The following is a 144179-nucleotide window of genomic DNA, read 5'->3' as shown; positions in this document are numbered from 1 at the left end:
GGTGGAGGTTCAGAGCTGATAACACGGGATTTGTTGGTTTTCACCAGGAGATGTTTTTTCATTATGCTTTTAAGAACAAGTTGACGGTATCAGAAAGTATGAGAAACTCTGACCATGAGCTTAACCTAACCATAAGATGGCACTGATTATCTTATATCACCCAATGGTGTCCCAGCGACCTGTGAGGAAACCTTTGCTCATGGATAACTGCACATGATCCACACTGATATATTTTATTTTTAGAATCCATCACATCTTTTGCTATGTCTTCTTCTGGTGTCCACACCACTCCGCTGCTTTTGGGCCCCTAAAATATAGACTTGAAACGGTGTGGGCCCTGTTTCAGTTTGAAAACTCCAGGATTGTCTAGTCTGAGTGGACAGAAATTGAGACATTGCGAAACTATGGGCCTGACACCCACTTTGCTTCCTGATTGGGTCTTATCTTCAGCTACCAGGCTCCTCTCCTGTGGAACCAGCTCCCACTCTGGGTTCCGGGAGGCAGACACCATCTCTACATTTAAGGTTCAACTTAAAACGATCCTTTTTGATAAAGCCTATAGTTAGAGCTGGATCAGGTGAGTCCTGAACCATTACTTAGTTATACTGCTATAGGTCTACACTCCTGGGGGGACTCCCATCATGCACCGAGCACTTCTCCCCCTCTCTCTCTCTCTCTCTCTCTCTCTCTCTCTCTCTCTCTCTCTCTCTCTCTCTCTCTCTCTCTCTCTCTCTCTCTCTCTCTCTCTCTCTCTCTCTCTCTCTCTCTCTCTCTCTCTCTCTCTCTCTCTCTCTCTCCCTCAGGTATGTCTGACTCCAGAGCTGCAGGATTCAGACAACAATTATTATTATTAAAATGATTATTAGCTGTTGTTGCTATCATTTATTAATATACATCTTTATATCTAAAAATATCACTTTTATTGTGTAAATTGTAACAGCTAGTCTGTCAGATCTGAAACATGAAGGTACACAACTGTTCCTGATCTCTCTCCCCCTAACCTTTTTCTCTTTCTCTTCTCCCCCCTCTTTCCCATTTGTCTCTGCCCACCCCAACCGGTCGAGGCAGATGGCCGCCCACACTGAGTCTTGTTCTGGAGGCTTCTTCCAGTTAATGAGGGAGTCATTTCTCTCCACAGTCGCTAAAGTGCTTTGTCATTGTGGAAACTGTTTGGTTTCTCTATAATTTTGAAGATCTTATATGCAAAGGGATTTGAGATAAGTGGTTTGGCTTTATATACATACAATTAAATTGAATCGAAATGATCTGTCATGATGTTGCTTCCCTGTTTTGTCCCATTCCCATCATGTCATGAACACCATTTTCCGTAACCACCAGTAGTGAAAGTAACATAGATAATGGATTTAAAGCATTGCTCAACCTGTCTTTGTTGTCCTATAGCAGCGGGTGAGTCTTGTGTTTTTTTTGTGATACTGAACTCAAATGTCTGGTTGGAGAACTAATGGAAATGTCTTAGTGTGGATGTAGCAATTATCTCAAAATGTGTTTGTTAAAATGACATGTTGATGTCAAACAAGAAGAAAATTGTATTTTACCCCCCTGATCATTTGACAGTGATTCCTGAATATGACCTTGGGCTGATAATATATTTATCAATCATCACTGACATATTGTGTCAACATGCAAATGCACATGTGAAATATCTTACTATGCATCGTTCGCTGGATCTTGCACATGACGCTATGATCACAATAACTACTAGTACCAGCAGGCAGAGATGATAAACTCAAACAAAAACAATAAAAGGTGAGTTGGTGATGGTCAAGCAGAGATCACACAGCTCATTGCAGTGATATGGTATGATGTATCACCATGGACACTTCTAACTTAATTTTATAATCTACATTTACTTACATTTAACACATAGCCTACATGTACATAAATACCAGAACATATATTGAATATCTTGAGATAATTTTCACTCTAAATGTTAGTGACGGTGGAATATTTGAGTACATTTTTTTAACATTTGTTAAGGCTATATTGAGCAGGATTAAGGCACCTCAATCTCCATTGCTGTCAGTGCCTGAATTCTCAGCTCTGGAATGATGATGAACTAAGAGGTGGAAGTTTGTGTCGCAGGCATTCAGAATACAAATATCATGGTGGCTAATTAAGGTGGTAAACAAATCATGCAGATTTCTTTTCATTTCTGTTTCATTCATTACCATGTGTATTTGACTTTCGCCCATACCCGTACCAATGAATTGATATAAACAGTAGAATATTTACATTACACAAAACTTTTCTGGGTTTACCTGTATGGGTGCAGTACTCATGGTACATTTACATTTACATTCGTGTTAAAGCTGATGAGCATAAAATTAGTCAATTTACTCTGTATTAACATAGAAGGATTGCTTATTATTCTTTATGTATGAAAATGCATAATGTTGGCTTCAGGCCGGATAAACAGTGTGCACGCTGTCTGTGTGACAATATTTTATTAAAAATTGCAAATAGCAGTATTATTCATAGTGAAAGAATACACTTTGTCCTCGTCTGTACTTTTTTGTAACACACAGAATTTATAGCTTATTTCCCCGCATCGCATGCAACAGCCATGATGAATATTAGTTGGAGGATTTGGTTTAGTTCCAGGGAAATATATTGTCGACTTGTAAATGGCTCTGACATTGTTCCAATGTATAGCCTTGGGCACGAGCCGCTGTAAATGTTTCAGTGGTGCTGGACTTAAGCAATGTCCTCTCCCTGTTCTCACCACGTATTGTACACAGTCCTTTGAAATACATGATGTGTGATCACACCGAAAACAATACCCCAAAATGTGACTTTGAATTATATCTAATATGAAATAATTTGGATATTAGATAACAAAGAAATTAAATAATAAATAAGTTTTGTAAAATAAAATTGTCAGTGAACTATTTTCAAAAATGTTGAACCATTTTAAAAATGGGACTAGAAAAATGTTGGGTTTTAGATGACCATGAATGTAGTGCTGTTGGTTTTTTAGAAGCTGCTAAAAAGCCTTGACTTGCACAGTGGATGTTTTTTTGGGTTAACTTGAACTGGTAAAATGTCCCTTCAGTCAGCATGTCCTCCTCTGCTCCTTCTTTACAAAGAAAAATTAACCAATCTGTTAATCTTGGACACATTAAGCTATAAAAACGTAACTAAGCTGCCTTCATGTTGTTCTCAGATTGGAAGTTTCTTCTTGCTTTCTGAACAACACAGTTGTGAAGAGATTCAGCCAGGTACCATAATTGGACTTGATGGCCTCAGGTGCACTCCAATTGAATTATGGGTCAGAGACATTCCAAAGCCCCACAAGATGAATTTGAGAGATCATGAAATTATTACTATGAGAGCAAAGGAAAAAAAGTGAATCTTTGCTTTTCTGTGAAATGTAGGAGAAACTTACCATTTTGGGTCTCAAAGGGTTGTGTCATGACAAGGGTCCCAAAGTCCTGCTTTACTGTGGGAGGGTCTTCAGACGAAAGGTTTGGAACCACTTGTTTTTTTTTATAAAGATCCCATATTTTACAATTATCCTTTATTTTATTCAACATTTTGTCAACCATCAGAAGATACAGTGCATTTATCATTTTAGGTACTAAACATCTCAATATAGTTTTCATGTCTTGTGCTTCATGTCTCCTTTCATGTCTTCAGAACACTGTGTCAGTTCTGTATAATGAGTCTCTTTTCTGATTTACTCATTGTTTTAGGACACATGGTCAGACCAGCCACAAATTGGCCAGCTATTAAAGTCTGTTTAAAACTCACTGTTAAATGATTCAGCAATTTTGGACGAACAACTGTTCCCTAAGAAGCCACTGAGGTTTAATATTACCATCCTTTGGAAGGCTGTGAAGTGATTCATTGACTTTCTGACATCCAATGATGCCACATAGCTTTTAAGAAAAGAATAATGAAAATCTCACTTTCTACAACGGTACTAAAGTTGTCAAGGAAATGTGTTGATGTGTTGAATTTTCTCAACAATATCTTAAATGCAGTGGAGTAGAATTATAGTATAGTAAGTAAAATGTTTAAATGGAATTACTCCTGTAAAGTGATTCACTGACTATCTTTTTTGTTCTTGACAGCAAGGGACTGAATAATATTTGAATGTTACCTATGCTGAAAAAAAAAAAATGATGCACTTTTCTGTTTTTATTTTTATTTTACAGCTGACCAGGCATGCAGTGTTAGATGATGTAGTGTTTTGAGCAACAAAATATGATATCAGCTCGCTTTCCAGAAGGATTGTTAATCTGTGTTGACGTTGTACACGTGTTGAGTCCGTCTGCTGTGTGAAAAAGACAAAGACCGATGCAGCACAGATAAACTCCACAAATAACCTATAAAGTAACATACATAATTTCCAGCTTCATTGCTACATTGGTTAACAGCCAGAAGCCAAAGCTTTTGCAGGGAGGAATAAGATGCAGTATTTCAGGCTCTGGAAATACACATAATATTTCGTAATAGAATGAGTTTCTTGTTGCTTTTGTCCTTTGGGATTTGATGAAAGAAGCAATATCTTGAATAGCACCAAATCTCTTCTTTTTAAAAACAGCGACAGTGCAACATTACCCATTTGTCGTTCATTCAGTTTCCACAGCATGGCTGTGATTTATATTCAGTTTGAAGGAACCAGAAATGCTTTAAAGAGACTTTTTTTTATAGACACGAGGCCCACTGTTAGCTTTGACCCCACATTTGTCATCCCCTATCTCCCCCTCTTCACCCCATCCCGATCCCGGGGACAGATTAATGAGGGTAGAATTTGGACGATCTCACCAAAGGGACAACTGTCATCTATTCTGCTGTTAGTTATTCTGCCACAGGAGGAGATATACAGCAGGAGGTGTTTGTGCTCTCCTGCTTCCTTCCTTCGCACACACACACACACACACACACACACACACTCCTGTCTCACATTGGTTGTGAGGACGATCATTGAAGTAATATATTCCCTAGACCCTTACTCTACACTCAACCTCCTTCCCCCGACCTTTATCCTCACCCCTACCTAAACCTCATCCTAACCTTAACCTTAAAACCAAGACTTGACCATCAAAGGGCCCTTTGAAGTTGTAAGAACTGGCTGAAATGTCCTCACAACGATAGTTTCACACTAAAATCTGTCGACATAAGGATAGAAAGACATGAACAAATACTTCACACACACACACACACACACACACGCCGCTCTCTTTCCTCCTATTTTATATTTAACTTCAACCTGTCAATTAAAGAGTGAGAGGGCAACTAAGAAAAAAGAGATGGAAGGGAGACAGCAAGAAGCACAGAACTAATTAGGCAACTGTGTAATTTTAATTAGCTGTTTTGATAATTAAACTAATTAGCTCCCTTGTGTTTCCACAACATGCAGCCGACTGGAGTTTTTTTTAAATCAAGGCTTCAGAGCTCCACTCTGTTGGTTAATTAGTCACTTTTGCATCAGAAAGCTTTATTGATAGCCTTAATTTGCAGTTGAAATGAGAAATCTGCTGTCAATAATTCGGATAATTGCCCGCTGTTTGATTGCAGAGAACAAAAGTAAGCGGCCCTGGCTCAACACATCTGCAAATCCCTGGGGTCGTTTCCTGAATGCTTAGGCTCTGTGATCTACATATCAGCAAATAAGCTCCCCCCTGCCTGCTTCTCCTTCTTGACCTCACTAACTAGATGAGAATCCTGCTAAATAAGGTAAAGATTGACCCACCACACCCCTCTCCCATCCCCGTTCCCAAAACGCCTCCTTAAAACACCACCCACAGCCCGGGCCTGTGATTCTTCCTCCCCTGCTCGCTAACTTTAAGTGTCCTGCATGCGCGGTAATTGGAAAAGAAGGCAGGGGGCGGAAAAAAACAGAAGGATAGTCACTGCTTGCTTTGTAGCTAATTAGTGTCCTTGGAATTAAATGAGCTGCTCGTTGTGCACCTCCAGCTCCTGCGGCCCATGTTTGTGAATTGAATAATTGATTCTCCTCCACTAATCAGAGAGCGACATAATGAGCCAGTTTAATTAAATGGGGATCTAACCTGGCGAACACTGGGAAAATATTTGCTCGTTTACGGTTAATCAGGAATAACACAGCCGGTGGGGGAGGGGTGTGCAGGATGGGGAGAAATATTGGTTTGTGTGTATGTAGGGTGCTTTGTAAACTTAGAGGCAGCTAAACAAGGAAAACAATCGTGCTGTCGGGGGGGTTATTCAGTGCCAGCAGTAACCCTGCTCACAGACCGTGACTGTGTTTTCACGGACTCAAACATTCTGACGTTTGAACTGATTATAAATCAGACGGTTGTCACAAGAGTGTTTGATTGGATTGTTAATAAAAATGCTGTATTTTGCACATATTATTTTTTCCAAACCGTACAGCAGAGTCTCTAATAATGGCATAGTATGTTTTGGACCTTTTGGATAAAACATCAGAGCTTGACATTGAAGGAATAAACCAGACTTAGATTTTAAAGTATCATATAACTGTAATATAAGAGGTAAATGTATTTTACACCACCCCAATCCAAAGGAGGAGCACCAAAAGTGGTGTGGGAGGATCTGGTAGCGTGGCACTCATAGAGGTATCTGTGCTAGTCCAAAGTATGCTGAACCCAATAAGACTCACCAATCGTTTCTAAAGGCTAAAGGATGCTCACGAAAGCAGTAGCTGGACTTTATAGAACTCCAAGCATGAAATTAAAACGGATGCATTCTGGCCTTCAGTGAAGCAGGGCTACACCACCTCTCTCTGTGCATGACCACCATACTCGACAGGCTACCTTGATACTATCCTGAAAGGGAATATATCAACATCATCAATTCTCTAGTTCAGTCCTAGCATTTCTCACAGCTGGTGGGTTCCATGCTATCTGCCAGTTCACCTCTGTTGGTTTTGTAGTATTCCATCTGCCTCAGAGCACTGACGTGACAAACACATTGTGAGAGCTGAAATAATACATCCAGAATATTAAAAAAACTCTCCCACCTTGGTCATTCAGACGCAATCGTCTTGATAATTTCAGCATACAGACCACTCCCCAAACTTTCCAGACTGCTCCCGAAATAGATTAAAGTCTGGCCAGAGGGGGCTTACTCAATCCTGTAGGACTGCTTCAAAAGCATTAATTGGAGCATGTTCAAAGAGGCAGCTTCTTATTGATCCAAAGTGATATGCAGAAACTGTGACAGCCTCTATCAGTAAGTGTGTTGATGATGTCGCAGTGCCCAAAACAAATCACGTTCGGAGCAAACCACGAGCCAGGGTACTTGATTATGTTTAGGGTCCAAAATGCTGCATTCAGATTTGGGCAGGAGGCAGCTTTCAAATTGACAAGAACCTGTCCTGGGCATCAGAAAGGCAACTTTGGGTACAGGTTGAACAATGTAAGGTCTATTGATACATTGACTCACTATACAGTCTTCAGGGTCAACCTTCACAAAGGACTAGGACCAGACAGAATCTAGGGTTGTGATCAATCAGTGCTTGTTCTGGATAGTTAGCAAACACAGGCAGTCATGTGCCACATTTCATTGGCAATCACTCATCCTGCATTTTTAATGGGTCGACAGTCCCCAATTCATGGGATTGCTCCACGTCTCCTGGGCCTCATACATGACAGCATTCTCCAAGATATGAGGTGAGCCTCTGTCCACCCATGGAAACATGTTCTAGAGAGGTATCATCATCATCACCAGTGCTTGTCTTCACCCTACAACACACCTTTGAAGGATGGTGCATCTGGAAAGTTGCCAGTATAGAGCAGAACTCCACCCACCCAAGCCATTGGGATTGGGTGGCTACTGGTACTGGAGCATCTGGGCTTACTCTACTAGGCTGTGCAGCCATTTCTTTCCTCAACCTACGAGGATCCTCAACAGTTTGCACACCCAAGTCAATACTCTCCCATTAAGTACAACACCCAGTGGACTGCAGTGTGGTCCATGAGTCATGAATGTTAAAATACTGTACCTATATGCAAAAATGAAATTTGTTACTTAAAGCTGAACTTCATGAATCTGGTTGCAGCCATTTTATCTAGCACTTATCCAAACCCCTTCTACCTACACCACTATATTTTGGGAGCAAGTTCCTGAACCTAAATTTAGGCACAGTTCAGTTGATGATGTTAAATCAGGAATGTAACTGCTGGTTTCAACATGTCACACATGGCTAGGCACTGCAAGGAAATATGTTTGACTTTATGACTTGTTATTTAGTGACATAGTGGAAAGTTAACTCGCATTTCCTAATAATGTTTGTGGCATGTATTCAAAACCACAGAACATGTTCAGTAGTGAGTCATAAGCATTTCACAGTGACGTCTCACTTAAACAAAATCACACTCACATAAAAAATGCACAGATTGACGACATGACACCCCCCTTATAGTCAAGTCAAAGAATCTGGATCACTCCCTGGTGGCTGGCTGCAGTATAGGTCATCAACCATGCCTCCTTCATGTTAGTTGATAGGACATGGACCAAACCAAAAGTCAAAGTATACAAATTTACAGGATTTGCAGCAACAGTTAATGTCCACGCATCTATACAAGTATTAGTGAGATAATAATACTAATATCATTTCATCTTATGTTGAATCACACTGACCATGTGACATTAGTCAGCCAACTATATCATTGCATCTGCCTGAAAAGAGAGGCCACATTTCTTCAAGTTCTAACCTAAAGCTCCAACTGTTAGTGCTAATCTACCGTGCCAACCCTAACTCTACCCTATCCTATGTTAATAAAATTGTTAAAGGGACCATATAGAAAATTAGACATATATCTACTAAAGAAAGTTTTAATTAATTGTTCCTCTCTGACTAAAGGATTTAATGAACTTTATTATGTTCACGTCATGCAAATTAAACAACCTGTGTGTATGTACATTTGAGTGGATTCCGAGATGTTTCAAGGGTTCACGAATGGAAAAGAACATTGCATGTGCAATTAGTAGATGAGGTCAAATCAATGTCACTTTTGGAGCATTGTTATCACCGAAGCACTTAACAAGTGTATTTCTGATATTATGACAAGCTTTCAGAGCTGTAAAAGAATGAACTTTCTCATCCCAAACTACACAGTCTACATGTCAAGGTCATATGAACTGATGCTGAATTGAACCACACCACAGTCAGATCCTTGCTGCAGCAGCAGCATCTTAAAATGGAGGAGGATCACTGCCTCCTCCTGCTTGTCAGATATGTTCGGCAGCCTCTGGCAGCAAGATGACTTGAGCACACTGACCTTTCCTTATCACTGCGGTGGTGAGCTGAGGACCTTTAGCCAGGGTCCCCATCAGTGCAGCCACAGGGTGGTCGGGGCCTGATAACAAAGCTGGCCCACAGCTTTGAACCCAGAGTCCATCATAGCTTTGGGTGGACTGAACAGAGGTGATGAGGAGGTCAGACGCCCTCTACTGCATGAAGTTTGGATATAGGTGTATTAGTGATGAAGTGATCAGGTCTGGTTACTGATCCCAAGATGCACTGAGGATGGATTGTGTTCAAACCATCTCCAGAGGTGATCAGGGACACATTGTGACCACATTGAACGCAAGTGTAAATGTAATTGCCTTGTAAATCCACATGCAACAACTATGTGGGTGGAAATAACAATCACACAACTGTTCTAAACAGCAAGATTGAAGCAGCTAGGTAGCTAGCAGCCATTAGCCAGTAAACACAGGATGATCAAGGATGGAGTAAGGAAGAGAGCAATCAAAAGGCTATAATTCATCTCAAGGATGGCTACCATATTCCTCTATTCGTCTTCTGCTGTTTTTTTCTAACTTAATTTTTTAAGGATGTGACCTGACAACCAGATCTCAATTTTACTGGCAGGTGTAAATGGAGTCTGAAAATGTAATGTGGTAGAATGATTTAGAAGCATAGAATAATAATGTAATAGAAACCACAGAATTGCACACAATCAGTGATGAGTGGGCATCAAAATTCCAGTCCTCTGTGTGAGCCATATGTGTCAGATATATGGATATATACAGATATATAATGTGTCAAGATCAAATGTTGACTTACTAGCTTTTCAACAGCATCTCATAGTTTTATATATGATTATGATTAATCATATATAATGATACAATATTGTATCACATAACCTGAGTCTACAAATCAGGTCCTAATCATTCATGTGGGAAACAACCTGTCACACATCAGTGAGGGTCTATTCCAGGCTCACTCACTCTCAGTTTGACCTCTGAATATGCTAATGTCAAATCATCTGACGGTTGGTTGGTTGGTCGGTCGGTTGCTGGCTTACTTGCTCGATAGCCTGTTGTGCTTCCTGTCTTGAAAGCAAGATTGAAATTGAATTAACTAGAATGTCCTGTAATTATGTTGCAGTGGACAGATAATCACACCTGATCATTTTATCCAACAGCAAACCATAAACAGTAAAGACAGTATATGAACCACCTGAAGGTTGCTAGTTTAATCATGCAAGCTTTATTGCTGTATTCACTGGGGAGTTATTTATAATGTCTAAGGATCGCATGTATTTCCATTTTAATGCACAACCTGCACGTACTTCTATGCAGAGCTAAGCCAGTGTAACAAATGCACTGGTGTTGTGTTGTATTTTTGATTTTGGGCTTGGTATATCCTTTGTTTGGCAAAGAGCATGTAATTCCCTTGTGTGCTGCAAATGTATATTTTGCATGTTTACTAAACAAAGAATAAAGAGAGTGAGTTTGGTATTGGCAATGCAATTCTGAGAGCACGGCGTTGCCACGGTTTTGATGTTTATCTTAATTCATCAATGAGCAGGGGGGAGCTTTGAGGGGCTGACAGAGAATCATTGAGAAACAGTCTTTGTGGGGGGAAACAAAAATGGAGCATTGAAATTCTGCACCAGAGGAGAGGGGAAGAGGAGAGCTTTGAACCAGTTGCCTGTCAGTCTTTTCCTGTGTTTTCTGTGTGAGGAGATGACTGAGAGTTACCTGTTCCTCCTCCATGCTACCGCTCTCCAGAGTCTAGGAAACCTGCTGCACAGGTTGGAGAAAAAGTTGAGTTTGTGGACTTTAAAAGGGGAAAGAGGAGGGGGAAAAAAAAATCTGCCGCTCTTTTGAACTTTCACAACAGCAACACACACACACAACAGCCTGTACCTCAGCAGAGTGTGCATGGGACTAAAAATATAAAGTCAAATAACCTGGGAGTGTAGCACACAGTCAGGGAGGACAGCTGTACTCTTCCTCACATCATTTGAAATTTGCAGCTGGGTTTATTTCCTGCACTTAGTCTTGTAAACTTTGCTTGGTTGTGTTTGCCACTGGGTCCCTGACTACATGATGGCCTCTCTGATCTTGAGGGGATAGTTCACCCAAAAATATAAATTCACTCATTACCCACTCACCACTATGCCTGATGGAGAGGTGGGTGAAGTTTTTGAGTCCACAAAACACTCTCGGAGTTTCAGGGGTAAACAGCGTTGAGGCCAAATCCAATACAATTGAAGTAAATGACGACCACTTCTTCAATTCGAAAGAAACAACAGGAAATAAACAAAAATCCTTCCATACTGCTCCTTTCTCGCTGATCTCTTCTCGTGCCCCTTGGGCAAGAGAATGGAGGCGAGAGCTTGGGCATTGTGTGCACGAATGTGAACGTGGCTCCAGAGGAGGCTATTAAAGGACATTTAGACTAAAAATATTCAGTAAAAAATGCTGTTTTGACTCGAATTTTCACAGGAGCAGTAAGTATATGTTTAGTATATTTTCCTGTTATTCTTTTACGTTTGAAGAAGTGGTCGCCAGTTACTTCAATTGTATTGGATTTGAGTGCAATGATGTTTACCCTTGAAACCCCCAAAAGTGTTTTGTGGACTCAAACACTTCATTCACCCCTCCTTCAGCATAGTTAGATAATTAGTAAATATTCATTTTGGGGTTAACCACACACAGATCTTCAGAGTTCATCTCTGCTAAAGTCTGTGTATGTTTTTCCCATGTGCTGCTAATTCTCCAGGGCCTTCCATTTCCCTGGGAGGACTTTGGAGTGTTTCTTTCACTTTCACATTAACCATGCGTCTTTCCAGTGATGTGTCCCAGTCTGCTAGCCTCTGGCCTGCTGGCCTCTGACCTGCACATCAAGGCTACTTCCAGGCTACTAGAAGTAGCCTTGAGCCTGATCCTGCCCCTGAAGACCTTCAGCATATACCAGGAGTTTTTTCCTTCCTGGGTACATCCCTTGATATTTCTAGATGTATCTGATCCTGAGTTGTGGTTCTAGCAGTTGCAATTCCTGAATCGGGGATTGCAATGGACCTTTTGTTTTTTCCTCGGTCAGGGTCCCAGCCAACATTGAAGCCTGTTCCCAAGTCCTCCAAAGGAGCTCCACCCTGTGGGCTGTCAACCAGGAGTCAACCCGTCTTTGCATAACTCCAGGTCCATCCATCCATCTGTAAGCCTCTACTAGTGAAGTAACTTCCCCACACCAGTCTGCCTGTGTCTGTGCTTGGGACCTCCAGGCCAATGCTCCTATCATCAGTCCACACATCCAGCATTATAGGTGTTCAAAAAATCTAAGGTCAGACTGGAACAACAGTCCTAAAACATGGCACCAGTGTGGGAACGTGTGATTTGTCCAGTTTGAACTTTTAAGAAAACAGGTAGTATTCTATGTTTCCTCTTGGGCTGTGTAATTCAATTAATAGCTGAGACAATCGGAAAAATAATAACTATTGATTTTTGAACAACCATGATACACATATTTTATATTGCGTATAGAAATAGTTGTAAACCCACATGATTTGATACATTTATAGATTGTTTTGGCTCAACAGAAACTAAATAAACCATAAAACCACCACAGTTAGCATAAGTGTGCAATATTTAATCTGTTGTGCTTGACCCAACATTAAAATGCAACCTGATGTAGCTTGGATAACTGTTCCCTCAACACCTCAAACGTACCAGGAAGTTTAAAATGAAAGATGGCTGAATACCATTTAGCTGTTCGGTTTCAGGGTCCTGGTTCTGAACAGAGCCATTTTTTAATGCTATCAGTAACACCAGTGTTTTTCCTGCTATGACATGTCAACATGTCTGCTGTGAACAAGGCCTGTTATTTTTCTCCTCCTTAGGTGCTGCTCTGGTTGTTTTTAATGACCTGATCACAAGCTCCCTAGTATAGAAGTCATTATTTTTATTAATATGAATATTCAGCTTTCCATTCTGGATTAATTTGTCGTATACTGATACCGAGTGAGCTCAGCTGAGGGTGGCTGATATAATGTCATGATGAGCACTGATAATTCTGCTTTGAGCTCAAGAGCAAGATATTCAAATGGTGTAAAGTCGCTCGGGTCAATGTCATTACACACAAGCTGTGTGGGGAGAATGGCTGCACTTCCCTCCTCCTCTCCTTCTATGGTGGGTAAAAAGGACAAGCCTCTGTCAGTAGTGCTGTTCAGCCAGTTCTCTACTTAACCAAACTAAATACACACAGTGCAATTTATTTTCACATATGAGATCATTTGCCAAATTATTTTCCGGTGATTTCAGAGTAAAAATAAAAAGTTCCAGCTGCACGCATTCTCTGACAGGAAAGGAGACATTTATTCCTGCTTGGAATTTTAAATTTTGTAAAAATGCCTTAACCCGCAAACTGCAGCTTCCAGTTACATTTCAATAATGAGTCACTAAATTAAAAAAATGCTTATTTAGTATTTATCAAAAGTTGCACAGTCCTACAAAACAAAAACTTGAAATCATTAGATTTTGATTAAGAAATTGTAAAAATCCTGATTGATGCTCAGAGGTGTGTGACATCACCGTTTTCCAATTGAGACACACCCACATCCAACCCCTGAGAGAGACCCATTAAAAAAATGACATATGAGTGCATGTAGGACCTTGTTTGTTGATCATATTAAGAAGCTCAGGCAGAAATATACTTTCAGATATTCTACAGTATGTTATATATTCATTATAAAACATAAATAAGGTTGGTTAATTGAAATCATGAACACCATCTCTTCAGAGTAAAGTACATTCTTTATAGCAATGGTTAAAAATATCTCACATGAACAATGTGCATGAATAAAAAATCCCTATACTTACATATATATATGGACTTAAAAACACAGCAGTCTGTTGTGTTACCATGTTTGTGTTCCAGTGCTGCCAAGAATCCTCCAAGTCTGAGGCCTGTGTGTGAGTGATTGTCACTGTTAGAGCTCTAATGACCCACTAGACTAGTATTATTGTTATCGTCACCATCTAAGCACTAGAGCTGTCCAGTGAGTGGATGCTCACCAGCAACCCTGACTGCCTCCATTTGTCTCAACCTGTGCAGGGCCACATCTTCTCTAAATCACCCCCCTCACAAACATCTATAATGCCGGGGCAGTTTAAAATGAAAAAAAAAAAACACAAAAAGAGAAGACCCAAAACGGTTTGCCTGATTGGCTTCGCGCTGCAGTCACCGCACTCCAGCCAGTGGAGAAGAAAAACGAAGGCGATAGTGAGAAAGTCCCGGCCTGGAGAATAACAGGCGGCAGCACATAACGAGCCTCATCCTCCAGCTTCATTAGAAAGGAGGAGTCCCTAACCCCGAGGGGAGAGGGGCTATTCCCACAGCGCCCATTGCACTTTTTAACAAGCCAGTGTTCCAGACACAGCCCACCAGAGATTTGTCCAGTCCACCTGATTTGTCGAGTCCGGCCCACTTGCACGTTATAGTTTAAGCAGGAATCCGCCCCAGATTATGGCGGCCCTGTGGGAGCCGGCGGCGCCTCCTCTGACACCGCCTGCTTGTGTTTGCAAACAAGCAGAGTCTGCAGTAAACAAGGTATTAGGAGCTAAAGAGCCCCTGCCTCGTACGGCGCACACACATATTACCTTCGCCACAAGTCAGCAAAAGCTTGCTCAAGGTGCCACTGCTGCGCCTCCACAACACAGAGACAACAGCATCTGTTTGAACTTGAAGTTGAACTAAATTGTTAGGTCGTTATCGCAGGAGAACGCCACCTCTTAATGACTGATAGCAGAAATTACAAATCACCCTTTTCCCTCTAATAAACACACATCCAGCAGCGAATCTCCTCATCATTTCATTAAGATGTTTACAGATACCAGTTAACGTGGCCTCCCTTACTTCCGCCTGATCTTCCTGGAGGCCACGGGCTGCGTAGCTGTAACAACATTATCATAATGACAGCGTGCCACGATCCACTTATTGGAGGGGGTCTCCGTAATAGCTCTCCAGGTATGTTTAGCTCCTATTCACAACTGCTCCTCCGAACAGAAGGAGGAGACGCACACAGTAATCACTAGGTTTTCCCAGAGAAAATGCTGTTATTATTCAAACTTCACTGTGAATAATTGAGCTTTTGAATGTGCTGGGATGGGCCCAAATTGAGACAGTAAGTGTGTGTGTGTGTGTGTGTGTGTGTGTGTGTGTGTGTGTTTGTGTGTGTATGTGTGTGTGTGTGTGTGTGTGCCTTCTTAGCATTCGCCTGCTGCCTTCCCTTTGAGGAGCAGCCATTACTAATTGCAAAGAAATTTCCTCCTTTTCCTACCTGCGGGCCTGTCAGGTCGTAAATGAAAACGAATTAAGTAGAAATCCATACGTTTCCATGCCTCCTTCCATCCCCGCCCGCCTGCCCCACCACGCCGTATATCATTAGAGGAGCAAATTAAACATTAGCGCTTCGGCTGCCGCTAGTTTGGGCTAATTGCTAATCAGCAGTAAAAGTTGCCTGGCACGGAATATTGCTTACCATAAGCTAAAGGTAATTTGCTTCTCAAGACGAGCTAGGCCGGCTCGTCTGTTGTTGTCCAGAGTCCATGCCTAATTACTGCCGGAGGGTGATGACAGTCGCTCAATGGAGATTAAGACCGAGGCGAAAAATGGAAATGTGCCATAATGCTGGAATGAGCTTGAAGTGCTTCTGTCTGCTTTTTCTTTAATTCCCCGTCTTTCTCCGTGCATGGCCTGCTGCTGAAAGAGATGAATTCTGGAAGGGGAAGCCAGAGACAGTGCTGTTGCTCTCTCGCTCTCTCTTTCTCTCTCTCTCTCGCCAGATGACGCTGCATTACAAATCCCAAAAAGTTGAACAAGGTTTAATTTCTTTCTCTAATTTTCTAATTACTGTTTACCCGCTGCTAAAATTTGGCCTGAAAATGGGCCGATGGGTTCCTCCTACAAAACTCATTCTGCTTTTCTCATCATCATGTGAGCACACTGTCATACATCCTGAACACCTTCCCTCAGCGGCGTCCTGGCTGATCATCGTCTCACCTGCCGTACCTGCATTAGATGTCATGCCACGGACACCCTTTGCTACACAACATCCCTGTGTTGCTAAGTTTCTGTTTGGTTGAGCGGATCCTATCTCTCTTTGTCAGCCGTCCTTCATGTTTCACTGCTCTGGGCTGTAGAGCAGGTGATAGAGATTAGAGAGCGTGGCTATTACAGCCCAGTCCACACTTATCATAATTAACTATCTCCCATTGCTTCTCTACTGCCAAGGTTTCAGTTCCCAGTGAAGGATCGCGCTGACATACTGCAGACACGAGTTGATGATAATACAATAATCCGTGCCAATATCTCAGTTTGAAAATAAACTAAACTAAAATAGTGACAGTTTTATTATTGCATATCAGGCATAATTTTGAATTTTGTTAATGTAAAGCCGGGGTGGGGAATCTTTTTCTTATTAAGGGCCAATTCAATTTTTATAACAAGGGCCATACAACATGTCTGAGGTGATTGCTGGAACTGCTCGTCTTCGTTGAGGTGTCTGACTTGCAGACAGTTGCTCCCTTGTATCAAACTCAGCAGCAATCACCTGCACAAAAATGTGTAGTTAGTCAGAGTTCATATTCATCTTCAGACATGACCTCCGTATAAAATCTGAAAAATTGGGTCCTGACGTATCCGTAGTTCTCCTTTCACACATGCTCAACGAAGCGGGAGCTTCTCTGCACAGACGTGTTCACAACAGCAACATGTCATCCACATTATTCAGGCGATGGGTGGTGGAGCCGGGCAGGAAGTAACATATTAATTCCGCTGCAGAGATCACTTGATTTTATTAACGGCAAATCAATAACTGTGACGGCCCATAACACCACAAACTCTCTTGACATCTTCGTTTGTGTCTCCTTCGTGTGTGTCACCGCCTATTCTCACCCAGAGATATTTGTTTTCTTTTTGTTTTTGTGTCTGTCTCGTGTTACAAGCAGCATCAACCCAGCTGGGGAATCCCCTGCTGTGCCCTGACATCAGTTTCTGTGTGACTTGCTGACCTTACTGGGGGCCAGGTGAAGAAAGCCTTATGCAGATAATCCTGAGGCTGTCACTCTGCAGAAGATGTGTGGAAGATCTCTGGAGTTCAGCGCAGGTCTGAAAGCAGCTTATGTCTGTTGACAGTGTTGACGGACTCTTTGTCTGGTTCTAGCAGCCCCACAGCAGCAGCAGGGCTCTTTCTCCTTCTGAATGAGGTTTCAGCTTCCTATCTATCATGGATACCAAACTCCACTGAAGAGCTTAAACCTGATCCAAGAGTATTTTCCTTATAACTCATCCTATTAAGCTCCATGATTCCAGATATAACAATGCTGACTTGGCCCTCTTCCTTGTCTCAAACCTCAACAAAAAATGTTTGTTTTTCCATTTTTCCGGGAAAGATTTCTCATCCACTCGTGTCAGCGATGACAAAAAACATCTACTTGTTTCCTTCCCCCTGACCGCGGTCTGACAGCAGCCAAGGCACCACCTTGAAGGGCTTCTTAGATATTTTCTTTTGGTGGAGAAAATAATTGCTGTCATTTTACTCAATTACGTCTTAATATACAGTTTGTTTTATATATAAGTAGGGCTGGGCAAGTTAACTCGTTTCAATGGAGTTAACTCGAGTTAACTCGAGTTAACTCCATTTAACTCGAGTTAACTCAAGTGATGAGTTAACTCGATTAATTATTTTATCTCGCATTCACTCAGGTTTGATTATTTATTGTTTTATTGTGAAAGTCAGGCTTTTATTTTGTGAAAGTCTGTTGCTGACTGCTGCAGAACAGGAAAAAAGAAAATAATGCTGCAGAACAGGAAAAAGGAAATAACTGGCGGATAAACAATCGAGTTAACTCATCACTTGAGTTAACTCGATTAAAACGAGTTAACTTGCCCAGCCCTATATATAAGATGTATTGACACATTGTTGAAAAGTCAATCGTTTTCTGGTCTCTGAATTGCTGTTCTTGCAGGGGCTGTATATGGCTCTGAGGCAGACACGGCCCCCAGCCCTGATGAGAATTATATGGCTGCTGAACAAATCATTATTGTATGGTCACAATGTTGGAGATGATAAAAACTCTTCTTCTAATCCTCACTTCGATATAGTCTCATCTTTCCAGACACATCTTTACCCTTCTGCTGAGCGTCAGACCATTAAACCTCCATTCAGTCCTCTGCTGCTCCCTATCATCAATGGTTTTACTCAGTATAATACATAAAGAAGATAGAGCTGGTTTCACAACTTAATTTAATCTCATTTGTACTTTTTTCTGTTTGTGTTGTCAGACATGTGAATGAGTATAAAACACACATAAAATCACAACTCGTAAACACTTCACACTAACCTGGGATCATTCCCGAGCTGCTGCTCTGCGACGATAAACTTCTCATTTTATAAACACGACATCGCCTGACAAAACCAGACAGAAAGTGTGTCTTTACTTCACTGCCACACAGCTTCTTGCTGAGCAGCTTATGAAATCATTATGAAATCAAGCTCGGTTTTTTTCCTCGGAAACTGAAATACAAAGTGTTCAAATTCATCCGTTTTGAAAAAGCTCTATTTTATTTATGAGAAAATTGCCTCTTTAGTCTGAATGGAGGGATACAGTAGTTTGTGATTTAAACCATGATCAAGATACAGTCAAAATTAAATGGTTTCATAAAAAGAATATTATAATTTGTAATACATTTTTGTGTCAATTTTTTGTTGGAACCAGACAGATTTTCGAGATTATATTCTTGTACCTTTTTCCTTTCTTTAGGCGGACAATGTTAAAATATATATAACCTCGATGTCTTTAAACAGCACATTTTACTTTTATTCAAATCATGTCTGCTCTTAGCATAGAAGTATTAATGTCCTCTCACCTACAAATCAGCAGAACAGTTCTCATTGTGAAATGTCATGTCTGCTTCCCCAGACTGTTTCAGGAAGGAACCTCCATCATTATCAGAGCTGGAAGATACTGACCCACCCAAATACCCTGGAGAATAAAAGGCCAATATCAGCCTCATATAATGTTCTAAAATAAATTATTGTCGGTGTGTGCTTCCGTGTGTGTGTGTATTATATTTCACACCGAGTATCAGCGCCTGTCTTCCTTATTTCAAAGTCCAAAATAGCTCCAAACCAAAATGTACAGCAGCCAAATACTGGACGATGGAGAGGAGGTGTAGGTGTCTCTGCTGTGAAAAACAACCCGGTTGGATCCCAGTACAGTCCAATCAATACATCGTTATAGATCATAATCACGTGAAGCGTATAATCGCCTAAAACCTATCAATTATAGAGAGAGAGATAGCTGGGGCCTCCAAATCCTGGCCTGCAGCCCTCTTCCTCCTTGGATTAGGATCTGAGATTGGGTCAGGATCATAGGGGCTGTGCCCAGGCCGGCCAGATATCAGATTAATGACCACTCGAGGGGCACACATCTCAGCCAGCAGTTAGAGGGAGGGGGAGCAGCGAGTTACTGCAAAATAAATAATACATCATTTGGTCTGGGAGCTGATATAATTATCACCTAAGACAGACTCTCTGGCCGGCGCATGAAATATCTCAAAGACGGAGTGATTTCAGTGTGCACGGACCAGCACAGCCCAGATGCATGTTACGTAGAGAAGGGAGACTTCATTAGTGAGGCTTGTAGTCAAATATGTTGGATACAATATTTTTCCATCGACTGGATTTTTGAGATTTACTCAGATTAATTAAAATACAAATAAGAAAATGATTTAGGTCATATGAGCTTTCAGAATGTCTTCAGTCATATCAGGAAAACAATGAATGAAACAACACAAGGTATATAAAGAGACATTTGACTTGTTGGACCCCATGCAAAACATCTCAAATGTCTAATACTGAAAGATCCACTGACGCCTGAAAGGATTTATGGACTGACTAACTGACGACAAATTGTGCAGGGAACTGTATAAATTATAAACATTTTATAACATTGTGTGGTTTCATCCATAAGGTTAGTAAATGTATTTTTCATGTATTTTGATTAAATGGTAACATTGCTTCTAAAATTCACCTTTATATTTTCCCACTGATTCCAGCACTGACCAACTAATGCTCCTTAATAAAATATACTTTTTGTTTCATTGTCTTCAAATAAAAGTCACTGGCTGGACACAATATTTGTTTAGGTCCTTCAAATATTGTTGAACCGTTACAAATAGAGATGATCTTAAGGGTTTGGTTGGAGTAAAGGAACAATTATGGTTTAGCTACTTAATTAAACCTTCAAAAATCTGAAACGAACATCAACAATATAGGGCAAGAACACATCGCTAGCTAGCTAACAAGAGTTGCTTGGGCTGTAGAAAGACAGGTCCCTATTTCTCCATCCAGAAAGCACAAAGCAACCTGACATAAGCTATTCCAATGGGCCTATGAATTTTTTTTTGCTTTTGTTGCAAATTAATACTTGTTAAAATCTTATTGTTTTTACATAAAAGACTTAAATATTCTGCTAGAACTGATGTTGATGAGACCAGTGACAAAGAACCAAGATTACTAACATCTTGTCTGCTGCAAAACCAAAACAATGAGCTGAAAAAAACACTAAAATGCTCCATAGAACCAAGGAGAACCCCAGAATTGTTTGGCAATTTTTAATGTTGTTTGTATAAAAATACTGATTTGTGCAGCTTAAATGTTAGCAAGTCTTTGTCACCATGGCTGAAAGAACTACTTTTGCACAAGGTTAGGGGAAAGGAGGGGACACCGATGCTGACTCAAACCTGATAAACAAACTGCGGCCTCCTGTGTGAAGGTCCATTGCCCGTTTAACCATCCAACCATGAAGACCTCCTCCTGTGAGGTGATGTGGCTCTAAAACAATGTCACACTACGTCTCCCTTGACAGATAAGAGCCGCAGCTCCCGAAGCCACAAGAGGATAATGTTAGAGACCTAAAAACATAGGCTGTGTTGTAGGCATTTGAACAATCCCACTGATGCTGTCGTTTTTCTTGTGGAGACAGTCTTGGATTGATATAGATTCCTCTGCTGTGCATTGGTGCCTTACTGTTTTGACCCCCAGTAAACACAGTGGAACCAGGACGTGCTGCAGATCACTGGGATGTGTATTGACCCAACCTCCGTGGCCAAACAGTTGGCATCACCCTGTTGAAACACCTTGTTGCCAACAGCAAGGCAATTAAAGTCACGGGAAGTCATTTCGCATGCGTGTCTCTGCAGCTGAAATCTGCAATCAGGAGACTGCTTGTGAGCTGAGGCTCTCATTTCCTACAACTGTCAAGTGTGGATGGGGAGGCCTCCTGCTTCCAGCTCCCCTCCACCCCCTGCTTTCATAAAAAAAAATGAAAAAACAGCCTGATGGTTATGGGAAATCCAACTACAAAAACAAATATGTATATTTTCAATTTATCTCACCTCCCATACCTGTCTGTGCTCCCCACAAGCCTTGGCAACTCTCCCAGCTGCCCCTCCAACTCACTATTTAAATTCAGAATTCCTAAGCGGATTTTCTCAATTTAGCCATACTTTTAATCTTTGGCGAAATGAGTGATGACTTCTTTAAATAAAAAAAATAAAAAAACGACAGGCTTACAGCGCACACCGGCGGATTAGTTTCCCGTGGAGATGAGGTTTTCCTTTGTGCCGCCATGTGTCTGTTTGATGGGGTTTAACAGGAGGCGTCGGTGCTGAAATTGGATGCAGCAGGGATCGTGGGTAGATGGCCCGAGTTCGATACAGACCCCCATGCTGCAACTTTGCCCTGTGCTTTTCCCTTCATTTTCCTTTCCCTCGGGTCCAATGACTGAGCCTTTAAACACTCATTGACTGACTGACACACAGATACACACACCACACAAATACAAACAGAAATTCTGCCTCCAAACACACATACACAAACCGTAAAGCAGCCCACACACACACACACACACACTGGCACATATGCTTTAAGAAATATGCACACCCCACCAAAGCACCTGCTTTGAAAAGTCCAGACAAGCATTAAATCCCACCTGCTCCATAATCTATCAGATAGTCCACATTTTGTTATGTCTGCTGCTCACTAACTTTCATTACACAACAGTGGAGCACCGGTCTGTTCATCATCCATCCTGCTGTCACCGCCATCCTTTTGTCAGTGTATTTAACATCACGTGCATGTTGAATAGCAACGGTGACAGCGTACTAGAAGCAGCAGCATTTCTTTCTTCAAATCAAGGCCGATGTCACAATCTGACTTGATCGAAAAGAGTTAGATGAGTTGGATAAGCGTACCTAATTTCCTCTCATCGAGAAAACATGTTCTGATGGTTGACGGAGGCTGGTGGCTGGTAGGTGGTCAGACCTTGGTGTTGTGGAATGGGAGGAGCAGCTGGTTCCTGGAGGATTTTCCACTGTTGAAAATTTCCATTTACGCATTTGATAGGAAGGAATAGTTTGGGGTGTCCTGACAGTCCTATACACGTGAGGGGCATGTGACGACTTAACAACTTGAAAATGCGAAATTGTTGCCCGCAAAGATATTGGTTTAAAACTCCAATGAGAGGCAGGAATGCAAATTTGCAACAGGCTTTCAGCATTGTTGAAATGTTCAAATTGATTTTCACCAGGTCATTCTTCAGAAAGAAAATGAATTCAGTTGCATCCATTGATGAGGATTTCGTCGTCCTCCTCTCTCGTTTCCCATTTTAAAAGGCAGAGAAAGAGAAGCAGGGTTGCATTGCCCCACACAGGAGCTGAATCTCTTACACCGCCCTGGGTCTGGACATACTTGAGGCTGTTGGTGGGGCAGTTTGAAGTCGTGCTGGGGGATCCTGCCACATATGAAGAAACAATAGCATGCCTATTGAGCAGTGTCTGTCTGAGGTAAGATGGTGTGTGGACTGCTACTGTGGAGTGTTTGGGTTGATGTCTTTATTTACAGTGCAAAAGCTCAGAAAAAGCAACCTCCTTCCAGAAAAAATGTGTTTCTCTTTGACCGCTTAAAGGTTTCAGTGTGTAGAATTTAGTGACATCTAGTGGTGAAGTTGCATATTGCAGCTGCAGTGGCGATTTTAGCCTGAAATTTCTGGTGGGGCAATTTTGTATGACGTCATGTCACCGTCACAAAAATAGAGGTAGCTGATTATTATAAGCAGTAGGCCTATATAGACCACCAGTAAGATATATTATGGGCTGCATTTTGAGTGCCAGCAGGCAGCAGAAATCCTATTTCAAATACATTTCACATGCTTTAGCGCTCAGCCCGACACAAAGATGTTGCCTATAATACAGCATTAAAGTAAAATGATTGCAACAAAGTAAAAACACTTTAAATAAGAACCCAGTGTTTTATTTGTCTTCTTTGCCATAAGAGGCAGAACACGTTCAGCACAGCTGTGTCCTTCAGGCTCGTCCGTCCCTAATAAAATGATAGGAAACATAAAATATGGCATTATTGTAGAGGAAGTGTTACACAAAGTTTGTATCTTTATTTTCTGTGGATATTCAACTACTGATTTTGAATATGGTTTTGGATTTAACTGTGCACTACCAAGACAATGCATTTACTGTATGCAGTTCTTCCACATTATTAGTATTGCAAAACTTATTCTCCAACGACTCATCCTCATAAACTAAAGGCTCTTATATACTTCTACGTATCCGTTTCTCGGAGAGGGCTCAGCGGGAGACGAAGAGTCTTTTTGATTTTTACTTCTCCGAGACCACTGTACGTCGAATAAAATTCACCGCCCAACCCATAGGTGGCGCAACGGAAGACGAGCTCAGAGAAGCCTACCCCAATTATCGGAAGAAGAAGTCCACTTGTGTTTATATTTCTCTGTCAGCCTGCCTCCCACACACTGAACCATGGCAACTAACAGAACTAAATAAAGTGACACCCAGCGGGTCAAGATGCTGATGTTATCGTTTCTTAGCGCAGCGGTTCCCCGGTCTTGTTTCCGAACTGTGTTGCTGATTCCACAGCTTGAATCTGCTTGAGGCTACACAGAGCTAGCTAGCTCCCCTCCCAGCTAGCTTCAACCTCAGCTTCCACACACAGTCAGCAGGGACTCCCGACACTAACTACTACCCAGTGTTTGCTTCTAACCTGGCGGTATTATAGAAACAGTGTCATGATAGAAGTGGCATTAAAGTCGTGACGGCGGGGTTATGCACTGTTACCACCGCAGTTAGCATGGTTGCTAGCCCGCTAGCCTAACCTGCTAGCGCCGTTTTGAAAGCTCGTTCTAACCGTCTGTGACCGTGCACACATGTCGTCAGTGCTCGAACGAGCCACCGTCAGCCGGACAACTCCCCTGGCTTAACACACACGTCACATTAATCGTAGAATCGTAGTTCTGTATGTGTTTATTGTGAATCAGGAAGTTACAGGTCCGGAAATGACGTCGAACAGAAATGACGTCGTACGGAAATGACGACATACGGAAATGATGTCGTTCGCGGACCAATCACAGCCAAGAGCTGTCCGCGGGCTCTCCGACACAACACGGAGAAGTTAGAAAAATCAGACGTGTAAGAAAAGCTGTCCGAAGCACTCGGAGAGGGCGTTTCACGACGGATAGGGCGGTCTTATCTATCCGTTTTACAAAATACGCTCAAGCATAAATTGGCCTTAACGCTTCTCTCTGCTGGGTGGACCAGATCATGTAGCCTGACTGCGGGCTAGCCGCCGAGCTAAGCTAACCACCAGGTACACGTCCCTTTGAATCACTAATTACAGATTAATACAATACTAAACTTGACTAACCTCAGAAACGGGAGCTCACACGTCTTCAGCCTCTCTGCCAGGAGAACAAGCAGGACTTCAAAACGTATTATTCATCCGATGTGAGTGAACCTGTCCACAGACCCGGTTGGTGTTCACTGCCGAGGTAGCCTGTTAGCCTGTTAGCTCAGGTGACGTCGAACCGGAGCGTCAGCCTGTTTCCGGGTGACGCTGACGCTGGAGCGAGTAGCTCTCTGGGAACGTCGTGGGGCTCATCTGCATAATCACAACCTTGCAATGTTAACAGTGGCCTGTGTGCTTCACGCTGATTGGTGCTCCCATGGCACTGGTCTGCAAGCTTCACGCTGATTGGTGCTCCCATAGCACTGGTCTGCAGCTTCCCCTGTGTGCCCACACCAGAGACGTACGGCAAGAGGGAAGCGTTTCACAAATCAAACTCACAGACAGAAACACACACGAATCAAATGACACCAAAACAAGACTATAATGCTTGTGGGTCTCGTTTATTCACATACACATTCACTCTTTTTGCATATAAAATAAAATAAAATATATTTTTGCCACAAAGTTCAGATATGCAGTATTTAGCTTTGTGCACACCAGCGCCACCAGGGGGGGCACTGCACCACCTGCCCCTTAGGTAGAAACGCCACTGTGCAGCTGAATACCCCTCACCTCAACCTCCATTTCCAAACAAGAAAGAGAACCTGTGGTTGCCTTCAGGTGTCATAAAAACTCAAAAGGTGTTTACTGTGTCCGTCAGTTTGGGCTACTGTAAAAATCATTTTGGCCTCCTTAGAGAGGACCTGCTCCCAATGTAGATATAAAGTATTTAAATGCTGTATAAAGTATTTAGCAGTATATTCTGTGGTAAAGAAAACAACCATTTTGTATAATTTAGATGAAACACTAGTGAAACTATCACAAGGATTTTTTAGATAAAATCTCTGCTAATAGATCCCTTTCACCTAAATGTTACACAATGAACCTTTAAGACTGCCTTAAGTAAGTTATGAATAGATGAACAGCTAGATTTGTATCTAAATTGAAATTAAACTGGCAAAGATATTAATGGCGGCTCATGAACTCTACTTTTTTAATGGTTGGGACAGGCAATATTTTTGTGTCCAGGTGTCTTGGCTATATATTCCCCCTCCCTCAACTGCATGCAGGGTTCCTGGTCCCACTAGCAAACAGGAAGTGGGAGATTCCAACTCCATGTGTAGAGGAGGGAATCTAGAGTGTGCCACACAAAGCCCAGTCCAGGGATGTTTTGGGCTACTATCACAGAAATGCTCCTTTAAGTGCCCATATGATATAGCATGGTGGTGTTTCCGTGACAGACTAGGTCAGGTGAAGGGCTGATGGGTATTTATATATTTTCAGGTTCATATCTTGTAGAGATTTGTTGATTGATATTCGTCTTTATGGTTTGACTTGTGGGAGTGGCCTCTGGTATAAAGCCAGGGGGGAGATGCTCCTCAGGGACAGTTAAGCTTGGGCCTGGAGGCTGCATGTGCTATAGGCCAAAAGTCAGGGGCCTAGTAGGGGAGTTTAAAGAGTTTTGTTTTATTTAATATTTTTTTCATTTTTCCCCGTAGCTGCACGCTTGCACATAACAATAAAATGTAATCACCAGGTGAAGATTTCAACTCATGTCTCCTTCTTCCAACATTAGGCTCAACATAACATTAATCACAGATAGGACCTGCCCTAATTGGCTTATTCTGATATTCTTATCCTAACTAACCAATCAGAGGCAGTTTAAGGTGGGTGATGGTTGCCCTGTCCTATGTAAAAAAAATTGGCTTACAGGACATGAATTAATTATGCACACAACAGGCGATTTAGAAGTTATGCAGATTATTATTTTTTTTTTAGATATATGCCGTATAGTTCTTGCCTATACTCTGCACTACACTTTTGTTGTATGAGAAAAAATCTGATTTTTGTATTCTGTACCTGAGAGTCACCAATATGTGGTTTTAGGGGGTCCGGTGTCAGCCCCTTTGTGCAGCAAGTCAGTTTGCCTAAAGCACAGGTTGCCAGATACAACTGGAATTCCCGGGTTTTGGCTTTGGTCTTTAACAAACAGTCAACATATAGTTATCTGATTGACAACCCAGTGATTGGTGAGCTCATCCAGTCTGGCCTAAGGCCAGTTCCTTTTGATATCACAGTCTTTTAGGCATCTATTGAGTGGACTTCTTAAAGCCATGCCTCTCAGCTGGTGCTCACTGTACAGACTGATGATGGTCAATGTAAGCGCTTCGTTTTCCTAAAGGTCATGACAGATGGGCTCAGATTGGCTGGGCTCAGACAGTCTGAGACACTTGGCTTGGTGTGACTGTGTGCATGGGGTTAGCCAACAGCAGCCATACTTACTGACTGGGTATTTTTGGCCCACCATTATTCCTATACCTCCTTAATCCAGTATAGAGGATTTAGGCTTCTTTGTTTGCTCATTTGACTGTGTGGGTGCCATATCCCAAAGCTGGGCGCAGGATTAGTCAGGCATTGTGTCAGTAGCTTGTGAAGATGCTGCGGAGGGGGGAGGGGGCTGCTTGATTAAACAGAGGCAGTAGAAACAACAACGTGAGCTTTTCTTTGAGGAAGGACTGGACTGAGGTAGGAGGGACCCCACAAACCGTACCAAGTCCAATTCTATGCAATCCATGGGATAGTTTGGCATTTCTATACGTTCTGTTGACTCATTTTCCTTTGACGCAGCCTCGCTCACCAGCAGGAGAGGCTTTTAAGTAACCTAGCAAAGCAGAGAGTACTCACGAAATAGCCATTCTCATCGTTTCCTTTGATGTGTACATACATTTAACGCGAGCCAGAGCTTCCTGAGAAGCATGACAAATCGCTGGAGAGAGTTTCTCCTCCGCACGTTTTTTCCATGGGGTCAGGCTTGCGGTTGGGGTAGTGCTGGGGTGGGAGATTTTGGCATTCCTCTTGGAGCTCTGCACTTGACCTACTTTTCATTAATGGGGATTCAGAGTGAAAAAGAGAGCTGTTTATCCTGTGATGAAAAGCATAATGACATTTGGTTTAAGGCAGCGGACAGTCCCATCCACTGACCCCCTCCCTCCCCCCCCCGGGCGTCTTTGCCTATTGTGACTGGGTGAGGGCGCTGGTTGGAGGGACCGGCCGAGAGGAGAGCTAGATGAGCTTAGTGACACAAACACCTTTTGAAAAATGTTTGGTGAAAGCACTGCTGCGAGGTTTTCAATGCCCTCGCTCATGAATCCACAAAAAGGCAATTTCTGAGACGCTCTGAACTTACAGTCTAAAGGGGATATATTGTATGAAGAGCATTCACATCCATCATACTGAGTGGAAATGAGCGGGCCTAAGGTGGAGATATCTCCAAAGTTTGGCTCCTGCTCACTGCAGTGACAGCAGGTGAAAGAGAGACATGTGAACACTGTCCAGGAAATGCAGAGAGTGGGTGAGAAGCGGTACGGAGCCATGGCAATTAGAGAGGGTCCCTTCCGAGGGTCACCTGACATCAAAGAGAATTATTCAGTACCCGCTCTTATTTCTTTATTTGATTATGGTCATTTTGACCGCTCATTACTCCAGCCGCAATGTGCTCGCCTCGCTCTGTGGAAGTAGCTCACATGCTGTCAAAGGTGGCACAGCAAAGCTAATGCTGTAACAATATGATCACATGCCTCACAAAGATAGGTTGGATTTCTCATTTCCCTCCACGTGTGTGTGTGTGTGAGATGTTCAAATTGAAAATATGGATGTTTCATAATATTTTTGACTGCTTTAACTATCTCCTCCTCTCTCCGTCTCCCTTTTCCTTCCTCTCGTATTCTCTCTCATGCTCATATTCCCTCTCTCTCATTTGCTATTTGAAGCATCTATTAGTGTTTTAACACCACAGGAAAGCGGCTTCATTGAAATGCAATGAAAACTGCACTGAGAAGGCAAAGTTAACTAATGGGCTCAAATTTTCAAACGAATGCAAGATTAAAGTCAATTGAATCTCCCATTGGGTCTTGACTGAAACCCTTTGAAAAGAAGCCCCACAGTGGGTTTCAGAAATGAAAAATAGGACTTATTCTAAAATATTAATTACATTTTATACCCTCATTAGAGCAAGCAATAACATTTGTTCAGAAACTTTACCTTAAGGTGGTTCATGTGCTACGGGAAGGTGGTGTGTCTGGTCACCCCAGCCTCTTCCCACACGGCGATGCAGATGTTACCCAGTGACACATCACGGGGACACCGCTGCAAATGGGCTGTATTCATATTTGATCCGCAGCTCTAAAATGAGCCGCCTCTTCTGATGTTATTACATTGTGAGCACTTTTGAGCCATGATCCAGTTAAAATGAATGAGAAGAGACATAAGACAATATTATGGTGTCTTGACTGCCTGGAAAAAAAGAAGACGACGAGCTGTGTGTGTGTGTGGGGGGGGGGGGGGGGGTTGGGAAGCAGATCTACAGAATAACCAAACAGAATAAAGAAAGCTGGAGCAAAAGGGAAGGGAAGAAAGGGAAAAGAAGGTGTTGTCTGACTCAAAACCTTAGAGAGAGAACTACACAGAGTCCTTGGAGGGTGGATTTTTTTTTTTCTCCTTCCTTTGCACTATTATTTAAGGAGCACACACAGCAGATCCTGCATCAACTACGATGGCCTACTTTTCCGGCTTTATATACCATGAATTAAATATATTTTATAAAACATGCCCACATTCCCTTAAATGAAGTGTGCACGATGAAGGAACATAGAACACATTAGGGAAAGTTGCTCTCATTTTTTTCGACAACTCTTTGTCTTTGGCTCTCAGTTGTGTGTTCATCGCGGTACACACACACACACACACACACACACACACAGAGAAGTGCATGTTGCCTCTCCTCCTGACTGCCTTTGGAGGATTTATATGTGTCAAAACTCACATTCCAGCCTGAGACAAAGAGCAGCGGGCCCACAGGAGTGACAGGAGGAAGATCTGAAAACTCTTCTGTCGCCTGTAATGGGCTAGAAGTCATTAAAAACATCACTGCTGGCCTAATTAAGATGGGACATCTGGTCTTTCCTCACAGAATGGATCGCAGCAGAGTACAAATAACTCCTCTATGACAAGTTGAGAGGTGTCATACATCTCAGTGATCGTCAATCAACATGGGAGTTATGGAGCTCTTTCATCATTAACGAGCAAATGCTTTGTTTTTGCCGTATGAAAGCAAACAGACAAATTTAAGAAAAGAAAAAGGAAGATATTTGGAGTTTTTTTGTGTCTTCCAATGCTGCTCAATCTCCCTTTTATGTTGCTGCCAATTATTTGGAATAAACTTTACTCTGTCTTTGATGATACTCGTCTTTGCATGGAGCAAGAGTTGGCTTGAGTCGTCTGCGCTGTGTTCGGTCATTTTACATTAAATGGGTCAATGACCGATTTAGCTGTTGCAGCACAAATAATGGGTAATGTGGACATTTAAAACAACAAAAAGTGCAGTTCTATAATGTATAGTACTAAAGTGAATTTAATGAATTTTTAATACACATCACATTACATATTAATTAAACTGAGCTCTTAAATTCTGCTAGACCCACCATTAATTAAGCCATATATAGTTTAAGTCATACTTGTTGCATGTTGTGCAACCGAACACAGGTTTTGGAGATATGACTTTAAATTATGCTCAAAACATCTTGAATATTTCCATTTGATTAAAAATAATATTTAGATTTACTTTTGAGTGTATTGAAGAATATTTTAATATTTCACAGCAGTGAAGTGCTGCAACATGTATGTTAAAGGGATTCAGTGCAAATGTGATGTGTTATACAAAGCTGGACTGTTAACTCCCCCATCTCCAAATCATTCATTGACAGTGTTTATAATCACTACATTTTATCACTATGTATAATATGAAAGCTGTCACTAGCATCAGTGGAGATGAACTAAATAGAGAATATGATCAAGTCTATGGGGCTTCCAGCTCAGTTCTGTTTTTCGATGAAAAGCGCATCTCTAAACACGTAGCGTTTTTTCTCTGGAGTTTTGGGGGAGACCAAAACAGAGCTAAAACCATTCACGGAGTGAATGTTGGGCTTCCATTTATCAGGTTGTCATAACACAACAACTTCATGCGGTGATGACAAGTCAGTGTTGTTTTTCAAACTTGCTCCAGTGCACCCAAGTAAATAAATCTATCAATTTTTAATAGCCTAAATGTGAATTTTACAGATGTTGTGTTACTTGCTGCAGCCCCTGAAGGGAAACACACATTTTTCTTGCACTACTGACACCAGGGGTGTACTAGAAGATTTAGTGGTCAAAACAGTGGGGCCCTCCTCCAACACATATTTTGTCTGCTCAATATTTCTCTCTGTTTTTGTGAATTTTTAATTTTGTTGGAAATGTTGGTCACAGACTGGCCCCTGCATCATCAATCCAGAGTCCAGAGCAGTCAGAGTCCTTCACATCACTTCCTGTCTTGCCTCGTGTGTTTGGTTGTGTAGAAGTGACATACAGTGAATACATCATGTCCATATCTCCATGACCCAGCCTCATTATGCATCACATAGCAGCTCGTTTTTTTTACGCACAGGGTGGAAGCACAACACTTTTTTTTTTTTTTTTTTACCATTAAAAAGAATCTAGTCAGACACTGAAGGAGCCAATGCATGAAAATAATTGGAGCCCAAGGGGTAATATTTGTTCTGTTGAAATAATAATTATTCTTATGGTCTTTGTGTGGTGATGCTGAGCCACAGAGGGAGAGCACAATCCACCATTATGTTTTCATCAATAATCATTTGTGGGGGTCTGTGGAGGCAGCTGTATTTCATGCATGTCGCCAGGATCACTGTTTACACGGATAACATATCTCCTGCCACAGAGTATTCTACTCATTTACCATATGGGCTTATGATGGACCACATTACAATACTGGCTTATTTTATTGTGTAGTAGTACCGTGGCACCAAGAGGGGCTGTTCTCATATTGAGCAGACACACAATATGTGTGGAGTGTTTCACAAATTGCTTCAAACTATAATTACCAAATGGCAAGAGAGAAGAGTTGATGAATGGCTGCAAAGCAGTGAAATGTTGCTCCTCATTGTTATTGACTGAGGAAACATAAAACCCCCTGCGTCTTACTTTTAGTCAGTCAACCACCTGAACTGACTCATTGGATGAAGAGCGTTGGTATAAGCCTGCCATTAGGCCATGTGCCTCATATGGCATCCTCCTCCTATTCCATTTCCTGCCTGTTCACCACTGGAAACAACAACCTGCAACCTATGATACGTTTTGAAGAAGATTTGGATCATGCAATAACACAGACGACAATTATCTTACACTGTTTTTTTTGTGGTATCTTCTTTTCAATGTATTTTTGAATTTAATGACTGAATGTGAAATTTCCACCATAAGTTCCAATTTTTGCAACATTGTTACATCTTGGGCTTAGCACCACCCAGCATGAGTTTGACTGGTTTGAATAATTACAACTAACCACGGTGTGTATTTTTCCATTATAGCAGAATGATGCAGCCAAACCAGTGTTGAACCAGTGCTGTGAATATACAAATACATATTCAAAACGAAATGATTGTTGAATGTACGTGGCTGGAGGATAAGTCAAGCTGTGTGTTTGTTACTGATGCTGATGAGTGCTCATGCTGTTTGTCTTTACTTTTAAAAGTTTAGTGTATGACACTTCAATGGAGGATCCTTTGTCGCGTTGGCATCGGATGATGAGGGACCACGACCGAGGCGGCAGCTGATAATGGATTCTAACTGGCGGCGGTGGACAATGACTGTGGATTATAGTGGATCCCATCCTGATGCTGGATCGTGGTCTTGCTGGCTGCAGGCCAGAGACTGTGATTGCAGCGGGACTGCCTGACACATAGTATTGAAAAATGTTTACCCTCATCGATGCTGCTAAAAATCCTGATGATGTTTTCTTACACCTGACATCTATTGCACTTCTGTCCGTCCTGAGAGAGGGATCCCTCACCTGTGGCTCTCTCTGAGGTTTCTACATATTTTTACCTGTGAAAAGGGTTTTTAGTAGATTTTCCTTACTCTTGCTGAGGGTTAAGGACAGAGGATGTCACACAATGTTAAAGCCCTATGAGACGAATTGTTATTTGTGAATGTGGGCTATACAAATAAACTTGAAACTTGAAACTTCACATAAAGTAAGCGGAAGAAGTACAGTAATTGTAATAATGTGTAACAACCGACTCCTATTCTAAGCCTTTACAAGACAAAAACTAGCGTGTGAGGAATCACGCATGCAGCATGTTTTTATTCACAGTAACAATAAAAAAGAAATTTAAATTCACATCTCAAGATTTCCCGATGCTTTCACTCTTGCGGGGCTCAGATATACAATTCATTGAGTATAAGCGAGGAGTGTGCACTTCTCTTTGGCAGCAGGCTTACCCAGGCTTTCTTAAGAAGATCATCCATAATTCTGTGTAGTATAGTATCAGTAATGTGAATGTGACAATGTATTCATTACCATATAAATCAACCACCATAACCATCATCACAACCAAATCACCACTAAGTCAGAAATACTCTTTTTTTTAATTAGACTTTTTTAATGCATAGTTTTCTGGTAATTTCATTGTAATTTCCTGTTCAATTGTGAATTTACAGACTAAAACTAAAGCAAAGTTAATCATTGTAGTGAGGCCTTCCTATGTGAATTGCACTTAGAGCTGCTCAGAAAACCACTGATTACAGGGTCAAAATCTTGTAATTGGCCGTAACCATGGCAACTAGTGGGATTCTAAACCCCGTCTGAGTGCTCTTCATCTCTTCGCAGACTTGATGGTGAGCACCTCAGATACCTCACAGCGCACGGACATCTGTAGGTGCTCAGTCCACACTGATCAAACCAACCAGAAGAGTACATAGAATATTTGAAATAGAATAACTGAGCACAAATAAAGATGATTATGGTGATTTCTGCATGTAAAAGATCTGCTTCTGGAATGTATAGAGAGAGGTGGTATAGTTTCACAAAGCTGATCAAATCAAGTACAAATACTTCAGAAAGTGAGCTTGGGTCTAGTATTCAAGTAAATGTACTTGTGTTGCTTACCCCCTCTCGTGAGTAACAATAGAACGGCAAGGCCATTCTTAACTGCTGAAAATTGCTCCATCAGTGCAGAGCGGCAGCATAGAAATGCTCTCAATCAATACCACATCCCATCCCACACCTTGGATAAAAAGCTATAATAAGTGAATGAAAGAAGTCTCTACTTAGTCTAAAATAAGGCAATTTCTATGTAAATCGGCAATAAAGCAGAACTTTTACAAATGCATAAGCTTTCCTATTATTGACATGTGGTAGTCGAAAAATCGTTTAGCTGCTTGATAGCAGTCATCTTATCTCCACAAGTATTTGCTTGTCCTCCTCTTATATTAATATTTCCTGCGATATTAAGCCGTTCTCCCAAGAGATAAATATCTGCTGTGTAGCAGCCACTCACACTATAGCATTTGATTATTTAGCCGGGTAATTTCTTCATAGACACAGAGCTGCAGCTGAGTGGCCACACCATATTAACTGCAAGCAGAATATCAATTTCAAATTGAACCCTGGATGCATTATTGATTAACCACTGATATTGTTCTCTGAAAATAAGTGCCATCGGGTTATTGTTTAATATGAATGATAATGCCAGGCCTCTATCTGGAAATAAGGTCCCGGTGTCCAACCCCAGCTTTTGGAATAAGCTCTGATTGACTCAATTGATACTGTCGGACTGTGAGGGTGGTGATACCGGTGGAGTCTAAGGTTCCTTCATTATTAGATCCACATAGGCAGCACAGATAGAGTCACATATATGTTCGGAAATTTCCGGCAACTCGTTTACGGGACCCAGATTACATTTATTTGTTTGTGTGCAACTTTTCTGCTCGTTTTGCTGAGAAAAGTCTAGATTAAAGATACAGCGTGTGATAGGTTCTACCATGAATAGATAAATATAATTATTAACAAACAGACTGTCACATTATGAACTGCTGGGAATGGATTTTCAGAATCAGGATCTGGGTTTTATTGCCAAGGAAGTTTACAAATACAGGGAATTTGCTGTGGTTTGTTTGTGCAAATATAAATATAGAAAATATAAATATGAAACACATATTAAATATCAAAATTAAAAAAATACTACAAGCAAAATAAAAACGGTATATTTGTAAAGTGTCTGAAGCAAACCCTCACTGCCAGGACTAGAATTTAAATATGTCACTTTCAGGTTGGATCTATTCTCGGAGTGAAATCCAGTTATGTTATGGTGGAACCAACAGAACAGTTAAACTCTTGGCCCTTATTTTCATGTTCTTGTAAAACCCTATCACTTCTTAGCACTGCTACCAGAATAGCACTGGTGTGTTTTCTCAGGGGGCGGGCGGGAGGACAATCAGTGTAAATCACTGTATTACGTCCTTCTAAGAGCGCCTGTGATCAGTCGATGTATAGATTAGCCGACCCCCAAGAAAAATGACAACCTTTCACCGGTTCGAGCTTCTCAAATGTCAGGATTCGATGTTGTTCCTTGTCTCACACAACAGAAAACTGATTGGACTGAGATGTGGACTGCTGGTCAGTCAAGAGTCAAACTAGTCTGAGAGAAATTGTTACTTATCAAGAAACTAATTGTTTGATTAATCAATGAGTCTTAGTCCTACTTATGCTTAAACACATGATCGGTCAAAACACATAGAGTCTCTATCTGGAGTTTTCTTCCAGCTAATGAGGGAGTTTTTTCTCTCCACAGTCGCCAAAGTGCTGCTGTTGTGTTGCTCTATAATTTCTCAGGACTCGACCTTCTATGTAAAGTGCCTCGAGATAATGTATATTACGATTTGGCGCTATACAGATACAATCTAATTGAATTGAATGAAATGACTTAAAGCATTACATAATTACATACATAATTACGTATTCACGGCTGAGGGTGCAAAATTCAAAGACTTTGAAGTATTTATTTTATTCATAATTTACTATCATTATTTTACTTCAGGACTGTGCCCATTTGGGGAAATCCCAAGGGTCACAGAGTGCTTAATGCACGTCCCCTCAAAGCTGTCAAAGCTGTAAATTATAATAAAACTGATATGGTTTATTGGCGGGACTGAGAAACATCAGATATGAGATTGAGAGCTGCTTGCTGTCAGTTTGCTCTAAAGTATGCCGACAATATCTAACCATGTTCAGACGAGTTCATCCATTTGACGAGATAATGACATTTGGAAGTAAGGAGGCTCCGTGATCCAAGACTATTTCAAATTTGCCGTCTGTAGCATTTTTGTTCTCAATGACTTGATCCTATAGGAGCCAGTGAAAGGAGGTACACTAGTTGATCTCGGGGGTTTCTGGCATTTTAACTTTGAGCGAAAGGGGGAGAGTCTTCCAATGCTTAACATTATCTTCTATAGTTTGTATACTGTCGCTACATCCACACTACTACATTTTAGCAGCAGTTTTAACACATGGTTACGCCTGCTGTCAACACTATACTCTGGAGTTGTCAAGTGCCTACAACAGATAACTTTGAAAAATGTTTGAAATCTCTGGGGCTGTGTTTTAGAATGAACCATATGTAAAGATAAAGTTGGAAGACATGTCTTTTATGTCACAACAAATACAACTATTCAGTCGTATTGGTGTAAAATCCGACAAGAAATTACTCTTTCTTGTCAGTTGACGTGATTCTTTGCTTTCTGTGGTTGCCGGTTCCTCTTCCGTCTCCTTGTTAACAAATACACAAGTGTACTGTCCATGGAGAGGCTCAAACCACAATTTGTATTTAAGACAGTGAGTTATGTCTGCACGTCTTCTATTGTGTTGCTTTAACCAAGCGTTAACCACACACGTGTCAGATCAGGAGACTCACATGAATCATGTATGAAACTGTAACAGTCCTCTCACATGGTGAAATGTGTCGACAGAAATAGAATGTAGTCAGCGTCATAATGTTTAGTTGTTTTTAAGCTTTCACCAGAGAACATCCATGGGATATTCCTTGCCAGGCAGATGAAGGGATTTGGCAGATTGTTGCTGATTGTGAGAGTGGATATCTTCCCACTTGGTGAATCTGTGGCAAATTTGAGCTGTGCCGGCACACATGTCATTGCACATGACTTGTTCATTAGCACTTAATTCTGCTTCCTGTACTCTGTGTCCCCAATGCTGATTGGCTGATAGCTCTTGCTTAACATGGGTTGGTGCGTGTGTGTTTAAGGCTAGATTGTCAGTGACTTAGAATAATTGAAAATATTTCTTTAATCAATTTCTGGCCCTGGTGATGTGAACTCTAATTCGGTTTTATTGTAACAGTTCAACAACATGGCAATTTGAAACATATTTGTGATGCTTCCACAGTCTAAACTCAGCATATTCTGAGAGGAAATTATTAGATTGGCCAGGTTTCTGGTTTGACTACTGTATTTCTCTCGAAATTAAAGTAGGACAAGTTCTGTATGTTCCGGTCCTCCAATAACAATACAAATCTTTTTCAAACAAAGAAATTGATTCAGTCAGCGTGAGTGTTTTTACCTTGAAATAGGTTCAGGAAGTGTTGCAAATATTAATTTGTGACATATTTGACAGATATTGAAAATCCACCTTTAAAAGAGCGGCTCAAACAGGTGTGGCGCACCAATCTGATATTACATTACATTATATTTAGCTGATGCTTTTATCCAAAGTGACTTACACTAAGTGTATGCAATATCTATGAGATAGCATGGGCGCCCAAATGAAAAGCAATACGCCCAGAAGACGTTTGAGGTTTGATCTAGTTGTCTGTCACATGCTCTGTCTGAGCACCCAGCTGTACAGCATTCATTTATTCAGCTGTTTCCTTTAAATATTCACACTGTGGCAAAATCCATGGAGACGTGCATTCTGTCTCCAAAGCAGTAAATTAGGTTACGGACAACCAATGAAAAGTTAATTATTTAAGAAGCCAAAAATGAATTACCACCGCTGCTCAGCCCTCTCAGGGAACATCAACTCTTTATATCAGGTCACTGATGTGTGTGTGTGTGTCTGTGTAACTAACACCAATCTTAACCATGTGTGACATTGATAAGATTGAAGGTGTGATCATTAACAATGTAGGTTGTCTCTTAAACTGGAGGATGAGTTTCACCTTTAACTAAAAGGCACAGGGAACTTATATTTCTATCTCAGTAGATAGGAGCTGGTTACAAATGTTTTCTTACCTTGTGTTCTGACTTTTTGTCACAGCAAGTGGCGCCCAGTTAAAGACAAACAATTGTGTGCCATGGTTCTGTTCCAGAGAAAAAAGAGACTCTTTCACTTTCTGTGAACTTGTGGTTCTTCGATTGGAATCGTGTTTCTGTTGTGGACCTTTGAGAAAGACTCTGTTGTATGAACGTTTTGAACCTAATTGCCTTGTTTTTGAACTTTTGAGTTCTTTTATTTCCAGTTTTACTTTGAAGCTTTTTTTTATTGTGTGTCTTTTTCACCTCACACCCTGTTTTTGTAGGGTTTCCCTCCCTTGTTGATGCCTGTCCCGCCCTTATGGTTAGCTTGTGTATTTAATCCCTGTGTTTCCCCGACCTCAGTGCCAGTTTGTCTTGTGAGGTTCTGGTCAGTTTGTGTCTTTGTGCCAGCAGTTCTCAAATCTTTATTTTACCCATGAGATTCTGACCTTGCATTTTTACCTTTTTTTGGGATACTACCTAACTTCTGACCTGTGTATCCTTTCCCTAAGTCAATTTTAAGGCTTTGTTTGATCTGTCCTCCTGTGTCATCTGATTTTGCGTCCTCATCCATTCCTGGATGTGACACATATCGTGCGACCTGCACACCATACTACACCTCAGGTCATTTTGTGTAAATAGTTTGAATTTATCTTAATCTCTCCACAGCCCAGCATGTTCTGTTCTCACTGAGCGTTAGACTTACATACAGCGGAATGTTTAGAAATATATAAATGAATGCTTTCATTTGCTATGAATATATTTCTGGGATATAAGAGAACATATAAGAATTTACATTTTCTACTACAAACTAGGATTTTACCTGATACGTGCCAAACGTGTATAACCTTGGATTGAGGTGGTGTTTTTATTCAAGATGATAATATCATATTATACATGAAGTAAATCTAATATTTTCTCTGAATTTTTTAACACTGTTTACTTTGAGAGTCTAGATGTATGTTTGGATTGAATTATTACTGATTTACATTACAGTCAAAAGAATAAGTAATTGAACCCTTTAGAGTTACCTGCAATGATGTATTTACTGTATTTATCTAAAATATAGTTTGAGCTTCATATAAGTTGCAATTGTAAACAAGCACAATCTACTTTGGGTAATAAAACACACATTATTGTATTGTTCTTGTCTGTATTAAATGCATGACACACAGTGTGGAACGAAAACCATAATTGAGCCCCTCAGTTAATGACATCTACAAAAGCAAACCTTAGGCCTGCAGCATAAGTACGAAGCGAGGTCAACATACCCAGAATATCTTTTCATTATCCAGCTTCAATGAACCTCAACCGTCCTGATAACCTGCACTACATCGCTGGTTATCAACTGTTTCAGTTAACGCTGATTTTTTTCTCCTCCATCTATGAGCACATTCTTGATAAGATATTTGATAATAGAAAAGCAACATCCAATGAATGTCATCCAAAGTGATATTCAATAGAGAGAAATGTAAATTATCACTTTAAACTTGAACTACACAAATGAACCGTGTAATCTTTAAAGTATAAGACTAAAGATAAGCAGAGGAATTTATTAAGATTAGTTTGATTGTTTTTGTTTTTTGTCTAAGAAAACTATTGAGCATGTGGTGCAGATAAAGTGTTTAGTGGTCAATGTGTTATGAGCTCATCTGACTGAAATGTTCATAATCATGGAAATATTGAGAACTGCTTGGATCATTTTTTTAATTAAACACATCAGAGGATTTGCCTTTTATTTCTTATGTTCTGATCTGCAGTGATATATTAAAGAATTAACATTGTCAGGAATATGTCACAACTAATCTTTGTTGAATTAAAAGAAAGCCATAATCATATATTCATATATTGTGAGAATAGCTTATGATATCTGTGATGTATTCATAATAATAAGCTATGATAGTTGTGATGTGTTTATATATTGTGATTAACTGTCTCTCTGTTTTGTTAGAAGCTCTGTTTTAAAACCAATGAAGTTTCCAGTGGAGAATGATTCATGCAGAAATCTGCTGACATTTATTAGTTCTCGAAATTAACCTGCCCTGGCACAGTGGTTCAGCACACATTACCTGATGTATTCTGGTAACAAGTGAAGTAGCTTTTTAGGACAAAAAATTCAGGGTTTAATCTGAATTTAACCACAAATAACCACAAATCGTGCTTCACATGCGCCTTGAGTCCAGTCAATGACATAAAATGGACGTGTGGTGGCTAGACATTTTGAGTCTGTTCCAAAATAATCTGCCGGATATAAAACATGCATCACAAAATAATTGCTCACCGGCATAGAGCTGGAAGGGGCTTACAAAGTAGTTTTAGAGTTGAATCCATGATCAGTCCAGTTAGACAGACTGTCTAAAATTCAGTTAGGATAGATACAAATTAAGATGAACACAGAGTTATGATTTGATACAGACTTTAGCCTTGACCATGTTGAATTAAGAGATAAAGCTCTGTGAATAGCTGCTTATCTGAGATCCCCTGAGGCAGCCGCAGACAGGTCCTTAACACCAGTGGACGCAGGCGGTGGTGGAGGGGCGAGGTTGTGACTGGCAATGACACCAGAGCGAGACAATATATACGGTAGGTAATGGTGGTTTAAATGTTCTGCAGCGAGGAGGATAATTGGATGATAAGAAAGTCTGCTCACAGAACCCGTGGAAATGGTTGGATAACAGTGGAGAGGTGGGGCCTCAAGTGTTATGATGAGAAAAGGCGGATAGTTTTTGAAGTTGGGCTAAAAACGTTATATGGAGATTGATTACCGTGGCTACTCTCCCACAAACAGGATGCCTGAAGTTAGCCAAAATGTTCCTGGGCCCTCAACAGTACTAATATTGAATTTTTGGGGAAGGAGAAGATGTAAAACAGAAGTATGGCGTTAAGGGATGGTGGTGGAACATTGCTGACCCCAGGCCTGCGCAGTTCGTCATCACCAAGGGTCAACGAGTTCCTAAGTTTATCAAAGAGTATAAAAGGATAATTTCAGGTTGGATGGAGCTCAGGAGAGTTTAGGTAATGCAGGAGCAGAATGACCCCGAACCTCAAAGTAAATCTACCAAAAAACGATTTGTCTGAGGTTATTGCTGCCAAAGGCCATTCGATCCGTTATTAAATCCATAAGTTCGCTATTACCTTTTCCACCAGAACTGTGACTGTGTAATGGGTCTGTTCAATAAGGACACCAAAGATTATAATTGTGTGTTATCAGCTTGAGCACATTGCGGTTGCCTGTGCTTGTGACTTTGATAAAGATCAGATCCCATTTTATGAGCAATTAATGGAGAAAACCAGGTCATTCCAAAGGTTTCACATATAATCCTGCCACTTTAGTATTTATTTATGTGAATGTTGTACCTCGACATGCATCTGTCATTTTTTGTCCATATTATTGAGTCATTTGAGCAGGACTTGTGTATAAATCTTATTTGCACTGCATGCACAACAGTCTATGTCATAAAGGAAGTAATGTACAAACTGTTTACAAACTGACTTTTGAGAAATTTCCTTCAGGTGCAAGAATAAAACTGGGAGACAGATGTCAAATTGTTGTTTCTCACTCAATATCTTGTTTTAGTGCATCAATCTGAAGGCAAAACTAATGGAATTCTGTGGAGCGGATGGTCTGGCATATTCTGATCACTGGAAGATTGCAGTATTGACCAAATGTCAGCGATAGAGCAATGTGGTGATTGAAAAAACGAGGATACATAATCGAAGCTGAGGAGTCTGCCAGAGCTACCTGCTGCCGCCCTCCTCTCTGGGAAATGCTGAAAATCATTGGTTCACATGGATCCTGTGAACACGCACTTGCACATTGTTTACCATTTTGGAGGTTATTTTTATTTTTGAGAACTATATATTCAATACAAATAAGTACATTCAGACAAAGTGATCATATATTTTCTGTAATAGTAACATTTCTAAGCCTACCGACAGGAATTGAACTCTTATGGGAAGGGTGCAATAATTTCTTGAATGTATTGTTGGTGTGAAGATCGATAATGAATTAGATAAAAGATATGCAATAGCCAATGAATTCTTACCATGTGCCCACCAAGTTTTTGTTGTTCAATGTAACCCTTAAAAAAAGGATATGACCTGTTTGCTCCTCTTAAAGGATAGATTATCGAAAAATAAGAAAAATAAATTAATTTAGGTAAAACAAATTACAAATATGCAACCACCTTCCAGGGTAAGGCCATAATTAAATCAAAAATGACCATTATCTAGTTACAACAGGAGTGTCACAGGGATCTATTCTGGGTTCTGTCCTTTTCACCATTTGTATTAATGAAATTGTCTCATCTTTAGTTTGTTTTTATGTTAATTATACTCTTTTTTTCTGTTTTACTGACTCTTCAATCAGCTATTAAGAAACTACAACTCTCCTTTCATGTAATGCAAAATTCTCTTGTTTATACTAAGCAGGTGTGTGAAGCAAATAAAAAGAAGTTCATGATTTTTCCCACAATCCAAAAACACGAGTATACTGTTATCAATAGATCAAATGTTGAAAAGGTAACCGAATAGAAGTATCCGGTTTGAATACAAATGTATATTTGAATACCACATCAGGGACCTTGTTGACAGACTTTCACAAAAGATTAGCTTTTTATTGTGAAAAACCAGCTCCCCTTGATGTTTGGGAGGAGGAATGTTGAATCAATTTTGCTTCCTTTTTCTGGACAGTGAGGATGTAATTTACAGACAGGCTGCTCCCTCCACACTTAGGCCCTTAGATTCTGATTAAGACTCAGCCCTGAGGTTTTTATTACTGGTGATGGCAACAGGACTCACCGGTGTATTGTCTATTATAAGATGAGTTGGTCCTCTCTGAGTTAAAAACACAATAAGCAACAGTGCCTAATAATCGACAATGCATTGTGCAGCCAAAGTGGACTCACAAGAAGGGATACACAAGTTTGGGAAATGTAAAGCCAAAGGAAAAGGTAAGATAACAGCTGGATAAAGCACTGACAATATTCAAATATGGTGCACAGATAACCTGATTTTGTTTTTTAAAGGCTAAATTGCATATTTGCTCCTAACTCAGTCCACAGCAGCACATCAGACAGCTTGTGTGCCTTCTTCTCCAAACTTGCAGCACATCTCACCTAAATCTAATACGGGTAATAAACTGTCTCTGGTATAAGTACGTCATACAATCCCATTCCAAATAATCCAAACCATCCATTACACCTTCCGGTTACACTATTATGGAGTGAGTTTTTTTCTTTTTTCTTTTGACAACCCAGCACATCTGTACATTTTACGAATAGTGTTTCTTGCTTTAAGTTTAGTTGTAAGAATACAGGCCTCGGGTAGTGTTTGATTTCTGATTTGAAATGTGAACAGTGTGGCCCCATCTGTTTCACACAGGCCCTGTGAGCAACCCTCAGTATCACACACACTGTTTGATGGGAACAATACTTGCCTAATGGACCTTCAAGCCCTCATTTGTTTGAAGCAATTATTCCAAGTCGACTGTTTCTGTGAAGTTTCCCCTTGGCACAGATTATTTGCTTTAAAGAGAATGACTGAAGGGCATCTGAAGACATCCCATTTCTTTGCAGTTGTGCTGCTACCAATAAAGGAAGAAAGGGTAAGACTCTGGGGAAAAGCCATCTGCCCATACTCTGTATACATAGGTGGAGGGGAGGGGGGGGGGGGATCAACCAATCAGCTCTCAATGTGGGGAAAACAATCTCAGAAATGAAAGAGAAGCACGCCTGAGTCAGCAGCAGGCTTCCTTTTGGTGGCCCAAGCTTTCACATCAAAATGGAGATTGAAAAGCTCCCAAAACTGCGACACAATGATCATATGTCTTCCTCCTTGCAACAGGGGCATAATTACAGATGACCTAGCTCTATTTAATACATCCTGACACGGGGCTTGTCGCTCAGATTTGCCACATCTTGCAGTTTTCTCTGTCTATAGGAGTCCAATTATCTTGCTCTCTCTCTCTCTCAGCCGGTTTCAGAAACACTATCATCCAGTTTGGAGAATTTCCGACATATACTTAGGAGCAGCAGTACGAGCAACAATGAGAGCTAAATGCCTATTAGTTGTGTCACCCACAGTATTGCTAGAATGAATTCTCAGTCAAAGATAGACAGCTACAGTGTGCCGACAACTGACACCTGACATGTAAGGATATTAAATATCAAATTCTCCATTTTATCAGTCGACTTTTTCGGTTTTCCAACCCTGCCACATTCCCTGGCTCATCCTTCCCCAGACTGATAAGTGGAGTGCGTTTGGAAACAGCCCTTAGCCAAGCTGAAGGGAGCTCAAGACGACGGAGAATGACAAAATGGTTCCAGAAGATGACAGGCCCAATGTGTAGCAAAGCCTGGATCTCTCAGCCTTATCCTTTGTGATTCCCTCCTTCTTCTTCTGCTTCTTCTTCTTCTTCTTCTTTTTTCCAGCATATCACTCGCCCGATGGATAAGAGTGAGAGGAGACAGCGCTTACTGTTTCTCTATTAGCTCCCAGGTGGATCTGCCTGTTGTGAAGTGAAGCCGGCTGTAATCTCTCGCTAAGTTTGTATGTTGTACAACTTGGCACCATTCAACTCAACTTCTCAAACTCCTGTCTTAGAATTTCGTTATCCCCTCAATCAAGTCCTGGTGCACTTCAGCATCATCAGACAATGAGGGAGAGATGTTATGCTGTGACCTCACACACACACACACACACACACACACACGCACACACACACACACACACACACTCCCACACACACCCAGACACTGTAATGCAGTCAACAGTATACGAGCAGCTGCAGTTCCAAACTGCTTATCTAGGCTGAATCCAGATGGGAAATCATTCCCTAAGAGTTTACTTTCATAAGCGCTGACTGAGGCTTAGCTCCTCTGTGTTCATCCGAACACACAAATCACTTCTCAGATTGGTCAAAAGAGCAAAATAAATGATGGGTGTAACACTGAGGCGGAGGTCGGCTTTTCAGATGTAGATCCCTGTCATTGATATTGCTTTGGTGTAAAAAGGGCCATCGGTGATCTTGTGCCTGCTGAGCATAAATACACTCCACCACTAGTTGAGTTCATGTTGAACAGTCTGTAAGAAACAGTAAAAGTCAATTTGACCTAAAAAGCAGAATCCAATACTTCAGAGAGAGTGATTCTGAAAGGGGCTGAGGTGACTGCTTCCTCCCATTCTCTCTCTCTCTCTCTCTGTCTCTCTCTCTTTCTCTCTCTCTCTCGCTCTCACTCATCTCGCAGCGTATATGACGAGGTAGTTGCTGCCACGGGAGACGGCGTCACAACTGACACGCAGATGTAATGGAACACGATCCAAGTTTTGCTGGTCCCTCTGAGGCTGGGCTGGGGTGTGATGATCACAGGGGGATTAGCAGACTTTTGTGCGGGGTCCCCTAGCGCGCCGAGAGAGCAGTCAATTAAAACATGAAGGAAGAGAGCGGGTGCTCTCTGAGAAAAATAAAATAAAAAAATTTATAAAATGTCAACGACAAAGGGAGATGTAAAGACTTTGAGTTTTCTTGTACATCAACCATGTCATCCTCTGCTGTGTTTGAGTTAAAGCCCTCTTTATCCTGAGGGGCTTTCAACCCCAAAGAAGCATGAACTACATGCCTAATTTGCAGTTTGATGAAGCTATGGATTCCCATCAAACCCTCACAGGTCCCTGTGCATTAAAGGCCAACAGAATGACAAGACCTCGCATTGTGCGTAGCCAATTTGTCTGCATGTCCCTCTGCCTGTATAAATGTCTATTATATTTATGTATATGTCTTCTAAGAAGAAAAAGACAAAACAGTTTTAGGCCTTTGACGGTTATTATACAACATAACTGTTGGAACTGTTACAATTCCTGGTCAACAGCAAATCGTCAATCGTGGAGTGGAGACACGTGTTGGGGAAGGCCGAGTGATCTGACTTAGAACAATGGGTTATAAATACTTGAGGCCTACAAGGCCCAGCTGAAACCAGTTCAACCAGTTTCACTCTTAATTCACACCTTCTCTAGACACCCTGGAGCCTCGCCTTGGTGGGGGAAGCATCTCCTGAACCCCCACTGTGCCCCCCTCAGCAGGCCCTGGTGGGGAGATGTTGCAGGCCGCTTTGCAAAAACCCAAATGAGACTCTGAAACGCCCACTGAGGTCGAATCCCCGCCCGCTAAGGTACATTCTCATTGGCTGAGAGCCAACTGAGGCTCATGACCACTTCCTGAGGAGGCTGGTACCTCCCAGGTACAACAAAACCGTTGTGCTCCCAGAAACCTTTCTCTTTTTACTCAGATGCCCAAGCTACAACAAGACCCCTAGGGGTCTTACTAGTTAACTCGGTATTTTTAAGAGACTCTCTTTGTCCTCTTTTCCACGCTGCTCAAGTTGTATTCTGACCTCAAGAGGTCTAACCACACGACTCAGTAACTAAGGAGGCGATTAGACGTTTGTTTAATATCATTTTATTTTAAGTCGTTTCATTTTCTTCTTTTATCTCAGTCGAAGTTTTATTTTGATAGGACTCTTTGCTGTTTTAACTTGAAAGACCGAAACAGGAAGCACCCGCTGGACGGACACTTCCACAGACTTTTTCTTTTTCAACGATCCACAAACGGCTTCCACAAAGCCGTTCCCTGCAGAAGCGCGACGTTCATCCCGCTGAGGAGTAAGAGGCAATCCACTCCGTTCCTGTAAAGCAGCACGATCTCCGCTGTTACAGAAGAAGACGAAGTTTCATTCCGTCAAGGCAGCACGAGGAATACGCTCCCTTTTCCGGTCCAGCGGCCGAGCTCCAGAGCTCCGCTCGAGTGACCACGTGATTTCACTGGCCCCCCGGGACATTCGCGCCGACGCGCACGCACACCGCGAGGGTGGTACAGTAAGAGACTTGATTATCTGGGCAGATACGTAGCGTATTGTTTAATATTTGAGTGTATTTGTTTGTGGGACCTCCGTGTCTCATTGTTTAGCCACGACGATTTGGCTACTTCCGGTTCATTTCCGGTTACGGCCTTGTGCCACAGTTTTTAAGCGCCGTGACTAAACGTCTCCGGCTGCACTCGTTCCCGTCTGAACAACCTTACAGAGATTTTACTGTCAGACTTCAGCACACAACGCCGTTTGGGTGCTGAGCGGTAAAGTAAATGTAACTTGTTTCTGACGGTGTTTTTAAGAGCTTCTTTGAACTCTCCTTGCATGCCTTCTCTCTCTCTCTCTCTCCTTCTAAACCGACCTATACACCCGTTCCGATCTGTATTTAGAATACAGTTCATGTAACATAGTTAAATCTATATTTAAAGGGCCTGAACGCATCTGGCCGCCATTTTGAAGCCGAAACTAAACTAGAACAAAGAACCCTTTGTTCTGCCTCCTCCTTGTGTCTCACACGTGGTGCGGCGGCCATTGGAGATTATGCATCTCTAGACCCGCCCTCAATTCTGGCTCTAAATTCATAACGAACCCGCCATTTTGTTTTGTAGTTTTAAGCCTAACATTGTCGGCCTCCATCTTAGATGTGACGTCACTACGTGACTGCGTCATCGCCACGCCCCCTTCTTTTTCTCTCTCTCTCACACACACACACACACACTTTGATAGACACAGACAGATGCACACACACACAGATACACATAGGTGAATACATGTGTTTTCTAAATTGTGATAAATGCTGCTGCTGTTGTGATCTTTGAAATATGGGAGTTTGTTAAGATGATGAATCATTAAATAACACTAACTTTATTTCACACACACACACACATAGACACATACACACAGAGAGACACTTTGACACAGACACACACACACACAGACATACATAGGTAGACCGCAGGTTTACATGTATTTTCTGAATTGTGATAAGTGCTACTGCTGTGTTTATCTTTGAAATATTGGATCTTGTTAAAATGATGAATCATTGAATAACATTATAACTTTATTTCCCCTTTTTAATAAATTCTTTTGTAATTAAAGTATCTGTAGTCTGTGATTATTTGTGCATAAGTGTGTGAATACAGCTGGATTATGATTGCCTGTGCTCGAACTTAGAAGCCTTCACTGTTTATTAAGTAATCGTTAATATTAAAATATTGACATTATTAATTTGACATTTATCATTATGAGACTGATATTTATAGCTTGATATCGTTGGTCCCTGTTACCAGGGTGGTGCCCCTCTACGATAAGTTATGGCCTTATCATTTTTTAAATTATTTTTAATAAATAATCTTTTTATTTTTATAATCATATTTCATGATTATTAATAATTAGCCAACGTCAAGTCTACTCCTATTGCACAACACACGTTATCCAGGTCCTGCCGAAACACAAGCTTGACTAATCCCGAGTCAGTCTCAGCTGTCAATAATTTCACCCTGTTCATAGCGTCAAATAACTAATGTGATAAAAACGACCTAAAATGACAGAAAACCCTTTGGAATGGTCCACATCCTGTCTGCTAACATTGAACTTTTGGGGAGCTGTCATGTCAACCATCTATATATATAATCTATGGTGTGTACTAATATCAGCCATGTTACTATGTCTGAAAGTCAGTCTGATAGTCAGATTTTATTTACATCTCTAGAAATCAGGAGATTTCTATAGATGTAAGGCTACATTGTCTGGTTGCTGATTGGAGGTGTTCCATGGGCCAACAACTGATGCAGTGATGACCTTAGAGTGATCTTTAATGATGAATGATTGTACATTTTCCAAATAACAAACATAATTTTTATGCTACATAATGCAAATGTCTATATACAGAACACGCTTATTGCTACAACATGAAAACATGCATCCATTCATTATGGCTTATGATTAAATCACTAGGGTCTACCTGTAGGTGTCAAATCAAACAAGAGCCATTAGCGACTGGCCACTGTGCCCCACAGCATCATAATTCAAACACCACCATTACTGTAGATCAGTAATGTTAGAAATCCCCAGCTTGTTGTTTAGCATGTCACTGATACCGAACAACAGATGCAGAGAAGAAGAGTGACAGAGCCCGCAGCCGTTGTGAAATGAAGTGATTAGCCATCTTAATTAGCTGTCGTCTTTGGCCCTGGCCTTCTCTGCATGATGGAAAGTTGTGCTCTGGGGATCAATAGGGAGTAAAACAACAGCCACCCACCAGCCTCCTCTTAATCAACCATTCCTCTGCTTGGAAGCAGAAAAACAGACAGAAAGCCAAGGTGGGTAGGCTGTTTAGGATAGAGGACACTGTGTGCCCTCTCTATTGGCAACTGCTCACCTCATAAGTCATCCAGGCAATGTGGGTTATATTTCTAGCTTCTTACGTCCACTGTGGGTGAACTCAACACCTTTGACCTCCTCTATCAGTCAATATAAAACAATGATATCCTGTAACATTAATTGGATAATAGAGAAACGTTGGCGTTCACGTCCTGTCCAGATCCCAGACCACTTGATACACTACAAAATATATATCAATGAAGGTTGGATTTCCATTAAATGTATACTGGGTCATCTCACACACTAATGGGCATAGTTTACATTTATGCAACTTGGATGAAACAATGAATTTGGATCTTATAGTAATACCCTGAGGGTATCAGTATTCAAATTGGCAGATTCCATGGAAGTTGCTCTCTTCATTCATTCCTTTATTCGTCCCATTGAGGGACTCTTTTAATTTTTTGACGGCAAAGTCATGCAGTAAAACTTCAGTAAAAAACTTAGGTAAGTGAGAGGGAGTCAGTTTTACAAAGAAATAAAGTTACGGTATATGAAATTTGCCACGGTACTGCTAAGATTTCCAATGTGTGCCACAGGCTGTTAAAGTAAAAGCAGGTAACACAGATAAGTTTTGTTATAAAGAAAGAATTGTAATATGGTATTAGTCTCCAGACACACTAATTAAAAGCACCAATTACTGACTGATGCCAGAAAAATAATTAATACACTTCGGTATGTGTGAAATGTATTCTTAAAGATTAGCTTGAAGACCTAACTCATTTGATAATACTCACTTACCTAACACCCCCCACCTCCTCTCTCTCTCGATTTCTTAAACCTTTAAACAAATGAATTTTCCAGTTATTTCATTGCTTATGGCACTTTGTGTCAGGAAGTGAAACTGAATGTTGAGACACTTTCTCATAAAGACTTCTCTGTGAATCTCCAATTTAACATGGTGGATATGATTATGTCCCAGTGATCATAGGAGCTGGTTGTTGGTGGAAACAGTCCCTGGTAGTTTCCCAAAGGATTTTTGTCTCAGGGGAGGGACCAGAATAAGGTTGATTTATAAAACCTTGATGATTGGTTCTTTCTGGAACGTGTCACCCTTCCCAAACCAGCTAAATCAGATGCACATCCTAGAGCTAGACCTGGGAGGGTTGTTTGACCTGTGTTGACTGGGGAATGGCGGTATCAAATATCATGTTGTAGAGTCTTTCATCCATAGTACCAGACAACCTGCCTAAGCCTAACAAGCCTCAGATCAATCACTGACTTTGTGGTTGTTTCATTGTGGAGGCAGGTGAGTAGTGGTCAGAAAGTTGTCGGTGTCTATCATGGCAGAAAACTGAGAACCTGGTTGTGGACACCAGTGGTGAGAGAGGATGTCAAGCTGAAGAAGGCACAGTTGGCCCAGAAGAAGAAAGTAAATTTAGCTGGCCAATTAGTTTCCTCTTTAGGGTGGCCGGACTCACCCTTATAGATAGGGTTAGGGGCTTGGCCATCCGCTTGGAGTAAAGCTGCTGCTTCTCCACTTAAACTTTTAATCAAAAAAATAACGATGAATAACAGCCGACAACTTCCTTTTCAACTTGTTTTACAAGCAGTACAGCTTTTATAATTGAGCTCATTTGTCTTTTGGTAATTATTCGTAATTAATGTAGGCGTACTATTCGATTTTTGTGGTCATCTCAAGGTCATTATACCTGCACAAACAAGGTTTCTGGGCAAAAATCTAAATATTACACACAAATTATGAAAGAAATGAACACAAACTGATAATTGTGTTGTATATCAAGAAGGTCACAAGTCAATTTAACTGTCATCATAATGTTCTACAAAAACCCTACTCTGGCCTTGACCCAGGAATGAACTGTATCTCCCCCAACTTGACTGGGTGGTGGAGACAAACAACTGCAAGGAGGCAATTATACTTTAAAGGACCCATCGTATGCCCATTTTACCACAGTTGATATGGTTCCTTGGGGTCTTAAAGAAATGTCTGTAACATATTTTGGTCAAAATACCACAAGGATCATTTAAAACAGCACCCTTTTTACCCTGTCTAAAACAGCCCTCCTCAGATTGACCTGTTTGACCTCACCCCGGAGCCCGCCATCATCACCATCATCATCTCACCGGCTCCGGGGAGTCCCCCGAGCTAGCGTAAGCTCGCGAGCTAACGCTAGCGCCGGTGGTGATGATGGCGATGGTGGTCCAAGGCCATGTAGCGAGACTCCCTATATGGGCATGGTTGGAAAATGACGTACACAACGGTCGTAATCCCATTCTGACATATAGGAACTACAACAAATCGCGGGAGTTGTTTTTACCTTGATAATCACCTTGTGTTCCAGTATGTGGGCTTTAGTGTGGACCCTCAATATATATTTTTTATTTTTCTTTTAACTGTGCAACACTTATTGCTTGTACATTGCTTTCTTTACTGCTTGATGCATCCAGCTCTTGCATTCCTAACCCTAACTTGAGTGTTCGTCCTGATGCCAAAGACACAGCTCAGTGTTGGCTGCTGCGGACCACTGGGCGAAGTGTCCCTGACTTGCTCTCCACGCACTGATGTTCTGCTTGACCGTGGCTCTGCTGTGCCTCCCTCCGGGGGGGCTCATTTGTAAGACTCCCTCCCTGCGCTACTCTAAAGCAAGAACTACTTGCTTACATATGGCCCTCAATTAGTTTGGTTTGGTTAGTGGGGCTCGCGGAGGCTGCACCAGAAAATGTACTACAGCAAATGACTGACACATTATTCTTCATAGCCAGAGGAGACTGTGACTGTTGTTATTGTCCTCTCATTAGTGCTGTGAATACAGAGAAAATCACTGCATGATGATAATCTAGCGTGCTGCTGAGCTCACACTGCTGGAACTAATACTGAAGTCAGGGTTGTAAAACAACTGCAGTTGGTTAAAAACACAAAGTACAATGGGTACTCCACATCTCTTAACATGGAGTTCACGTTCTCGAAACTCTCCCCGCAGACGGCACGGCAGACCGTCGGTGTGGACTAAACTGTGGATCGGCTTTCATTGCTTTGACACAAAATTCCCTCAGTGACCACATCTTTAAATATTCATGAACTGTTTTCTCACTCAAACTCAATCACCACCATAGTTAGCGTCCACTTCCGCTGTACACACTATCTTTGTGAAAACTGTTCAAGAAATAACTTTAGATGTTTGACTGTTTTTAGTGTGACTTCCTCTATGAGACCGTCCAACATGGTCGGTGTAATGGTCCTCTGTGGCTACCAAGGAAGATGCTAGGCTCTCTGTGGAAATTCTATTAAATATTAAAGTAATCTATAGCGAGAGTAAATCAAGTATCAATAAGATGTTAATTTAACACCAAACTAACACATTGTCAAAAACAATGATGTATCCCAAAACTTTTGCGTTTTACTGGTGAGAAAAGGTAACGAACATTAAAAATGAGAAAATAATATGTGAATGAATTTATTCTCACATTGAGAGTGTGTTCTAAAATGCATCGGCACTGTGTCTGTTCAGGCAGCTGGTCAGTAAGATGTTCCCAACCCCGGGCCGTGGCCTGGTACCGGGCCGTGGGTCATTTGGTACCGGGCCGCACAGAAAGAATAAACAACTTACTTATTATCTGATGACCGGATCCTCTCCGTTATGACTCATGCTTTACGCATGTCAAGACGCTTGTCTCGGTCACGTCACTTTTTCGCACACAAACCCACACAGTATTTGTCGGACCCACTTGTCAACAAACCAGGTGAATCCAGCATGTCTGTGCAAGAAGAAGATCAGCTGCTGGAGATCGCAAATGACGGCGACCTTAAAAGTATGTTCGAGAAAACAACTCTGCTTGTGTTCTGGATTTAAGTCACGGCAGAATACCCTGAGATCGCCACAAGAGCACTAACAACTCTGTTGCCATTTCGGACATCATATCTGTAGTGACATCAGTGGAATTTTTTTTAATTAACAAATTATTTTTTTATTTTAAATAACAAAAATACCTCTCCAAAGTGCACAGAAGCGCAGCGTGTGTGTAATGGAGCTTTGGTATCCGTCTGTCTCCGTCTTGCTGGTAATTTACCACGCAATAATTCATTTGAGGCCGCGTATTAACAATTCGTTAATTTCGTTAAATAAAAAAATAAATCTGCGATGTCACCAGCGGGCCTCCGTAGTGAGGCGCCCTAGCCACACCTTAACGGCCAGTCTGTGAAAATATTGTCTGACATCCAACTGGTCCGTAGCGCAAAAAAGGTTGGGGACCACTGGTCTAAACTATGCCTGGGCTTTATAAAATAGGTGCTAAATATAGGAGCATTGTAATGAATTTGAATGGCACCAGGTCTTATCCGAGCAAATTCATGTAATTTAATCAATTAATCTGTCTCAGATTATTTAATCATGGATTACTGATTTAATGGATCTCGATTATCTACTATAAAAAACCAACTGGCACCAACCAGACACAAACACGTGAGATGTATTAACATATATCTACCAGGAATGGAATCTTACTAGGATAATGACACAGGAAATACACAAATTGAATAAATGAACCATTTGGTTTTATAGCAATGGAATGGAGAGGTGGGTAATTTGAGTGATGGTGGCAGATGATGTGTTAAAGTGAATGAGTGTCTGCTACACGATGCACTTAAAAAGACAAAAAATACAAAATAAAACAGTATTTTATTTTCGCTGACTCACATTTCTTTATCTTATGAGTTCACTATTTCAGATCTCCCACACAGTCATCACAAAAGAAGACGACACTGTTGATCACTTTGATTTGCATCAGTCCAATAACTTTTTCCCAAACTCAATCAACACCAAATCTCTGTTGAAAACAATTACATTTCTATTTAAAGCCTAAAACACAACACAAAATCACTGTGTAGATATTATAAAGTTATACAGTTATATAGTGCATCTGTCTGTCAAAGGGAATGATAAAATAAAATATCATAAATTCCTGATTGCAACATACAACACTGAGAAGTTATTTTAATGATCTGTATGAAAAACTGTTGCCAGCTGGTTGCACGGGCAAGGTGCGAAAGGTCGTGTCAGAAACAAACGCACGGCCGCTGCAGGTGGAGTCTTGCCTGTGCTACCAGGGATCCAGAAATGTTTCTAATTTAATGGGAAGATGTGACTTTTACAAACATTTTCACATCTGAAATCTAAATATGGTCAATCTCCTTCTGTTTCACCACACCTGACATATAAAGACGGGTCTATGGTTTCACATACTCGCATCATTATCCCAGTTCTTGATGCTTTTCTCGACAGTCACTTAAGTTACATAAAACATTGCCACAGTTTAACCCTGCTCATTGTCAGCTGCATCAAGTTGTTGGGTCCTGTTTACTTATGGTTTGTCCAAAAGAGGTAAATAATGCAGAAGCCTCATTCTTTATTTTTTTAGTTAAAAGCTTGAAACTTTTTATTTTTTATAAAGCTCATAGTTAGAGCTCATTCAGCTTTGTCTTGGACCAGCTCTCATAGGTGCTATGGGCCTGCAGCGTCGGGGGACGCATGACACAAGGAGCTTCTCTTCCCTCCTCTTCCTCTTCATCACATTAATGTCTCATCAGTACATTTTTCTGACTGGACTTCCCTGGAGTCCTTCTGCTTTATCATTGCAGATCCAGGATTGCTTCTGCGGCCATCTCTTGGATTGTAGATCGAGGTGGCACCTGATTATGAAAGCAGCTAGATTGCTTTGATATTCCTACCCACATATACTATTGGAAATATCATGACAACCCAATATGGGTAGTATATTTGGATCGGAATATCAAAGCAATCTACTACCCATATTGAAAATATCATTACAGTTGTCATGCCCCCTTCATCTCTCTTTCATTTTCTTTCATATAAATACTTTAAACTTTAAATGTTGTAAATATTATGATTAGCAGCATCTATTGCACTTGTATCCGTCCTGGGAGAGGGATCCCTCACACGTGACTCTTTCAATTTTATATTTTCTGAGACAAAACACATGGACAGAATGATCAAACATCTCTCCAACTCCACTGGCAGAGGTTAGAAGTTGTAATGGATTCAGTATAACTATCTGCTTTGAAGGATAGAGGACAATATAAACAGGGCCAATCCACAACAGATGGCCGCATGTCACTGAATATTTTAAAGTGTTCTCTTCATATTTAAATCTTTAATCCAGACATGTTCAAATGTGAAAATGTGGCGTCTTGGAACACTTTGACTTCTTCCTCTCTAATTTGTACACAGATTATTCAGCTCTGTGTGTCCAGGTTGGTGCCGCTGCCGATGACACGGTTCTTGGGTAGACCGCTCAGCTTCCAGGTGACATATGTGAGCACATCAACTGTGGGGAACATGTTACACCCAGGGGTCATATTTATTTATTGGATACACACAGAAAGACAACTGTGTGTGTGTGTGTGTGTGTGTGTGTGTGTGTGTGTGTGTGTGTGTGTTTGTGTGTGTGTGCGTCTTAAAACAAAACTATGAAAATAAAAGATATGTTTGTCCCCATGTGACCCCTGAGGTTATGACAGGTTAGCGATAGTATCAGATGCAGCAGCTCAATTTACAGCACCACAGGAAATACTGCCATGCTTCTTTTTTTTTGCAAACTAGCTTAAATCAATATTTCGTATTACTTTGTATGGAGGCATAAAAACTACCGTGATAAGCCAGCCACTGTCTCCACCCGCTCAGGCTCCAGTCACCTCTTCACTGGAGAACACACTGGTCAGAATATCCCGTCTGTTGAAGCTCTTTGCACATTCTCAGTATCTGATTCATTCATTCTGTTGAGAAATCAAACTCTCTCCTGACTCCTGTTTCTGCAGCTAGGGTGTAAACCTTTTCCTCAAATCCTAACAATAATACTGTTCATCCTCAGACCAAAAATCTAAAACACCAACTCGGTTAGAAACTTTATAAAATTCCTGAGGTTATTTACAGTGTGGCTCTACCTTGAAAAAAAAAGTTTTTTAGAATGTATTTACTCTATTGACGCTAAAGCTAATGGAATCTAATAGGCTGCAATACCCCTGCAATTATGAAGTCTATCCTGTTTACTTTTTGACAATTGCATTGATTTAACTTTATGGTTATGTTTGAAGCTGCAGCACTGCAATTATATTGTACGAGGCATATGTCCACCTTGTTACATAATAATAATAATAATAATAATAATAATAATAATAATAATAATAATAATAATAATAATAATAATAATAATAACAATAATAATGTGGAAGAGAGGAGGGGTAGGGAGAAAAGAGTGATATAGATATAATGAGTACATTAATGATAGCCGCATCAGTTAAGAAATACTAAAATACAACTACTACTTCTACTAATAATAATAAACTTTTCTCAGTAAAACAGATAAAACATGGAAATTAAATGAACTGCATCACAACAATCCAGAGACAGACGATCAGTTCATAAAACTTAGGGGAATAAAATGAAGTTACAGACAAAATAAAACACAGGATACGTCAAACAATCGTAAAAGCTCTGTGATAAAAAAAAAAAAAACGTGTTTGAGAAGAGATTTAAAAGATACTAAAGGATGTTGCCTGTCTGATGTTCCACAGATTCAAGCCTCTATCAGCAAAGGTCCGGTCACACTTACTCACCAACTGTGATGTGGGCACCAGCATCTATTCACAGATCTAAGTGAACACCACGGCACATAGGGGGTTAATATATAAGTCCTTGATGTGGTGAGCAGTGAGGCCATTTAATGCTTTAAAAGTGAATTTTGAAATCAATGCAGAAGATAACACACAACCGGTGCAAGTTGACGAGGTTAGGAATAAAGTGTCCATAACACTTCAGTATTTGTAGGCTAAATATTAGAAACACCTTTCTGTATAGTGCAAGACATTTGGATATTCAAGCAACAACTAGTAAAAGTATAAGAACATAAGAACCTTCATTTAATACACGGCTGTTAAATTAGACTAAGTGTATATGAGTGAAATGTACACGTTTCAAATTATTATAGTTCAGCTCCAACAAGGATTTGAACTCAAACCACCTGGTTGCTGATAACAAGACCAGTGCGACCATGTGAGTGTTGGGCTCTTTCAGGGGCTGTGGTTTTGCTGAAAAAACTGAAATGCAACCATGGACCGGCCACGGTTTGTGTGTGTGCATGTCTTTTTTTCCCCCTTAGGCCTTAAGTGATGACCTTGACCGCATGATTGTGTAAAAAGATGTTGGGTAAAGTAATATCCCATCATCATTGAGGGGAAAAGACTGATCTACTATTGCACTCGTTATTCATTCATGTGTGTGTAAGGATGGCAACTGCAAATCCAATATAAACGTCCCATACTAAGCGGCACAGTTTGACTGTCAACTGAAGCTCGGCACTGCAATCAGGGATTCTCGGCAAGAGATTAAAAGATATTTTCCTCTTCAGGCGGAGTAAATTGGTTTTGGATTAAGGATGATTGATTGCTGCTGAGGCATACAGCAGTCTGTTTGAAATGCTCAGTTCTGAACACATAAGTAATTTCAGCCCAAGCTACTCAAGGAAATCACACCGGATGGAACTGATTGATATAATGTAGCAATTACCAGCATTGCATTGTTCAAGGTTATCATTAAAGGCCTGAAAAAATGCTATTCAAAAGGTGCATCTTATGCTACTATGTATGTTATGCAATACAGATGGTGTTTAGATGTTGTCGATGTGTGTGTTTGTCTGTATAATGGCATCGAACATGTATATTATTTACATATAACAACAATAGAAAGGGAGCAATATCGTTCAGCTCAATCAAATGCCTCCGCTCCTATGTTACTATTCAATTTATCACTCATTCCCTTCTCTCTCTGTCTCTCTCTGTCAATGCTGAAGATAAAATTGACTGAAATCATTATTTTTATGATTTTTATAACTTAATATTATCCTAATTGTTTTGGCCACAATAATCAATTAAGTGAAACTCTGATGTTGTGACAGCCCTTGTTCCCTGATCTGGAGACTGGATTTCTTCACTCCCTTGAAATGAATAAGTTGTTTTCAGATATGATCTTGGAAGAATGTCTTCAGAATTTGTACCGGACATTCTCCGGAGGTTGACTTTCACAAGCGAACAACACGGCGGGAGATTCTCTGCTCACACTCTTTCTCAACAACGAAGAAATCTCCTGATCAGCACGTCAACAGGATGAAAGCGTCGCTCCACTTTTTACCAAAGGGAAGAAGTCCGGAGGCTCTCACTGCGTTCTCACATACAGCCCCTCCGGACAATGTCTGGAGATAATCCGGAGTTCAGTGCATGTCTGAAAGCAGCTATACTAAAAACAGGCAAGACAAATCAGCCAAATCATACCAAAAATCGATATTGTCACTAGAACAATATCCAGCCCAGTAGAGAATATTAACTGCAGGTGAACTGTCTCTCAGTCCTCAGGTCGTAGTCGTTCCAATTATCATGCTCAGAACTCCCCTGATTTGTAGACATTTATTCACATCAAAGTAATTAAGTTAAATAGTAATCAGTCTACAGGTTGCTGTAAATTCTATCAGCTAGTTTAGATTCAGTCTCAGATTAGTCATGACAAAACCATAAAAAGCATCCGAAACACTGATGAAAAATGTTTTTTCAGTTTTAAAGCCTCCCTGCTCATATATCGATGGAATCACACAAGCGTAAAAAACCTTTCCAAGTTTTAACTGTTAAATTAACATCTTATTGAAAAATATATGCATGCAGCAACTGATTCATACGTAGAAGACATGTGTTCTGAGCCCGCTAGGACGGTTTGATGTTTGAAGCTTCGAGGAAGAACTGTGGAGAGGGTTCTCTTTTGTTCCCTGTCGTCTTAGCTCCCACATTTTGTCTGTCACATGTCATCTCAGAAGAGCAAGCTCTGGATTTGACCCAAAAGCAAAGAGTCACTCTGTTAGATCCTGTAGCGTGAAGCTACTTCCCAGCATGCACCACCAGTGTCTTCATTTGTCTGACAGGCAACTTTAACAGCCACAGACGAGAATGAAGCTTGTTGCAGATCTATTGGTGTCATCCGACTGATTTTTTTAGAACATCTACAGTCACTGCAGTGTTTGGGTGATGAAAACTGGCACATTTACAAATGCTGATTAATGTGTGTTAGAAATAAATGAATGAATAAAAAAAAATGAAATGCAATTACAGCTGCATAAAAGTGCCTTGGCTGAGAGTGCAAAACGAATCTATCTCTGCATCTCAAACTGCTGTCTGCTGATCATCCTTCAAAGTATTTGATGTGCTCCCAAAAGTTTTATCATTGATGAAATATCATTCACTCAAAAACTATGCATAATACATTAACTTTATGTATTTCAATTACAAAGTTAAGTTCCATGTAACTTTATTGCATTCATTTTAAATAAAGGGTCAGGGTTAGCCACACACCAACAATAACAAATAAACAGCAGTTTCACTTTTACAAAAAACATTGACTATAATCTTCATTGCAGATAAACCAGGAAGGATGAACACAAAGATTTCTAACTTCACTCTGCACCATACACTGTTTATAAAAAGCTCTGCACACATCGTCCAGCGCACAAACACTTAAAAGTGACAATATACTGTAGAATTGTTTGTGGAGGACTCACTAATGATAAGGAATAATGCGTCGGCAGCTCTGGAGCATTAACACGGGTCAAACCAACAGTCCACTTCAAAGAAGCAGGTGTGGAACAGGCACTGCACTAGCAGTATTAAACATGCTTCTGTCAGACTGACGCATAGAGCCGGGCCAGACGGCTTCTATGCTAGGAGAGTGTTGGCACATATTAACCACATCAGGCTAACTAGTCGTTTTGTTTATGTGAAGCTAACCGAAGGCAGTCACAGCTGAGCACTATGGCTGAAACCTGCAACCAGGGCTGCATCACAGAATAAAACGCCAGAAGCGATATTTCGTAAATGACACCGATACTTGAAAACATGTTGGATGTTGTCTCTGTTATTATTATAAACTGTTCAGTTAAGCACAGGAATTTGTAATTTGTTTACATAGTGTATTCATTTTAAGAGCAAATTTTTTTAAATTTGTGTGCACCTGGTGGGCTTTGTAGACATATGTCTTGTTTTGAGATACTAACGGAATGCAGCAGCTTCAAAAGGTTTTCAGGCCACAGTGGCATCAAATGGAAGAAGTTTGAAGGACTCTTCTTAAGGACAAGTCATAGACGTGACCAAGAACCCAATGGTCACTGTAACAGAGTTTCAGAAGTTTTCTGTGGAGATGGGAGAACCTACTAGTGGTAAATACTTTATGTGTTGTGGTTAGACAAAGGCCATTCTGGTGTGAAAGGCACATGGCAGCCCACTTGGAGTGTGCCATGTTCAAAGGACTCTGAGAGCATGCGGTAAATGAGGAAAAAAAGCCTCTTGAACTCAAAGCACTACAGTGTGTCTGTTAAAAACAAGTCAGTGCTCAGAAGCTGGCTGCTACCATTCATATGATGAAGCATGGTGGTGTCAGCGTCATGCTTTGGGTGTGATCCTCAGCAGAAGGGATATGGAGATTGATCAGAATTTAGGGAAAGATGAATTAAGCCAAATACAGAGAGGTTTTAGAAGAAAACATGCAGCAGAGAACACTTCAGTGACCTGAAGAAGTCAGCCAAGACAACACAGGAGTGGCAGAAGTACCCGAGTGCCTCAGCCAAGGCCCAGACTTAAACCCTATAAGACAGAAAGGCCTGAAAACACATCTAATCCTGTCAGATTGAGATTTACAGTTGAATTTAGGGTCTGAATTCTAATGTTAATGAAAGATTTCTGGATTTTGTCAAAAAGCATGTTTTCACTGAGTCATTCATACTGAGTGTATACTAATAAACTGTAATGACCAGCTGGTTGTAGGCCACAACAATTACTAGAGGTCGACTTAGAAAGCTTTAATCAAATCAAATAGATGATGGATTCCAAAGAATTACTAAATTAATGAAATGTCAAGCTAGTTGTCAGTGTGTGGCGGAGGTGTGGGATGCAGTGAAAGCCATGTGTGTGTAGCTTGTGTTGTGTGGTGGAAAGCAAAAGTACAAACAAGCCCTAATGAAACCGGGCTTTTATACTGCAGCAATTCAGCAATCAAGAGTAGGCGGAGTCCCCAGTAACCAGGAAGTCAGGCAAAACAAGGCAGGAGACCAGGGCATAGCAGACTAAGTAACAGAGGCGGGCAAACCACCTGGAACAGAGGCAACAGCCAGGGAAACACATAAGACCAGGGCTGTCACAATACATTTGGAATAAAATGATTTTAAAATCACATGTACGTACCTTTAATTTGCATTTATTAGACCAATAAGTCTCTGCATTATACATTTGAAACGAAAAAAATACATATTTTCTATTTGACATTGTGTTGCAATTTTAAAATATAGCTTTTTTTGTGAGGAGAATGTTCCGTTGACATTTACTGTGTATAATCTGACCCCAATCTTTTTTTCAGAAGTATCATTCTTGCCCACATGACATCAAACTGATTCATTTCCTTTTAACGTGTTCCCTCGTCTATGACATTATTCATTTACAACGGTGAGCAGGTGGATTATGAATCATTGCATGATCACTGCACGATTCCTCCAGAGGAAAGGCAGTGTTGATAAGGAGAGAGAGCTGGTCCTATCAAATCAAACAAAGTTAATAGGATGGGCAAAAGGTAGCTGAAAAAATCCTTGAGCCACAGATGTGACTGAGACAATTTTCCAATGGAACTGGTTTATCCTGATGAAATAGTCCCCCTGGACACTATTAATATATTAATATTAATAATTATTATGTGTATTAGGCAGCCTGTTCCCACTGCTCCCTTCCAAAGTATCGAGTCATATACAATATCCATAAACTTGGACAAATTTATGTAGTAACTAAGTGGAATATATTTCAAGTGATAAATGTCCGGTTTGAACATATACAGAACCTTGATTGTTTTATCCATTCATTGTTCAATAAACCTTGCACGCTCTCATTTCGTGTGTTATGTTGAGGCTTTGGAATTGTACAGTATAATTATACTAAATACTTTTCATTTATGCTTCTGATTTGGTATTAAATACAGGTGATTATGTATCACTGCAATGACGAATACAAATCTGAAACATAGTGAAGGGTCCCAGTCTGTAAGTGCATCATGACCTGAGTGGCCACCAGTGAACATCAGGTCTGAAGTGACATATATAGACAATCAGTGATATAATGACCTATCATTATATCAGTTTGGAGATGGCTCCAGATTACATGAGTCAGCCTCTTCACTTGTACACACAACATTTATATGTGTTTAATCGTTGACCTGGTGGTGGACATAACCAATACAGTGTATATCAGTTGGTTTCAGTTTGGTTAGATGTGACGAATTGTATATTGTGCGAATTTTTTGTCCTTGTTAAAGGTTTTTTGTTAAGTCCTATGAGGCAAATTGGTGCAGAAGGGCCCTCTATATCAACTCAGTTTTAAAATCTTTAGTATCATACCTACATTTACATGGTGTTCATATTGTACAGTTTTCTTTTTCAAATTTTTTTTGGTTTTCATGCCTTGTTAAAAGCCAAATATAATAAAGATATGACAGGGAGACATGGAAAGCATCTGACAACATCATTTGAACAAGGACAGTATGGATTGTGGTGGTTGGCATCTTTAACCTTCCGCTTCAGGAGAGTCCTGGAGCTGTGTTTTTCTAAATTGGTGTTAAATCTAAATGTTGTTGTGTGCACTATACTTGATACAAAACTTTGACCTGAGTATTTATACACAAGCAGAAAGGGTGAAGGGCAGCAGTTTTTTAGGATTTTTTAGTAAAAACAAATCCACATGGATAGTTAATACATACATGCTTTTAACGATCATTAATAAAGAAATCCTTGTAATAATGATAATAATGCCACTGATAACGAATTGAGTTCACATAAAAATTTGATTAAGCCTAATTTCTACATGGGAGAAAAGTTGATACAAATAAGGTCTGAATGTGTAAGTAACTATTCACGATAAAGTAACTCACTTTTTTTAAATCAATGCACATAGTCTACACACAACATTGACCTTATCAAGTGTTCGACCGAAGTCTTTAATCTTTACAGAGACAACGGTCCAGTGAGTGGAGTTTTATAACATGCAGTCTTTGATTCTTAATGTGGCATGACATTTTTATAGATGTTTCGTTGAGATCATACTGTAAAAATCATGTATGAATGTTCAGCGTTTTTCAGAAGATGAAGCTATGGTTTCTCTTTGAAGGATGTTTTCATCTTCCACTTGTCGCCGGCCACTGTCTATTATTTCCCGTTCAGAGTCCCAGAGAACAAGACAGCCTCTTTACCATCCTCCCAGCTCTTTGACTGCTGCTGTTCTCATTTTATATTCCAGCTAAATGAATAGACGCTTGAATTAAGTAATCTCCATTAACTCTCAGTGGAGTCATAAGAAGGGTCAATACTCTCTGGCCCAGCTATTCTTGAGATTTCAAAGGCTCCCTTCTGACATATTACCAAAGGTGATTCCCAAGACTTTTGTGGAGAGATGGAGCTGGAACTTAGTTCTGACACTTCTCCTTCGCCAAAAGAAAAAAATGGGTCTGTTACGGAAAAGTTGTTCTTAAAATTCTATATCCCTTGACCCCACTTGAGGGTTATCTACTGGTAGCCGTTACTGAGAGTGTCTTTAAGGAGAGGCTCTGTTGGTTGTGAGTGCAGTGGGTTTCTCCTCCTGACATCCTCATGGGCTGGACAAGGGTGTGTGTGTGTGTGTGTGTTTGAGTGTGTGTGTGTGTGTGTGTGTGTGTGTGTGTATGTGTGTGTGTGAGTGTGTGTGTGGGGCTGGAGGACCACGGTGAGGTATTCACTCCTTAAGCTCCTGGATTGCCTGAGATGACTCCACAATGGAAGGACAATGATAGCGGCGGGAGTCTAGAGTGTCCTCTAGGAAATGTCAAAGTGTTCAGTGAAGTGATTCACTCAGAGTTACAGAGATTTGTTATGATTGCAACAAACCCCTCACTTCAGTTTCCGTGATAGCAGTGGACTGTTCTCTGTCGCTGTTAAATCTGAAAACCTTTAGTTTATGGCTGTGAGGTATTTCTTAATAAATCTGATGCTATACATTGATTTTACATACAAAGTAGATGGATGGAGCCATGCACATACAGTGTGTTTGGATCCATCCATTATTTATAATTATCCTTGGTTGCAAGGGGGTGGAGCCAATCCCAGCTGACATTTGGCAGGAGGCAATGGTAAATGCTAAATGGATTAGCATCTTTTGGCAGCACTTTTCTGCCAATCAGGGGCTTTCGTCACCCAGTTGCAAAACTCATTGGTGACCCGCAAATTAGGCTGAAAATCACGTATTGTGAAGAGGACCACTCTCTCCGCCTCTTGAGCCACAGTCCCCAGGTTACCAGTCTATCAAAGGCTGACATGTAGAGAGAAACAGCCATTAACATTCACACCTACGGGCTATTTAGAGTCTAAAATTAACCTAACCCTGGGCGGAAAGTGTGGGAGGAAGGTAGAGTTCACAGCTGCACACAAGGGGGAGTTTAGCGCTAACCACTGGACCAATGTGATTGGGATCCATTGAACAAATGTCCGAAATTCATCATCGGAAATCGTCCAACTGAAATATACAAAACATTAATGCTCAGTGTCCAATAATGCAGTATGTGGGCTGTGTATTTACTTTTTCATCCCACCTTTGTCATGTGAAAACCAGTGTACATCAGCTCTGCTATCATTCCTGACTGAGAACTGTTGGGCTGTTCTGCTGCAAGAGAAATATCGCCGCTCAGATTGGCCTCCACTGATCCTCTAACTAACACAGATACAGAAATGCATAATCACCAGCACAAACAACACAGCAATGCTATAAATTATCTATAAACTGCAATGTCCACCGTAAACACACTTTAAATTTGAGTCCTCCAACCCCTTGCAGAAGGTGGTAGGATGTTGTGTGGGAGCTCTGGAAGCCTGACAGTTCCTTCAGCCCAGTCGTCAGTCTGCGCTGCAACTCTGTGCCCATCTGATGATGCAACTTATTGAGGACTAAGGCCAATAGGACTTCTCCCAAATGCGGTCAAATGTTCTCTGCACCATCAAATGACCCAAGTGCTGATGTAATATGATGAAGAGCAGCAAATGGTGCAGGCCTTGGTAAGCACCAGCTGTTCTTGTCAGGAGGAAGTCTTGTGCTTCACCATCCTCCTCCACAGGAATCTTTATTTTATATAGCTCTTTTAATTCCTTGATTAAAGTCCTTTGTGTTTTGCACTTATCCTAGTTTCCTATGTTTCCATCATGCCCTTGTATGGAGAAATGATCAGGAACTGACTGGCCAGGTTCTTTGTAATCTCAACAGAGGCAGTGGCTGACACCCTTGCGGACAATGGGGATGATAATGGCCACCACAATGGTGTTACCCCTTTATTTTTCTATGAACCTTGCATGTACTCTCTCATTTCCATGCTTGAGTCTTTGGAACAGAAGTATACTGTGTGTATACTGAACTGGTTTTGGAGAGGGGGATGTCTTGAGAGATAAGACGCAACTGACGTCATTATCGTCAAATGCACAGAAACCAGATTCACCAACTGCCTCCTCTCTTCATATTCATTTTGACATTTGTTGCCGTTTGAGCATTTGTTTCAACACAATTTGATTGGGAGTTGCCTGTGATGCCGCACAAGTGAATCTACGGAACCAGAATACATCAAAATCAGAGAGAATAGGCAGCTCTCCTGTTAAAGCTTCCAATGTCTGTGACCGTTTTGAGAAGTATGCGATCCACCAGCACTTCATTCAAGACCATTTCTTGTGCCGGTATGTTGAGCATGCCATACAACATGTCTTGTCCCCTTTTTCTCCACATGTGAGGACACATGTGCTTAGACATAGCTAGGGGAGACTTGAATAGTTGACAGGAGCACTGTGCTCAACACACCAACCCCTGCACCAGACTAGTGTCTGCTTGCTTCTACCGTTTTTGCTCTTATTTCTGTTGATGACAGCCTCAACGACATTGGCAGCCAATGTCAGTGGTGCTGAAAGCTAAATGCTATCATGTCTTTATTCCCATCTTTTTTATCTCTGTCCAAACAATCACTTTGTCTGGCAGTGGAACTCTCATTCTACATTCAAGGAGAGGGTGCCAGCTGGCTACTTCGTCTTAGCATCAAATATACTCCTGTCTGGAAATAACTGCACCAAAGTTGCACTGCTTTTTAAGTTCATGAACATTGGGACAATGGAGCAACCTTCTTAAAATGACAGGACCCGTCTTGTGTGGATACATCAACAAACGGCTTTTGGCATGAGAAAAGAAAGTAACAATTGGGGGACAACGTTGCTGTAATTTGTAATTATGTCAGCCAGTTATAGCAACTGTCTCAGAAATCAGTGGGAGAAATACTTTTGACAGCATGACTTTGTTTCTTGTGTAGATCTTTTCCTGACAGTTTTATGTTCTCTGGTCAGTTTAGCCTCTACACCCCCATTACAAAACACAGAAAAGAGATTGTATCAATATGGGTTGGACTGACAAGCGACCGACGCAGAGAAGCTCTGTGGTCCTGGAGAGGAAATGGCTTCATTAGAAGTTTCAACATGCCCCAATAGGAGGTGAAGCTTGCTGAACGGTTCACAAAGGCCCATTCAAACATATCTGCTGTCTTCAGTAAGTCAGTATGATTGGGCCTTCACTCTGTGGCTGCACTCTTCAACCTTATGATCATATATTATACAGCAATGACACAAGAACGCTTTCAATAATTACCATTCAAATCCCCTCCTGGGGGCAACACACATAATTAATACTTACATTATTAAATGTTAGCTTGACCCCAATTTGCATAACATTTGACTTTTAAACAGTCTGCTCTGATTATACAGATCCAAGAAGAAGAACATAGTGCTCCAAACCATTTTGGCATGGTTAAAAAAACTGAGCTAGAGAATACAAGCGTTAAGTGTGTTTATAAAAAGTTATTTTTGAAAATCAGGGGTTGACAGCACCTCTACTTACCGCCTACTATATTCTGTATTTATATTAAGTAGTTATTTTTTTCTCATAAAGACGGTCAGCAAAGGGTTGTCCCCCATCCTTCTGCAGTGGAACAAGGATATTTGGAGTTATGTTAGTGATGGAAGAGGGCAAAACACTATGATGACTTTATTTACTGAGTAATGTAATCCTGCACATACTGGGTCAGCTTAGCAGTGTCCACTCCTGCAAGTAAATGGTAAATGGATTTGTATAGCGCTTTTCTAGTCTGATGAAGACCACTCAAAGCGCTTTACAGTACAGTTTCACATTCACCCATTCACACACACATTCATACAGTGCATCTACTTGCAGCACTTTGTTATTCTATGGGGGGCTATTGAGGTTTCAGCATCTTGCCCAAGGACACTTCGGCATGCAGATGGTTCAGACTGGGGATCGAACCGCCGACCTTCAGGTTGAAGGACGACCACTCTACCCCTCAGCCACAGCCGCCCGTGTGAATTGTGAATTGTATAACAATTTGCGTACATTTAATATGCTTTGCCCTAGAGGGGAAATCTGTGGTTTAAACGTATACATATTAGGTCGATTTTCGAGTTAATTATAATAAACTCGGATAGAAAGATCGTACTTGTTTATTTTTTCTTAGTTCTATGTTCAACGTTCCTGCTCTGCTTTGGGACATGTGCTCTGGCTTCCTGCACTATGTCACAGTAGAACATGAGTCATCCCTAGAAGCCTTTCAACATGGAGAAGAACAGAGAAAAGCGACGGATAGAGAAATGGATCCGTGACCGAAGAGGTTTTATCTGAAATCATTCTCGCTGAACATTGGTTGGTCCACCTGCCCCTCAGGTATAATAACGATGTTCCATTTGTTGTAGTGTCACTTTTTAAAGGTTCAGTGGATAAGATTTAGATGAAAGAGATCTATTGGAACACATTTTATATAAAATAATCATAGTGATGTTTTAACTGGGTGTTTCATCTAAATTGTACAAATTGTTGTTTTATTTACCCTATAATGGACCCTTTGTATTAAAATACTTACTATCAACATCAGGAGTGGGTCCTCTCTATGGAGGTCGCCATGTCTGTTAGCCCAGACTGGACAAACTAACAGCTTTTTAGTTTTTATGACACATGAAGTCTACCACAGATTCTCCTTCATATCTGGAAGGGGAGGGTGAGGTGAGTGGTACTCAGCTGCAACATGCAAATTCACCACCAGAGGTCACTAAATTCTACACACTGAACCTTTAAGTGATTGTTTTTAGAATACTGTTTGGAAATGAATAATATCATCTGAGAGTTCTCTCTGTGCTTGTTCATCAACTGCAGAGCTGGGGCCCATCCATAACATTCTGATGTTTGCCAGCACGCCCTTTGGCCCTCCAGATAATGAAACCCAAATCTTACCAGCTCGCGTAGAATATAACCTGCATACAGTCCAATCCCCAATCTCAGATACTTTAAACTCAAATGTTGGAAGGGCAATAGTGAGGAAACGGGTGATGTACGACCAGGTCAGATGATCCATGTCAAAAGGCACAATGATGTATCTGAAAAAAAAGATAGACCCCATCTGGCAAGGCCAGCTGCAAATTTTGATGAGGAATATTTCAAAGTTACGATCGTCTGTTATTCCTCAAGATGTAAACATCCATAAAGCAAAGTCTCTGATCACAGATGTAATTCTTTCTTCTCTTTTCACAGGCCAGACACTGCCCCAGAAATAAATGATCAGGGATCAAATCCTCCATATCAATTTAAACATTACATTTTACATATATGATGTACAAGATGTAATGAATTTGCAGCAAATGGCAGCAAGGTCACAGACCTGAACCCAGAGTTCCACACTGCAATGCAACAAAGTGTCTGCATGCTGCCAGGTACAAGACTCACTCCTGCTAAATGTCTGCCAACAGATGTGTGGCAGGGTGGAAATGCAAATCAGCGACTTTTGGTTGCATAATTTATTCGGTTTTTATATCATTAGTTCTTAGCTCATGTGATTACCCCAATGAAAACAACACTATGAGTATTATATTCAATGTCTCCTTTAAAACCCCACACAGTGGTCCTTAAAGGGCAGCTGTCAATGGCTTTTATGTGACACCAACTATTGTATTTCCTTCTTATTCTTTATCTCGTCTTCTTGTTATTAGGTTACCTGAAGGCCACCCTGGGGTTGGTGGGGGGGTATTCAGTTGATTGCAATCTGCAACTTCACCACACGATGCCACTAAATCCTAAACACTGCTTCTTTAATTATGATACTCTGCTTCCCAACTCTAGGAATTGTTATAACTCTGATACCCTTCAAGTTTTTCACCTTCCTCTTATTTTCAATGTTTTTCCCTTTCTTTTGAAAGCTCTGTAATTACAGGGCCACTGCAGTTTTTGATAATAGTTCCTCAAACCGGAGGATCCAGTACGTTTGTTAGGGGCTATTTTAAGTGGTGGCTTAATCTACATTCAGTGCTTTAGTAATTATTCAAGGATGGTGTGAGTCGTAAAAAAAAACAATATGTGTGTGTTGTACTTGTCAACAATATATGAGGGAGAGAGAGAGGTGATTTTAGGCCTATTACTCAAATTATATGGGCCTATAACTTAAACAGTTTTCAAATAGACATCAGTGACAGGACAAAACACCTTGAGACAAGCTGATATATTAGCTATGTGACAGAACATACAGCATATGTGTAATTTCTATAGAATGTACATGAAGCGTACTTATGTTCTGTCACCGTCAAATTTTGAAGATATTCGTCCTTTGGTCAGGGAGATAATGCTGATGGGTACTACTGCAGAAACACACATCCACAGAAAGACACGTTTTAATCTGGGTCATGCATCCAGACGTGCAGAAAAAAATGTGTGTGCAGTACAACTGTGACAACATATGTAGTAAATATGTGTGAACGTTTCATCCACCGGCGCCTGTTCGGAAAATACTTGATGGCACCTCGTCACAAACAGCTTTTTTTTTTCAAATACGTGTCAAGTGCTCTGTTTTAGCAGTCTGGCTAATTGGATGGGTGATAGGAGTGGCACTGATTGGCATTATAAAAGCTGCACTATCACTCTTCACCGGTTTCCCAGCAGCCCCCACCCCCACCCGTGCAAAGTTGGCATCACAGGAATTATTTAAGATAAAAGACACGACGGGAAAAAAAGGATTTCCCCTGACAGATATTATCATTACAACCGTTATGGAAAGTGCTAACTTGTTTTTTTTCTTCCTTCCCCTCCTTTTCTCTCTCTCTCTCTCCCTCTCTTTCTTTCTTTCCCCATCTGTGCCACTCACTCTTGTCTCCCAACGGGAAGAGATAGAGAGAAGAGTGGAGGAGAGAGGAAGAGAGAGAGAGAGAGAGAGAGAGAGAGAGAGAGAGAGGGAGAGAGAGGAGTGAGTGAGCTCTGTCAGTTGGAGTCAGTGCACTGCTAAGTCTGGCTACACTACAAAGGTTAGCAGATCTGACTGTCAATAGTGTCTTATGGGTGGGAGGCAGGGAGGGGAGGGAGGGAGGGAGGGAGGGGAGGGAGGAGACATGGAGGTGAGGTGGTAGAGGGGGAGGGATGGGGGGGCGGTCGCTTTGAGAGAAAGATACTTTGATATTTCGGAATGTTAGAAGGGTGAGTGTGGAGAGCTGGAGGTTGGGGATCTAATTACCGGGCCATAATTGGGGGCTGGGGAATAGGTTGCCGTCCTCTCAACTCGCTGCAGATCAATTATGTTAAGAGAACATCTGTAAGTAGAGCTTAATGAGGTCCATTAGAGCAACATGCGCTGCCTTCCCTAACGGTGCTTGTCAGCTTCTTGGATGAGCTGGAGTGTGCTGCTGACTGGGGACCTGGCGGAGGGGCTTAAATAGGAGAGGAGGCTCGACTCTCCGCCGCTTTTCCTCTGCCAGAGAACCAGAGAGAGGCACGCAACGCACACGCACACCCGGGCGCGCACACAGCTCAGCAGACGAAGGTGAGGAAGACGCGAGAGGGTGGTGAGAGCAAGAGACGAGAGAGGGAGAGATAGACTGAGAGACGGGACGCAGCGCGGAGGGGGATCCGACATCCCAACAACTTGCGCAACTTTTTTTTTTTTTCTTTCCAGAACTCCTTGTCGCCAAGTTTTTTTTTTTCTGCAGACAACCTGGAGTTTGGCGAGCGCTGAGAGAAAGTTGCCCCCGTGGACACTTTTGGTTCAAAGTCGAGAGAAGTCGAGACGACCGCCTCACAAACCTCCGCAGCATTTGTTCCGGGCATCCCTGGCTCTACTTCAAGGTACGTGCGGTCCTCTGTGTGTTTGGGGTTGTGACTTCAACGCGTTAAGGCTGCGCGTAAAGCTCCGCGTTTGGCTTCTCCTCCATCCAGCATCCCGACACTCCGGCGGGTCCGCGCTGTCATTATATCACCTTATTATATACACAGACCCAGAGGGGGTTGGGGGGGTCAGGTGCAAACATAACAAGCTTCTCCTCGTTCGCGCACATCTGAGGGCTTATGCGGAGGTGCGTGCTCCCGCTGGGCGAGGAGACTTGATCCGCGCATCCTCCACTTTCCACCGCTGCCTCCTGTCAGCATCCCCCCCCCCCCATTCGCACCGAGGATGTATAATACGCGGAACGCAGTGAGTGAAAGGAGAGTGGAAGGGCACCGGGAGAGACGTGGCAGGCTCACGCACACACACACACACACACACACACTCCCCCCTCTCTCTCTCCCTCTCTCACACACACCGCAGCAAATTGCATGATTACCAAGATAGGCCGCCTTGAAATAATTCAATCCATGACAAAACCTAATTACTGGCAGGTAATACCCTGTCAACTTTAATGCATCTCATCACTCATAATGGCGCGCAGAGCATTTTATGACCCATCTCATTATCGCTGCATTTTAGGCTGGAGCCGCATGCCAACTATTAACTTGTCAGACTGTGGACTGGAGCACTGTGAGGTGTGTATGTGTGTGTGTGTGTGTGTGTCTGTGTGTGTGTGTGCGTGTGTGTAAGCTATAGAGCGAGCCGCGAGGTGAGGCGGTGAGGGGGTCGAAGGTGTGTGACTAGATGTGATGGGGGGGTCCCCGCGCACTTTATAGGGTCGTGCGCGGGGACCTCATCCAGTCACAACCGGGCGCACTGGCGCAATAACTGGGCGAAGTATAATTCTGTCCTTTAATTACAGGGATGATTTAAATAAAGAGTGTGCAGAGGAGATAATCAGGCCGGGCAGCCATGGAGAAAGAATCCCATAGGTACAGGAAACATTTTCCTCAGAAACACAAACAAACACATAGTTGTTTCCATTGGATCAAGTTCTTGTTTGCATTTTTTTTATTTCCCCCAAATAGTTAATGAGCCAACGTTTGACTGACACAGACAAGTGGCTTAAATGTGCATTAAGAAGTGAATTGATAGGTGTGTGTGTGTGTGTGTGTGTGTGTGTGTGTGTGTGTGTGTGTGTGTGTGTGTGTGTGTGTGTGTGTGTGTGCGTCGCTTATAAATCTGAGCCATTAGAGCGTCCGTCTGGCTGCAGTTTAAACCCACGTCATGATGTGGATCATCGGTCCTCGGGAGGTGTTTTGTCGTTACACTCCGCCGTCCTGTGTGGATGTCCGTCGGGTGTGATGACCGGAGAACATCCGGTCCTCCATCCTCCACCTGTCTCTGTCTCCGTACCGTGCTAACGAGCGTCGTGCCCCCGCGCGGCCCCGCAGATTGAAGGACGTTCGTTTGGGCAGAAAAAAATAAAAAGGGGGCGTTCCGGGGGCGCGCACGCGATCCATGCTCTCCATCCTCGCATCAAGTGAATGACCTTATCGTGGGGGTGCGATGTCTCACCGGTGAAGGACTGGATTTTGTCTTTCTCTTCTGGACGTAATAAAGCTCGACTCACTCCCCCCCTCTCCCCCCTTGCACGCTCCCCGGGCGGACGCGCACCTGTAGCCGGGCAGCATCCGGCCCAGTGGTCGCTCTGATCCATGCGGACCCCCTCGCTGATCCAGCCTGACCGAGCGGTGCTGCGCGACGCGCCGCGCCAGGTGGGTAAAGTTTCCCGGGAGGAACCCGGAGCTGGAGATGAGGTTTCTGCGTAAACTTGCTGAGAAAGGTGAGCGAGACATGTGGCACGCATGCGTCTTGAGACCACCACCCGTAGACAAGTGGGCTAAACACGGTTAGAGATGTGAGTAACGCGAGGCTATGGGAGGTGTGAACGCGTGCGGGTGAGCACTGGGAGAGCTGGGGGAGCGGGTCCCTCCTGTGGCGGTGCGGTGCGCGGTGCCCGGTGGCGCTAATGAGAGAAGCGGCGCAGCGGGGGGGGGGGGGGGGGACTCAGTGATGAATGCTGTGGTCGTGCGGCGGGATTAGTGGAGGTGGTCGTGCGCGCGGAGGGTTATCATCTCCTTTGTCGTCCTGTCACCGCGGAGCTCCGGCCGGTGAGGGACGTTCCCTCAGACGCCGTGTGACGCCCGACGGCGACGATCAGCTCTGTAGCTCCCCCCCCCTCCTCTCTCTCTCCCTCACACACACACACACACACACACACACACACACACACACCGCCTTGCGTTTTGTTGGCCGGTGCTTCTCCCCCCCACCCCAACCCCCCCTCACCACTACCACCACCCACCTCCTCCCCGACTTCTTTTCATTCGCCTCTGGTCGCCGAGCTGGATTGTGTTCCCCCTCCGCTCCGAACAAAAGCCCGCCCGGCCCCGCGTCCCCCCCTCTGCCCGGCGGACTGAGCTGCTCTCCGGACCCGGCGGCGTCGGGTTGCATGGTGGGTGCTTCGGCTGCTTCCGCGGCTCAACAAATGCAGAAAAGGGAGAAAAGTTTCGGTAAGACGCCTTTTTAGCGCTTCGTTCCGTGTGTGTGTGTGTGTGTGTGTGTGTGTGTGTGTGTGTGTGTGTGTGTGTGTGTGTGTGTGTGTGTGTGTGTGTGTGTGTGTGTGCGTGTGCGTGTGTGCGTGTGTGTGTCTCTGCGACGACCCGAGTCACAGCATCACCGTCCCGACGCGTCCGGATGTGACCCGCCGCCGGATCCATTATCTGTGCCCCCCCCTCTGATAACCTTTCATCGGAGCCGTGAGGAGACGAGCTCTGGTGCTGTGTGATCGTGCAGCAGCAGCTGATGATCATGTTCCGGTTTCTCTCTCTCTCTCTCTCTCTCTCTCTCTCTCTCTCTCTCTCTCTCTCTCTCTCTCTCTCTCTCTCTCTCTCTCTCTCTCTCTTCCCCCCTCTCTCTCTCTCTCTCTCTCTCTCCCTCTCTCTCTCTGCACGAGCAAATTGAGTCTCCGTGTTAAAAATCCGTTACTGGCCTTTCCCCGGCGCCGCGCTGCCATGGCAACAGTAATTAAACTGATAGGGTGAAATGTCAGCATCTCGCTGCACGCAGAACACGGCGACTAAAATAGCAGGCTCTCCTCTCCATCACCATCATCATCATCACCATCATCATCATCACCATCATCATCATCACCATCCTCCTCTTCATCCATCCGCTCCGGATGATACATGTGGCCGAGGACGCGCTCGGCGGCAGCCTCGGTGAGAGCGTGGAGAGGAGGGAAGGGAGAACAGAAAGCACCGGGGCTCCGAGCAGCTGTGGTTCCCCTTCCTTTATGGGGAAAGGAAGCTTTTGTTCGGGACCCTCCTCCTCCTCCTTCTTGGCAATCGGAAGAGAGAAGCGGACGAATTCCTGCCATGCTTGTCTCCTTCTCCCCCCGAGTTGATTGCACTGTAAAAAAGAAAAAAAAAGAAAAGTGGGATGAGAGGAGAGGGGTGAGAGGGGGTGCTCGAAACTCTTCCTCCCTTTTGGTTTGGTAACAAGTAGCAGGGACTTTGTGCTGGTAGCGAGGCTGCTGGACGGATCAGCGCTCCAGATCCAGCCAATTAACAGATCAGCAGCCAGGACGCAGAGGAACAGATGAGCTGCTCGCTGCTCTGCAACCTGTTTGATACCGTCTCACACAACCTCCTCCCACCAGGATCAATACAAGATATCAGCCTTAAAATAATGTGCAGCAGGTGGAAAAATTATCTATTTTGATTGTGTGGTGGTTTCTTCGAAGCACAACAACCCCCAGTGGAATACATGTGGTGTAGTTTGTCCTTACTGGGTTAAAAAAAAGAAGTTTGTCCTCAACCATTAATGTCCTGTGGTCAGACTGTGCAGGTCAGCCTGCTCTTACAACTGTGCAGGTCAGCCTGCTCTTACAACATGCACACACTGAATCACTAAAACAACAATATATAACCTGATGGTAGAAGACAGCACATGTTTCACATGAGGCCGTGCGGCTTTCAAGTTCCTCTCAGTTCTCAGTGTTGAAATCATTTAGAGACTGAATTCAAGGAAGACAGAGTGAACGTCCAAAACAGTGAAGCACCTTTACACAAATGCTGCAGCAGCAGTGATCTGATAAGTGGTTCGAACTGTGGTGTTTAAATTCACACTGACAACTATCGCTGAAGGAGTTTTGCCAACATGTCTCAAACTAAAATAAGGTTAAAGGAAAGTTTCAGTGTTTCAAAAAGTAGCTAAAGATAAAACTACAACTTCAGACATAGTGTGTGTGTGTCTGTGTGCTTGTGTGTGTGTGTGTGGTGAAAGGAGGACAAAGGGGAGTGGGGGGTGTGCCTGTCCTCAGGGAATAGTAGGAGAATACTAATTCCAGCCCGGTGTGAAGCCACATTGGGCCACATTGCCCTCCCTCTCCTCCCACCCCCCCGGCCTACAAAGGCTCTCCCCAGTCAGCTCAGGCCGAACAATGCAGGCCGCCGCAAAGCTCCTGGCCTGTAGCCACGCCTCCCCCAAACACAGGGAGGGTCAACATATATCTAAAAAAGAAGAGTGTCCAGGAAAAAGGAGTGAAACTGTGGCTTTGTGTCTGTGTGTGTGTGTGTTGTCCCGTAAACAGTGCTGCTGTTAGTGTAGCGACCAACAGCCTGCACGCGCTTCTTCTCCTTCTTTGTCACAACCAGTGACTAGTTCCACTCATTTACTCGCAGCTCTGGAAACAGACTTTGGTTCAGTTCGGTGTTGTTTAAATGATACTTCAAAGCACAGGAACTATTGGTGAGTGTTTTCTTCAGGTTACAAATTAAGCAGCGTCCACACTTGCAACTCTTTTATAAAATCAGTACAATAATACATTAAAAATAATTGAGTTAGATGTTTTATTTAGCCTCCCTTCAAACTCTGTTCTTCTAAATGTGTCTCTTTCCCTTCACGTCCTCTCTTCTGACCAACCTGCTCATTCCACCTGCTTCAATACCACAGCACTTTATCAGAGGAGACATTTCCAAATGTTGGCAGACTCAAATCGAGGCTCACGCTGTCATGGGTTCTCAAACGTAGAAACAATTTCTTGTGTTTTTTTTCCAGACCTTGCTAAATGTGTACGGTAAAAACAGGAACTGTAACACACATGTCACACGACATACTCTGCACGCCTTTTTGGAGCTGTCTCTTCACCATGTGTAATCTTGTTTTGATTACATTGTGTGAAAATATGTTTGCTTTAGAAGTGAATACGAGAAGCCTACGCATGATGATCTCTTTTCTCAATGTACTTAATTTTGCTGTGTATCAAAAAATAGTGTTTATCTTTTTCAGTGCACTTTACAACTTTTTTTAAACAAAAAGCTAATTATGCTTTGAAGGAAAGTTTTTAATCAGTTTATTGGTTTGATATATTTTGTCCAGTGCACAAAGGACTTTTTGATTTTTAACACGATGTTTTTATGTGTGAACGAGCTCCACGTGTAATAATCTTCTGAAGATCGTATCCTGTGGGAACAGACTCCACAAACTCTTGGCTCCATTGAGAGCTGCAGTTTACGATTCAATTCTGTGTTTTGTGTTTGATTACATTTAGCTTCACTCTTCACAGTTGTCTTTTATCTTATTTAATTTTGTTATTTAAAATTCTAAATGAAGACGCACGTAGAAAACCTGTATTTTACTCTTTGTGACAAACCGGGGAGTATCTGCTGTCATTTTATGCTAAATGTTAGAAATTAAATGTGTCTTCATTCATTAAGAAACTCTGTCTGAATCCTCTCTCTTGTCTCCCGGCTTCTCCCAGGTATACAAATGCTCTCCGTCCAGCCGGACACCAAGCCAAAAGGCTGTGCCGGCTGCAACCGGAAGATCAAGGACCGCTACCTGCTGAAGGCCCTCGATAAGTACTGGCACGAGGACTGCCTGAAGTGTGCCTGCTGCGACTGCAGGCTGGGCGAGGTGGGCTCCACGCTCTACACCAAAGCCAACCTCATCCTGTGCCGGAGAGACTACCTACGGTAAGAGAGGACGCTGACATTTCCAGCGTGTCCGTGTGACGGTCAACGAGAACACGCACAGTCTCAGCGTGTGTGTGTGTGTGTGTGTGTGTGAGGAGTTAGAGTCACTGAAATCTACTCTGCACACATTTGGAGTTCCAGTCGTGCTCCTCCTTTATTTTGTGGGAAGCGGAACAGACAGATTTTTATTCCCCTCTCCGGTTTCTATCCTGTGACCTTGTTTTAAGGCCTCGGAATTTGCCGTAATCCAGCAATTAGACAGCGGCAAATTTGACATCTTTAATTATCAGATAGAGTTTATTCACTCCACAATTTTAATTAGCTTCATTTGTGTATATTTTGTTGTTATTTCTTGTATTATTTGCACATATCTGCGCAAAGTCTCATGTGACCTCATTTCCATAAATAGCATTTGTGAACTCTCTCTATTTACGTTCCTCACAAAGTCTCTAATTAGCCTCAGACGTGGCTGCTGTGGCACCTTGTGTTCCAGGATAAACAGTTATTTGAAAATACAGACACATTTGGATTGAGTCGTTGCAATCAATATTTTAATGGTTTATTTACTTGTAGAAAGTATATTTTAAAAATACAAGTTTAAAACATGATAGTTGGTAACATAGAAGTAATCGAGCTGATCAGTGAAATGTTGTTGCTGACATCTTAATTGTGGAACACCAGCGTTTCACTGTGACTCATTCATTTGTTATCTTTTTATTTTCCTTTTTTTTCATTTGTTATTTGACTATTCAGTAATGGTGAATACACCATCAGCCTCAGACTTCTCAGAGATTGTTTTACAGAACAGAGTGAAGGAACTCGGTTCTTTTTGTTCAGGGGAGTAAAGTTGAAACATTTATTTGCATCTTAGCTTTTGCTTTTACAATTTCTCATTGTCATTATCCGTTATCAGATGTTCATCGTTTATTAAGTACATCAACACCTACAACTTCTTAAATTATCATTGTTAAACAAACTCTGATTTAGTTCTGAACTCTACATTACAGATATTAATACTTATATGGTCAACACAGAATCATCAACCCTTTAGAAAACAGCCAATCTTTGTGTTTTATCAGTTTCTACTGAGACTTGTTTCTAAGACCTTATCGGGGGAATCATCTCTTCCTGTTGAGAAATGATGTGACCACATTTTTTTTTAAACATGACGGGTAAAAATGTAGATCCGATTCTGAGAACATGATGGCCCTTGTCCGCAGAGCCTCTGCTGTTGTGGTGGTTGCGTGAGGCCTGCTCAGGGTTGTTGAATGTGGCACATTAAGGCTCTATCGATTTATGAAAGGGAAGATAGTGCAAGATAAAGGTTGTCTTGCTCATTGGATTTCACCGTAGTGTGTAAACTGTTTATTGTAGGTATTAATTTTAGATTTATAAATAAACGTATATTGGAGGACATTCACTCCCTGGGAATAGATCTGATCAGAATTATAAATCTATATAGGCTTGTTGGAGTTTTTCTCTAAGGTGACAGGGGGATCTGTGTAAAGATATTGTTAGACATGTTTCCCTTGAGTGAATTTCCTTCCTTCCCTCTCACTCTGTTTGTGGCTCGCTGCAGCACAGCAGCCCGGGAGCATGTACAGTAGCAGCTAACATGTTCCAGCCTGTGTGTGTGTGTGTGTGTATGTGTGTGTGTGTGTGTGTGTTTGTGTGTGTCCTGTGCACCTGACGTAGGCCCCGGCACACCTCAGCCTTGTGCTGAGAGAAGTCGCTGTTAGATGCTGTCGACTACCAGGCTTTGAGGAGAAGCTGCTGTGGCAGGGAGTAACCGAAACGTTACGAGCCCGACCGCGGGGCAATCATCCCGCACAGCTCCCAGACTCAGTCAGCTGTTTGGTGGAGAGAGAAAACCGTCAGAGAAAACTGCAACCGAAAGACGTGTCTTTATCTCATCGCCTAACCTGAAGGTTGATGGTTTGGTACCCGACTCCCTCTGTCCACATGCTGATGGGTCCTTGAGCAAAACACGGAACCCTGACATTGCTCCCAGTGTGTGTGTGTGTGTGAGGGCTACGTCTAAGTGTTTCACAGGTGTTTCCTAAAAAGCCTCCTTCTGCACGTTCAGTGTGTTATCTTTATTTTTTTTCTCAGTGCCGCATGCTGCAGACTTTACAGTTAGCCTACAGTAAAGTTAGCAAAGCACTTAAAATGTTTGACTGCGGAGTAATGGTTCACTTTGCTTCCTGTGTGGCTTGAATAATGTCCTGTGATATTTTGTAATGCTAACTGTGAAGAAGAGTGTGAATGAGCTGTCAGACACCTGCTCCCTTCTGAAATCTTTCCTGACATGACGAATCAGAGAATGTGGTAAACGGAGGGAAATACAGTGCTGCATGTTATTTGGCCAAAACTCAGTTACCGGGGTTTTAATTTGGAAAAGTCCCCAAACTCTCTATGTCTTTAATTTTCCTCTATTCTCCCTCCCAGAGATAGAGTCCACCTGGAAAGGCACATTGCAACATGTGACCTGTTCCTTAATTTTCACCACCAAACCCCAATTACACAGTAAATCACAAAATGTATATTCATCCACCACTGAAAATAGTCCCAAACAAATATCCTCTTTCCTTTTGTTTTACTCATTTCTGAGACTCGCAGACATGTGAGACTTTTTAAAGATGATTATAGAAACCAGTGGCACCAGACTTATATTTTATCCGTATGTTTTTTTTCGTACATCCACTGCCCTGGTTACGATCGTGCTTCAGCGTGTCGGTGTGATGTAAATATACCAGCCCCCTCTGAGCGTCTGTCCATCCACAGTCCAACACGTCTCAGAGCAGAGCTTCAGAAATGTTAATCCTTTCATGGACAAAGTTCAAGGTGATTGAATTGACTTGACGCTCGCTATCGCGCGTGTGTGGCTCTGCTAGCGAACGCACCCTGACATCTCCTCACTGCTGGCTAATGAATGGCAAGTGTGGAGCAAACGGCGGCGATCCACATCTGGTCTGTGGAGCAACAAAGAAAGCCGGGCTCCATCACTCAGCCAGTCAATTGCTGCAACATCACAATGTGGTTTTATACACACACACATACACACACACACACACACACACACACACACACACACACACACACACACACACACACACACACTGACTAAAAAGGCGACCTGGAACATATCATTTCTACTTATGTTTATCTCCGTCTGTCAGCCCAGGTTAGTGACAGGAGCAGGAAAAGAAATGATGACTTCACATTTACTTCTTACATTCCATTGGCTTAAAAAGGAAATTATTTGGACCTTCATTATCCGTCCCCCACCCTCTCCTCCGAGTCAATCCCACTCTGCTTAGCGGGGTGGCATGTTATTAGACCTGGCATAATCAGGGGTAACAGAATTCTTCAGGGGTCTACAACCATGAGCGACGTGATCTGCCAGCAGGGAAATGATAATCCTCGCAAAACGCGGGACAAAAAGGTGAAGCAAATACAGGGAGAGGAGACTTAAAGCTTCAGGTGCCACTGTGTGATCAAACACCATGCACAGTGAGTGTGTGTGTTTGTGTGTGTGTGCCTGTGTGTATTTTAAAAAAACAAACAAGCTGTCCCCTCATAAACGTGCTCCCACAAACATAATTACAGGTATAATCTACGAGAGCGTGATTTGTGCTCCACTCCCTTCCGAATATGGGGAAATTCAGCGAGAACATTTAATCAACAAATGATCCCCTTGAAACCAAAAGCTTCCATTGACGAGGGCGGTAATGGCCGCGACGCCGCTGCTTATGCTGATGTGCGATTTCCACAGCGCACGGTGATAATGTTTGAAAAAGCCCAGAGGAGGGCGGGGGGGAGGGAGGGAGGGAGGGGAGCAGACAGACACATTTAGGTAAAAAAGAAAAAGGCAGAGGAAATGAGGACTGCGGTATACAGCGGCCTGCTTGAGTGCCACACACACACACACACACACACACGTGCACACACAAGCGCTGGCTCCAAGGCCACGGTTTAAAAAAAAAAAGCTGTTGGGCATCAGTTAATGAAAAACTGTAAATTCCAGACATCCATTTTAAAGACAGCACTAGGAGAACACTTATTTATTTATCTATCTATTCATTCATTTTTTTTTTTTTAATCCAACTTCAATTTTCCTCTACAGTGGTTTTAGTAAGATTGTAAATGCAAGCAAACTGGCGGAGCTGTCAACACGGCTGGATTTATTAACGGAAAGCTGGCTATCAGCGAGAGATAACCAACATGTAGAGCACGGTTCAGTGTAATAACTTACAGGTCCCTCCTCCTCCAAGGATCAACTTTGTAGTCCACAGCCACCTTGTGTAACCATATGTGTAAATGTAAATGTAAAAATGTATCTTTTTTCCCCCATCGCACATCAGGCTCCTGAAGCATTGTCAGTTTGTGTGTCGGCGCCGGACGCGAGTGTGACATCAAGTCAAAGCTTTATCTCCGCCGAGCGGCAGGGAGTGAGGAGAACGGGCTTGGGCCGTCTGAGGCTCATCTGTTCTCCCTCTGAAATCTCATTTAGATATATTCTCTCTCGCGAACATGTGTCACACCGTTTTAATAGAAACGACTGTTCAGAATGTGATTACTCTCAAAGGTCTTACAAATATAGTTTTTTGAGCTCAGACGCGTTCGTATGAAGCGCTGACGGCCTTGATCCAGATTCAGAGGTGTTCGCCGCAATTACTGATTCATAGATCAGACCACAGCTTGTTTCCTTTTCCTTCTAGTCTGCCGCAGCTTTTAATTTCCTCAATCAATCGGTTTATTGATTATTTTAAATTTTTTCGCTATGTTGGCCCACACAGCTACACTGTGAGCTGAATGAGCACATTTTCCTTTTACAACACGGCTAAATGTGCATTCAGGTTGAAGGTGAGGTTCTTATGCAAGAAGAGTCTATAGCTGCTTTCAAACATGCGCTGAACTCCGGCTAATCTCCTGAAATTATCCAAAAGCATGCAAATTTCTGAATAGGTTGCTGCTGCCGTTCTCCCGCCGACTCCCCAGTAAAAACCCTGGATGTCCTAATAAACCTATGTTTAAGTACAGCAGGAGATCCTTTAGAGAATTGGTGACATTTTTAACAAGCAATCGAAGCAAAACTGAAAAAACTAAGATGATACAAATATCTCGAGATGAAAAAGAGGCCCCATAAAGCTAAGCAGTTGAAATACTTTCACTGCGTGTGGATGCATATTTGCCTCAGTCTTGCATCCTTTGTGCATTGGCCTAACTGTCCATGCACAATGTAAAAAGTTTGTCTCCCTCTCAGTCTGAACACTCCTTCAAAGTGACGCAGCCAAAACCAGATATTCCTCTTTTTTTTTCAGTATCAGTCAACTTTGAATGTGGATGTTAGTTTCCACAGCAGAATAACTAAGTGTGTAACTATCCACAGAAACCTCTCAAACCACTCCTGCAGCAAAACTCCCCACTCTGTCTGTCAGTGTTCTCATTATGCTCCACAACATGGTGAAATACAACCAGCCGTGGGAGCTCCGAGGAGAGGGAGATCGTAGCAGCGTTGTGTTTAACGGTGGTTTGAAACAACAACTGTTTGTTACAACAAGGGAGGCCAGTGTGAATGGGTCCTTATTAGAGCCAGTTGGGAATGACATGGATTCAAACTGATCACCGCCACTAAGTGCGACCTTGCACAGCCTCCTTTTAAGCCGAAATAAATGAGGGTTAGATATTTTTCGCTAAATCAACACTGACTCCTTCAGCTTCATGATAATAGGGCCGGGCATTATGGCCTATAAACAATATTGCGCTATTTGTTTAGGCTCTATCTTGTTACATGATATTTATTTCGATACTTTGAAAATGTCCTCTAAAGCTTTTTATAAATGTTTGATTTAACTCTAATGGATACGATCACCATTATGATGATTCTATTAGTCACCTTTAAAACATTCGTGTTTTTAATCTTCACTGATTTCTGTTTGAACGTTTTAAATTGCAACCAAATAAAATTTTACAAAACACTATTTATTCAAACTTGAGTCTAACTGGGGTATGAGTTGGCAAATTGTATTGCTTGACTAGCATATTGATGATGGCGTACTTTGTGTCCCATATGTACTGATATGGAAACTTCTGTTTTTGAGAAAAATAGAAGCAGACAAAGATCCTCAGGACGATTCAAAAATTATGAAAATGCACAAATAGATTAATCTCAAACAAAGAGAAAACATTTACATTCTAACTTATTTCCATTTGTTGTCTCCTTAAACATCTCCTCTACAAATGGAGCAAACAAACTACCACTTCCTCACATAGGCTTTTAATAAATTAAAATGCATAATGGAAAGAAACAGGCCAACGTACTGCGGCCTAGTTCTGTAGAGGTCAAGCTCAACAAAGACCCTTGACAAAGACAACAAGCTCAAAGCAACTAAAAGGCTAATTCGCAAAAAACCCTGAGGAACACCAGTCAAAACAACACAAATTAAAGTGCAGTTGTTGTACATGATGTTTGGGACACCAGGTGATTACTCAAACCCCTCAGTAAAAATAGCTTGAACCACAGAGGCGAAGGTCCAGGCCGTCACTGTGACAAACTGTTGTCCCCGAAAAACAGAACTGTAGGTCTTTGTTTGTGTTGTGGCATCAGACGTGAAACAAAGTTGTTGTCGTGATACCTTCTGGTTTTGTTTGTTTGCTATGTTCTTTGCGATACACAGTCCATTGGGCTCCATCTTCTTTGACCATTTTCTGCACTTTGTGTGTGCGTCAATAAGAAACAGAACCAGTCTTGTGCTAGCAGCTTAACAAATTGTGCGACAATGTTAACTCAATGTTCCGATAGTGATTTTCTTCATCCCAATACATCGGGTATGTACGAGATATCACACATCCTTTATAAAAAGTACAGTCTCACCTCACAGTAGTGACAGAAAAAGTCACAAAAGAGTCGGACTGATTAATGAAGCGCTAATTCAATGGCCATTCAGAGTGAATGTGAGGCTAAAGATACAGCTTCTCACGCTAATTCCACAGAGCTGCCCGATCTCCCAGTTAGAGCGGTCATGACTCGGGCAGTGATGGATGGCAAACAACGCCACGAGAAGCTGAACACCAGTGAGTTCCACTGCAAAAAAATCCCGCTCACATGACGATAGCCGTGCTCCTGGGAGACTCGCGGGAAGCTTGGTGTAGTTTGTCATAGTTCTCTCCTCCCTGGTTCTCTGCAGGCTGAAAGATTCAGGGCAGCTTCTCTCCCTCTAATGACTACAGATGTTCAGCTGTTCTCCCGACTAGGGGTGAAGGGCACGAGGACGTCGTCAGCCCGGCCTCTGGTCAGTGACACCGGGGCTCACTTCTCTCCAGCTTCTCTACTCCATAGCTGCGGCGAAGGAACTGCTCATAGAGTAAAACTAGAGTTGTGTTTTTACTTTCCTTTTATCTTCATATTATTGTTGACCTAAACCATGTAGTTGGGCTAATGTTTTTTTTAATTCCCCTTTACTTAGAGCTTGTCTGCTCTCCCGATGATTAATGTTAATGTTAGACTGTTAGCGACAGAGCTAGATGGGAAGTTTATCCCACTTGTATGCAGGAGAACGGAATTCACATCCTGTAATCTCTAACCAAGTGTTTTATTGCCTTAAGTTAACCAAAACTAAAACTATATTGTATTGGACATGACCAGCATCTTTTACTGCCCATTACCACACACTATTTACTGGTTTCTCTTAAAGATGTTGTTGGAAAAACCCAGAAGGTCATATAAAACACAACAAACACAATAGTATTTTGAAAGAAACAGGAAGGCATTATCCAACGACCATCACCAGTTAATTATCTTCAAGAAACCAGTTCAGTTCAGTTCCGTCCGTAGAGCAAAGTCCAAAGTGCCACTTTCATACTGTTGTCTACGATATAACATGTGTGTGGGTAAACATGCTAAACAAGATGACATCCTTTCCCCTGGATCGTAGAAGAGGTTGCCTTTCAGTTCCCCCTGGTGAGTCATGTTCGACGTCACAAACTGAGAAGCTCTCTCACCTCTCTGTCTTGTCCTTGTTGCATTTCACAATGCACAATAATAGGTGAAGTAGTTTCCATTATGTGCAAGTACAAAAACGCGTGGGAGTTCACTGCGCGTCATAACGTTGTGCAGAAAAGATGCAGTGTAGAAACTGCTAAAATAAAGAAGATATAAGTTTGTTCATTCGTGTATCATGTTTCCATCCTCGCAGATCGGAGCCGTAGTGGATAAAAACACGTGTCTACTGCAGAGTCATTTCACCTGGGAGTGGATGACGATTTTAACCATTCACATTGCAGACCAAAGCGAGATGTTAGTGGGTGTTAATGGGGTTTTTTGACCAGTGGAAAAAGGGCACAAGAGTCAACTTCAATTAATCAGTTTAACAAATCCTCTGCCCTTTAATACCTCATATGTTGTTTGTGTAGCATCTGCAGACACCATTGTCATGTCAACAAATATTATGAATGTATAATATAACCCTAACCTGAAGGAGCAATTCAGCGGCAGGCATCAAAGGTAACAACAAGGAATGCAGTGAGGGTTGTGGAACAGCTCGATTTGGTGAAGGCACAAACTCTATTTGTTTATCAGGTTTAGGGAAAGGTCTTGGTTTGGGTTGAATGAAGTAGATATTATTGTTGTTGTCATGGTTACAATAATTCACATGGCTAAGGTTGTCAAATGGTCATGTAACAAACAGTGTGGTTAATGCCTCAAGCATTAACCACCTCATCTTCTCCAAACTAAAGATGTTTGGTCTAAACCTGGAAAAAAAAAACACCATGGAAAATAAGCATCACCCGATAAACCGAGAATGGAACAGCAGCAGCAGAGGTGTCATGAAAGCTGCTCTCAAAATCAAGGACAACTTTAATTCAGTTGGCTGAGGGACCTGTTTAGCTCCACGTGTTCTCTTCACCTCCCTGTTTAACGGATGCGAGGTCGACTGCAGCGAGGCGACGAAATGTTTCTTTCTCTCTCTGCACTGACTGCACCTGGCTCTAATTGAGTCTCTTCTTTCCTGGAGAGGAGGAGGAGGAGGATTTTGTGTTTTTGAAAGATGCGGCTCTCTAAAAAGTTACAGTGCCAACTGTGCCAGTGAATGCCACCGTCATTACTTACTTTGTCCTTGTGCCGTGCCACATTTGTGTTCATCCTTTGGCGCGGCCGCAACACAACCGCGCTCCGCTAATGGCTGCAGCTTTACATCTATAAGTCAAGCCGGTCCCACGCTGACAGAAAAACAGGCTTCGACTCGTCCACTTAGGTGATTCCTCATGAACGCTTTATTAGCATCAGCATCATTAATTATGCTACATGGCACATGTGTACCCGAAGGTTAAGTTGTGCGATGTTGAGATGCTACTGTGTCGAGATCGTCCTCTTCAGCTCCAAAGATCCCTCGGAGGACAAAATGTTTTTACAGAGGCCTCGACAAGAAGCGGCCTTTAATTTATTTGAATCCCTTGAGCGCTCGAGGAGGAGGAGAGAGTTGCGGACAAGGGGTGGGGTGGGGGGGTGTAGAATTTGCCTGGATTGCGTTAGTTCATTCAGGCGCCAGATTGAATCCTGTCTCCACTGCTTGTTATTACAATGGAGCACTCAGCATGCACAAAGGGCCTCTCCTGCTCCCGCTTCTAATGGGACCTCTAGGTGGAGAGTGCAGCACTCAGTTTGTCAGCCATGCCACTTTACCTTCTTATTCCTTCATCTTTTCCAGACGCACACACACACACACACACACACACACACACACACACACACACACACACACACACACACACACACACACACACACACACACACACACACACACACACTCACACACACACACTCACACCATACCTCTCCATCTCCCTCTTAAGTCTCAGCCCTATTGGCCTTCTTTGATGCCGCTAATCAGACTCTCCATCACTTTAGAGGAGATAGATGATTACCTGATTCTAATTACATGCGGTACATGAGGGGGGGGGGCACTTTGTTTGATGTCTTTTGTGTTTTCAAGCTCTTGCCTTCCTATAGCTTTCCCAGTGCCACACACACACAGACACAGACATCCTTCTACTCTACCCACCTCAGCCCTCTTCCCTACCCCCCCCCCCCCCCCCCGGAGACTCCCCTGCAGAGGCTGGATGTACAGGTGCACAGAGTGGCGAGGCGGCCTCAGCGCTACAAGGTGAACTATTCCCCGGCACATGTTATTATTAATAACTGCCAGAGAGAGGGGTCACCTAAAGACTACTCCTTGAAAAGAACCCCGGGCGAGGCAAGTAGGCCGCGACAGGGCTGGGTTGTAAAACAATACCCAGACATGCTGCTTAAAGCAAGAATAATGCATGTAGAAGAGAGGGGAGAGCGGCACCGCGACATTTTGTAGACGTGAAAAATTAAGATGTCACCACCCGGTGCTTTTGAGCGGTACCTTTTAACCACCGATCTGACGGTGTTAGAATATGAGCAGGTTGGGGCTATCATTTTCAACACTCTCTCTCTCTCTCTCTCTCTCTCTCTCTCTCTCTCTCTCTCTCTCTCTCTCTCTCTCTCTCTCTCTCTCTCTCTCTCTCTCTCTCTCTCTCTCTCTCTCTCTCTCTCTCTCTCTCTCTCTCTCTCTCTCTCTCTCTCTCTCTCTCTCTCTCTCTCTCTCTCTCTCTCTCTCTCTCTGCACCCCTGCATTGTCGTTAAAATCCTGATGGCGGCATTAAATTCAAATGGCTGGTGAGTCCAGAGCCAGTGGGGGTGGCTGAGATGGGGAGCGGGCGAAATGCTAATCACAAGTCGAATTATGGGACATCTCTATAGTTGGTGGAATTCACAGGGGTTTTATAGTCATTTTAGCAGTGCAGCGGGACAGTGTAGATAAATGTATTCGGTGGCAAACCTGGCAACCTTCAAAGTGGGACAGCGCCGGAATACAGTATATCTGAATCCCACATGCTCCTGATAGATATTTCCTTTGACAGAAGGATATTCAGTCCAGGCTGAAGCGCGTGGACAATTGGACATTTCCCCCTTTGAACATTCCCCCCCCTTCTACTACATTTAAATTGAAATAACATAATGGATTCTGCATTAAAGTGCCAGGTCTTGTTTTTTATTTCATTTGAGTTTATTTACATCAATATGAAACTGTGTGCCAGATGTAATCCTTTTGACACATGATAATTAATTTATACATTACGTTATCCTTCCTGGACATTTTTATGTCGTTGTAAATGGGTTTGAATGAAGAATCTCCTGCTGCATTGTTCATGTGTAAAAAGCAAACTCGGGAGAAAGTCCTGACCCCATTGTGCACAGTTCTTGTCTGAAAATGGCTTGAGTGTTGACAGCTTCTAGGCCTGCATGGGTCAGGTTATAACAAGCTACACAACAAATTCAAAATTAGATTCTCTCTTGCAATTTGGTAGTTAAAATTTGCTAATTTAGCTCGGCCAGATTCAGTTATTGTTCAGACTTTGAGAAGTCTTGGACCCACGTCTTCCCCGGTGATTCTCCTCCCAGCAGCCTCCTCCCAGCAGCCTCCTCCAGCTCCTCCTCTCGCTGTGGGGTCTTCTCTGCCTTTAGTCCAGTCCCCACCAAGTGGAACGCTGCTCAGTCGGACTGAGATCATGTGACCGACTCGGACGCTCCCTCCTCGCGCTGAAAGGCTCTTTGGTCGCTTCGGCCGAATGTTTGGGCTCATTGTCCCGCTGAATGATGAGATGTGGTCCAACGAGTTTTGATGCATTTGGCTGAACCTGAGCACAGAATGCTCTTGTAAAGACGAGGTGCTGGCTTTAGGTCACAAGGTATTCCTGTTTTTTCTCTCCTCACTTCTTTGCTTTTTCCCTTCTTTATAGAGGTTTGATTTTTGTTTCGTTGAACCATACACATACTGGTTTCTTTTTGTGCGTGTGTTTTTGTGAACTGCACCCTGACCTTGCTGAGTCTGCATCTTCATCAATCCCCCGAGTTTCTGGAAGTCTTCTCTCTGTCATTGACAAGGCTGTACAGTCAAAAAGGTGTTTTCTTATATTCTCCAGTCGACCTTAAGACTTGTGCTCCTCTGTCTACAAGGTTGTTTGCTATTTTCTACTTTTTTCTCTCTGTACCTTCTTATATAGACGTTTCGATGTTGGCAGACCAACCTCTGACATCTCTCTGATAGATTTTTGCTTGTTTTCTTCACTCCTCTTATTGACAGACAACTCCACCCCAATCTGAATGTTAACTCTCAATTACCTCCGTGCCACACATCAGCTCTTTTTAGTGCATGCACTTATGTCGAAATGATACTCAGCTGCCCAAAAAACATCTAGTGCTCAAATGTTCTTTTACTACTTTGCGATTTGGGAGCTGAGTTAAAAGCTGTGTCTCACACAGTTCTTTCAACGAACATAAAACTATTGATGTTAAAGCTGAGAACTGTGGTCTTCATTATTTGAATTTCAAAATAAATGTGCTGCTCAGAGACTGAGGAGATAAACCCAGGTGGAAATTGTCCAACTATAAATAGTTACAGTTTTGCATTCATTGCGTTTTTTGAAACCTCATTGCTTCCACTGAATCCTCTGGATAATGTTGTATTCTGAACATGGGCTCACTCGAACATTATCCAGAGTTTTTACCAAAACTCCAGAAGCTCACTCGTACATATGCGTTCTCACCTCCAGCCCCATCCACCAGATGATTTCAGGAGATAAACAAGTAATGAAGACAGATTTTTCCCTTCAGCCTTTTTGTGAAGTATCTTCTTTAGTTTGTATGCATCACAGGTCCAGGCTTTAACCTCCTCAACACTACAATGGTTAACTCCGTGGTGTGTTAATACACCTATAGTTTTGTTGTTTTCATGCCTCGATTCAAAGGCCTAAAAATGACTGCAATACTTTAGGCTGTTTGTTTTTCGGGATTTGATGTTGTGCTACATTGATTCCTCCCACACGGTCAGCGAGGAGGGAGAGCGGTGCTCCAGGTTCTTACGTGAGAGGACGATCAGAAAGATTGTCTGAGGTGGAAACCACTTTTTGTTTTGTTACTTCCAAGATCCCAGCGAAAGGTTTAGTTGATCCACTGTAAGACGTGTATTTGGGCCTGATAAAACATCTTGGCATGTACCCAGAGTGGTGCTGTCACCACAGACTGCAGGTGATGAATGAACAGGCCTGTGTACAATAGATCCTTTCTTTTTTTTTATCCTGCATATGATTTGACTTGAATAAAAAGGTTTTTTTTAAGATTAGAAAACTGAAAGTTGAACAACTACAAACGGATTTACAGCGAAAATGTCAGAAGACACTAAAACGTAGTGTTTATATATTGTTGTTTTTAATTATCTTCCCATTTTATGTATTCAGTTGCCTCCAAGTCATAGATATTGACAGGCAGCTTTGAGACAACCCCATGTGCAGCGTGTGTGAGGGCAGCTGTAAGCTCTTACAGTTCTCACAGAGAGCAGATTGGAGCGATTAAATCCTGACTCCAGATCACAGGAGGCCAACTGTGACCCAGGGAAAGAAGATGAATTTACACAACGATCAATGCACATTTATTGTAATCCATACACGCCATGCCAGTGGAATGCATACATGCAGACAAGCAGTCGGCTATGGGCGAATACCCTGGGAGAAAGGAAGGAGATATTTGCCTTCATATCTGCGCAGAGCAGTTTTAAAGCTGCTGAATATCGACTCAGAAGCACATGTGAGATCATTTTGTGTGACTCACTCACTCACAAATGAAAAACATGTTGGAGCACTGTCAGTGTTTGAGGATTTGTGATCATTTTCATTTGAACAGTTCACATGTTTAGAAAAGTTAAAGGACCACACGTGTCCACTTACTCCCACTATCCAGAAATGAAGCCAAATATCGGGCTCCTCCTGAGATTTGCGTTGCTAAATATTAATATAAATATAAAATTGGCGATGATTAAAACAATTTTTGGGGGGTTTTCTTGATGGTGTAAGAAAGGCAGAGTGATGGTGGTCAGCTGTGTGGTGAAGGTCTATGCACCTGCAGCCTTCATTTTGTAGCTGTTGCTGTTGTTGTATTAATTTCTCGCATGCCGCACATTTTCCAGTGGACTTATTTATGTTTCCAAGGGCTGAGAACCCAATGCTTCACCAGAGGTTTCACAAGGTTCACATCTTGTCTTTCTAACAAGGCACAGGTAAACCTCAGGGGCCAAAATCTTCCTTTAAGATGTTCTTCTTCTTATCACTGTGATGCTGCAATGTGGAAATTAAAAAAGGGTTCAGGTCGAGGGGAAAGATGAGTCACTTGTTTTTCAGTGGAAGTTTGAAAGTCAACACGAATAAGCGAGCGAACGCGTAAAAGATCAAAGTTACCCCCCATGCGCATGAGGTGAAAAGAAAAGCTTATTCCGAGAGTTTTAACACTGAAATAAACTTGACGCTTGTTGTGCAGATGAAGGTGGGCTCACTTCCAGCTTGACCTCCAGTGAAGTGGTTTTATAAACTGTTGGTTTGTTTCCAACCTGCCTGATCACCGGGAGGCAGCCGTGGCTGAGGTGGTAGAGCGGGTCGTCCTCCTCCAGTACCCGGGCAAGATACTGAACCCTGATGTGCCAACGGTGCATGAGTGTGTGTGTGTGATACATGTGTATTTACAAATTGCTATACAAATGGGTGAGTGTGATACACATGTACTTTGCTATGGGTGATAAATTAAATTAGTTTTGATTTTAAATATTTATAATAATCGCAGTTTTGTATAAATTACTATTTGTGAATAAGAGCTAAAAGAAAAAGAGGTTATTATTTAGTTTGAATACAGCCATGCACATAGACATCCATGGAAACTCATGTTCATAAAGCTTCTGTACATGTCTCATCATTTCTTCCTATAAGTGCACATTTGAAAACCTTTTTTAATAATTAAAGCTGGGGTTGGTAATCCTGGAAAAGACACAAGATATGTGACCATGTGATCCTCAGAAGCTGCAATAATGTTTTTTTTAAATTTGATTAAAAAAAAAGAGTAACTGCAACTGCTTTTCACCAACGACAAAGAGAAGGTTGTTGTAACCTCAGTCTTTGACGGATTGAAAGAACAAATTAAACACATCTGTTCATAGCTCTGCAGGCATTTAAAGACCTGTGAAAGGCAATCATAAAATTCCTCTCTCGACGGTCATGGGTTAATGTTTACAACAGGGTAATTAGCCAGCGGTTCTCCAAACATTCTCTCCTTCTGTGTAACCATGGAGCCACATGCTTGTATATTATGGTCTAGGTCATGTTTGCCTGTACATCTGAAGAGCACAGTGTTGGACTGACCTGAACCTGACCATATTTCCGTATCCTGGGAGATGCTCTGAGTGCGCTGCCTGGTGTATGCCCCTGAGGGCCGGCTGATATACATCCCCAGCTCTGTGTTTCATCAGCGGGCTTATCTAACGCCGTGTCCCAAACATATCCACTGGGGTAATGAAAAATTCATTGTGTCAGTTACTTTGTACAATTGAACACATCCATCATCCCCTGATACTTTGTAATATTGTAAATCATGCGGCCCGTCCCAGGCGCGAACCCCCCTCTGACCAGCAGACCTCTTTGTAATGAATATTGACTCGGCTTGCGTTAAATTCATTCGAGCAAATCAAGCCTTTTAAATGGGTGAAGCCCGCCGCACCCCCGCTCTGGTCACGGGCACCCGAGTGTCAGCATTAAATTTAGTTCAAGGTTTTCTTCTAATTTTCAAAAAAAAAAAAAAAAAAGTGTAGAACCTGATGTTGGGAAGTGCGTTACCTGCTGACTGGACTCGGGCTAAATTGAACTCCCCTTCACAGTGATAGCCCATGTGGGTTTCTTTCCTCATCCCAACTATTTGATATCCTTTCTCCTTCCAGATTAACCTTTATGGCCCTAATAAATGGTCTCTATTGACATCAAAGGGATGGTAAGATGGCGCCGTGCCTTATGGGAAAGGGAACACGGGCCCTCCGGAAGAGCCCCAGCTCAGCTCCCCTTCTCACCTAACAGTAATCATGGCTGTCCACTTCGAAATTATGCTCTTCTTTGTCTTTTTAATTAAACTCCAGTGCAGTTTGGAGGCTATTTGACCTCTGCTGACCCCTCTTCACGGGGAGTGCTGCAGGTCATTTCCATGCATATATTAATGGCCCTTTCCCTCTCAGGCAATGATCCTTAAGGCTTTGCAGATTAAGGAGAGGGTTTGGTCTCGAGTATTACCCGTTTTTTAATCTGTTACGCGGGAAGTTCTTTGATAGAGAAAAGGCAAAAATGTTTCTGGCTTTAGTGAAAATGATTGAGGGGAGGTGGAGTTTAAGTGCTTGTGTTTTGTCTGTAGATGTGGCGAAGAAGCTCAACCCAGATTTTCTTCCCTTTTTTATATCTGTGCTCTGCATCTGCTTGTTCCAGTGTCAATCAAAGTGCAGTGTGTGATGCTTCTCTATGAGATAATACATTTAAATTCAAATGGCGGTTTCAGTATTCCATCAAAAGGACGCATTATGCATCATATATACGTATACGCACAACCATCCACCCATCTCTTCCATAATTGGTGTTATGGCACAGGAACAGCACCGTTCAACATTCGCCGCTCCTTTTGAGAGACTCCAGGAGATCCTTGTGAGTAAGACAGAGACATTTTTTAGATTTGGAATTTCCGTGATTGATCTGCGTCCCCCAGCGCCCTGTGATCTGTTTTTAATAGCCACCTAAAAAAAAGTATTTTCTGAGAAGAACGCATGTGTGGGTAGAAAAGAAACATGTACACAAAATATGTGTAATAGAAATAGAAATATGTTAGAGCATTACATGTGATTACGAAAATCCTCCAAACAATGCATACAGGTAAGTTTAGAGATGGAGTAAATGATTTTCATGTGTACACAGTGTATACAAATACTGGGGATGTCAAAATTAGTGCAGTGTAGTCAGTGCTTTCGTTGAAAGGGGGGTAAATTAATTTAACTGTGCAGTTATATTAACCTAAATGCTAATAGGCATTTTTCTGGGTGAAAAAAAACCATCATTCTTTATTCCATTTATTATCTTTAAAACATATGTCTTTATTCTGAGAGAGTTAAAGCAAAACACTGATGCATATTTATTTATATTTTTTTAATTGAAAATTTCCAGACACAAATCGGTGGACGTCAGTGCTGCAGCACAGATCCACACCGGCACATGGTTTTTCAATGATTATTTTGACAAAATGTGACACATGTGCCGTTAGATGTCAATGGCTTGTATGTATTTAATTTAGTAGTGTCACTGCTGAACTCTGACCTCAGCAGCAGTCCCTGGGTGCTGTGATTTATTGTCATGATGTGATGTTGTGTGTGGGTAAGGGGGTGCGGTGCCTTCACAGCCGGGCCCCGTGCCTCGCCTCCAACAAACCACTGGCTGCAGCGCCGCCACATATTTGGCCGCCCCCCCTCCTCTGCAGGCATGTGAGCGTGCGATAACGGCCCTGTTGTTTGACACACAGAAATATGCAGCGACTCCCCCCCCCCTCCCTCCTGCTCAGCACCCACAGGCTCTCGCACACGTTGGTTTTGTTTTCGGAGGGCTATGTGTTTGGGAGTCATCCACAGTTTTCAGCCTGTGTGAATAATCACACAAGCTCATAGTCAGCCCAAAATAAAAAATAAAAGTCTTCACACTGCTGGAAAGTTGAGTGTGGCGGAGGGCAAGGTGAAACCTGTCTGATGCCCGAGAGGGAAGTCGCCACCCCTCTTCCTCCGCCCGCCCCCTCCACCCCTCCACCCCTATACTCTGAACCTGCGCCACTTCTCTCCCTCCCTCTCTCTCTCTTCTTTCGCTAAAGAGCTCCAAGTGACAAAAGCAGGTGTGTTCGGGCAGGCGTGATGCATGTATGATTAATGTGCCCTGCCAGGGCAGATGAAGACAGACGAGGGTCCGGCTCCGTGCCCGCCAGTGAGAGGATAGGGAGAGATAGAAGATGAGGAAGATGAGAAAAGAAAGAGCACCTGTTATTTAAAACACTCCCCTTCTCTAGTATGACCTTTAACTTCTGCGTCTGTGTGTGTGTGTGTGTGTGTTTGACGTTTCTGTGCAAACCAGCCCAGTGAAGATCCAGCCAGCGGCAGCTTGAAGTGTCTCTGGTCTGGGATCAGCCGAGGCCACAGCAAGGCTCAGGGCCACGAGTGCTGCTGCTGTTGTAGACTCAGTCAAGCAGTCGACTGTGACCTGAGAACTCCGTCTCTCTCTCTCTCTCTCCCTCTGTGTCCAGGGCTCAACCTCCACAAACTCACTCCCAGTGTTTCCAGTCATCGCTGTGGTTTGAGGCCTCAGCACAACCTGGATTAGTTTGAACTCTGAAAAGAAAACACATGTCAATTTAGATGATATTTAAAAAATATGATATAATATAGTATAGTATAATTGCCTTCTCAAGAACATGTGACAAACAAGTTCAAATAAAAATGACAGCTGTTGGATCTATTTAAGGGAGAAGAAAACACAGAGACCTGTTTGATCCTGTTATATCTACCTCATCTTTTACATACATCTTTTCCACCTGCACATCATAGTTTGTGAGAATCCCAGCAGTTGCTTTGGCCCTCGGAGTCAGAGGGGGAGTTTCACTTTTAACTTAGAAGGTCACCTCGTCTCGTGAGTGTGGGAGATGGAGTCGAGCCCTATTATGGGAGCGTGAACGCAGCACGTCTGCATGTGCTGCACTGAATCTGAGCTGCAGTCAGTCAGCTCAGCTGACAGGTGGTGGTGGTGGTGGTGTGTGTGTGTGTGTGTGTGTGTGTGTGTGTGTGTGTGTGTGTGTGTGTGTGTGTGTGTGTGTGTGTGTGTGTGTGTGTGTGTGTGTGTGTGTGTGTGTGTGTGTGTGTGTGTGTGTGTGTGTGTGTGTGTGTGTGTGTGTGTGGTGGGCTTCAGCCAGGCCTTCTGTGCCACCCCTGGTTAATGAGGCCTTTATGGAGATGAAGTGGGGGGTGTGCAGGAGCAGGATGTGGAGACGAGTGTTAGCGGGGGAGACTGGAGCTGGCTGCAGCTGTTAGAACAGTGAGGGGTGGAGCGGGGTAGGGGCAGCGCGGTGGAAAACGGGATTTCAAAATGCTGATTGGTCGGTGTCAGCCCCACTTACAGGCGTTATTTGGATGGTATAGGCAGAGCTGTGAGGCCTGCGCTGAACCCCTGAGCGACTTCTCAATTAGTGGGCGGCCTAGCGGAACTGCCAGACACTATTGTGGGCCCCAACACCCCCCCCATCCAGTCCTGATCCGGCCGCTGCCTCCATGGCAGCCAGATCTCTCCGGTGATGTAGCATTGGTTAAGTTATTCAAGTCACCAAAAGGCACTTTTCAGACTCTTGTTGTTTTTTTTTACAGCGCCAAAGCTTTGCCAACATAATGTGATGGTTTTGATGTTGTTCTCTCTGTGGTGATAAGCCCGGTGCTCAGAATGGAGCTTTGTGTTTGATGCTTTGTGACGGGTCAAACCTGAATCTCTGTGATAAGACGCGGCGCAGCGAGGAAGGGAAGAGCCCGGCTCGTGTAACCGAGCCGAGCGACTCGTAGCTGCTTGTGTAAAATGAGATGTAAATGCGGCAATTTTAACAGCCTGATTTATTCATGGAGGAGGCAAAAAGAAAGAGAAGAATGCTAATTCTCCACAACACTTTGCCCTTGGCCGGGGCACATCGACAAACAAGTCACTCAGGAAAGGAATTAACAACTTCATTAAGTTACCTGACAGCATCCAGGCCTGCATCGCCTGGTCTGGGCCGGCTGATGCAAGAGCAGCGTACTGCTCCCGAGGGAGCCGGAAATATATTTTCTAAATCTCAATATAACAGTGTTAGTTGAAGGTGTTTTTAAAGCATCATCTTAGGATGTTTGTCCAAGAGGCTGCAAGAAATCAGTCTGGGTAAATCCATACAAAGACTCATTATTGAGAAGACATCCAATCTATAATTGGTTTTGGGGGGGGCGGGGGGGTATAAAAGAATCAATGTGTTGCCGAGGTCACGTCTGTCTCTGGTATATCTGATGTGTATCTGAGCACATGGCTGTGAGAGACTGGAGCAGTGACTGCAGAGGGGCTGCCGCTGCCTCTGCTGCCGCTGCCGCTGCATTGATTGCTCCTTCCACCACTTTCCCATACGCTTTTAATCTGTGAAATGCTAAAGAGGCAATCAAAGCCGCGCTGTCAAAGCAGTGTCCAGGTGATTTCTCAGCCACCTGCACCGCATTTAGAAAGCCTGATCAGCGGGCGAGGGGGGGGCGAGGGTGGGGCCCCTCCAGTTTACCGCGCACGGACAGAGGTGGTGGGCCGCGGAAATCCTTCCCGCCAGCGGGCATTGCGACACGCGACGGCCAAAATAAAAACTCTGCTTCACGCTACCCGTGGTGTTACGAGCTTGGTTCGCTATGATCGGATGCAGGAGATTTTAGGAGCTATTTAGAAGATCAATAATAACACTTAACATTAGAGTGTGGGCCAATGAAGACAGAGTAAAAACAGCATTAATCAGTAAGTGTAAAAAAAATGGAAGATCATTTCTAAAATGAGCATGAATGAGCCCATTTAAAAACACTCACCACAGAATGTAAAAAAAAAATGACACCAGAGAAAGTAATACAAAATAACAACATTGTAAACACATAATTAAATCAATAATAATACATTGTAAATGACGGTACTGAAATCACATCAGAATAAAAGTCTTTCCTCAGAATCGATTAGAGTCGTCACGTTTCCCTGAGGAACCGGTATATTGACGCTGGTTGTTAGCGGTTTGAAACCACACCACTTGTTTCAGCTTCCTCCTCATGCACATGTTGTCCTCGTGCTCTGACAGGACGAGTGCTTTCACCGAGGGTTTAGTCACGCCGTCCTGCTCCTGATGTAGCAGCTCTTCCCCGGCCGCTGCAAACACACACAGTCGAGCGTCGCTCCGCAGCAGCTGCTAGAGAGAGCTCCTCGGACTTTAATGGTTTTCCATTTTTGGGTTCGGCCAGACCTTTGTAGGCTCTCATTAATTTAATTGGCTGTGCTCGGTCCCTTCATTATCGAGATCGCCCTGCCTGGCTTCACTTTCACACCGTTTTGCCTCATCGCCACATTTTTCAGACGATTAAGAGCCATGATGTCACAGGGTCTGTAGGTGTTTCTGACCGCGAGAGTTAATATTTAGATTTTCTTTTCCATGCACTTCCTGATTTACCCCTAAAATTTCTCTGTGGCCATACATGTACATCGCAATTAACATAAGCACGTTCTGGATCACCTGACTGGTGGAGGCTTTTGTGACAGTTACAGTCTAAAAGGAAAATCTACCTCCACACTTATACATTTTCTTTTTAAAATGAAGCCTATGTTCGTCCATATCTTCACATCAAAAGTAATTTCCGTCCATGCTGACATACTTGAAAACCCAAGTCCCATTCACATGTACACATGTGGTGTAAACAGGAAGCAGATTCTCTACTCTGCAGTTGGTTGTGTGTTACAGAAAATACTAGAAAGAAAGTAATGGCCTGTATTCATGTGGAGCTTTTCTAGTCTTGACTCGACACTCAAAGCGCTTTAAAGAACCGTTTTGCCATCCACCCACTCACATTCATACACTGCATTTATGTGGAGCTCTTTCTCTATCATACGCCTATCGATCGAACCACCGACCCCCTGGTTGGTGTACGATCCGCTCGACCACCCTAGCCACCCTGTGAAGGAACAACAATGGTGATGACTAAGAGCGATGTTTACTTTTCATGGATCGACGATGAGGTGGAACTCGCATCAATGGTTTGCTGGTCGCCGAGTCGTGACTGATTAGAACCAATGAGGAAGCAGACATGGGTTTCTGCCTAGTGTGGATGTAGCCTCAGTGGACCTGTACCAGGAAATCAAAGGTTTAACCCAATAATGTTCACAGTATATATATATGTATATCACAGTTTAGCAGGAGCCCATGAGAATGAGGTTCCTACATTCGGACTCAGAAGTTACCTAGAAACTGAATGAAAATACACAGAAAATGTTGTCAGATACTTTCACACATTTTACGTAGAGAATTAAGAAACACCCACATGATAGCGCCCCGTGGTTTAAAAAATATATGATGGACCCAATATGGTGGCGTCGCAATCTGGGTCCAAAAACTTTCAGTGAAAAAAATGACCTGATCTTCATTTTTATGTTTTCTTTGTTTTCTTAACTTTAACCATTAGCTTAGGTTATGAAAAATTAATGTTGTCAGTTACAGGTCTACTGCAGTGAAAAGCATCATAACCAATTTCATCATGTCAAGTCTGATTCAGTTATTTATAAATGTAGGAAATATCTGTAATTAAAAAAACTCAGTTATTGTGTTAAAACAGAGCAAATTAAAGTGTTTGTAAAATAGTTTCTCTTGGATGACAGAAACAACCGCAGTGTTTATCAAAGAGTTACTGTCTGGAGGGGTAAATTGTTGACCTTCTTCTGATGGCGAGACGGTTCAGGTATTTCCCTCTGATATGTAGCAGATAGCGTAATAAGAGAACGGGATGAATATGAAAAGATGCTGCTGCTGACAGATTGTGACAGTCGGCGCGGAGGCTGCGCTGGGAATATTTATAATATTCTCATCCTTGTCAGTGTTTCAACAACGTGTCAATCAAGCGTATTTCACCTGATGGGCCATGTGTCATGTCGGCGCCTTCCGGAGGCTGATTTGGAGGTGTAATAACAAGGTTCCGCCTTGGGTGTTTAGGAGTGATTGTCAGGTGCGTTGCATTCATTTTCGGTTCTAAAATAGTTTTTTATTAGAATGAAAATAACCAATTTAATGGGATTTGACCATCGCAAGCTACAAACATGAACAGGAAGTTCTCGCACAGGATTTTTTTAATACATGTTCATCACCCCCTTTCTAAATTATCAGTCATTTGTCATATTTTTTTGTCCCCTCTTAAAGGTTTAAATGGCAGAAAATATAATACAAAGCAGTTATTTGTGTGGGTGTGTTTGTGTGTGTTTGTGTGTGCGCGCCTCTGCAGCTTCCATCTCAGTTTGCAGTTTAATGAGATGGCACATAGATGTTAAAAGCTCTGAAAGCACACTATAATTGTTATGTTGTGCTTGGGAAAGCTTGGCTGCCATTAACCTCCCAACACCACAATTCTCTTCACACATCCAGCAATTACCGCACCAATAATGCCCGGCCTCGCAAATGCGTGTGTTCTGAAGTTCTGTAATTAAATAGGGCTTTTCACATGTAATCTGAAAATGCTAAGGGGTCAAACTGGGTGCCGGTAATCACGAGTGATTGAGTCTGAAGGAGGGTCACACGTACTGGAGGGTCTGTTTTCAGCCAGCACTTAATTGTCCCCGATGAGGGGGGGGGGGGGGGTCGCGTTTCCTTAAGGAGAGGTTAAGAGTGGGGTGCCTTTGTTTTGTTTCTCAAAAGCACAGGAGGAATGTGATGTGATGGAAGGAAATGATAGGCCTTCAGTAAAAATATCATTTAGCCTGCATTTGAAGTACAACCTTTATGATTTGGGGAGAAAGCTCTTAACAAAAGCTCTGCAGCCTTTTGTCATTTCCAATATCCAAGTGAAGCAGCTTCTCCATTAATGGATTACTAAAACCCCTCTGGAGGTGATGCACAAGGCCAACCAATCCCAAAACACTGCACATTTATGTGTGATGGGATAACAAAAAAAATTCAATTAGGAGTTTTTATTTAACTATCACAGAAATTTCACAATGTAAAAATCTGATTGAGATTGAGTCCTTAAAAGGGGAAGAGTGGTTGTCCTCTAAGCAGAAGGTCGGCGGTTTGATCCCAGTCTTCCTCATTCTGCATGCCACAGTGTCCTTGGGCAAGATACTGAATCCCAAATTGCCCGTTGTCATAGAGAAAGTGCTGCACATAGATGCACTGGATGGACGTCTGTGAACAGGTGGATGTCAAAGCTGAACTGTAAAGCGCTTCAAGACCATTTACCAAGTATTTTCTACCATTTAAATGTTCACACTTATTCAAAATTAAATAAACAGATTTTGTTCGATTGGATAATAAATGCAATTATTTAAATTCTCAATCTTCTCAAAATGCTTAACAGTACAAGTCCCATTCACCCATTCTATTATGCAGCATTTATCATCAGGGGCAGTTTGGGGATCGAACCACCAGCCTTCTGGTTATTGGACGACTTACATACCGAATAGATCATTTTAAAATGAAATCCCCTGAGAAGTGTGATTTACTTGATAGTAAAACTGTTTGCTGCTTTTTAAAATGCAACTGCCTTTGACAGACACTAACTTATAACGTCGCTCAAATGAGGGAGATGTCGATGACAATTTTTGCAACAGGTTTAGAAAGAAGTTAGACTGGTTGCATGCAGATTAATTTAACCTCAACATTTCCTGCTGTGGGAAATGCTCACTGATTCACCACTGAAAATAAACCTCAACAAATGTTCTGTTCTCAGTTTTACTGAGCATCAAAAAAGAAACTATCCTGTGTATGTGTGGGCTGTTACATTTAAGCCTGGAAGCTGATGGCACAGACAGTCAGGAGGGTTTAGAGATGAACTCATGTGTTGTTGGATTGGTTGGATTTTTCTCTGATTTGTTTTCTCCGGTAAATCACTGAGAATATAGGAGGAGATGTTGAATATGTCTCCTATAAAGTCTCATGTTCTTAATCCTGCCGTATTTTCCAAAAGCCATACATCAGTCTTTCTTAATTCTGTGGCATGAACCTACACAATGTTTTTACTGTTTTAAAAATACATGCACTTTTCAGTTTTAAAAAGGAAGCACCAGAATTTCCTCTCCACCATTTTGTCTCCACACGGGACACAACAGTTTAATTTTAACTGAAATGCTTCAGCTCAGTCGGCTGGACACATTATTTTTTGGACCTTCCCCTCCAGTTGAGATTAGCTAAATTGGCTGTGAAGAGCAATGACTCGTGGGAGCGCGTGTGTTTGGTGCAGATAATTGCAGGGCGAGTGTGTGACACCCTGGCACCCAGCTACGGGACTGCAGGTGGGTTGGCGTCGGGAAGTGCCTATCCAACTGCACATCTGGCTCCTGCGGGGGTCAAAATCTTTCATTACACCCTTTTCCAAAATGGACCCAAACACATGCACTGCCAAAATCTCATCGTGCTGAAAGCCTTTTGCTGGTCACTTTGTTTGGAGTCACATTTCTCATTTAAGGACAGCAGAACAGGGGAACATTTTGAATTATGTGATGCTTGGAAGAGGAGGTTTTAGGGATAATCTCTTAAATATCTCTTGAATCTCTTACATTTGTCGATGCTTCACCTCACTTTAGATACTATTTGATCACAGCAGCACAGGACACGGCTGCCGTCGGTAGTTTCAGCTGTGTAATGTGTTTGGAGGAGTTTCTGGAGGAGCTAATTAGGTGGCTCTCTGCGGCTGCTCCGCGGGGCTGACAGTGGAGAGGAATGTTCCTCTGTATGGTCGGCACTCTCTCAAAAAGCAGGCCATAATTCATCATTAGGATATCAGAGTCCAGGTGCAGATGAGAACTGATAGAGCCGGCAACCAGGCAAGTCGGGGCACTCAAGGAGGAAAATCTTATCCCAGAGACAATTCCCAGGTCATGCCCGCGGTAATTGAAATAATTTTGCCCCCAGAGTTGTTTAATCACTGACAATCACACATGCAGGGAGGACTAAATTGAGCAACGCATGAGTCTGATTACATCTGCCACCCTTAACTGTCCCCCCCCCCCCCCCCCCCGACTGGCGCACTTCGCATCAGCACCTCGGATTTCTGCAGCCCCACCTTTCAGTTTGTGTTCCCCCGCGTGCGTCCTCCTGTTTCCCTGTAATGAAGCATCGACGGCCAAATCAAATCAATTATTTCTCGCCTCTCTCGTCCCGTTTTATGGGTCAGACTTTTTGAAACTTTAGCTTCTCGTCGCCGTGATTGAATTCCCGAGCGAGCTGGGGTGGATCTTTAAATGGGTTCCATTAAAAAAAAAAGATTAAAAAAAAGAAAAGGAGAGACACACACAAAAAAAAAGCCAACGTTGAGATGCAGCAAATCATTTGTCCGTTATTAACCCTGAGCCTGTAATTATGCAGATTGCCATAGATTTTCCCTGGGTGCCTGGAAGTGAGATTCAGGTGTTGTTCTCAGCGTGGCAGGCAGACGAGGGAACGGCCGTGCATTACTGAACTTGCCACATTCATCATGTTGACTGATGGCACAGGGAGTCGGTCCCCAGGTCCCTGTGGTTAATGTAGTGGGTAATTAACTGTCATTTGCCTAGTAATAGGCCGATGATCAATGGTTTATGAGGAAACAAATTCTAATCCAGCGGCTGATAAATGCACGCCGGGGTTGGAGCAATTCAAGTGGTGGGAGAGATGGAAGAGATGGGGGCTGGGGCCGGGGACAGGAGGGTAAATTGGTTCACAGTGGTTTCAAAGTTTGTTCAATAGACAGCGTTCTACAGTTAGTTTTAAAGGGTCAGTTCATATATATATATATGTATTTCTCTATTTTGCAGTAGTGCTTGTATAGCCGGTTGTCATAGCCGATCATAAACCTTTTGAGAAACATATAAATTTGCAGTTTACTATTTAATTCCTGTGTTTCAGATTTTCCAAAATAATTCTATCATGATCGTCTACACATTTTAGTTAAGACTTTATTGTTATTCTCAAGGTATTTCTGTTTGTCTCATTAATTATCTTCTACTTTTGATGCATTCAACGGCAACATCTCTTTCCAGAAGCAGTATACCCGCCACACCGAATAACCCACGAGACACAGTGAGGAGTTTTCACCGGGACCATTTGTTTGCAACTGAGCTCCGTTTGAAAACATGCCACCAGTATTTGTGTCTTTAGAGCTGGGAATGTGTCTGTTCCATAAACGTCCATATAAAAGTCTTACTGTAGCCACAGTGAAATCATGGCTGCACATGTCTTTCATGTTCTTTACATTTTCTTTGCAGTTGACAGAGTCAGTGTAGATTTGTAAAACTTGACATTCGTAGTATCCAAATTTTAAGTTGGGTGTATCAGTCATTCTTGAATAATTCACTTATATACCGCAGCTACTACATCCAAAGCTTTACCACAGGACCTTAAATGCACCAGTTCTTCTGTTTGAATAATGAAAAAATAATAAAATCATCTATAAACAATTTGTCGTCCTGGATAAGAGGCAGTTTATGGTCTCTCACAGTTAGTTTTGGCCTACGACGTTGGACACATGAAAAGCCAATGTGTTGTGTGTGTGTGTGTGTGTGTGTGTGTGTGTGTGTGTGTGTGTGTGTGTGTGTGTGTGTGTGTGTGTGTGTGTGTGTGTGTGTGTGTGTGTGTGTGTGTGTGTGTGTGTGGAGGGGGGGTATAACAGCCACAAATAGCTCACCCCCACACAACTGGATAATAATGGCATGAAGTGGGTTATGGAACATGCTCGACACAGGTACCCCTTGTCCGATGTCAGAAAGGTGTGTGTGTATTTGTGTGTTTGTTTGTTAGGGGGTCTCTAACATGATCCCACTACACGACATGCAGTCTGCGTTATAAATCCCAGTTTACCGTAGCTTAAGTGTTTTCTATCGGGTGTGAAGGGCCACATATTTGTTTTCCCTTTGTCGGCTGAGCTGTGGTGTGTGATCCGTGATTCACTGCTGAGTAACATTTTAAAGCTGCTGCAGCAGTTTGAGGTTTCACGAGCAGTGTTTTATCATCATGTGAAATAATAATCATAGCACAGATATAACTGTGTGTATATATATATATATATATATAATATCTGTATTCTAAGAGGAGGCTTTGGGAAAATTCCCTCCACCCACAGACATGTTTGTGTTGTACAGTATCCGCGGCTCCGTGTACAAAGTCAAGGGTAATTCATTTTATTTCCTACACCCCACTTATCACCAACGGGGGGGAGGGGGCGGCATTGTGTTTTTTGAATTAGTTTGACAAAGATGAGAAAAAGCTTTGGCACGACACCACTGCATTCTCCCAAGGCGGGCTGGGGGGGGGGGGGGGGGGGCTGAGTGGATTGGCGGCTGGGTTTTGGGGTCCACTGGGCTAAAGCCTTGTGGAATAATTTAATTGGTGTCTGTTTTCCCCCTCATCAAATAGGTAGCACTGAGCTGTCCCAGGCACAGTGAACGCCTCCTGCCTGAAACAAGGTGCTGGGCACTGACGGCCCCATTCTCTTTCAAATTCAGATTCGAGCAAGGCATGAATTTTAATTCCATGTTGTATCTTGAGCCTCTTTAAATATACATGCTGTCTTGTCAGCAATGGATATGAAGTGTATGTCAAGCCCGCTATTCTACATATGTTATTCTGTTTTCTTTCTTTCTTTTTTTTTCCTTCAGCAGACCCACAGTTAGCTGCCTCCTTCTAGATATGGCAGACAGCTGCAGCAGTGTCAGCCGGAGACAGATGCATTTGACATTTATACATTTACTGCAAATTATAATCCCGAGCTAAAAGCCGCCGGCTCAACCACACAAGGCCTCCAAAACCATCATGCTCATATTGGGTTTTAGCCTGTGCCTTTGAATTCATTATAACCAAACCATGCTTAATTTCCCTCCTCCCTTGAGAGCCATTAGCGTCTGTGGCATCAAACTGGCGGAACGATGAAAGACGAGTGGCAGGTACGCTCCATCTATCTTCCCCTCCCCACAGGGGGAGTCAGGGCTTCCTGTGTGCGGCGGTTTGAAGAGTGTTTGCCACACAAGAGCCCGGCAAAGCCAGGCCTGCTGGATGCTTTGGCTGCCGCAGATTGTAGTTCTGAAGACCGTTATCAGCACTTCTACTTTTTTAGCTCAGCTTGTCAGAGAAGCTAGAGAAAATGTTTGATTTGAGGTAGCGATATATGTATTCCCATAAGTCAGCACAGGTTGGGACGCTTAATCATTTAGAGCAGTGGTTAAACTTGCACGGGAAAGTAGGGGATGAATTATGCAGAAAACAAGTGGATGAGAAACGGAAAGAAGTTTGGAAGCTCTGTTGAGGCTCTTTGAGAGTTTGTTTTTATTCAGTTTCATCTCACTGAGTGAGACTTTCACACGGATTCCACTGCCTTACATCTCCTCATCATACTCTTCAACTGCCTGATGATCGTGGAGGATGTAGTTTGTGGTGCCGTTGTTATTTAGCCTTCTCTCGTTAATATAAATGGGTAAATATGGATCAACTTTTTAAACAATTACTATCTTAAACCTTAACACACAATAAAACAACTATCTATTACAACTATCTATTACAACTATCAACTATTGTGTGTTAAGGTTTACTATCTTAAACCTTAACACACAATAAAACAACCTTGTTCATTTTAATTTGTTTCTTATTTGTTTTTGGACTTACACTGATCAGCAGTTCCACCAGCCCAGCACAACCGAACATATGTATAGTGAAAAACAAATAAATAAAGATTTAAAGAGATTTGGAGAATAACATCTCAATAATATGAGAATAAAGTTGTTACATTACAAGAGTAAGGTTGTTATTTAATGAAAATAAAGACATTATTACAAGAATAAGGTTATAAAGTTATAATTAATTCGGCAAAAAGTAATAATTTAACCCAGGCAACAGGCCGATATTCTGATTTCCCCCTAAAATTTCCCTCGGGATCAATACAGAATCCATCTATCTTCTAGAGTGACACATAGCCTTAAATAATGACTTTATTTGCATGAGATTATACTACACGTGATATTATGACTTTATTCTCATAAAAGTACAACGTTATTTTTGTAAAATTACAACTTTTACCTCATGGTGGAAACACACCATATTTGAGATTTTTTTATTTATTTATTTGAACTGGTTCGAGCGCTCACTGGATGGGAGACGCACACAAACGCGGGATGTTAACAGATGCGACGACTCTCACCCAGGATTTCTCCGACCCAAGTAGTGTGACAGTCCTTTTCAGCAGCACAGGCCAGCTTAAATTTGCAAGAGATGAGAGAGGAGCGTGGACAGACACGGCGAACAGTGAAACAGAACACCCTTTTGATTCGAGCTGACAGGCAGAGAGCTTAAAACGTTGCTTTTTTACACAAATGCCCTCCATCATTTATAATCCAGGGCCTTGAGTGTATGCTATCTGAGAATGATTCAGGTTACTGGAAGACAAGGACACTCGGCCCTGCGCGGCGAGAGGTGTCTGCGTTACGACTCTTTGTCCCGAGCTGCTGCACAAAGTGCCGCTGTTGTCCTCAAACGCTCATTATCTCTCTCTAAATCTCACATTACTTGTTCTGGGGTTTTTTTCTAAAGAGATTCTTTTTTTTTAGATCAATTACTCAGCTTTGAAAGGAGAGAAATCATCATTTCATCTATTTCATGTGAGGCCCTCCAGGCAGTGCACATTTGTGCAGAAAAAAAGAAAGGACAAGCAGTAGCACAAATGTATCTAAATTTAGATTGCTCACAGGAAAAGGCATAATTCTTTTAATTAAGTCAGCACTAATCCATCTAATTGGCCCTCTGTGCTTCCACCCACCTACCATGTTCTAAGAGATATCCTTCATTGTCTCAAGGTGTGTTGACAGTGGTCCTTAATTCTGTAGGTATTTATGAGGGCACAATCTATCTGCTTCCTTAGCCTCTGGGAAACATGCTTTCTGAAGGTTAATAAACAACCCTGCATATCCCGAGCCCTGAGATCATTTATCAGATTGCGATCTCTTACAGACTCTGAGAGTGGCATGGCGTTTTATCATTTTAACAACGACGGCTAAAAGTGCCTCAAGAAGTCTGCCTAATAGGTTATTTTGTTATATGATTTCGTTATCAGATATTCCCTTCCCTTGCTGGCCTGGTCTGGGTCCCTGTGTAGCAACAGCCCTGAATCCCTAATGAATACTCACATTAATGTCTCTGGAGCAGGCGAGGAAATAATAGGGTCCTCCCTGGGCAGTAGTGCTAGCCATGTCCCATCCATTTCTATGGCACAAGCTGAGGCCCTGCGATTTTTTTTTATAGTGCGCTCCTGTAGCCCGGCTCTGTCCAACCTATTTTTGAAACTGATTCAGAGACCCTATGCGTGTCTGCAGAGCACGTTAGCGTGCCTGTCACAATCTCTTTGACAGCTGCCACTCTCCCTCTCCGAGTCACCATGGAGGCGCAGAAGCAGCAGCTGCACTCCTCCTCTCCTGGTGGGTGCATGTAAAGGGATGCAGAGGTGGGACACAGTGGTGGGTGGAGTCAACGTTGTCCAAAAGTTCAGATGTACTGCGCCCAGGTTCTTCACTAATTCTGGACTATGAGACAGTAATATAAACATGCTCCATCCAGCCCAAAACCTTACAAATGGGTCAGGGTTAATCTCACCCTCCTCAAAGCCTCTAACCCTTTGGATTATTTTACTCGAGGAACCCAGACTAAAACGATCTTAAATCAACCAAGAATTTAAATCATCTCTCAAAACGTACTTTAAATAAATGGCTTTTATTTGATTATTTATCATTTCCTTTGCCAATATTGTATTTGTTGTCCTTCATCTAAGATTTTGTACTTCATCATTTTTTATTATTTGGCTTGTCTTTAATATTGTTTTTACCCGTCCTCTTTGTGAAACACTTTGTAGTGGCTTTTTTTGAAACGTGCTATTTACTGTTTTAACAAGGTTCAATACACAACAGAGATCATATACATTTAGGCTACGTCCTCACATACATTTCCGTTATACTCTTGAGTGTTCAAGCCCCTAAATCAGAGACAGAAGAGTCTCAACTCAATACCAACAGTGAAGGCCTCGTGGTAATTTGTGCAACTAATCACCCAACAGCAAACTAGATCACTGCTTCCTGTTTGCACTGACACACGCATGACCTCTGTATCTGGTCAGTTGATTTTTGTTTTCAGGTGTGTTGGTATGGACAGAGATTATTTCTGATATGCAGCTAAAATGCTCGACATGATTAAGATCGTTTTTGTTTTAAAATGTCATTTAACAATGAAAACACATTTGAGTATAGTCTAAGAAGGACTCAAACAAACCTCTGTGTACTGGGATGACTAACATCATCTGTCTTTTGTCTGTGTGCGTGTCTCTCAGGTTGTTTGGTGTAACGGGGAACTGCGCGGCCTGCAGCAAGCTCATTCCAGCCTTCGAGATGGTCATGAGGGCCAAGGAGAACGTCTACCACCTGGACTGCTTCGCATGCCAGCTCTGCAATCAGAGGTGAGTGATCGGACCACACCCCTGCTCCTCTCCCGTACCTGTGTGCAGGCAGATGGCTGGTGTGGGAAGCTAGATTGCGGCGCAGTGAACTCCCAAGTGCTCCTCGTAGTTAAAGCAATATCCCACAGCCGGAATTTATCACTCTAACCGGTGTCCAAGCGGACACCTCCGAGGCCTTAAGGACGCCTGCTGTGCCCAGCGCAGTGATTATGATCCTGCACTACTACTGTACAGTGTCAGCCTTGAGCTACAGGTGCAGTTACACGGCTATACATATGCTTCCCATAAGTCTTCATTACTCAGGGCTCTGAGTGCATCAGGATGTGGACAGAGACTTCAGGACAGTGTTTCCTGACCACAGCACCAGAGAGGGAGCAGTCTCCCTTCATCAGAGGAAAAGACTTCTTAAAGAAACTCAGTGTCACCTTGACTAAACTTCTATGGCAGCCCTACAATGAGTTTATTATATACGCTAATACTACCTATTACAATACAACACAACAGCCCTGCAACACATCTGGTCTCAGTGCTTATAATATTAATTATTAGGTATAAAACAGTGCTGCAACCTTAGTTCATTGTAGTGTATTGAAATGATCGCCGTAAGTGCATTACGCTCATTTACAAAAGTAAAGGGTGTCTCACAGTAAAATATCATCTAAACCAATAGAGTTTAGTTTTAAATGCACCTCAGCCAACATTAGAGCCCCAAGATGTAGAACAACAACAAAAGACTGAAACAATTCTTCAATGGCCCCTTTGAGAAGTGCAGTGCATGCAATGGTGAAAGTATTCAGATCAGATTTAAACACACTATACTAAAAGCTAAAACCCTTGCAAAAGGCCTCCCTCATCAACCTGGCTGAGTCTCGCTTCCTCCCAGTTTCTGTATCTGTATCTGTCAATATTAATACAAATATTGAGATTTTTGCCAGCACGGCTCAAAGAAGCCACAACCCATCTCCAAAGTTCTGAAAAGGCCTCACAGGATCCATGTTTCCAGATATTATCGTCACGTTACTTTAATGGAACCACTGCAAACACACTCTGGGAACATTCCTGGAGCTAATGAGCAAACCAGAATGTTATCAAAGTGCTTTTTCTTGAAGGTTACAAGAAATACTATCCATCAGAAAAGCTTATAGGGGAACGTCAGGAAGGTTAAGTGTTGGTCTGGCTCCTGTGTTTCTCTCATCTTTTTGCCCCCAAATTTGACTTTGTTGCAGCCGCACAGACACAAGCACCCGCGCACATAAAGCAGACACATTGTGCATGCTCATGGCAAAGGACCTGGTTACGCACAATTAGCACTCGGTTATTGTCTTGCCACTTCAGCCGGCTGCACCAGACAGCCTCCCCTAATGGAAGAAGTCAGCTAATCTTCATCAGCCAGGCCCAGGCAGGCCAACTCTGCTCCCGCACATTAAAACCCATTTAAGCGCGAGCAAATCTTTCTTTTTACATTAGGGCAGCTGCTGAACTGTTGAATAAAATCGACGTCGGAGTGTTTCACGCGGTCCGCTGTGGCTTTGCGAGCACCGTTCAGATGCCCATCACAATTTCACCGGGACCCGGCCCAGATTTATCATGTGGCACTGGCTTTAATTGAAGCTGCTCCCCGCCTCTGACTTTTGTTTTCCATTTCGATTCTGTACATTGGTAGAGCTATGCATGAATATACCTTCACTGGATCCCAAAAACATATTTCAAAGGAAAATATTAAAGATGTTCAGACTAGTTTTCTTAGTGACGACAATAGAATTTCAAAATAAAGCTAGTCTTCTGCAAGTGGGTGACTCCATATTTATATCCTGATTAACAGAGTGACCTTTGCAGACTCTCTCAGCCTCAGTGTGCGATCTATTAGGAGATCTGATCCCACTTAAGAGTCCCTGAATAGTTTCTCAACATCTTGTTGCAGCCGTGCAGGAAAGGGAATTCTGATCTTTGTCTGGCATGCCGATCTACTGCCTTGTTCATCTATGCGTGCTCTGCGCCCCCCCTCCCCCGTGCCGTCCCCTTCTTGTTTCCCAGCCTCAAACAAACATGAAAACCCGACAGCCCCCCCAACCCCCTCCCCTCCGGCCCCACGGGCCCTCTCGATAAAGCAATCTAATCCATCTCACAAATGGCCCAGAGATTTCTCGGCGGAACGTTGTCATAAAATGTGAAATCTGATAAACAGAGCAGGCAATCATGGGGTCACCGGGGGTCACGCCGTGTAATTATCCGTTGCTCCTGCAGGTCAGCCGCGGCCTGTGTTGGCGTTTGAAGGTGGAATTGCTACAATCAAGTATGAACACACAGCCACCCCCGCCACACACTCACACACACACACACGCACATATATACTCGCTCATACATTAATGCAGCTTTGGATAGCTTTACGGGTATGTCTACACTACTGTAGCCCATTGAGCAAGGACACGGGACCCAAAGCGAGGGATTATTCAGATTTCATCAGGGACTCGCTGCAGGACTCTAATGGTCAATGCCGAGCGCTGCTCTTATTACGGAGACCTTGCTTAAATGACAGACTAATTAGCCGAGGGTGGACATGTCAGTGCCATCACGACCCGCGACCGCTTTCCTGTTCTTTGTCATCACCACCATCAAATTGTCCCCAGTCTCTTGCTCGCCACGACAGAAGACTTGAGAATAAGATAAACGGATGAGCTCGACCACTTATCTTACTTGTGTATCTGCCAGAGAGCAACAGCCTTTTTTCTACCCCACCTCCTTCTTCACTCTGTGCATGACTTTGAAATGGTATCAAGCTGAGGCCAGTGAATAGCTCCTGTCCATGGTCTATCAGTGAAAATATAGGATCCTACATTGGCTCTGATTGCTCATGTCTGCACCCACTGTGGCCTTACTCTCTTAAACTGGACATAAATCTATCGGCGTGACCTTCCCACCACTCAGACCTGTTATTTTCCCTACCTGAGCTGAGGAAAGGAAGCAACGGCTTGGTCTAGGAGCCAAAAGGGAAGGGAGCTGGTTCTAAGGAGCGGGGAAGGTGCTAGTGAGGGTGGGGGTGTTGGGAATAAGGAAAGTGATATGAGACTCCATCCAGCAAGCAGTTAGCCACAGATCAGCCCTGGGGGACAGCTAATCGATGGGGCTGTCGTCCAGCCTCATCATCTAGCCAGTGCTGGCCCAATTTCCCCCTGATGAGCTGGAGGCCACAGTCTAGGGAGGCTGGAGGAAGGTTAGAGCAGTGCGGAGCAGGATGGGTGACAGTGCAGGGGAAGGTCAGTGCTGATATAGGGAGGAGGCTCCCCGCTGGAGCTCTGGAAGAGGAAACTGACACCAATTGGATTCAGCACAGCTAAGCTCAACCACTGGTGCCTTGTATGTCATGAGTTAGGCTTGTTAGACAGGGGCCTAATAGGCAATAAGGGACACAGTTGTCACTTTGTGTATGATTGGTGGTGAGCTCTCAGAGCCTGTGCAGCCAGCATACTACTGAACACAATCCAACTACACAGCCCTGCACTGTGGAGAAAAATCAAAATCTAATGTAACAATGACAAAATGTATAAGTAAAATAAATGTCAAAATCTCTACACCGGTGGAGCCTGTTCATATATTAGGAATTGGGGGCCACGTCCTTCAAGGCCTTTTTTTTTTCAGACAATACTCATCATAAAGAGTTGACAAGTCGGGCACATGTTGTTAGTTTCCATTTGAGTTATGGATTCCAAGGGGCTGCCGTTTTAATGGGCTATATTTGCAGGGAACGTTTGAAATGGAATAGCCTTGTCGCACTAAATGTGGTTCACTCCAGATGGCGAAATTCTTGTGGTGAATACCAGACACTCACGTGTTTGTTGCCCTCAAGAGCTGCCTGTTGCCTTATGTCTATGCAGAGGGCATTTCTGGTGGATCTTTCAGTTTCTAGTGGGAAGGAAACCTCCTCATCTTTTGATAACTGCACCATGTTTTTGTGCCTTAAATCTATTTTCCAAAATGTCACGAATATCTCAAATTACTGTGGCTGTGTACTAGTCACTGAACCCTCTCCCAAATGTGCGTCTGTAGAACCTGCTCGTCCACTGCATGGGTCTGACACTATGGCTTCATTAGCCTGACATCCACCATTGCAGAACTTCTTAGATGGAGACCAGCCGTGTTCTTAAACACAACAGCAGCAGCAGACTTTTATCACCAAAGATGGAGACTAGATAAATAAATAATGTCGATCTCCTCCGTTCCAAATGTGAAATTGTATTCTCTGCGTTACATTCCCCAAAGAAAAACTCATCTTCGACTTGTCCTTGTGCTGCCGCTGGTTGCCCATCAGCAATCTCCCGCGGAAGATTTACAACACACTGTCACAATAAGCATCAGTGTCATAGGGCCAAGTGTTTCTGAACCTGTATGCATCCTAATAGTAATTAGATTTGGTGCAGTTGAGACTATTTCCTCCCTTTGACAACCTCCCTGTTTCTTCATTTGAGTGGAAAGTGAATACTCTAGTTAACACGAGCCCCCGAGGCAAATGGCTGGCATCGCAATACATCTTTTAAGTGTGTGCCTGTGGAAGCCATTCTTTCTCTTCCTCCTACAACAATAGGTCTCCAAAGACTCATTAGTCACAGTCACCTCTAAGTAAAGGAAGGAAGATGGAGGGAAGAAAGTGAAGGCAGCCCAGGTACCGGGGAAGATAGCTCCAGCAGAAACTGACTGCCTGTAAAGTTAGAAACCGTGATATATGGCAGATCATTATATACGATACTTGTGATAACAGATGTGGTGTTAAGGGAGACCTGTAACCCCCAAAAGGAGAGTGTGGCATCGATACAACAAAGCATTCGATAACTTTTCGACCGTTTAGAGACAAGCTTTACATGAGTCCTCACATTCGCTGTGCCTTTACAACCACCATGGTGGATTTAAAACACGTGCAAACACATGTGGGAAACAGAGGCTTGTCAGTTCACTGGAGGGGAAATTTAGCAGCGTTCAGCCCCGTGTTGGTACATGTACATTGAGTGTATTACTGGGGCTTAGTGGAAATGTGCCTCCTCGTGTTGCAATCCAGAAATCTCTGATCTGTAACTCACTAAGGAAAAGGGCGTATTTTCACCAAATACAGCTTTCACATTGGCTATGGAGACTTTTCTTACACTGGGCGCACTTATACAGTATATTCAAAGGTAATACACCATTGTGACTGGAAAGAAAGGGTAGTTTCCCCTTAATCGTAATGATATATGATATTTGTGTGATAGTGAAAGAAGGAGCTCAGAATTGGCTAAAATATAAAGCTATTTTTGACGTGTCAAAGGTTAACGAAGGTTAAGGAAGGTAATGAAGATGTGGTCTTAACCAGCTCCTATGATGAGCAGTAACATATATAATATATAGACAAAATAAAGGGAAAACCTGGATCTGACTAAATAAAACTCTCAGTACACCTCCACCAAGGCCCTACAGTCCCCTTATGAAACCTTATTTAACTTCATTAGATCCACATTTTTACTTGGATCTGCACAAAATTCCCTACACTCATAAATCAGTCCCCTAAACACGTCAACCTTTTTCATCAAGAGCCATCTTCCCTTTAATGAAAAAGTTGCAAAAGCTCTAGCTCACAAGAGAAAACTTGTTTATGAATCTGCAACAGAATGCCATGGGTTCTTTTCTGACACAGACCACATCCTTCCAGCAATTTACCAAAGTAATCTATGTAGTACGTTTTTGCAAAATACTGCTAACAGGCAGACAGACGAACAAAACCTCCCTGGCACGAGGAAAATATTGAAACGATGAGTGTGAATATGATGTCATGGCCTTGACCTTCTTCAGGTTTCAACCTAATTGCACATCGGTTAGAGATTTCAAAACATGCTTCAAATAAACTAGTACACAACATCCAAATAGTATGAAAAGTCTAAAGGGCAAAACTCTCTGTACTGTATCTGCTTCCATCGGAAGGGTTGGGGGAAGGGGGGGGGGTGAAAAGCCTGCCTTCATAAACTGAGTCACACACACATGGGACATATAAGACATTGTGTATTCGACAAAATAAGCTTTTTACAGCATCACACAGTCCTCATCAGTGTATATGTGTTGTGTTACAATTGCAGACCTATTCTGTATAAATCCTAATAAAGAAAATATCGAGCTCTGAAATTACTGGGTAGAAGAACCTTGTTAATTACATTTGGTCTGGTTATTTGATTTCCTGTGTAAATGCTAGGCTCAGCCCATGACTTTTTTTGGTCTGAACATTTCTATTTATATAGGAAGTCTATAACTCTCCACGAAAAGCTGGACTGAAGGTGAAATTGGATAAACAGCTTCTCAAACCAGAGTGATTCAGGCTTTGTTGCAGGTTTTTCACGTTAATAACTCTAGGTCTAACCCAGTACAAATGTTTCCTTATTATTTGTATCAGCACTGAGCAACATAAAACTAATAGATGGATTTTAAAGTATAGTTGCAGCAAACCAATACATCAGCATACTGTTCCAGAGAACTCTACACAAGATGTGCCCCGCAGCTGTTTTTTAAGAAAGTGGGAACATGAGGGCATCACAAGGTCTTTTATTAGACATGCCTGTGATGGGCCCAGTGTAATATCCACATCATAATTGGTGCACATATGTCACATATGCTGTTGACATTTCACCGAGCAGAAACCATTTGGCTGTGTGAAATGGGCGCAGATGACAGCGATGGGGGAGACGGTGTTAAAAATAAATAAATAAGATAAAGCTAAAGTGGGAGTCGGCTCCGTGTCAATAAAGACATACACTGACAGATACTGGGAGAGAGCACGACATTTTTACTGGAGTGAATGACAACCTCTCGTGAAACACACCTTTACCTCATGTATAATTCCTTTGTCAAACAGCCCACTCTGCCAATATGTTTAAAAAGGCAATCTTGAATTGCTGATTGGTGAGATCATCCTCAAGAAATTCAAATGTTTTAAGATACTTCAGGTTTTAGAGAAAAGGAACTGCTCATTACGCCATCGTCCTTTATATTTGTTATATATTTGGCTCTGAACTCTTGTATTGGATGGACTAAAGCGTGCTGAGGTTTCTTTTCTACCTTATTTTCCACCCAAAAATGAAAAACAAAGATTGTTGGGGTTAGTTAGGTTTAGGCCTTAAGACTGATGATTGGTTAGTTTTGAGTAGGAATATCAAGGTGAGCCAATCAGACGTAGGGTATAAGCAGGTACCTCGGGTAAGAATAAAAAACAGTGCTTCCATTCCAAACCTTAAATACAATCAAATTGTAACAACGATAGGTTTAAAAGGTTTTCCCTAATAGAATGCTTTTGGGTTTCCTGGGACAAAGCTTCCAAAGAGCAGAATAAAAGGGCCACTTCAATCATTTCTAATAAGGAGGTTGGATGGTCATCCCTGAAATCAGCTTGGAGTTATGTTTATCCACAGTCCATACATCCATGGATTGAAAATATAGATTTGAGCCTGCATCTTTCAAAATATAAAAGCCACCTCGTCCTCTGAACAATTGGCTTTATTTCAAGGAACGAAACCAGTTTCACACTTTTTCCGTGCCAGTACCTATGGTGTATTTGAATCCTGCTAATTGGTCCCGGCTGGATGCAACAAATCATGCTCTCGATCTGCCCTGCAGCCCCGAGTAAATGCTACCCAGCTCTTCAGGTGCCTGGGCTGCGTCGGTGCAGCTCCCAGCACTGAACTCAGCCGTCTTGACATCCAGGGGAAGTCAAACGGGAGGCGAAGCTCCACCTCCCCCCTGGTAAACACTGGCACCGCTGCTTTCCCGACCTTGTCCAACCTGCACACTGAGGGAGATAAGCAGCCCTCAGGACAATGCAGTACGAGTTACCACTCTTACGTGTTCAACATAATCTCCACTTGGTGCTGTGCTGAAAGGTCAAGCGTAACTGTGCCCCCCCCCCCCCCCCACATGGCTGGACCAGTACAGGATTGCCGTGGTCGGTGGGGGTTTCTGTAGTAGCTGCAGGTAGAAAGGAACCCTGGCCTGAAACTCAGATAATTCTATTCGTATACACCAGAGCCCCCCCCCACCCCTCCACTCAGACTAACAACCACCCCCCCAAGCCCTGCATTTCCCCCGTTGTAATTGAGTTGACTGTTTCCTAGAGGAGAACTCCTTGTCTGCACATGGCTGCAGCTCAAGTGTGTGTGTGTGTGTGTGTGTGGTGGGGGGGGGTACGGTAGCTAAGGTAGAGATTTAGCACTGTAGTCAGAGAGCTATCGCTGCAGCCGGCTGGGCCTGTTAGCCTACAGCTCAGTACTAATGATCAGATTCTCGCTTTGATGCTTATGTAAACCCCCACCCCTCCTCTTCTTTCTCTTTGTGTGGCGCAGGTTTTGTGTGGGAGACAAGTTTTTCCTGAAGAACAACATGATCCTGTGCCAGACAGACTACGAGGAGGGGCTGATGAAGGAGGGCTACGCTCCCCAGGTCCGCTGACCCTCGTAGGCCGGCACAGAGGAAGAGGAGGAGGAAGAGGAGGAGTGGGAGAAAGAGAGAGACTGAAGGAGAGCTTGCAATCACACAACAAAAAGCACTATAGCCTCCTGTCCATCTTCTGTCCCCCACATGTACATAACTAAGAAATCCTCCCTTGGAGGGGACACATTCTGCTGTACAAAATAGCCATAGAGACGCCGGCGTGGCAGGGAGCGGCCCTGGAAGCAAACATCATACCACGACTATGAAACAACAGTTTGTCCTTTTCTTTGTTTGTGACTGACGGACGCTGCCTCTTCCATTCAGGCCAACTAACACTGGCCCCAGAGCAATTTCCAACCAACAGGTGTTTCCCAGTTGTTGGAAGAAAAAAAAGTGAACCAACCCAAAACCAGACTTGTCTTGTTTTATCTGACCAGGACAGACAGCGTCCCACCTGACTGCACAGTCCAACAACTTCTACTTGAATCTTAAAACACACTGAGGTATTGTCAATCAATGTTATTTTGCGATGAAGACCTTTTTACTGTATTGATATCGAATTAAAAAACACGGTGAATGTAAACTGAAGAGCGGCAAAACTAACGCCTTGGGATGAGTGATTTGTTGTTATGTGTGTGTCTGTATGTATGTGTGTGTATGTGTGTGTGTGTGGATCCCTCTTCAGGATGAGCACTTCTCTGCAGTGCAGTCTCACAAGGCTTGGTCTGGTCCATATAGTCGATTCAGAACCCTCAAGATTCCAGAGCTGTTCCCCTTAAACAACACAGAGTCATTGTACTGTCGACCCATGATGACTCGTGTCATGTCGGTGTGACTTTATGGTCGCACCACTCCAGAGATAACAATAAATGTGTGATTAGATCTGAATGTCAATGGAATGACCTTTCACAGGTCAAAGACGGCAACATTGGAAAACATGGATTACATTTACTAATTCTAATGTGAACATCATTATCCACCATTCAGCTCTGAGCTTTTATCCTCCTGCCTTAGATATTTATCACGGGAGTAGGTGGAGACCAAAGCGGAGCTAAAGTGAGAGTAAATATTGGCTGTTGTCTCCATTGAGATGCTAAAGTTGCTCTTTGTCTACTGGATGTGTAAATATGAAGCTCAGTATGTTGATAGCTACATTGTGTGAAACGTTATGTCTTCAGCTTGTTTAAAAAATAAATAAAATAATACATTTATAGCAGCTCTAAACGTTATGGACCAGACTTTATGCCTGTAGACAAACACCTGGATGTGTGAGATCTTTCATGGGGTGACGAGAGTCGGTTCCATTCCTAAAATGCATTCCGTCAGAGCTCCTTTCAGCAGTGGGTTGGACTGTGACTCCAGGCTCTCTTTTCCTGAGGTGGAAGGCTGTGCAATTTCTTTTCTGCCGGAAACAGTCTTTCTATTTATTGAAACCTTGCTTTCGCATTGGTCATGGAGGCAGGATGTTGTAGCGGTCGTCGGGGGGTGAAGGGATCGGTGTGGGTTGGAGGGCGGGTTGGTTACTTTTTTGTACACTATTTATTTGATAAACGTTCGATGCTTCACCAGTTGTCCGAGATTTTGCATTGTTTGACTTGCTGGTACTGAAATCCAGTCGATGTTTTCTCAATCACTGGCTTATGTTGAGGATGGCTCTGGGTTCAGTCACCTGCACTCTACGACAGGTCAGTCATCTGAGTCGTGATGGCCCCCCTGCGTCAGAGGAGTCACATCCCTTTCAAACATTCAACAATGTTCATGTTTCTAACATAAAATATCAGCATCTGAGCGTGTGATACGGCGCTCAGCAACATTTCTTAGCTGGTAAAGAAAAGATCCTTCTCTAATTTGTAAATTATGGGTGTACATAAAAGAAATATTCATTTTTGCTTGCTATTGTACAATGATTTCTTTTTATGTGTCATCCAGCATGAGATGTTTATTTTTAGGACAACGCTTGTAAATACTGTAATTGTAATAATTTTAAGCACAAATGTAATACAGTTTTATTGTGTTACCAGTGAGTGTGACGTCTTTTTTTTCCTCCCTCATTCTCATGGATTTGACTGTTATTTCAATAGTAGAAATTCATACTAGAAGAAAGTTTGCACTTTAATTTATAAGTCATAATGTTTACTGAGTCAGCTGAGGTTTAATATCCAGCATTTCATGCAAACCAGTCGACGGAAGAGCTGGCTCCCTGTTCATTAACCAAACCAGCAAAGCATGCTGCAGCCTATGATAGAGGATTGATCTGAAATCACATCCCTAGTTGTCTCTGCTGCTCGTAAAATGCCCTTTTTAGTTCTGTGAAAATGAAAGGGAGCTCGGAATGAAGAGCTGTGGTTTCAGGGTTGAAATTTCCTCATTCAAATGAGATCACAATTTCTTTCTTTTTTTTTTTCAAATCCACCTTTTGTGCAGCTATAAAAACACGACAGGCTTTCATCTTGCCGGAGTTAAAAGTGGATTTTCTATTTTCGTTCTGTCATGTGTCATACGTGGAACAAGGGAAAATGCAACACCTCATTTATACTTTGCCATTAGCGAGCGTCAAGAAGGGCCAAGCCATCCATCTCCTCGTGGGTTGTTTCAGCTAATTACCTGGATTTCAATTTAGAATCATCTGGAATGTCGAGGTAAAACATTTGGATTAAAGTTATTGCTCTCATTAGTGGGGTGCTTCTAAAGTGCCCTGTGAAGTTTGTCGACACCACATTACAGAGCATAATATCCAGGCCAATTAAGCTAATTGAATTTCCTTATCCACAGACACAAAGAAGGGAGAGAAACTCTTTGATTAGGCTCAAGCTGTTGAAAGTCCTTTAGTAGATGGAGATTACAGCCTCGTCAAATTAAAAGAAAGTGTGGCAGCCATAAGAAGAATTCTCACTAACGGCAGACATGTGTCATGTGGTATTATGGCTCAGTGGGGTGATAATGTGACATCATTACCACCGTGTTGTTTGTGGACACAGGGTGATGCAACACAATGTGAAGGCCGTCTGCACCATTACGACATATGCAGATAAGTGGGGGTGTTTGTATGAACCCAGTGCAAACACATGTCTGTTGTTGGCTCACACTGTAGAATCCTATAAGCATTTATCTTACCAGCACCTATCACATTCATATCACAGATGGTGTAATGACCATTATGGTGGGAATAAGGTTTTCATGGCTGGTTTATGGAAAATAGTGTGGCCAGTTTGTGAATGAAGCTGAATACATGATTTACCAATTAACCTAGAATCTTATGTTTTTCACAAAATATTATTTTACTTTTTTAGAAATAATTTAATTTTAAATAGAACATTCAGACAAAGGGCGAGGCTAAGACCAGCAAAATAATCCCAATAAAAAAACATGATAATAGAAATATGGTTGAATATTTCAATATACAGTTTATGCATTGTGTAATCAAAGTCACCACGTACATATTCATCTTTCTACTACATTCCTTTTGCAGCGGTGGTCCTTGTACCTTGTACCTTTTCCTCCCTCCACACTCCTGCTGACCTGCGCACAATTTATATGTTAACAATAAACACAGACGACAATCAGAAGTAATTAGGAGACGTAGAGGACTTCAAGTTTACTTTGTGTTTTTTTATTTGCTCCAGATTTTATGTGACACGCATTTAAACAAATTTGAAAAAAAGTCAGACCTTTTGAATTTCATTTAATCTGTGACACTACACAGTAGACGTAACGTCAGCCAGGACATCGGGGTTAAAGTGGCCGAAACGATCTGGATTCATGATCCAACACCATTGATTAATAATTAAATACAGTTTGTGTGACGAGTGACAGAAATGAGCACACACACACTCCTGCAGCACGGAGATAATTTCTTCCTCGCAGATTGTGATGCAACGCTGTGTTTTAACTTCATCTGCAGAAGAAGTGACGCCCCATTTATCCATGAACACATAAATATGAATTCAGCAGGTTGTTATAAAGATTAGTTCCACGTGTGAGTGATTAGATAAGTAAACTCTACCACTAAAATAATTGCATATTCTTATTAAATCATTACAACAGATTGCATGGCATTGCATTGTTTGTCCTCACATGTCACTTACTGTAGTTCCTGAATTGTCCACTGGATTGGATTCTTCTGTTGGTGTACTTATATGTAGTACCCAGTGTACACAACGTACTCACTGAAGTAGTGCATGTTTTTCGAGAGGGTGTGCCCTCGAATCAAACACATGCGTTGTGCAGTAAGTGAAAATGATGGTCACAATATTTGATACCAGCTGTTTTTCTCACTTGACATTTCCTCTCTTAGGTTTGCCCCATGGATATTTAAGTGATGCCAACATTGGCTCCAACAATGTGTCCTCATTCCTCTGATGCTATTTTCACAAGTTTTAAAATAACTGATAACCCCTCTCCCTCTACTACTTAACCAAGATGGTCAAATTCGAGCGAGAGAAGTGCACACACTCAACTTCTTGAACAGTATGAGTGCACTGTCCAGGTAATTATAGTGCTCTGCTATATTCAGTATGGACACACTTGTATACTCAAAATAACAAATGGAAGTATAGAAGTGTTAGACTGCATATTTACTGCAAGTAACTTTAAGTCAATCTACCCAATTTATTCACTCACAATTTCCTTTGAGTCCAGAAGTCAAAGGAATCGACAATATTACTGACTGTAGTCAGCTCCTTTCAGCTGGATTTGGAAGCTTGACTGGCCAAGGTAGCAATGAAATTATATATAATTAATAATTATATATATATATATTTCTTTAACTTCCTCCCCGATCAAACCAGTCTCTGCCCAAGTGCTCCCCACCAGGCTGCTCACTCTGCACTGTACTTCCATGTGACCCCTCACTGAGAAAATAACTTGATGTAGGTCACGCTCCTTGTTTAGCTTTCCAGGGCGCTTCGAGGTCTTGATCAGCTTCACTGAAGGTTTGGGAAGTGGCTAAATTAAGGCCTTTTTCTAAAAAATGAATCTCCTTTATGATGAAACTTACTTTTGACAGACAGAACCCAAATTCCAGGTGGACACAATACAGATAAAATACAAAGGAACAATGCTCTTTACCCCTTTTCCACTGTGAAGTCTTACAATTGAATATGATTGTGTTTGAACAGCAGTTTGGATATTCTGTGATTGTCAAGCAGAATCCACTGATGCGACTCCCTGAAACTCAAGTCTCAGTGATAGCGCTTTCCTCCTAAATAGATAAAACATTTTTCATGATGAAACCTCTTCTGTTATGTCTTATTTTTCGTTGGATACCTTAAGTTTGTGTTTCCACAATCCAGTGGGCTCCTCAGCTGTCAGTTTCCCTTTGAGCGAGAGTTGTGGATGACTTGTTTGATCCAGGCTGTGACTCCGAATAAAGCTTTCACTTTCTTCAGCTTGATGTCTCTTCTGTGTTTGACGGCTTGATTGTGACATGGCTTAGCCCGAGCTCAGCCTTTATCTCCTCTTCACAGAGCTATTCATCAGATGACTCCGGCTGCACTGTTGAACTCAGGCATGAGGACTTCTCTGACCACCAGAACCATTCCTCTCTCTGTTTGGAGGCTGTCTGACAACTTGTGATGAGATCAGATGGGTAAAGCCTTCCACTACGATTTGACCCGGTTGTGACAACCAAACTGTTTCCAACTTTCCTTTCAACTGCAAATCCTCTTGATGATATTATTCATGGAATCAGACAAACTGTGGATCTGGGGTTGACTGAATGTCAATTACCTTTCAATTTGTTTCCCCATTCTAGCTTAAAGACATGATATGACTAGTCTGATCATAGCTTTTCCTGAGCTATCTGTCCCTTGATATATGCTGCTGCTCTCTCCGGCTTTCTTACTTGCACTACTGAACGTGTGAGGATGACTCTCTGATGCAACTGAAGGAGTCCTGTACATCATTGGTGTCATTTTTTTCAGAGCAACTTTCCATCCTGACGAGACATATTAGTCTTTCTGTAAATGGTATTAGTCATAACTTGGAAAACAAGGATTATATCTAATGGCCTCTTTGTTTTCAGTTTATCTAATTTCCATTAGATATTTCAGGCTTTAGACAAAGTTGTCAGTCTCTCTGGACATACAACTGAACGAACTAGTACAGAACACAAATGTCATGGTAACACACACACACTAACACACACACACACACACACACACACACACACACACACACACACACACACACACACTCAGTATTTCCTGTTTCGGGTTTTATGTCAGTTCCTGTTTTACTTTGAAACTCTCATTTGTCTCTGTTCTCTTTAGGTAACTTCACTCCTGCCCTTGTGTTTCTCACGGATTACTTGCTCCTCCCCAATGTGTCTCACCTGTGTGTAGTTAACCTGATTTCTGTTTAGTATATACGGTCTGCCTCTCCCCCCCGTCCAGTGCCAGTTCGTCCTCGTCTTGTACGTATAGTTCCAGCGATATACCCACGTTTTGTCTTGTCTTGTGTTTTTGACCACATTTTTTGTATTTAGAGACCTAGCCTTAGCCTCACCTCTTTCGGATCTCTCTGCCTTGTCTTTTGCCCTATGTGTACCGAGAATAAAACTGGACATTGTCTCAAGAGTTGTGCTCTTGGGTCCTCAGTTCATAATCCTCCTTTACATCCGTGTTTAAAATTGTTCCCAGGTACTCTTTCTCTGACTCATAACTGGTTTAAAATCTAGCTGCTTTCCTCAATGCCGATCTTCACACATGAAGTTTCAGTGATGTTTTTCATGGAAACCGCACTGCAGACTATGTTTTCAATTGCGCCCGTGCAGAGATTCTGACAGTTTCTCTACTTTGCCAAACAATACTTTCCGACAGAGGTAAGCACCTATCACTACTGACAGCTCCAGTTCTTCATCACTGCCACATGAAACATCTGCTGAAGGCAACCCGCTTTTCTCTGGCTGCTGCTGCATTTGTTCTCCAGGAACCTGCATCACGGCAGAACTCACTTTGGCATCAGTTTGTCTCTGATCACTATTTGGGAGTTCAGTTCACCTTTTCCGTACATTGTGGGATGTTGTCTCCTTCCACATTCTCGCACTGCATGAAACACTTCTACAAAATTTGGCAACATGCCATTGCCAGGGATACAAAACACCTTCCCATTTCTTTTTTTAGTTTTTCTTTTTCACATTACACTCCTGATCTATGACATGTGCTATCACAGAATAAACAGCCTTGGGAGAAGTTTGAACTATCTGCATCGAGTGCTGAAGCTTATGGCAAGTTTGCCTTCCTGAACCTTGTTCCACTGACTGACTCTGACTTTACAACAAGTGAAATGAAAGTCCTTGTTAAGCTTCTTCTTCCGGTTAAATGAATGACACGATCTCCTCTTTCAACTTCCAGTGGTAAAGCAGTGATCTGAGGAACCTTAAACTCATGCCTCCAATCTGTTTGGCATGTATATGCAGGAGCGGGTTCATATGGAATCGTCTGGAGGAATATAAGGCACAGGAATCATCCTTCTCTACAATATCTGAATCTAATAATCGAATGTTGACTTCACATTCTTCATGGAGCTACATTTTAAAAAAGTGAGAAAAGCATCTAGAGTGTTTATTTTAACCTTTTAACTTTGAGTATTTTCTAACCTTTAACCTCTAGGTATGTACAAATTTCCCTTTTGCTTATCTCTCTGTTTTCGGAAATAATATATAAAAATGTGAGAATGATAATAACCGTGCTTTGCTTACAATGTACAAATGTCCAATCCATATAGTAAATGACCTCCTTTGTACAGCAACTTGATTTTCTTTTGCCCTACATTATCATATCACCATTTCAATAGATACAGCATGAACCAAATTGTAACATTTCCTCTCTACAAGTTACTTCTGTCTAAGCTAAAGTCAGCTTCTTCTTGATCCCTTGGGGTGTTCACTCACATAGAAACTCAGCTTAGGCTGAACTGGGAGACACAACACTGCAAAACTGTGTTTTATTTAAGAGTCTTTATAACAATATAGACCACTCACAGCTCAGTGGGGCCATGAGCCGTGGGGCCGTGAGATGTGTACTCCCCTCCCTCCAGAAGAAAATAAAGAATACATCAAAGTCGAAGAATCCCTACGAAAAAAGTAAAGAATATGAAAAAGCAACAACTCAGCTGTGTCCCCGGCAGCTACAGGGAGCTGACAAGGCACAAAGAAACGCAGAGAGCTCGAGCTCTCCTACATTAGGGTCCACAGTCATTAAGACCATTTAGAAAAAGCATTAACTGCCAGGCTGTGTATCGTTAGCGTCTTCATCCCTGTGTCACAGCTGACCCTGGAGTAAGCGTCGGGTGTGCAGTTAGGCTTGCTCTCCTTTGCCAAACGGCTCCAGGGGCAAAAATAATGATCTTCACAGACATGCCAATGCTATCTGGACCAGATAACACTGCTTTAATGACTCCTTATCCTTTGGCCCTTTCAAGGAGATGGGCGCCCTGGCAAATATATTCCCCGCTGTTGGGCCATTAACTCTTTATTGCAAGGATAATGGACCTCTGTATTTTTGGTCTGATTCGAGTGTGCAACTGCGTGCAAACCTCCCAAAGATTAGCCAGCCCTCAGTTACAATGCCCAACTCTCAGGTCACCATCACGGATTCACCAGTCAAAATAACCACAACATGCGAGAAAAGAGAGACATCAAATGAATATATTATTGTCTGGACAATGATTGTTTGAACCAAAGTTATGGCTCACTGAAGATTCTGTTTAAAGAGCTATCTCATCGCTACTTATGTCGATGTTCCATCTGTGCTGGTAATCTGCACAGTTCATTAAAACCTGGGTTCACTTTGGCCCCAGTCAGGGCCAGTCAAAGTCATTTGGGAGCCCCAGTCACAATAAAGGAAGGGGTCAGGGAGCAAGGAGCAGAAAGTAAACTCCAAACAATGTTCTTCAACATGATGAGGGATGCTCAACGATAACAGATATGGTATTGTGAATGCAGGTCTGGATACGCCTCAGACATGGCTGTCAAAACAACTCCCTTCCATCACCTGTCAAAGTCAACACAGCTTCTTTGACATCCCTGAAGGAAGTGCAGAGATTCCATTCTGATTTTGACATGGACATTTGTGGTCCTCACTCAATCTGAAGATCTATTTTTCTTGTTCCAAAATCTTTTGACAAAGTATCCTCAAAACGTGACATTTTCTGAGGATATATAGTGTCCCCCATTGCTGAAATATATGAAGAAGTACAAGCTTTTTTGTGATTTTTTTATATGGCAATATAAATAGCACTTAAACAGAGAAACACAGATTGCACAATGTATGTCTTATAAATCAATTGGACAATTATTGCCATCAAAGTTAAGTACGTCCATGCTGACAATAAAATGAAAGCTTTTAACCTGTTGGGTCCTATATTACACCCAGATGTCTTTACTGGTTTCACGCCGATGCATTAGTCATTTTCCTGTCCAGCCCTCTTGTTGTTAAAAAAAGCAGATGCACTTCACCAATCACTTTGTAATGCCTTCTGTCTGTTTATGCATTTCTAATTTACTCAAATGTCTGTCACCTGAAAAAGAAAATCCAAATTGCAAATGAGATCAAACTTCTGCTGCAGAATGACACAGTAGAGGTGATCATGAAGAGGAAGGCAGGAAAGAATACAGTGGGTCTTGCAAGTGATGCATGAATGCCATCTCTGCATAGAGAGAAAAAAATCCTTTGAAACATAAATCTGGAAAATCTCTAAACAATCGGATACAGGCTTTCTCCGGAGTTTGCCTTTTCACATATGAAGAATGCAGCAGGAGATTCTGGGCTCACTTCTCCATTATCCTAGTTTTTGTTAGGGGGCTAGCGGGGGAACTTTAGAGAATGTCGGCAGTAACTGGCATGGCCATTTGCTGCGGACATTCTCTAAAGTTCTCGCACACCACCCCGCCAGATAATTTCAGGAAATGATCTGGGGTTCAGTGCATGTCTGAAAGGAGCAATACATTAGGCTTTAAACTCCCACTATCAACGTGGCTGTTATTGCTCTGTCACTTTCCAAGGTTTAATTTGCATGGTCTTGCCCTGACGGGAAGGAAAGTTCACATATTTGCACTGCCCACTATGTCAGGGTATCAATATATAAAATTGCATACTAGAAATATAGTTAATATGATGTCTTCCTCCATCCTGGACCCTTCACTACTCCTCCTGACTACAATTGCTCAATGACGCCAATTCACCAGTGTTGAACTCTGCAAAAGCATGAGGCATGACTTGGCTCCTCTAATAGCAAAATCTGAATATTGTTCACTGTCGCAAACGTGTCTAGTAGGGTGTAATGAACAGTGAATGCAGCCTTCCAGGGTTGCCAGAGGGGCCTTAGAATTTTATGTTGTTCAAATTACCTACCTGTGGTAGACACCATGCATCATAAACTCGCTAATGTCTCAAAACTGCACATTTTTGCACAGGTTGTGGTATTTTGTGTCCAGTTATCAGGCTAATCTTATTTGTTGATCTTTATGGTACCATGTTGTCTCTGCAGGAAAACAACCCAGCTGATTACTGACATCCTAGATAGCAAAAGATGCCAATGTGTCTGCGACAAACAATTAGCACCCCATTGATTGTGTAGTTGTATCTCAAGCACATGTTTGAGTATTAATCTGACCCAGTCCACTGATCTACTCTTCAGAGAACTCATTAGGCGAGTTATCGCCACAGAGTAATCGGCCTGCCATTAGCCTCGATGCTGTCAGGACTCTGCAGCCATTCAGCTTCCCAGGTCTCAGAAATCTTTCTTTTGATGTAGCAGGTTAACCTCTAGCAGATGCCCTCTCAGGCCTCGGCCTACCATCTCAACCATGCGGAGAAAATTACTGCAATCTACCTCCCACACACGCGCACACTCCAGCTGACCAACAGAGGCCATGCACTGCAATGCTATTTTAAGTATCTTTGTGATAAAAGTCAGTCTCTAGTAGTGCTAAGAGAAATATTAATGTTCTTTTCAGATGACATCGCTGATGTCAATACTGTCGTATCTCAAACACTGAGAACTCGTTTGTTTGTTCAGATATGATTTATGTTGAATCAAAAGAAGCAGCTGAAGCTGTGTCTGTTTACTGATCCAGCCACAAATCAAACATCCAATCTGGTCATGCTGCTTCAGGAGGAGGGCGGGGGTTCGGCTTCTCCTTTTCCCCCATTTAGTAACAGATCTGTGGATTTCTGTTTGTTTGTTGCCCTGGTTTCTCCCACTGCCAGTGTCATGGCAATCAAAGCTTGATGCACCCAGAACAGGGGGGGAAACGGTGCCACCCACTCCATTCTCCATCGCCGGCACACAGACACTGTGTGTTTACGATGCGCTGTTTCCATATGACCTAATCTCAAACAAATTGGAAAGATGATTGTCATCTGCGGGGGGGCTGGAGCTGCATTATTCTCAACAATAACCTTCAGAAAACCTTTCAGGAGGAAAAAAGAAGAGAAAAAAATCAAGAAGCGGATTATTCAAAAGGCAATTTTCGCCCAGCTCATTTGGCGGAGAAGCATTGTGTGATGAAACTTCTTATTTTGTTGTGTGAAATGGCGGAGGAGACTCAAAGGCACTGCTCTGTCTCTCTCTCCTCCCCTCTCTCCAGAGGATGAGTGTAATCAAACAGGGCAGATGGGGGATCTGAGGAGAAATGTGTGTATCAGCGATAAACGGAGGTGCAGTTTTTGAAAATACAGAAAGCAATAGGCATCAGACACACACACACACATTCACAAACTTTCAAGTTAAATGTGTAAGCAGACAATGGGAATCAAAAGGTGCTGTGACACAATATGTGACCAAAAGTATGTGGACATTCTGTGTACCTGCTCTTCTAGGGAAATCTTAATGCTTCAGTGACATTTGAAACAGTAATGTGCTTCCTTCAGTTTGAGGAACAATTTCAACGTGACGGTGACTTCCTGCACAAGCCAAGATCCATACAGAAATGGTTCTGCTTTTTTTATTTTTTGCTAACTCACTGAAGAATTGAACACTGTTGCCACATCTAAAGAACAGGAAACTTGCAACGATGCAGATTAGACTAAACGAATTCTGTCCGACCAAGAAATGTTCTGTCAGAACCGGACCTGCACCCGTCTATCATTTGAAAGCTGGGATCCGGACTTGTGAGGAGCCGAGAAACGTTACACCTGCTTCTGCTATTCCTCTCTTGCTGATGAAATAGCAGCATGGCTAACTTAATCCCTACATAATTTCAGATTAAAAATCCATTTATTGTCATGATGACAGATGACAAATGCTACACGTTTACAATCATCTTCGCAGTTTAAGATAAGATAATCCTTTATTAAATTTGCAATAAACAACGGAGAGGGAGAGGTTGCTTGGCTCTAACCTGCCCACTCTATTTGGGTCGTGGTCCTGCAGTATGTTGGAAGACAGGGAGCTGGACCAGGTTCTTCTGTGGAAGAGACATTGAGATATCTATTCATTATTCATTTTATTAAGATTAAGATTCCTTTATTGGTCCCACACACATGCTACATGCAAATGGCGGAAATTTGTCTCCTGCTTTTGACCTGTCCGTGAACACACAGAGCAGTGGGCAGCCATGGACTGCACCCGGGGAGCAGATGTTGAGGGACTAAGGTGCCTTGCTCAGGGGTAGGGAGAGCACTCTTGGACTTGAACAGATCCAGGTCTGGTCCATATGTTTTTGTTCCAGTCTGACGGCCGTCTTTTCTACCACTAGTCCACCACCACTACTGTCCACCACCGCAGTAACTGTCACAGTAACAGTAACAGTAACCTTATCTGCCGATGATGCAACACAGTAGACGCCTCGTTGTGTTGCCTTGTCTTTTGCAATTTTTTTACCATACCTAATGCACATTGTAGTACCATAGTGACATAAGAGTAAGTACTGTTTGTTTAGCAGCAGTGTCCACTATTGCATTAAAGTTGTTCATCAAATGTTAAGTCTCCACTGTGCATCAAAATCTGTGTAAATGATGGCAGACTTGCAGTCAGACGACATCGGTGTAATGTATCAACTAATGGATCAAATGTTGCAGAACAGGCAGAGCAGAGAACAGGCTGTTTCAGTGTTAGCAGCATAGCCTGAAACATGTAGTGTATCTGGTGGAATCATTGCTGAACCAACTCTGAAGAGAATCAAAATCTGAATCTGGAATAGGGAGTCTGCAAAGATGATGCCCAGATGATCTACCTGCATCGACCAATGCCTTGCAATTGTGAATAACAAAGAATGATCTGATTCAACCAATGGGAGCAAATCGCTTCAAAACGTCACCGGGTCACGTGACCTTGAAACATTGTGGGAGCGAGCCGGCTGCAGTCAGACCTTGCCGTTGCTCTCCTCCAGCTGCAGCACCTCGGGGCCGCCTCCGTCACGTCACAACCCTGCTGATTGGCTGAAGGCTTCAGTGACACGCATTATGTGTCATATGTTTTTATTATTAAGATTTAAGACGGGTTTTCTGATCCGAATATATAGAAATGTAAAGTGTTAAAAGCCTAATCCTGTAACTATATATACATATATGATTGTGTGAATGTATAATATTGACTACAGTATATTCACTGGCAGTGCATATCTGTTGGTTTCTCTTTGTTTCTATTATGTAATTTTATGTCTGCCTTATTTTGTGTTTGTAATGTGCTGATTATTAAAAAATAAAAGGTTCTGACTATTTATCTCCAAAGACTATAATTTTCATTTCCTTCTGACATGGTCACTTTACACAACAGTTTAAATTTTCAGCGTAAAAGAAAGTTCTCAGTCAACTTATTTGTTCACTCTTTGTTCAAAAACAGAGGTTTTCCAAAACATTTGTGAAATTTGCAACAACAAAAGCAAATGCCGTGAGATCGGTTGTTGTTCTTGTCTCCCTGATGCTACGAGTAGTAAAAAGTCTTAAACAGTGACCAAGTCTAAGGGAAAAGCACCTAATGGTCACCTTCTAGCCTGATTTACAAGCAGCTGTCATGTGCCAGGAGTCACAGGTGCTCATAACCAAAGAACAAAAAGCAGAACATGTGGAACCCATTAGATTTCTTTATAAAAAAAATTGGGGGGGGGACTTTTCATTTAAGAAAGCTGTGGCAGCAACAGCTTGTTTCCAAGCTGGTAGTGGCTGCACTACAGGAGGCAGCTTGGAATATAATGCCACAGGACAGTAATGGGAGCCATGTTTCTGAACCAGAATGCCTGAGGTGGAGCCATCCTCATGCACATACAGGTGAAAGGGAAACTTATAGTCTGGCAAGTCCCCGGCTGGTGTTTCAAGTCCCTACATGTAGCCGTCATAGGTTCAGCTAATTGAAAGGGGTCAGTTTGGCAGCAGGAGGGAAAGGGTGCATTCCAGCTTGGTTTGCAAATCCAGTGTCGGCAGTAATTCTTCACGCCTAACAAAGTAGCTTTCTGCCCCTTTAGTGGAGGAGGCGATGCAGACGGCAGTTATAGTCTGTATCTGAAGATACAAGAGGTCGTCCATTTCCCAAAATGTGCACCAAGTGAGTAACTCCGGGCTGACAGAGGCACAGCTCGGCAAGCGATGCTCTGTGACCTAGTCTGGCCCCACGGTACAAGAGGAGAATGGAGACAATTTTGCAGGGGTCCTTACAAGGGGAGGCCATTAGGAGATCATTGGCATATGGAAGCAATGCACTTCCATTAGGGGACATGAGGTCGACAAGATCCCTCCCTACCACTGTGGCACACATATCGGAAAGAGCTCCCAGAAACTCACTGCCACACATTTCTGACCCTCAAAAAGGTGAAAGCTAAGACATTCTGGTTACCATGATGCAATAGCATCCGGACAAAAAATCCACCACTGAATAAATATTTAGAATTGGGTATTCATTTAAGATGATGCACAAAGCCATGTTCTCCAGCTCAGTTGACCTCAGGGTTTGGTAAAGCATTCATGCTTGAGGTCTATTCTGTTTGCTAATGGACTTGCAAGATAAGACGGTTTAGGCGTAGCTTACACTGCACTGTAATTTCGATTCTATATTAGCTTATTTTTATCTTCTTTTTTATTTTACCATTTTAAATCCCATTTAAATCTGCCTTACATTGTCTTGTGTATCCTTTCTTTGTGCCTTCTACGTTTTGGTGAAACACACGTTTCTTGGAAGCCACCGAAGGTGGAACCTGGAGCTAAAACACTTTGTTTGAGAAGAGCCTCAATGACGGGCCTGATGCCTTTAACTGCTTCTTTGTGACAACTGATACTGTTTCATTTGAGGCGTCACTGCACGTGGTCACTCTGCGGAGGAATCGAGGTGACTGAGCCACAGCGACTTTAGCGCTTTGTCCACAACAGCTTTGGGACTTTCAACAACTCAAGGGGAAGCAAAACCCCTGAATGTGTAGCAGGTGAATGTTGTTCAAGCAAAGTTTGAAGCGAGTCTGTTCAGAGATAACAAACATAAACAACCCAGTGGGGTAGCTCGAGGCAGTGTGTGCGTGTGTGTGTGTTTGTGTGTGTGTGAAAAGGTATTTGTAGTAAATTGCTGCTATTTGAGAGTGTGGGTCATTTATTAAAGTTTGTACTGAGATTACAGTAGTATAGGTCTGTTACTATAAGTACATGTACTCAAGAACTTTAACAAATACAAACCATCAAAGGAAATTGTAATAAAAAAATAAATAATACCTCAGGTACAGGGAACATGTTTCTCCATTGAGTCAGCCATTGAGTCAGTCATAGTATTCATCGTGAAATATTTGTTTACATTATTTATATACTTATAGTTTTACTCAAGTAAAGAAAATATATTACCTCCCTCTTTAATTATTCTTCAGTTCTGTTTTACTCCCACTTTTGTTCTTCACAATTTAACTTGTGTCTTTCTTTTTCCTTCTTTCGTAAGGCTGCACCTCCAATGTGAATGTAAGAGCTCAGCTTCATCAGCTCTGCTTCAGAATTTCTAATCTGCAGGGCATTCGCAAGAGTTTCACCACTGCTATTTGCACTTATTTGATCTTTTAAGATGTTCTTTTTTTGGTTTTGTCTCACCTGTGAAGATGCACAGGGAGCGAGGGTGGCTTACACTTAGACTTTGGTGGACCATGTTTTGGGCTTTCCGGGGTTTTTTTTTCCACCCATTTGCAGTAATCTTAAAAAAATGCTGGCAGTCACAATCCACCTGTCTTTTTCAAAACAGTAAACTGCGGTTTCAAGGGGCAAATTAACCTAGCCAGATTCGTGGAACATATTTCAGTCATTTTAGGACCTTAACCATGACAATCTAATATCCTGTCATTAGTAGAACCAACACATATTAGGGATGGATGATATCTTATAAATCAATTGGAATAAATTGAATATTTTTCTAATATTGATACGTGTCTCCATTCCCTAAATATGCAAAACTGTACAGCACTCATTTAGGAAGCTTTTAAGCAGATTTCCCTTCAGATCCTTAACTTGGAGACAGAATTGTCTTCAAAACTATTAATTGATATGCAATGAAATATCTTCCCTCCACCCTAATGAAAATAAATACAGACATGACTGTCAAACCCATGTTAGTGCAACTGTTCAAGCTCAAGTCAAAGATCCTGAGATGGAAACTATAGAGCAAAGCAAACAAAATCTCTTAAACTGTGGCCTGTTATTTCAAAGTAAACTTTAAAGTCACTTTTAAAGACAATGCGCTGAAACCATCAGCTGAACAACAAACAACTTCATTCAGAGTCATCACTAAAGCTACTTCCATCCTGCAAACATCACCACACATCACCACAAAGTCAACACACAACATAAAACTTCTAATCATTGGTCGGACTGTTTCACACATGCAGGAAAACCTCACTTATGATCAGTTCTTAAACCGTCAACATATTGTTACATGTGCCACAAAGCCAGGAAATACGCTTGCATTGTGAACAAATCACACACACATGCACACTTGGTGATTCTTAGAGCCCATAATGATGCGGATAGTATTTCCAGATCTGCTGCGATGGAAAATAATACATGTATCAGATGCAGTGGACGTGCTCCGAGGTCCCTGACAACTTATTAGGCTAACACGAAACACCACGAAACAAACACTACATTAAATACAATTGGAGACTTGAATGAATAAATAAGTTACTCATGAGTAATCTACCAGAGGTGGGGTGTCCATTCTTCCAGCAACTCCTCAAAAACAGTTAAGTATCATAACTATTCACTGTGTTAGTAGGTGATTAAAATAACAAAAAATGTCTCTCTTTGATCTAGATCTGTGTCCTGCTGTATTCGAATCATGTCCTCACCCTCAGGTCGTTGTAATTCTGTTGTTGCTGTTTTTATTGTGGGCCCAGGAAACAGACTCCACACATGAGGAGCTGCGTAGAATCATGCTTCATCATTTCACCCCCCCCCCCCCCCCCCCCCCGCCAGCCCCCTGGTAAGAAACTGCAATAAGGACAAGGTCATTGTCTCCTCTCAGTATAACAAATTCCCTTAAGAACACGTTTCAATAAACATATGTCACAAACAGTGACACTACAATCTCCACGACTGGACAGCCTCCTGTCAAAGGTCACAGCGACCCTTATGAGTTATTAGAAAATACACTTTGACTGTGATTCAGCGATTTCAACGATTCTACGACACAACACACACATACACATACATTTTACATGCGAGTACAGCCACGTCATATACTTTTAAACATCATTGGAATGAAAGTACGTGAGCAAAAAATAAAAATATAACACCTCTAACCCTGAATAACCTGTTATGTCTTCATTTCAGAGGTAAGACGTGCGGAACGTGCCCTGAATTGAATATTAACACAAACTATCCTTATTACAGAGCCTGCGGACTTGTTGTTTTTTCAGTAATAGGTCCAGTGCACTGCAAGGTCAGGATCTCTCTCTTCCAATCAAATCTTATGTAACATCACACAGAAGCCGTAACCCCCATCATTAACTCCCCCTGCACGTCCCACCTTGCTGACTGCCGGTCGGCCAAGTCTGGCTTCTGAGTGCGTTATTAAGGAGGCTGTGGACTGAGGAGACGCTAACAAGAGCGCTGAGCTCCTCAAATGAGTGGGCCTAGCCGTAATTGTGCTGTGGAGGTGCACAGGGGTTGGCTTGATCAGGACACTGGGCCTCCGTCCTAATGGGTCCTCTGGAGACTCCGGGGGCTGGGTCTCCCTCCTGCCAATACAGCGCTGTCCTCTTGACACCGGGGGGGGTTGACGGGGGCGTGGCCCTCGCTGTAATTACTGTTCACCGTCCCGTCATAGAACCTGACACCCCTAACACGTCGGGAAGCCCCAGCCTGAAAGGCCAAGGAGGCCCCTCAGAGGCCTGCAGAGGCTGACGGAGCTTCGTTTCTAATCCGCCCAAAAGAAGGAACGGACAAAAAGTCAGTTTGAGAGCGGGGCTGCCACGGGAATCACCCCAGCAACAGAGACTGTGCTGTTAGCACTGGATTCAACTGTCATCAGGGACTTACAGTTGTGACAGTTTGTCATTGTTTGCTGCTCAGGTACAGTCTCACGGCAAGAGGAGCAGGCTGTGCTGCTGTTAAATACTAAATGTGTTTTTAGATTCAAACACTTTCATTCTTTTGAACAGCTGCTATCAGCGCGACTCTCATCCTGTCCCTCCTCTGTTTGGCGTGATGTGTTTGCATCGGTGAAATCATGAAAGACATCTTTTGGCCGCCTCCACGGCTGAACCCCTGACCCTACTTGCACATTTTGAAAGAGCACGCCCACGTGCAGCACTCGTCGGGTGTAAATAACTTTGGGTTGAATACGTGGGCAGAGCGGGAAAGAAACAGAACATGAGAGGAAGAAGAAGAAGAAGAAGAAGAGGGAGACAGAGTTGCTGCTGCTGATGGGGACTGGAGTGCTCGTATTTGTCTCTAAAGACGGAGCAAACCGGTTGAGCAGGACTGTCTCTGGAGAGCGGCTGAGCCAAAGCCATCGCCCCAGGCTCTACCCCGGGGCCTCTCAGCCCAATACAGCACTACTGAGGCACCGGGACAACCCTGGGACTGCCTGCAGGGACAACAAAGACACCACAACTACAGAGTATGAATTATCGATATGCAGCACATGTCTTAGAAATACAGCAATGCAGGGAGCCAGTTAAAGCTGTAATCAACATGCTACAGAAAGGATTTAAAAATAAAATCAGCACAGCTCTATCCAGTTTTTAGAGAAAATACATGCTATCTAATTGTTATAATTCAACTAGGACTCTATGTCCTGTTTCTTCTGCTTCTACCGGTATATAATCCATGGAACCAGTCAAGCTTCAACAAAGAATCATTAAATACTATTATCTTGTTGTTGCAGAAAATTGATGCTTAGATGGTAAAACATACATATAAATACATTTCCTTAGATTCTCCGTCCCTGGTAATTGTTCATGTCTTTCAAACTCCACATCCCCACTGTGTACAGTTCAACCTGACATAACCCCGGTGACATCACTCCAGCACACAGCAGGGCCACGGAAAACATTATGCAACTATTTTCACTGCCTGAATAGCAACTAAACTGATCTTTGTGTGTAAAATAAAGCGAAGCATCCCATTTATAGTTGGATAAGTGGTCAAATGCAAATCCAAGCCAAATCTGAAGTTAAACACAAATCAAGTCTCAAAAGTCACCATCACGGTTCAGGCATCATAACACGGATTCTCTTATCTCTGCAGTTAATTATCCCTTTGAGTAGCTGGTGAAGGTATGTAGGACACACAATTATGACGACTTTAAAATGAGAAAGGAAAAAAAGAATAGCTCAGGCGGAACCTCGGGAACAGCGTGCGAGAAAAAACTCCTCCACACTGGAGAGACATGCAGTTAATTAGAACTGTAACCAAGGCTAGTTTTAATTACTGATTAATGTGATGATTATTGTCTGGTTCATTTGTAGGACTATAAAATGAAAGAAAATTATTTTATTTTTTTTAAACCGACCCCATCTTTATTAGAGGTGTTGAAAAAGGAATTACCTAATGGCCGAATTATCATTAATAAAGATACGTCTGAATTTTATTACTATCTGGTGCAACCTTAGTTCTGCAGTAAACCGGAGTGTGTCTCAGAATAAGTTAGGGAGTCAGCACTCTGGATTTAAAAACACACAGAGAACAGTACCCACTGTTACTTTCTCCTAAGTCCCCTCTGATCAAAACATTCCAGCTATTTTCAGCCGGTGCAAACATCTTCTGCGCAGTCAGCAACCTGCTAAATTCATTACCATTGCTAATAAAGGTTGAGCCGGAACATCTGCCGCAGTCGGTCTCCGCCAATCGCGGTAGTTTTTGGCTCTCACAGGAAACTCTGGAGATATTTGTTTTAAATTTGGAGTCGTCCCGTAAGACAGCACTCACAGGGGTACCCTCAAAGTACCCCAATCAAAGCATCTCCTCCCAGACCTATTTATTGGGGCTGGTTTTAAAAGGTATTCTTTTTTTTTTCACCCCCACTCATGCTCCCCTCCCTAAACTTAATCAAGCAATGGAGTGAGGAAACAAGGGGTAGTACATAAAAGTGTTGGGAATGGTAATGATGCCAAGTAATGATTTCCCTGGAGGAAATCTGATCTATTGCCACAGGGAAGAGATGGAGAAGAAAGACCTGGGGGAGGGAGGAGGGGAACCACATCAGCATTTTATGCAGGAGCACCTAAGCCATAGGAGAGGGGAGAGACCAAAATAATGGAGAGGAAAGCTTCATTAGCACCCTCTCTTTCTATTCTCTCTCCCTCCCTCCCTCCCTCCCTCCCTCCCTCCCTCCCTCCCTCCCTCCCTCCCTCCCTCCCTCCCTCCCTCCCTCCCTCCCTCCCTCCCTGTCTGCCTCTCTCCCCACTCTCTTCATCCCTCCTCTGTACTCGGTGCAGATAGCATGTATAAAGACAATGCTCAGGGGGACTGAAGGTCTAGCGCAAGGTGAAATTAAGCAGCTGAAAGGTATGATTTAACAATGCTCAAAGCTCAATAAGTGCAAGGTAAACAATAAATTAGACGTGTCGGTGTCAGGAGGACAGGAAAAGTCGGGGGACTGGAAAATCTTTTTATCAATTCCATCGTCAAGAAATGAGTCTGCTCCTCCGCTCCTCCTGGCAAGGCTGGTGGACGCTAAAGAAACCAGTCCTCCTCCGTGCTGCAAAAATCACTTTTAATTCCTCTCTAGATGCAGTTTGAGAATTTTCATAAAATGTACATTTAATTAAATCCAGTCACGACAAGGTATGTACACACCATATAACCAAGGTGTAGGTAAGGGATTAGAGGGAATATGATGATGAAATTAAATGTATCCTGCTACTGCAAATTCTGTGTGCATCCAGACTCTGAAAGAGCTCATTGTTATCTAATAACTATTAAAAGTATATCACTAAGCTACACTGTTGCACTGGGTGACCCACTCCCTCCTGAGGACTTGAATACCCCATGAATATTCTCAGCAAATATCAGGATCATCTGACTCATGCTGCACCAAACTCAAAACTCTGAACACATGGCATCAACAATAATGAGACGCAACTTGTGTATCGGCCATTATCAACCCCAGCGTCAGAAACTATGATTCTTTGATTAACTTACATACATATATGGAAATAAAGTAAATATCTACTTCCCTTAATTTATATGCTTTAGCCAACTATTGAAATATATAACTCTAAGTCTCTAAACAAAATCCAAACAAACAACAAAAAAAACTCCAGTGAGCAGCGGAGGAGTCAGGTCAGAGGAGAAGGATCAGACTGTTTTTTCAGAATAAACAACTTGTTCACCTTTGAGGTTGAAGTTCTACAACAGCGTAGACCATGTCAGGTTCCACTGTTGTCAGCCAAGAACAGAAAGATGAGGCTGCAGTGAGGCTGGTGGTGGTGTGATGTTGGGTGAGTGTTTTTTTAGTATCGCCCACATTCATCCCTTTATGTTACGGTTTACCATCTTCTACTTCCCGTAGGATAATGTTCCATGGCACAACGCAAAAGTCGCCTCAAACTGGTTTAATGGACATGACCAGTGAGTTCAGTGACCACCCCAGTCATCACATTTGAACCTGTGGAACAGCAGTGGGATGTGGTAGAACAGGAGATTGGCAAATCTGTGGAGATGATGTGATTCATGTCAACATGGACCAGAATCAAAGAGGAACGTTTAACACGTGGAATCCTTTCCCAAAAGAATGACATCGACTGTAATGACATATGTTCACATATTTGCCTTGTGAAAATAAACCAATTCTGACATTCAGTATAAGCTATTGTTAAAATATGATAAAGATTAGGCTACTGAACTCTAAGGTTAAAAATCAGGAAATATATTGATCATAGTAATAAATAATGTTATTGGTCATGTGAATTTGGGTCTTTTTGCTTCCCTACACCAAGGAGACTATACTTCCTGTATTGGAGCTGGCATTTCTCATAAATCGTGTCCCATAGAATGATCCAGTGGTGGCTGGTGTTAAAATGTACTGGGTGGGGCGCAGTTTTTTGTTTGTTTTTTAAGCCAGACTTTATTTTTTCATAAATCGCCGTAAATAAAAGTGTCCGGGCCGCAGAGATGTGTTTATTGTTAACATTTTTATTCCGGCTTTTTTGTCTCAGGATGTTGGAGGGGGGTGGAACCCCAGCTTCCCATGTTAACCTGCTGTCACTGGTATTATTCATTGTGAATGTGATTCCTTGAGATACATGGCTGACAAGATTTGACTACATTGCTCTTTGACTTTCAAGTACCGTTTTTTGAAAAATATTTATTTAGAATTATACCGTCATGAGACATAAGCATCAGTGTGCAACAAAATCACTTGAATCTCCTCTGGCATTCAAATCTCTGAGAGCAGCAGCTCTATTCTCTCACCTGTGTCCGTATTTCACAAAGTAATTATGGCATAACCGCAGTAAAGCAGACCTCACCACAGGGATGTCACCAGGGCTGGGTGGGTGGTCTGATCTGTGAAATTGGGGGGTAGTAATGTCTCACATTTAAGACTTACTGTGACAGTCAGTGGGGGAAGGGAGCAGATGTGCTGTATATATGTTGGAGGACATGTAAAGCATGGACCGAATCCCAGTATACAAGCTAACGTGTGCACAACAACAGCACTCTCCATCCATCCTACTGAGAGGAGACAGGTGAGCAACTCTGGACCATGAGCAGCAATTTATTTTGCCTCCAAATGAGTTTTCTTCACCATGCGGAGAGTGTGCGGTGTGTGTAGTTGCTATTATCCTCGCTCCGTTCAATTATTGATTTACAAGTGCCACAGGGTGAAAGCCAAAGCACACTGCGTACAGGCCAAATAAATCTGTTTGCACCTTTTTTTTGGGATTTGTCTCCATATTTTTCTCCCTCATGCTGCCGTGTCCAGATCCCAGATTCGCTGGCAGGTTCAAACCGTCAGCGGCACCAGAACAGTCCGACCCGGTTCTGATGCCATTGCCTACCAAGAGCAGACTGCTATAATGGCAGCTCCATCACTTTAGCACAAACTGAACGACCTGCAGCCATGTCTTCCATATCTGATTGTGTATTTTATTTGATCTTTAAACACCAAGGAGCCCACACTGCCTGTCAAAGGTTATAGCGGCAATGTTGGCAAACATATCTCACCAAAAGTAGCTATTAGTAGCTAAAGATCGCTAGACTGTGTGAATATGTTTAATTTGCATCACGCTGCAGACCGCCATTCCCATACTTGTATCTTGTGTCTTGTGTCTAAATTCTTGCCCCGCCCACAGAGCCAAGAGCGTGAGAAAGTTGTCGGTCGACTCTCAGAGAATTTGCTGTGTTTGCTTAACCAGAGAATTTATCTGTGTTTTATTTGTATTTTCTCATAATATTGCAGCAGTAGATGTATTACTTAACTTTTGTAATGATTGCAAACCCATGCATGAAGGTTACTGAGCTAAGCCGGTACCTTATAGGACTTTGGCTTAGCTCAGTAACCTTCATACGTGAGTTTGGGGACAGGACAGGCAGGGTGGCAGAGCTCTCCTTCTGTAACTTTTTGTCCCACGCTCTGGGCAGTGCAAGTGTGTTTTCTAGTAAAGTAACAGGATTTTTTCAACATTTTAGTTTAGAGAGACGGCATCATTGCGTTACAGTACTGAGTGTAAAATGGCGAAATGTTGATAGATGTTGTTACAGGGTTAGGGTTAACCCGCCCCACCCATAATATGAGTGAAGAAACTCAACAAATGCAGAATCGCAGATACACAATAAACAATCACAATGGCACTCAGTAGAGCGCAAACCTCTGTCAAGGTTCCCTTGAATTCAATCAAGCTGCACCAAATGGGAAGTTTCATGGTATTCCATTCAGTAGTTTTTGCATAATCTTGCTTGCAAATATACAAACATATATGTAAATAAACAAACAGACAGAGATAAAAACATAACCTCCTCCTAAAATGGCACTCAGCAAAGCTCATGCCTCTGCCAAGGCCTAACATTCCCCTTGAATTCATCAAGCTGCACCACATTTCACACACTCATAGATATCAGTTTCTTGAATGTAGCTGTTTTTTTCATCAAGGGCTAGGAAATATGGCCAAACACTGAAGACGTTGAAATTAACCGCAATGAACAAAGGAAACCTGGATCCAGATATGCACCAACATTTAATGGGTTCTTCACTGACCCATGTTACCAGGTTACCAAGTGACAAGTAATTGCAGCACCGCAGCACGTATTCATACTGATTTATGCTGAAAACATGATGCAACATATGGTACCAATCAAACATCTGGACATGCCAAGTATTTAACGAGCTACTAAAGCTACTAACTGTTGCTTTTTATAGAAACAGACTTTGGCAGCAGCTCAAATGCTTTTATGTTTATATACCATTAATTTTGATGAAAAAGTTATCAATAGATAACTCATCATTAACATATCATGTCCAGATATTTGACTGGTACCACACAAACACCCAGGAATTAATCAGGGCCACCCGACACAGTGTAATATCAACAGAATAAGTCCTGGAACAGGCAATAACATGAGCATGATATTGCTCCTCTGACAAGCAAATGATGGAAAATTGACATTGGTGAAGCCTTCCATGCTTTCCCAAGTCTTTCCCTGTTATTATATTCATGCTTTCATCACGTCCATGTTACCACTTAGCAAGGACTCATGAGCTACTGTATCTCTAATACCTCTGGGCAGCAACACCCAGGAGTGCTGCTGCTCTTCTGAGCAAAGTAACCTCTTTTAAGCCGGAATTTTGAAATCACAAGTCAAAGTTCGTCCATTAGCCAGAAGGTTGGTGGCTCAATCCCCCACCTCATTCAGGCTACATGCTAAAGTGTCTTTGGAGAATTTTTCCTCCCTTATAAACAAAAAGAATCTTCCTGAACCATCAGTGTGGGCGGCCACCTGCCTCGACTGGCTGGGGATATGGGGGAGAGAGGAGAGGCGGGTGGAAGAGAGGGGAGAGAAAACACATCAGTAAAGTCTTAGTACGACATGTCCAGCAGACATCCTGCATTATCATTGTACAAAAATCTGCATTTCAAAAAACAATAATGTTGTGTCTTAGATGTTACTAAAATTAGAACAACTAAATGGTTGTGGGTTATTGGCACATCCTCAAAGAATAGAAAAGGTCCAGGCTTTGTGGGAATCCCTCCTCTCATTTTCCCTCATCACTCGAGCTGTTGTTTTATTGATCAATGGCGCATGTACCATTTGCTGTAGTTTATCCACCTAGCTGTACACATCGCCTCCAGTTAGATACTTCCACATGTGTAATTTTAGGGTCTTTTAAAAAGGATTCGTCTTTGCTAGTTTCTGTCTCTTTATATATTGAAAGAAATATAGTGTACAGGTTTTCAGGTATACAGCCTTCACACCACAAGCTTTACTGACAACATCATTACTCTGAAGTC

The 144179-nt window shown here is 42.4% G+C and overlaps 1 protein-coding gene across 2 annotated transcripts; it reads left to right on the top strand.

Annotated features, from left to right (window-relative positions):
* The first annotated feature begins 71643 nt into the window (after positions 1 to 71643).
* lmo3 (LIM domain only 3) lies at positions 71644 to 120293 on the top strand. Of its 2 annotated transcripts, none has more exons than XM_061073816.1 (4): positions 71644 to 71720; positions 77528 to 77741; positions 109769 to 109894; positions 118240 to 120293. In XM_061073816.1, exons 2-4 carry the CDS (start codon positions 77536 to 77538, stop codon positions 118343 to 118345), a joined length of 438 nt encoding a protein of 145 aa, XP_060929799.1. In that variant the 5' UTR covers positions 71644 to 71720; positions 77528 to 77535; the 3' UTR covers positions 118346 to 120293. The 2 variants fall into 2 exon arrangements, with proteins under 2 accessions (XP_060929799.1, XP_060929791.1); XM_061073808.1 differs by lacking the exon at positions 71644 to 71720 and adding an exon at positions 74064 to 74276.
* The last annotated feature ends 23886 nt before the right edge of the window (positions 120294 to 144179 follow it).

Source organism: Limanda limanda, chromosome 1, assembly GCF_963576545.1.
Source record: "Limanda limanda chromosome 1, fLimLim1.1, whole genome shotgun sequence".
NCBI classification, from domain to species: domain Eukaryota; kingdom Metazoa; phylum Chordata; class Actinopteri; order Pleuronectiformes; family Pleuronectidae; genus Limanda; species Limanda limanda.
The sequence above is the reverse complement of the archived record's forward strand: the minus strand, read 5'-3'. Positions and strand labels throughout refer to the sequence as shown.

Coding starts and splice junctions, on each gene's coding strand:
- lmo3 (XM_061073808.1), top strand. CDS start 74,216: ATGGTGGGTGCTTCGGCTGCTTCCGCGGCTCAACAAATGCAGAAAAGG. Junction 77,742..109,768: donor TGCCGGAGAGACTACCTACG/GTAAGAGAGGAC, acceptor CGTGTCTCTCAG/GTTGTTTGGTGTAACGGGGA. Junction 109,895..118,239: donor TGCCAGCTCTGCAATCAGAG/GTGAGTGATCGG, acceptor TGTGTGGCGCAG/GTTTTGTGTGGGAGACAAGT.